The following is a 107,190-nucleotide window of genomic DNA, read 5'->3' as shown; positions in this document are numbered from 1 at the left end:
TGAGGAACAAGTTCGTGTAAAGGTGTAACTTTTGCTACTGTGAAGTTGGCGGCACACCTCTCATGCAAAGCTCGATAAAATGACTAAAAAAAAATCGTACACCAATTTTTGAGGCGTCGTTGTAAAGAGGAAGCTTCGACCTTTAAATCTATGGTCGTTTCGGTCGCGGAAAAAATTTTTCCAAATTTTCACGGACTTTTGAGTGTAAAGCGTTTTCGAGAAAAAATTCGTGTCAGTTTCATGCTTGCTAGGTCACGATGAACATCTTAGAATAAAATGACTGACGGATTGAATCACGATACGTCAGTATAGCGGTGTACAGCGCGTATCAGCATCCGAACGTATAAAAATCGGAAAGGTGGGACGTATTTTTGAGCCTAAGAGCACACGGGGCCGATCTCCGATAAAACGGTCGCAACGACCTGAGCCTAACGGGATAACCTCGATAAACTTTGGTTATACGTTGTTACGAAGCCACTCCCAGTAATGCTGATGCTACAGCTACGTCTTCGTACTACGTGTATCTCGGTATGTGTACGCTAGACGTTTGATAGCGACGTGCATAATCGACCCAATTCGATTTATCCCAGTTTAAGACAGGTTTCGACGGTGCTACGAAAACAACGTTCGGTATAACCCAGTTCTACACTGTCTACAAATAAACGTCGTCTACTTCGCATTTGCATATGACAAATCAACGAAATAACTGTTACAGAAAAAATTGTACTTTCATATTTCACAGGTTCTATCCAAAACAGAGAACTTCTGGAGAACTTTTCTTTGTCTGTTCTTCTTAGAACGGATACTGTTGAGAAGGTCTTTCAAAATTAATTTAACTGTCTATCTCTGCTACGTATGCAATCGCTTTAACCTAATAATTTGAAATGACTCGTTACACTAATGAAATTCTATCCCCCATACGATTCATATCAAATATTTTAAAATGGCCTCGACCTTTCTCTAGTAGCCTGTAAATTAGATAAATATCAACCTTCGCGCACGGTCCGAGTTAATTTGATCCAAAAGCGAACGTTAACACGATTACAATATGAAAATAAATGAAATTTGACCTTTTCCGCAAACGTTGCAAAACATCGATCACCTATCAATCGGTTAGGAGCGCGCGGACAATTTTCATTGCACATGTCCAAAGAAGTGACAACTGTAGATCTACCGAGCCTCCGTTGGCGATAATCTGCCGAATTAATTGTGATGATCTCTTCTAAATCAGCGCGAGCCATGAACACGTTGACGACAGAGATCCGAGCAGGATCTACGGGACCAACGTTGTAAACCTGAACGGGTCCCACCGTTTCTCCGCGTTCTGGCTCGGCTTTCTAAGAGGCTAGATTGTCATTAAAAGTAGAACGCTAGCTACCCAGCTCAATTAACTCGTCTGGCATGCTCCTCTTGGCAGATATGCAAAAAGTGATCGGCTAACGAACGTTTCCTGTTATCGTTGGCTTTCGTAGCCGAGCGACTCGGTGTCCCGGAGCTAATTACTATTAACCGAGGCCCGATGTTCTCGGTGTTCGGGGAGTCCTGCGCCACATAGCATCGCACACTCGCGTGCCCGCAACAGTTATAACTGTATCTCGTGTTTCCTCGAGTTTTTCGCATTTGAATCCTCGCACCCGACGCCACGTCGCCGATTTCACGTGTAAACTTGAACCTTCTTTCGAAAGCAACCAACGCGGAACTGCGATTAGAAAAGGTTCGCACAGATCGGTGAATCGACATTCCTCGACATTCCTCCGCACAAAAGAGCATAATGTGGGCACACGCTTTCGCGCATACATACGTCGCGGGAGGTGTGTCCCGCGCATAGATAGCACATGGATCTCACTTGCGACACCTTTTCCCACCGGATGATTTCTACAACAATTTCAATTTCCCTGGCGTCGCAGCGGCTTCAGCGTCACGCTAACGGTATCTCCGATCTTCGGCCGATATATGCACGGCCGTACACTGTGGCGCGCAAGAAAATTCAAGAGGTAGTGCATACAGGGTGTTTCCAACGTCACGGTAAAAAAGGCCTGGTGATCTACACGGAAAAACAAGTCGAAGGGGAGGAAGAATATTTTTTTGTTTGACGCCTCGTTTTCGAGAAACTCGAGTTCAAAAATCCGCCGAGTGCGCCTGCGCTAGTACCTGCTTGCCGGAAGTAGAAACGATACTCGAAGCGCCAAACGGGAAATTCTTAGGGTGAACGCGAGCAATTATGATCGTAATTGTATCGTGTTTGGTGTCATTCTAATCAGAAAAACTAGACGAATACGATGGTAAACGTTTCATTGACGGGAAACCAAATTTAATGTTTTTAATATTATATTTCGTGATCTCATTTTGCCGAGAAGATTAATCGTGTAGCTTAACAAAACCTGCGGACAGACTGAGATTTGTATACTAAAATTTTCAGAAAATTAATCTAACTCTTCTAACTCCTCGAGGAGATACAAATTATTTTATCCACTTTTTAAAAAGTGGACGAACAGCCACGGACCTTACACAGTATTTTGACATCCGAATCTCAAGACGATATTCATAGTTTGTAGAATAAGATGAAACTTGTGTAACTATGTGGTCGCGAACGTGCTCGGCTCTACTTTCTTTCACGAAGTCTCGTGATTCCGTGGAGGTCTTGTGACGGATCTTTCCAGCTGTCAAGGTTATGCAACCCCGTATCATATAACATTATCCGCGCATGTTTACAAACAGTTTATTTTAAAACGCGAGCAATCGAGAGTATTTGCATTTATCACGGCACGCACCACAAGTAGGATTGAACGTAACAAGCTTATGCCTGTTAAGCTATGACAATTATTAGCCGTTGGAAGTTGAAATAGAATAAACTGGCGCTCCAAGGCTACTTCGAATTTCAATCATGCCGAACGTGACGGCCATAGGTTGATTGAAGGAGCTATACGTTTTATTAGACTCGTTGCGTACCTGAAATTGATAACCGTTTAACATTGTACGATTGAAATGTTTCGTCATACAAAATTCATTTCCAGTTTCCCCGTCTACTTTGGCAGAAGTAATTAAAAGAAGTAACGCGTTACATTATGAATAATGCATACTGTGCTAAAAAAGATAACGTGCGTTCGCAGTTCAAATTTTTTTATTTTATTCAGATTGTAAAAGTCCGAATAAATATACTCTTGCAAACTTTATAAAGTAACGCAAAAAAGTCGCTTTCAGTACTCCGTTCGCGTTAATTATAGAGAACTTAGCATTGGATAACTGTCCAGAAATGTCCCCAACGTTCTATAATTGTTCCTTCGAACGGTTAATTTTCGGGGACGTTGCGCAGATAAAAATGCTACTCCAGGTGCAATTAAAATGGTCTAAAAAAAAAGAAAGTTTTCACCTGGTAGTCCGGCGATAGGCTTAGCGCGGCATGTTAAGCAATCGCCGATATTTCTTTAATTAACATCGACACACTTCTTTGGCCGCGGTTCACTGACTTCGCTTTGACCGTTCGCCGATGTCCCGAATCGAGATATCGAATCGCGGAGACACTGGAGGACCAGCAATTCAACGAGCAAGACGTAAGATGAAATTCATAACGGTATACTCGTTGCGATTGACCTTAACTATTGTCGCGGCTGTATACCACGCGCAATCGATAACCTAATCAATGAATGAGGCTGAAAAGAAGGACGCATTATTGCAGTTGCCCCCGATTGATGCCTGTTATCAATCGACGTTGTTTTGTGTTACGAATAGCGGTGCAATCGAGCAATAACGTAACCGGCCGTGCACGGATCCTGATAAACAATTTCAATCGCGGCACGTATTAAATTATACGGTGCACGTTCTAACGTACTCCTATCGTTCGCTTACAGAACAATTCGCTAAAAAAAAAAAAACGTCGGAGAATTTTCTTAAGGAATTTTCATGCTTTTCTATTAATAAACACTTTAATCACACGAATTAACGTTAACATCCACAATCTATTCCGAGCGCAAACACTTGGACGCCTGTTTTTGTAGTGTTTCGCGTGTTCCACGCAATTCGTGTTAATATGGGCATCGTAGATTTCTTTCGAGCATGATTTCGTGGTTTTGCCGTGAGTAATAGTAATCGGTTGGTTGCATCGTCTGTTCCGCGCCACGGAGAACAGTTTTCTACGAATCTGGCGAAGAAGGTGAAGGTCGGATAGATATTGCCGCTGTTGTACGTGTAACCGTGGGAATGAAATCTCTTCGCCTTGACGATGATTTATCTTCCATGCTTGATAAAGATATTTCGCGTAACTGCACAACGTTCATTCCATGGCGTGTATCTTATAGGAGCGCGGACACCCGTGCATTTATTGGCAATGTCGCGCAATCATTTCTCCCACGACTCCATTTTCCTTCGCCGTGTAATCGCCAGCCGCTTGATTACGAGCTCCTTCGTCTCTTATCTCCGATGAAATGATTCACCGCCGAACAGACGTGTTGTCTAATTGCTGTAGAGCACAATGCGCAGCGTACGTTACACAAATTTCCATGACAACGATAGGCACGAACAATGGTAAGTGACGTTTACGTACGTTTAATCTTCGTACATTGTTCTGCTGGTTGTTACGTAAACATTTTGCCAATGATACTGTATCGAAAATGATCTTCTACAGAAAAAGAAAATTGATCTGCGATCGTTTGGAATATATTATGCGTGGAGCACAGGAAAAAACTATAATAACTCTTTCCCCACTCACTATTAGTATATATCAGTAGTTTTAATTATATCAGTATTTTAGTATCAGTATATTATTGGCAATGATTAGACTGCGGATCTTCATGGAAGAAATCTTGATTTCTTTATTAATTTCTATAAGAGTCATGTATCGATACTCTGAAATTATTTTAATCCTTTTACTATTGTAAATTTTACTTATTTTTTCTACGGTCTAGTCGGTACAGTCAAATTTTTTTTAAATATTTGCATTCGTTACCTCCAGTTTCTGGTTAAAGTTAGATTATTCCAACATTTATTTGTTCACAATATATTGGTTTGAGATAACATTGCTAATAGTCAACAGTTTCATAACGAAAGAGTTAAAGATCAATTTCTTCATTTCCCTTATCTAAAATATGGATTTGTGAATTGAATTTATGTTTGCACGATGCAGTGTAGAGGTTGTTAAAATTATCAGGACAAAACTGTGATAAATTTGATTTCACAGCATTTATTAGCATACCGTTTGTATGTACGTAAAAATAATAATAAAGAAACAATTGTGACAGAGGTAACGGCGCAGCCCGACATTGATAAGCCAATTCCCGTTAGCATTTTCGATATCGATCGATCATTCTTTTCCTATGCATGCGCTAGGATCGCCGAGCTTATTGAATTTCGTAGCTCCGGCAATTAGTATTAGTTAAGTTTAACTTCATAAATGCCGGATCGAATTTGAAGCCTATGATTCGGCTGGTTAGTTAAGGAGGGCAACTCGATTACCTTTGAATCATTCCATGACGCTCTGTGTTTTATACTCAGGATCGTTATCCTGCACGAACAACTAGCTTGCTGGTATACCATCGTATGCATGTGGTAACGTTACTCCTTTCATCATTTCTGTTGGCCGAATTTAGCCTTGAAGATTAATGCGTTCCCATGTCACATTGACATCACTGGACGGACTTTACGCTTTTATAACGCTAGTATTGGTAATACAGCGTCACTTTAACCCTCCTACGGCGGAGCCTGGATCCATCTGGACCCAGATTATAAAAATCGTCATTACTCGGATTCTAGCGATTAAATGAAATCGATAGCTGTTATATACGGAAAAATAAATATGTCTGCAAGAAGAACAGTGAATTCTCGATGTATGTCAACAATACGGGTCTTGCCAGCCTCGTGTATCGTTCAGGAGACATAACCGAGTCGTGTTATGTTTACACTCCTCACGGGGTATACTCCGCGGTAGTGGGGATAATTCCGCGACGTTTATCATCCCGACCTTGGCAACATTTGGAAAGAAATCACTGTACCACCAAAAATATGTTGAAAAAAGTCGTAAATACAGCAGAAAAAGCACCATCAATTATAAAATTGTAAAAATGGCCTATCTGAGTGCTAAAACACTGTAATAAATTCTTACTACTTCCAATCACTGGAAAATAGGTACTAAAAATTGTAATTTGCACAATGATCTGTGATCACTCAAGGTCATGTCCATGGTCTCACAAAGTCCATCGTGAATTTACGACCAAGTCTGTTATTTCAACAAAATAAATCAAACTTCAATTTTCGTCGGACCAAAAGAATATTTAACGTTGCTCTATAGTCTGATTAATGCGATTTTTGACCAGTTCTAAACGCAAAGTGATTCGTATACTGAAGGTTTGCAATAAAGTTAGCATTGTTTGTTCTGTCGCACCGAAAATATTTGCGACTTTCACAGTAGTTAAAAACACAGATTTATTTCGGGCGAAATTGACCGAAGCGGTGCGCAAGGGTTAAAAATAAAGTGAACACGTGCGATAACGTCTTTATCATCGCCATTTAATGTATGAGAGTTAATTAGTCGTAAAATTTGGATGCAAACGTTGTGGCAACGACCTGAATATTTTTACATTTATTTATCTCACTAACAAAAAAAAAATTGGAGAAAAAATACTTCATTATTTTTCCAAAATTTATTCCTCAAATCATTTTAACGGCAAGAAACAAATGAATCTGCTTCGCTACATTGTCAAATGGTTTCGAGTTTTTGTTGAATTTCCTGTACTAGAAATGCTAATCGTGTTGTCCGAAGAAAGTCGTAAAAATTATGTACACGAATGATAACGTGTTCGGCAAATATGCGAAAGAACATAATGTAAGTACGCGTGCGGTAAAGTCGGCTTCATTAGGATGTGACGTTGTATTAATGAGAGACGCACCGAGAGTCGGTTCTAAGAAACGATTAGGTATTTCTTGAACAAGAGACCGCCTGTCGAGGGAAAAAAAAAGAAATCAGGATTGTCTGGAATCCATTTGACTTGCATGACCGTATGATAATCGGTCGACTAACTTCAGCTAACAATGTACCAGTCTGACTGTTCGCAATTTTGCATTTCTCGAGATTGCTGCAATGCTAACGTGCTCGCCGAAATCGATTTCTGATCCCACGTATCGATAAAACCAGGCAGATTTGTCGTTCGCCATTGAGAAAGCGCATACACTAAACCTCAAAAGTTACTGCGCACAGTTTTACAGTCATCAATAATCGTTAAAACTATTTTTCTAAATATAAAGCAGCAATATTTGCATAGCCACTGGAAGTCTTACAATTAGCTTACCATGAATAAAAATTTAATCAATCACACATAGTCGCCGTGTTTGGTAATACTAGCTTATCATGCATAGAAATTTAATTAATCAAACATACCACAAACAGGTGGATAACCAGTACTGTGAATGCATTATACTTGGAGGCCATTTTGAAATCAGAAAACTGATATGACCCGCAGACTTTTAAAGAAAACCATTTGAAAACAAAAATGGATCTGTTAACAACAACATTTTGTTCAAAAAGTTGTGTTACTTGAAGATTAGGTGTACGGACATATATGACAGCAAATATTATCAACAACAGAACCAAGAAACAATTAACTGAAACTAATATGAAAAATTGTTCTGTACGACGGAAGAATAGCTAGTTCAATTATTCAGAAAAAATTATAGACGTACCATCGGTTGGAAAAAAGTTCATGAAAATTGATCGATTCCTCCGGTTTTTACATGGGACGGCCCCCTTAAAAGTTGCTACTACATACTTGTTACACGGATTGTATTTTCATTAGATTCAATTAAGAAAGAACACGAAGTTGCTGGCAAATCCCCTCGGCTCAATGAAAGAAGTACATCAAACTGTCAATTAAGCTTTCCAATAGAACGGTCGCCGACTAAAATGCAGATTGATGTCTATAACGAATCGACCCGCAACACTCTGGCCACCCTATGTAGGTTGAAGCCCTACTAGAGTTCCGAAGTTGTTTCTGGGACAGCGGTTTTAAAGTTCCCGTACGCGATAGTTTTGAAGCACGGAGTTCGAAGATCTAGCGTCGGTTTCTATAACTTTCGGAAACTCGGCCAAACTTACGCATCACGCTTGCCATATATCTGGACAGTAGACATTAACAAATGAATCTCGCCGCGGGGAGCCCGGTGTAAATATACGCTGCCAAAGTACAACTTTTATTCGTCCGTCGACCAACGTTCTTTCCTAGTCTGCGTATCTCGATCTCAACGCTGAAGCCACGGTTACCAGCCAATCCTTGGCCGTTCTTGTTTACAGGATATTATTGCTGGACTGCGGATTTTTATGCAAAACTAAAATTGTCTGCGGTAATTCCAAAATACGGGGGCTGCGTAGACATTTTACCCTTTTTTTTTTTAAATAATTTTAATCAATTAAAAATAATACAACAGTATTGTTGAATTTTTTAAATGTGGCCACCGTACTACATTTGTTCTACCGATTTTTGCTATAAATTATATACAAGTAATATTATTAAAATTACAATTACTACAATTACTTCGAGTTACAAAGTAACGAATCCTAAAGCTCAGGTAGAAACCAGTATAAAAACCAGAAAATCATGTGCAATTGTAATAATTGTATTAGGTTGTGTAAAATGACTTTATTCTAATATTGATAGAGTAAAAGAAAAATTAAAAGTGGAGTTTAAGCGTATCCTTTATTATAGCTTGCCATTAAATAACAGTTTGCGTTAAATGATTGTGAAAAAAGGAAAGTTTCTCAAAAAATTAGTTCGTGGCCTGTATAACATGGAATACAGTATTCCCTACTGTCTCTAACATTTATAGTATTGGAATTCATCCAAATTTTTAAGTTCCCAACCAGAGCAACCTTCATAAGTCCGCAGAGCAAGTTATATTTTGTTGGAGTCTAAAAATGTGATAAAATTGAAATATTATAATGGTTTATGAATGAAAAAAAGAACACACAATGAAACATCATCCTAAACATTGATGTAATATTTTCTTAATTTCGTAGCATTTTGTCCAGAACCAGGTGTTCGATTGTAATTATTAGACTACTAACATACTACGACTAATTGAGAAGAAAGAATTTATATTATCATGCTTCAACGCTTAACGAATACTACAAAATTTAAAAATATAACCTAATCAACGTTGGTAATTATTAAATTTATAATCGATTAAAAATTATATCACAGAACTGAGAAAACGAGTGTCATACCTAGAATTTAAGAATATTGTTGCACTATTTTAAACTCATTGCAATTGTTAAAAGAAAAAGTTCATGTTCATGCAATTTCTACTTTGTACAATTAGAAAAAGTTTATCTTGCAATAAAGATTTGCGGACTAATCATAACTTTAGGAAGCACACGTGTATCGCGATGATCTTCGGCACCAGCTCAAATGACGACAATGGGCTGCATTGACGCCAGAAAATTTTGAACAGTTTTAAAAATAATAGTAGATCCTCGGTTAGATCCAGCATTGGCCGGATTTCCCTTACATTTTAAAAATCACCGAGCAGAACATTTATTTTCGTCATTCAATGCTTTTTTATTTCCGGAAGGAAAAAAGTATTGTAGAATATCAAGAATAGAAGTTTGTGACGCGAGTAGCGATGACGATATTAACAAACGTATCCTCAATGATCGCTTTAAAAAAGTCAATGGAATCGTTCGAAGATATCAATTGAAGATAGTAACCCGAAAGGCAAAAAAGCCGAGGTAATAGATCAAGAAAAATTAACGTTGATAAGATCGCAAGCTTAATTGAATTAAATAGAGATATGTTACAAGACAGGTTATCAACATGAAGATGTTATCAATTTGAAATGAATCAGTTTCATTATATTTAATCTTTAATTGGATAATATTACAATTGTGGACGCTTTCGAAGGCAAGTAAACACAATATGTTGCATAAATCGGATAACGAATTAACTTGCAATCTCCAATTAAAAGGTTAAAGAAACTTAAATGACAAATCAGCATGACGTTTAGATTCTGCACTAGTTCGAACGTTTCTACTATAATGCACAACCATACATATCTTTAACGGCGTGATAAGAATCGTGTCCATTTGATCAAATATTTTACCGTACTGAAATTACACAAAGAACTTCCTTTAAGGAAAAATCGTTTAAAAACATATGAAAAACATGTTTAATTTGTTTAATAAGAAAAACGAACCTTTCATGCCGAGAAAGAATATTTAATACTAGAACAACCGTGTACTAAAAGTGACTAATTTGTTAATTGCCTTTAAAAAATTGTGAAAATACATCGAGACACTGCACGATTATTTTTATAAAATTGCGCAGGTAATTGTGTCTAGCGAGTATCCACAAAATCTTAACAGTTGTAAAATAAAAAATCTGAAATCCGCCATTTTTACGGGTGCAATGCAAGTCCTTACTGTATGAAAATCCTAATAGAATCACTACGTTGAAGCGATCCTACTCATTGTGGTTTTCGTATTGTTTTTCAAGCTTTAGCGTGCAGACTGGCGCGCATTACGCATCGGTGTTCATCGGAACAAAATAAATGCTTCCGCGATGCATAGTAATCTCGGTGTCGGCCATGGAAAGGAAGAAACCAATTTGTTCGATGCTTCGGAAATCACTAACGCACACTGTGCTTCAAATGAACCGACTTCAAATAAAAGAACACGAACGATCTTCACGATCGGCTTGTCGCTCGTTATCGCACTCAACCATTTCAATAAAATTTTCTATATCTATAGTTACCGACATAAATCTATAAAACATACTTTTTCGACTTTCATCGCGAGAATAAAAAAGTTCTAAAAAGCTATTCTTATTATCTTCGTTCCGGTTCCAATCAAATACTTTTTTAACAATTTTTGTATACATCCGCTAGCAAACCAATTTTGTTAATTTATTCTACAAAAATTACGAAACATCTATCGCGGTCCTCGCCAAAATGGCGAGTTCGAAATTTTTTAAAGATGCATTTACTCGGAAATATTCAATAATATTTCTTCGGACACGTGTTGTGATAAAAATCTTTAAAAATCTTAATAAATGAGAATAGTTATTTTTATAAATAGGCAAAATGATTGCTTGTCAAGTGAATTGTGGGGAACAGAAACTGAACAAAATATATTCCTTCTTTTCATAATTGAAATAGGTAGAAGATAATATGATAATATTCGGAGTATAACATAGTCATTTTTAAGTTACCATTTTTAGAAACCTGAATAAATGAGAATAGTTATTTTTATAAGTAGGCAAAATGATTGCTTGTCAAGTGAATTGTGGGGAACAGAAACTGAACAAAATATATTCCTTCTTTTCATAATTGAAATAAGTAGAAAATAATATAATATTCGGAATATAACATAGTCATTTTGAAGTTACCATTTTTAGAAACCCGAATAAATGAGAATAGTTATTTTTATAAGTGGGCAAAATGATTGCTCTCCAAGTGAATTGTGGGGAACAGAAACTGAACAAAATATATTCCTTCTTCTCATAATTAAAATAAGTAGAAAATAATATAATATTCGGAATATAACAGAGTCGTTTTGAAGTTACCATTTTTCTGCAGTGCTTGTGCTTCATTTTGAACTCGGGCAGAAACTTCCGCAGTCGTCGAATCTGAGATTAATTTTCCCGATGATTTCGGGCGAAGTTGTGCGCGGTGCGCGCGCGGTCGCGTAGGTTTTCGCGGTCGAATCGCGGATTTTCAGCAAATCGAGCAGAACGTCTCCGCGGGTACGGAAAAAGGAAGAGGAGATAACCGAAACCGCGGGGCGACGGAATGGAAACGTGAAAGAGAGGGCGAAAGAGGTAGGGAGAGGGCGTTTAAATACGACGAGAGATGCGCGTGCTCCTTCAGTCCGGCGCTAACAGTCCAAACCGATCCACATCCGGACTCCCGGCGAAAAAGGAGAACCTAGTCCTGCCCCGCTCCCGAAAACCAATATCGATCGAAAATCATCCCGAAAAGTAAAAATCGAATAAAAGAGAACAACTCGACGAGAAACGAGGAGGCCGAGCGACGTCGAAACGGAGCGAGAACTACTTCCGGGAAAACGCGGGAACAGTGCCGGCTTGAGAAGGGAATTAGAAGTGGCGGAAGGTTGTTAATCCGAAGCACCAGGACAAGAGTGATATGTGGTCAATGTGTCAGTGAAACAAAAGTTCATCGGTACAGGATCGGGAAGGAGTGGCGGAGAACTTAAACAGACGCTCGAGGAGGGTCCAGCATGACAAACAGCATGAAGCAAACAGTTATTAAGTGAGTTTACATTTGTGTAGACGATAGTCGCTCGAAAATGAAGAGACTCGTCGGGACAAAACTCCTCGGTACACGCAAGGACATTGTGCACGAACGGTCGTCGATCATAATTCATTCTCCAGTCACACGGAGTTAATAGGTTTCTGTAAAAATTTGACGTTGACGCAGTCGAGCATTCCGCGAACGTAACACTGCAGATTTTATGCATTTATGAAAAGACAAAATTGACGAGACACGAAGCTGCGAAGACGTTAACAATATTCGTAAATCTTGTTACCAGACAGCAGTGTATTATTCGAAATAAAAATTGTCTACTTCGATTGCAAACATACAGGAGTGAAACCGAAATTTATTTCGTTCCTTTGTTTAATTGGTTGAGAATAGTATAACTGCATTTTAACACTAACCGTACCGAGCACAAAATGTGACCGGTATACGTTGTTTTATAAAAATTACAAGAGAAAGTTAAATCATTTCTAATGGAAGCATCTTTGTAATTTCAATAAGTATGAAATAAAAAATGTGAGACCGGTCGTGGTAGGTTAGTGTTAGAATTCTTTTCGTGTTCTTGAATGCTATGCAGCTTTGTCGCAAGTGCATAAAACCCATGGTCTGATGACTACATTATTAAAGTCATGAGAAGAGGGAATGCATGCTCGTTTAACTTCTGTCCCCCGTAATTGACTTGGAAAGTTTCTCTCCTGCATAAAGGTCGACTAATAATAATAAGTTTATCGAGAATGTTTAGGCTAATTCTTAGTTAAACATGTTTGAAATTTCATTGACGAAACAAAAGCATTGTCAACTCTGACTAATGCTCGGCGACCGCTGGGTTTTACGCGCGTGAATGTTTCATAAACGTGTTTCCTTTTTTTTTTTCAATTATTTCTCATTTTTTACGACGTGTCTCATTAACCGATAAAGAGGAAGGTTAGAAAAGATTAAACCGATGATAAACCAGCCGGCACGAGGAAGTATAAAATATTGTTTCTTATTAAAGATTCATATTTCCTGTATTTGCAGTTTCTAATATTTCACTTCGAAAACTTGTCGCACTATCGATTTACGAGTCCATTGACATGTAAAACAGTTCTCTACTGATTATCGAGCAAATTTCTAAGACGACATTGCTGCCTCAAAATACAATGGATTATGGGGGATGATGCTTGCGGACAGCGTAAACTTGCGCTACGATCGCTGCGGTCGTATCACTTTCTACTAAACATTCGTTTATCTTGTTGTTGGAGTTTCCTGATCGAGTATCCAGCAAACAAAATGAGCTGTCGACGCGGCTGGAAAAAACGCAGATAATGATCGATAGTAGAATACCGCGTCGATATTATCTCACCGAGGTGTCCATATTTCCTTTCAATTTCCTCCATTTTGCGATTGAAAGATCGCCGATGTTTTCAATGAACAACCGTGCTTGTTTCAATGCATCCTACATGGTAATACAAAAAAAAAGGATTAATACATAAAACGTAAAATCTAGTAATTATGAACTCTGGTGTTCATACGTGAAATGCACCTTATTCAATGAAAATAGTTTCATAGGACATTTTTAATACACTTTCCCCATAATCGTGCAATAGCGTTCTCGAAAATATTTTCTGAACCTTGAATGCATCGCATTCTGTAAGGATTTATTTTTAAGGAGTACAGAAGCACGTATGAAGAAGTGGTGTTGCTTAACTGTAAAGTGATTGTTGTACAATGTTTCCACTTGCTTGTATAATTTATCAAAATTTTTATTTCGAAAAACACGGTCAATTTATTTCTCAAATTATGTTTAAAATATTTTCTTCATCTTTTAGTGATACACCAATTCAAGAAGTTTCACTGTAACCATGCAGTTTTATATTAGTATACATACTCTATATCTTATATTTTAATGTTGCTTATACAATACCTCGTATCCGTGGTACGACTTGATGTTTCTTACGTCATACTTTTCAACGTTAAATGTAATTATAGAGTGAAAGTATCCTAAGAATAAACCTGACAGCTAAACTGACTCGAATGTCTTTTCTTTTGTTGCTTTCAACGGAGTAAAAAAGGTAACAGTGAGGTCACGTGCAAAACAACTTATCGATACTTTCAAGACTATATTAACCACACCAAACTTCTACATTTAATGCCTGTAATAACAAAGAAATAACTTAGTCATTTAAAATAATAACACAAAAAAATTTTATAAAATTGCTTATAGAATCGTTAATATAAATCCTTAAAATGCTTGTAAAATCCTTGTCAGCAACAGGCAAAAGTAGTTACTTATAATGTTTGTTTACTATTATGTGTTACCACGAATACCAAAGAAGTAGCATAACACAAACAACTTTTGAAAAAAGTGGACCCCTCCGTTCGTTAAATATAAAATAACACGTCTGAAAATTTTGCGACATTAGTAGTGCGAAATGTTTCTGTAAATAAACATTCTGTCAACGTTCCGGAGGGAAATCGTGTGATTTCAATGCAGGTCGACATTCACGGAGATAAGCATGTCGCCCAGGCGTTGATGTTACGCTATACTCCTGCCATTATTCTGCCAGCAAAATCCCCCAATGCCGCCAAAATTCATTTGTAAACTTGATAATAATTCTCTTCGAATGTGCAAATGTACAGTATCTATTTTTTCGCTCGGAGGATAAGATAAGACCCTGGAAGAAATTTCTATATTCACTTTTATGAACAGTATTTGAAATATTACGACCATCGAGTATTTTGTCTTGTTGTTCAAAGTTTTATGTCACTAAAGTTAATGGCAGTAGCTCTTCGATATTCTAATTTATTCAATTGTTTCCTTAGGTATTCGTAATTCCCACACTCCTTCCCTGTATCTAGCATTTTATTCATGGTAGACTACAATTACTTTTTTCGTGGACTCCTTTCTCGGTCACTGGAATTTCTATTTTCTCTCCCACAGTATGTAACAGAGTTAAAACAGCGATAAATCGAATCCACTCTGGTTCTAATGCACTTCCTAGTTTGCAAGACCAATTAACACAAAACTGCTAAAGATCCCGTTTCGCAGCTCGGAAAAAGTGCTGGCAGGATTGAAGGTCTTGAACTGCGACAACCTGTGCGATTTCTTTTTTCCATGCGGGCGATGTTTGTTCCTCGCTCCGATATTTTAAACTGCATCTTTCATTTTGATCAACGCTTTTCCAATAATAAATAGAACATTTAGGAATATTTTTTAGAAAAACATTCCAAGTAAATTCGTGAAAATAAATTTAGTCAAAGTGAATTTAATTTGAATAGAAAAAAGTCAAAGTAAATCTAGTTCGAATAGAGCTCAATATAAAAACATTAATTCTCCTGTAGCAAGAGCAAATGATTCTTACAGTTAAATTAATATTCTAAATGTGATTTATTCGTGACATTTACGTGGATAATAATTCATATTTCAGAGCTTGTTTGTGTTGCTCTCGTGGAAAACTTTTTTAATAAACGATTCTACAGAACTTATTCCCATGGAGCTTTTATTACACGGATTCTAAAATGAATTAAACGAGTTCCGTTAAAAATTAAAAATTCCACAGGATCATATATTTTATTAAGTGAAAGGCACAGGTTCGAACAGAATTTCTTCATAAGCGAAGCGTAACTGTCTATTTCGATCCTGGCTAAAATTGTTCCAGGTTTTTCAAAAAACATTCCGCGAATTTCATGAGTATTGAAATGAACTTTACTTTTATATAGCCGTTGAGTCTCCAATTTCTTTGTTACGAAAGAACTGGAAAGTCTTCAATTAATTAATCTTGCGACTGAGTTTCGCGAAAGTAATCGGAGATATTTGAAAGAAAAGAGAAAAAAACCCGAAGCCGTCGAAGTGTTAAATTATATGTAATTGCTTCTGCTCCCTGCAAACATTTTGTTTAGAACCTCGACACGATTTCGTCGAAAGTTTCGTTGCCGCGACTGTACGACAAAACTCGACTGTTTCGTGTTGCACGTAATTGCGAATCGCGTGGGTGTGGGTGCGTATGCGTGTGTGTGTGTGTGTGTGTGTGTGTCTGTGCGGCTTTTGTCCACGGTCGGAAACGTTTTGCGGGAGACCGTTGCGTCAAAAATGTTTTGCGATTGAGTTTGTATACGGGACACGTATCTGGGGGAAGAGGAAACGCGTGGTGAACGTACGCATAAGCTTGTAAGTCGCAATGAGCGTGTATGCCCAATCAGTTCGCGAACTCGACGCGGTGAAAGTCCTTCAAAGCTAGTTTCACGTTCCACAATATTATACTGTATCTCCGGATTCGCGAATGCCTCTACGTACGCGGGTCTAATCGGTTGTCGACGAACGTCTAATGACTGCGGATCTACGTGCGAAATAAACCTTTTCTGCGTGTGTTACAAGAAATGAGAGCCACTTATCTCATTCTCTCGCTACGTAATTTTAGTAGATCGAATATGAATCATCGATACCCGAATTTACCAGAAACTAAGCAACAAAATGACGATTTTTATCCTCCGGGTCAAAGTGGACCCCAGCTCCGCCGTCCGAGGGTTAATAATTTTGGTAGACCAACAATAAGTATAAATACATTTTGTCATAAATCCACAGTCTAGTCATTACAATTACAATTACCGTATTAATGGTAATCAAGTTATAATTCGCGTATGAAGCTATTTAAAGAAGGAAGAAATTATAAAGTAATTAAGGAAGCATCTCATTGCTTTATTTCATTGTATTATAATACGCAGCTCTCAAGGCCCGTATAATTAAACGTGTGAAATGAAAATCATAAACACAAACGTGAGAAAGTGAGAAGAAAGTAAATATGAATTTTATATTCGAGGGCAATCGTCTCCTTGAATAATGTTTGCAAATTTTGCAGAACCTTGTTACACGAATATACACTGTTAGAAAGTATAAAACTTTTTATTTGACATTCAGAATTTCAAATATACGATGCAGTTTTTTAGAAAATTAAATAATTTATATTCGATTACGGGTAATAAATATTAATTAATTTAAGAGTCGACGGCGCTTTTACACCAAAGCTCCGTATGACGATATTATTGTGTTACGATACCTGTGGGACGCATTACTGCGCGACCATAAGCAACGTCGGCGGCATCATTGCTCGTCGAAAATTTCATAGCCGACGGTTTAATTAAATTCGTTTCTATCTAATAAAGAGAGTATGGGACGGACTTGTACTTCCTCCATCGTGAATTCTGCTAACGATCAATAAATCTACTCTTCCAGCCATGCAATATTGTCAAGAAACTTCGTTTTCAACATTTCATTATACAACGCTGTTTTCATTATTAAAATATGTCGAATCGCAATTCCGTTACTTTAGCCGTTCAATGATGAGGCACTTCCAAATGTAATAACTAGACTGCAGATTTTTATGCTAAATAAAAATTGTCTCTATCAAGACAAAGGAACTACGTGGACAGTTATTTTTTTCTGAATAATTTTATTGTCATTGATTTGAAAGTAATGCGATAATAGTTTTACCTTTTTTCCATTCAATTTCATTCATTGTTATCAAAATTGCAACGAATCTAAATAACTTCAGTCTTGCAATTTTTATAGAACAACGTGTAGGCACCAATCACATTTTGTGCTCGGTACGATTGGTGTTAAAGATATTTGAATAGTTTTTGCAAAAATACGCATATAATTTCGGATTGCTTTTCATGAAGATGGGACTAGCTTATATCGGTTCAATAGTGATACGTTTGAAACGTTTTTTCGCCAAAAAATTTTTGCAGCAATTTCATAAGAGGAGAAGTGAAAGTGAACTGTGCTCGAGTTTGTTGGAACAACGAAACGGGAGAAATCTCGTGGTCTTAAAATAAAGGGAGGCAAAGACAAGCTTTTCGTGCCCGCATGAATTATGAAAGCGGCGAGAGACGATGTTGCAAACCCGACGAGAGAGTCGCCTTTCCGCGACTTTTTGCAAATCGAAGGATTATAAAACAAAGATACAGCTGTCGCTGACCGTGCAAATATTTGAAAACAATCACTGGAGGATGTCGCGTACACGTTTCATTTTGAAATCGATTTCGTTCATTCGTATACATACACGCACGCACACACAAACAACGCCAAGTCAAATATTTTGTTTAAACTTTACACGGTCACGTGCTGTCACTGCTTCGCTTGTCAGTTTTCTAGTAAATTTTACGATTCCGTGAAAACATGTGCTGTTGCAACGTATCAACCTGGAAAAGCAAATGTTTTAGTCTGGCTCATGTTAAACACTAACAATTTGCCAGAGAATTGCCACACGTTCCTAAAAATTATTGTCGATAACTAATCTAGTGTCGATTCGCTGTATTTGCAATTTCTTAAATTATTAAACTATTGTTTCAGACAGGTAAACGCAAAAAACTGGTGCAATATTAATAATACGTGTTAAAAAATTTAAAAAAAAAACGCTTGCAGAGAGTAAATATTTTTCATAATTCGACCGAATGCTACTTCGTTTTTGAAATTCCCAGAATTTGTAATTCGGAAATCTACATTTTTTTTTTCTGGAGAATTTGCGAAAAAGTTTCGAGCCACTGGCAAATAGTTATGTCCGCGTTAAATGATCACCGTGTAACGAATATTGCTAACAAGAAGTGTACACACTGAAAGTCCTTATTTACATCTTTCCTTGGGTATAACCGGTTGTGTCCGTCGACAGATAATTGTCATATCAGGCACACTTCTTCGGCTTCTCTGCAAAAGGTCCGTTACTTTCTACAGGAAGTGAACGTCCAAAGCGGTACACGCTGGCTAAGGCCGATACCTTCAATGGGGTTTGAAAATTGCACATGTAAAGTATTCACGTCAACTGAATTAAGAGTAGAAATAGAGCATTCACATCAAGCAAGATCCATAGTATGAATACCAATAGCTTTGAAACAAGATCTGAACGTTTCTCAGCATTCAAAATATTTCCTAAACTAACCGTGTTTTCACATAAATTTCATTTAAAAAATTCATATCACCTTCATGTGACCTCTACGCGTCCGTCTATGCAGAAACTGTTTACACCAGTTTGTGGCCCCCTTAAAACCATTCTCTTATTGTCTAAACTATTTTTTTATATAGCATATATTATTCAAGTAATTTTCATGTGAAACCGGCCACCCTGTATATGTGGTACCACGAACGGTGTTTTGCAAAAATGGCTGCCACGTCCTACCATCTGAAGATAATTGGCTCAATTTTTCAGCAAACAATACTCGAATACACTAAGAGGTGCATATTGATTTTTCACAGAGACAAAAAAAAATTTTAAATAAATTTAAAAAATTGTTTAATTCCTCTCACGTTTCAACCGTTCAAAGGCACATAACTCATACACGAGTAGAAACGTGAAGACGAACGGTCGCGTCTTATTGTCAGTTCTTTCGCATCTGCTTTTGTCCGACGTTCGACCTTCTTGTGTCATCGTTATGGCGCTTCAATCACCTCGGCACCGCAAAAAATGATACCAGTCGGAACTGGACGCTTCTCACAGGTGGCCAACGCGCAGCAATCTGTATTCCGCTCGGTCGGACTGTTAACATTTCCTTATCACGTTTACCCCGATAGTCGTTGTCTAACGTGAACGAGGTTTCACGTGTTCGTGACCCCTTAAGGAAATCGGCCAGAAAAAAGAGCATGGGTCAATGCCAATTATTTAAATATTCGGCATGAAGATCCTGTTTCAGCTGCTCGGAACGGGCATTGCATACTACGGATCACCTTCGAACAGAATACTAATTTATTTTTAGAAACTAATCAACGCGATGGTTGCCCGCGGCTTATTTGATAAGGAAACGAAGCGGAGTAATCGTGACGAGGAGATTTTCGAAATTAACAAACTGAAGCAAGTTCGTGCCAACGGTTTTGCGCAGAACCGCAGAATTGAGGAAACGTCTAAGGCGATCAGGGTCTTCAGGATCGGCAATTTGGCGTTTAAACGAAAACGAGACGAATCGCGTAATTCGCGGAAATGAGGCGATCGCGTAATTCGCTATAATTGGCAGTTTAATTCAGTTCAAAGAAGTTCAGGACAGGAAGATCGCGATCAAGCGGTACCGTATAAGCAGCGAGTGCGATGAAGTAGCAAAGAAATCATCTGTAGAAGTGTCTGAATACTTGGAAAAGAAAAGAAAAAAACGTTAATCCAGCCGAGCTATGAACGGCGGCCGTAATCATCGAATTAGGCACACAATAGGCACTGCATTATTTCATTTCCAAGCACGTGAAACTATAAAACTTGAGTACCTCGAAACTTCGATTGAAATCGTTTTCACGCTAATTACCCAATTGTCCGGACGAAGAGAAGATGGACGAAACATTGTTCCGAGAATCATTACTGTTCGGAGGTTCGTGGGTAATTGTTGCATACGAAGTGCGCACGGATTTTGACGGATCTTCGTGCAACATTGTTGCGTGTTCGTTGCTGATGCTGTTTACGTCGACTCGCCAGTTTGATCTTTAGCGGCGCTGCGTGATTGCCGGAGCATTGATACGACAAATTTGAAATCGATCGGGGCCCTAATTCCGTCCTCCCGAGGGCAAATGGCGGCGAATTACCGGGAAGGTTATCCTCTCTCTGCCTGAATGCGAACTAATACTGTCATGGCGCGCGCTATTCCCGCGTATGCGTTCACTCGGCCAATATGTTCGTCTATTCGGTTTTCTTTTCTGTTATTGTTAATACACTGTATACGGGCTATTTTTGTCGATTTGCGTTGAGGAATAATTTCAAAAAATCGTGCATGTATGGCAAAAGTAGATCGAATGCAAAACAGGGAATATTTAAAGAATTCAAATACACGGTGTACTGTGCAACGAAAATAAATATTACTAATAACTAGACTGCGGATCTTTATGAGAAATAAAAATTTTCTACCTGAATTGCAACAAGCTGGAGTGAAATAGAAATGTATTTTCTTTCTTTATATGTTTAATAGGTTGAAAATAATGTAGCGGTTACTGTTTTAAAATACGTTTACCCATTTTTGTCATAAATGCATAAAATCCGCAATCTACTAATAACAATTATTAAGTATTCAGTGGTCTAGGTCGTATTTTGCATTATTCTCTATTTAAATACGATACTGAAGTTCATTATGTGACAACTATCGTAGTTCTGTTTTATCTTTGTGCACCGCCTAGAATTAAATTAATGCATTAGAAAACTTCTATATTTCATAGCTTTTTAATTAATGGTACTACTTATTCGGAAATTGTCCTTTGTTTTTAAAGTTCTATAATTGTATTCGGTCAGCTAAATGATACTTAGTTTGTGTTCTTCGCTCTTGCAGTGTAAACGCAACAGAAGCTTCCTCATACGTGGTAAAACCAGTTTAAAAATTCGCAAGGTATCTACACGTGCTATCGTATAGGTATCGGCTAATGAATATTCAGAGTCGATTTGTTGTTACACTGATACCGTCCGGGTCAGTCTGACCTGGTTAAATGTCTCCCGTATCTTTTGTGAAAGAACTTCAGCCTTATTTTTATTATCGTTAAACCATTGATTAACGTTATGCTCGAAAAAACTGTCAGTTTTATTATTAGCCCGTATATTTAAAGAGCATTGTATCACTAACCGTAATACATATACACATAATCTTAGTGGGTAGGTACTGTATATTTACGCAGCAATATTCATCAAAAATATTAAAAATACTGGTATTAGTATTGATACAAAATTTTAAAAAGCTAGCACATACAGTGAATTCTCGTTAGGAGTCAGTTGCGCCGTTCTGGTGACTGACTCTTAGACGAAATCTGAGGTCGTCGCCGAGCGTCGCATTTGAAGCACACAGGACACGCTGGAAACCTAAGAGTCGTGTCCGTCTACAAGTCATAAAAGCCAACAGTGACAAGAAGACTGAGAAAATGTCTTTCTCTCGAGCTTCGGCCCCTCACCGCGGTGGTGTGGGTAGTTCCACTGACTCCAAATTGTAAGGTTGGCGCTGACTCGTAATGAGAATTCACCGTACAGAGTTTTTGAATCGTCTGTAAAAGTCCGCTCGGTAAATGTTCAAATCCGCGTCCGAGGAGAGCATCTCGCGCGTGCATTATCGATCAGAGGATCGGCGCCGGTGGATCCGCGCGATCTTTCACGGTTCTGTTGTTCGCTGATTGTTTCGCTTCTCGCTCCTTGAACGGCTCCACTTCGTAGGTCGGCGCGTTGCGGCGCGGCGCGGCGCGGCGCGGCAAAGTGTGTCAGGGTGATCGGTGTCGCGTTCTCACGTCGCGAGACGGTCATGCTCGACATGCTGGCATGGCTAATGGGCACGGAAATTCGATTGCTCTTTCCGCGGGATTAGAAGTTTTCGTAAGCACCGGCGCTGCGTCGACGAGGACGCGTGTAAACAAATTGTCCCCCGAGGTCGATCGCGAGACGCGCCCCGCCGCGCCGGCTAACAATTTCCCTCGGCCGCGGTCGATTCGAAACAGCTCGCAATTAGGTTTCTCGCGCGCGTGCAGGCCGTTGACTTGGCCGCCGCGGAACGGTGCATGGCATCCCGATGCAAACTGTCCCTGGAGGAGGTCAATACACTCGACTTTACAGAGCGCCGCGCGAACTTCATTGTATGCTCCGCGTCGTCCCGCTTTTTACCGCTGGGAAGCCGCATCAACGAACCTAATTTGTTTACGCCGTCCTTATTGCATAGGTTTCAAAGCAGGGACGCCACCGCGAGGGGCTAGTCCGATGCCCGATAATTGCTATATCGAACGACCCTTGATGCGACGTCTGCGGAATGCTCAGCTTATCAAAGTGTTCGGCTAAGTGTCCGCTCGTTCAACGGCCATTTAAATCGTATTATACCTTACACAATGTTTTCTTAACGATCGCGGTTTCCTCTTCCTTGGGATAGCAAACCTGTGATTAACGTTGATTGAAATCTAAGAGCAGGGGATAGTCGATTCATTTCCTCCGATTAGAATGTTGTAGAGTAGATTTTAGTCGCGATTTTGAAATATGTTATGTGTCATCATTAGACTACGGGCTTTATGCGTTTGTGAGAAAAATGGGTAAGTGCAATTTGAAGCAGTGAGTGCTCCTAGAAATTACCTCGAATAACCTCTGCATTGTTTGGCGGTAACTTCAACTTGATTACGTGGGAACATTATGTAGTGTTCATACGTGACAATTAACGAGTTGAACCCAGTTGACATTTAATACGATCTTCAACGATAAAACTATGCAATCGCTCGTGTCTATTTGTTCAACGATCATTTAAATCGTATTAAATCTTACACAATCCACGTTCAGTATATCATTTTGTTTAACGACCGTGGTTTCTTGCGGATTGAGATCCATAATCATTGTTTCAAAACCGAAAACAGTATTTCAAAGAAAATGCAATAGTTTACGCATTTGATAAAATGGTAATTGATTTTTAGAAGTTTGCTTAGAAACGATTTCGAACAATTTCAACAGTCTTGACCGATAATTTTGATTTAATAATGTAATTAACAAGTGAAAATTTTGATCCGTTTTTCGCATGAAAATTCGCTCATTTTCTGTTTTAGATATTGCAAAATCTCTATGAGTGTGTAGCAGTTTGATATATTTCTTTAAAATATGATATTGTTTGCAGAATTATTTTTGGGTAAGGGTATTAACCCTCAAATCAATTTTCTTAATCGTTATTGTTATGATACAGAATGAATAAATAACATTTATTTACGTACCACGTTAACTAGAATATTTTCGCTGTCTCGAGGAAGTTTCTGTAGACATTATCGAACGACTGCAACATTGTTAGCTGACAAACCTGTCGACAGATAACTTCACCTACCTTACTCGAGAATACTATCTATGTGACATGTAATAAGTTGAATCTAGTTAGCCTTGGACTCTACCATATTGATGAGCATCGCTATACTGGCATAACCAATACTGCACAATTTGTTCAAGCAAAGTATCCTACACGAACGTACGCACTATTTGCCTCGTTCCGTAAGTCTTCCTCATCATTATACTATAATAGACTGCGTATTTTATGCATTTATGATAAAAAGAAGTTACTGCAATTTAAACCAATAGAAAAATTAAATAAACTTCAGAATGTGCTTGAACTCTTCCTTGGAATTGATGGAGACAATTTTTATTTTGCATAAAAATCTGCAGCCCAATAATAAACCGCTCGTAAAATAAGAACTGGAATTCTCTCTTACGTAATTTCCGTTCAGTTATTTCAATTTTTGTACACTATACAGGTCAACGGAGATTACCAATGGACGCCGGGTTTCACAGAAAAATGTCTTCTACTTATAGAGAATGATTTTTCTAATCATCGGCTGGGCTCGATGGAAGCAAAAAGGGAAAAGCCCCTCATTAGCTGGACATAAGCAGGCACTAAACCGAGAAAACAATTAGGCACATCGAGGCAAGTGTGTCAAGGAGGGCACAGAAATTCAATGTTTCAAACGCGACGAATGTTCGACTGCGGACAATTGGAAATGCCGTATTCAGGGGAGACCACAGAACAATCTACTGCACAGCCGTATTAGTTCATGCTTGGCTGCCGCGCCGGTCTAATCTACTTCTCACTATCGAAAGCCATGCTAGTTCTACAGAACGCCATCGTAATACCGTATCGCTGCAGGTTGCGAAATTCTCATTCCCCGGTTGATTATTTGCCGAGAGTAAAAGAATGAACCGCGGTTTCTTTCATGTCCCACGAAAAAGAAATACCCTTGTCATCTTTTCTCCAGATGAACCGCTTCCTTCAAATCAAGACTTGTCCTAACTTGATCAAGACTTGTTCCCCCACTCTAATTTTATTTAGATTTTATTTAGAATATTGGAGGGTAACTCTTTCCCCTCGATTCGTGCTCCCTCCCCTCATCTGGCAACACCGGGCCGTCAGTTGTGCGGCTCTGACCAGTGTCGCCAGATCAAGACTTGTTCCCCCACTCTAATTTCCCCTTCTACCGCGCTATTCCCCCACCCTTGCCCCCGGCCCGGTCACGTGACGTGTTCCGTGTCTGTCGTGCACACTCCGGTACTGGGAGAGAGAGGGTAACTTTTTCCCCTCGATTCGTGCTCCCTCCCCTAATCTGGCGACACTGCCGTTACCTTCGATATTATTATTATTATTATTTCGCTTAATTCCTCATTATCAAATGATTAACTATTTCGACTTGCACCATTTTTGCAATGAACAGCTCGTACGTTTAGAAACGGAAGAGAAGTCCGTCCGCGGTGTATCGAATCGATTCGATCGAAGGTTACTAGAGGACACCCATAATTAATTGTTACATCGCCACTGTCGAGCCGCAATTGCATAATACGATACTCATTGTCGCACGATGGACAATGATCGATGTTTATTTTGCGAGGGTAATAAATAGCAATCGACTTGGAATACACAAGCGCCACGTTTTCGGAGATAATTCTGCTTTGGGAACGTTTTTGGGAAATGAGGTGGACCCGAAAAGTATTTGAGCGCATTCTCATTCGCGAGAAATCGTCGATGTTTGAACCGTGATCATACTTTCGGGGTTATTCTAGGTAGCAATAGTTAACGCCTCGCCCTGTCTATCGACAATTTTTCCAGACTCGAAAATTTAGTATTAAAATATTTGTTCGATTCGCTATATATTTCTCTGAAAAGATGATAGTCCACGACTATTTTGTACGCAATAGTCCACCTTCTCGGTGCAAGATTGTATGGTAATCTTGTAATGGACATGTACTTATTCATGCAACCACTCGTGGGGAATAATTGCTTGAATATTTCATCTTGAGACTTACGTAAAGCCACGGCGTAACCATAAAATAATTCTTTTCTTTAATAAAGCTTCGTGTTATGCGGGAACATAATTTCCCAAGCCACGTGGCTACGTTCGCCCTGAATTATGTTATGGACGTTGTATTTTAAATGCAATTTGACAGCGTCTGTTCTGTTGAAAATTGCCGCCCCTAATTCAAGAGGAACACTCGCGTAATTAGTAGACAAAAGCAAGTAATAAGTTAAATGCAAAACAAAGTTAGTAATAAGATAAATTCAAAATTTAGAAAGATAAAATAAATTTGAGAATATCGTTACGTTATCATCAACCGATTCAAATTATTAATGGAAGAAAAACAAATTTTTATTTGCTTCCTGGTGAACATTTGACGATGTTTATTTCCCACAAAGATCTGCAGCCTAGTAATCGGGTGTCGTTAATTCCTATCTGTCCCTCCCAACGATTTCCCGTTTCATTCATAATAGAATTCAAGGTCTACGGTGTCGTCAACTCGAAGCATCATAGACGCTCTGCACATTAAACACTAAATTTTATTGCTCGCAACGACAGACGACTTCGATCTTTCCGAGTTTTACTGTTTTGCCGGCTCCGTTCAAGGATGAGCGCAAGTAGAACGAACTAAAGTTTGTCTCTCGTCGCGCGAACAAAATGGAGCGAGCGTAACAGCACCGTTCAATTGTTATTCGCGGCCAAACTTTCATTATTCGCAACTTTCGAGATTTTGATGTTATCGTGTCACAGATAAAGATGTCATTCACGACACGAATAAACTCTGTACCGAACGCACCATTATGCCGAAGCATAAGGCTAAGCAAGTACTCGAATTAATAAAAAAAAAAAAAAAATGAAAACGAAAAGATTATATTCGAATTTTCCCTGTGAAAAACGATTAGAAAATTAGCAAAGACCTTGAAGAAGCAATTCTCTTTTTGCAGGAATCCGACGTGGTGGAAGAGGCGTTCAGGACTGGAACGGGGGTTAACTGTAATAGCAGTTTCCGGAGCGCTCTTGTGCATCGCGTTGGTTGTTGTAATCGCAGTTCTTGCAACAAATTCCGCGTCCTGTAACACGCAGTCGGGCAACGGTAAGAATCTCCTCTATTATCCATTGCAGCGACGAAACAATTAACGCGCGCATATTTTCACCTAAAAACGCTTGCCACATGCGAATCAAATCGCGTTCATTAAAACTGTTGCTTGCATCCAATATCAGCCAACTATAACGCATTTTGTTTTTCACGAGTCTCCGGAGCAAAGTTTACAAAAAGTGTTCGACATATTTTTCCAGCGACCCATATTCGTGTTAACAGGGTGAAAGTACTGTTCGAACGTCGAGGAGCGAAAGATATTTATCCGCAAAAATTGAAAAGTATTTATATAAAATGTAGTACAAGTCTCGAAAACGTGTTTGAACGCCACTGTTCATGCGAGACCGAGAGACCTTAATTATGATTAATTTGTTTTTCGCGCTTTTCTCCGTAGAAAGTCGTTAAAACATAGGTTTCTCCACAAAAAGAAACGAAATGGAAACAGGAAACCGGTATCGCCGCGGCAACCTGTATATTCATTTCATAAAAATGTTCCGAGTTATCGCGCACAGTATTTCTATTCTCTCATTTTACCGTGTTTTCCTCTCCCGCGAAGTTCGCGCCGGCAAAGTGCTTTTCGCAATTTTGTCGCGAACAAATCTGGTTACCTTCGCGTTCGATAACGGTGCCGTGGTCACGGTGAAAAACAGTAGAAAAAAAAAAGGGGAGCGGAATGAGTTTTGAAGTTTGCGAAAGCTGCCCCGACTGGCTTGCAACCGTGTTGTAAATTTCATTGACAACAAACGTCACGTATGACCCGTTTCCTCGGTCCTTTGATCCCGTAAATCATTGTTGTCTTGGTAGTTAATTCTTATTGGCGGTACGGACGCACTAACTACGTGCATCAGTAAGTAGAATGGTGTAGCCGTCTTGAACAGTGCTATATAGAGCATGCTCTAATATTTGCATAAATTAATTTATTCACGCGAACGGATAGGAGTTGAAGGATCAACTTAATCTACGATTTTTTTTTTCAATTTTTTTAATGTACGTTTCGATATGTGACGTTTTGGACGGAAAAAGATCAGTGGCAAAAGCAGAAGTAGCTTTAAAACGAGTCCAAAGTTACTATTGTACCATTCTTTTTTTAACGAATTTATTTTAAATATCGACAATTTCTCGAGAATGAGTGTTCAAATATTTTTCGTATCCGCTGTGTTTCTCGTGGTTTTATACGTCATGCTACGTACGCCACGGATTTAGAGTATCTCGACTAACCGAAGCTTCCAACGGTTACACCCCCGCCGATCGCTATTATTTTCTCAATGACCTAACATAGCAAGAGCTGCATCTTCGACAGCGTTTCTTTTCTCTCTGGTTACCGATCCTACAGCCATCGGAGAAAGAAGTTGGTAATGGGTTAATTCGGAACGCGTAATTTGACGTCAAGAACACAGTGACGTCAATAAGCGTACTCGTTCTGACGCATCGGGGTAAATTAGTATTGTTTTTAAAATTACTCATTCGGGCCAGGTCATACTTTCCGATCACACCTTCCCGGAGAACAGTCATGGACACCGTGGGGTGGCTCGACTGTATATTTTGATCGGGTGTCGATCGCGGACCGCCCGGGGTGGTTCATAAAAGAGTCTGAATCACCGGAACACTTTTAGAGATCATCGGAAAATATTGATGTCTTCGAGGATAATCGTCGATCGGCGGGCGCCACGTACAGAAAATTATTCAGCTTCTCATGCTTCTCGCGCGGACATGTGTAATCGTCATGAAACGTGTGAAATCTCATAATTCAGCTTAAACGCGAGCGTATGAATTGTCGCTAGATAACCAGTTCACGCTACTGTTAAGAAATTCGACGTGAAATTCGTACGTTCATCGCGTTCTGCACAAAATAATTCGCGAAGGGGGCAAGCGAACATTTTATTGCTACAGCTTAAGCGGCGCCATTACTAACATTTATTAACAGCATCATCTTGCATTTTGTTTTGCAACCGCATCTGCACCTGCACGAGAATAGATGCATCTGTTAAATCAGAGGAATTACCGTACACAGCCAACGCCTTGAACGGGTACCAGCACACGAAAGACATTCAAATCGTGAATGGACCAACCTGCGGCGATGACGTGTGCTACACTTCAGAATGCGTGCATACAGGTTAGCGTAAAACAAATTCTATTTAATATTAGGGTAACAGACCCGATTACTGTGATACTTATTTTTAAAGCATAATGAATACTGAAAGAAAAAGGTATGTAACATATGAACTGATTTTAGTGAAAAAGTTTAATGTCCGTTTTTTAATGTTCATTGTGCTCTAAAAGTAAGTATAATTAATATAGGGACAATAATTGGGTCCTTCACCCTATGTACCCTGGTACATTGAAGTTCGCATTAATCACGATCATTTGCGGTGGGGATTCTTCAGCATCCAGGATATTGAAGAACATGAACTCGGAGATAGAGCCGTGCGACGACTTCTACGACTTCGCTTGTGGTGGTTTCCTGGAGAGTACCAATATCCCGGATGATAAAACTAGCGTAAACACGTTCACCGAAATCAGCGACGAGCTGCAAAATCAATTAAGAACCAGCATCGAGGAGAAGAGCGCGCCGAACGAGCCGAAACCGTTTAAGCTAGCGAAGAATTTGTACAAAGCTTGTATGAACAAGAGTAAGTGTCATTGTTTAGCGTCCAGGATGCGTCCATGAGAAATCACTCAAAAAATTTATTTATTATCTTGTTATCATTATAAAGCAGTGCTCGATAGTTCTAGAATTAAATATTGTTCGAGTACATTTATTTTTCTAATGAACGTTAATTCGTTTCGTAGTCTCCGACAAAATATTATTTTTATGCCCTACTTGAACAATGGTACCTATCATGTTTCAGCGCTTATCGAACAGCAAGGTCTTCAGCCGCTTTTGAACATTTTACGAAAGCTGGGTAGCTGGCCGGTGTTGGAAGGAGACAATTGGAACGAAACCGAGTTTAATTGGAAAGAATCGGTGTACAAGTTTCGCAAGATGGGATACTCCGTCGATTATTTCATCGATTTCAGCATCGGCGTCGACTTGAAAAACAGCACCAGACGAATAATCGATGTACGTGAGAACACACATGGACACCTTGTTCGAAACCAATTTGACAATATTCGTGCGCGACGCTATCGCCTTAAATGCCTGCGGTGGCATAATTCACGAGTAAAGTTACGCCAGCAATGGCGAAGTCTCTCGGTGCAAATTATTATCGTACATACACAGTTCCTTGCACGTTAAAAGCCATGATAGTTAGCGGTATTATAATACTGCAATAATAGCTAACGACTTATGTACAGGGAGGGAAAGTGGATAAATCAATGTTTATAGAAACTCTTAAACGTGTCCTGGTAATGTTACAGTCTACGTTTTCAAAGAGTGCTCGCGCGTCCCACGCTAATTTCAACGTCAAGATTAAATAACGTTGTGGAGGTTTGTTATACAAACGTATATGGTTTTACAGCTCGATCAAGCATCTCTGGGACTGTCGCGGGAATACTTGTCGAAGGGTTTCGATGAAAAAATCGTGCAAGCATACTACAGCTACATGGTGGACATCGCTGCAATTTTAGGCGGCGACAAGGCTACGGCGAAGACGGAATTGAAGCAGTCGCTGGAGTTCGAGATGAAACTTGCCAACGTAAGTTTCAAAAGCAAACCATTTTCCTCTGAAACCGTTATTTAGAGGCGTTTGTATTGATCTTACAGATTTCTTTGCCGAACGAGAAACGCCGTAACGCCACACTCCTCTACAACCCCATGACCGTGCGGGAATTGTCGAAGACTTACCGCAGCATTCCGTGGAAGGAATACTTCAACACCCTCTTGGCGCCGAACCTCCAAGTCGACGATGACGAGGTCGTAATCGTCAGTGTTCCCAGCTTCATCTCGAGCCTGGAGAAGCTATTGGCCAGCACGCCGAAGAGGGTCCAGGCAAATTATGTGATGTGGAGGGCTGCTGCTTCGTCCGTCAGCTATCTTACCGAGGCGATCCGGAAAAGGCAGTTGCAATATTCGACGGCGTTGAGCGGCAGAACGGAAAGGGAACCCAGATGGAAGGAGTGTATCGACACCGTTTCCGGTAGCTTAGGCATCAGCGTCGGCGCCATGTACGTTAGGAAGTACTTCAAGGAGGACGCGAAGAAAAACGCTGTGGAGATGGTGACTGATATTAGAGAAGAATTCACAGAGATACTGAAACAAGTACGTTCACCTTTCGTCGAATTTGATTCTTTGTGCCGATACTTATCTTGCCATTCGATACTGTTAATATTGCAAAAGTGAAGTCATATCTGACAAGATAAAATCAAAATATGGCCGCAGAGCTGACAGAAGCCAGATAGACGTTTCAGTCGTACTTTAATCGGTTTATTCATTTCAATAAGTCGAATACATCGGTGTTCTTAAATCATTTTAATCCGCAGTCTACTGATATATTTGGATAACGATGTTGAAACGTTCTCGATCTTCCAGGTCGACTGGATGGACGAAGAAACGAGGAAGAGCGCACTGGACAAGGCAGCGTCCATGTCCAGCCATATTGCCTACCCGGATGAACTATTGGACGACAAGAAACTCGAAGATTTCTACGAGAAACTTGAATTGACGACCGACAATTATTTAGAGGGAATCTTGAACTTGACTCTCTTCGGGGTGGAGTACTCGTTCGGAAAGCTGAGGAAGCCCGTGAACAAAACCGACTGGATAACGCACGGAAGGCCGGCAATCGTGAACGCGTTCTATTCGTCGATCGAGAACAGTATTCGTGAGTATTTCGAAATATTAGACGATTGCAAAAGTTTGTGCCCTACTACCTGAAGTTTAGTAGGTGCTCGAACACGTCTCTCGATTTGAGTATGGTGAGTGACAATAAAGTTCTGTATGTAAAATAAATAAATCTGTAAATAAAGTGTCGCGGTCTCTGCTAATTGGACACGAACTTTCGCAATCATCCAACAGGATGTTCCTGACAGAAATACGTATTAGAGATAAAATCACTGTAACGCATTGTCCGTAGAATTTCCCGCTGGCATTCTACAAGGTGCTTTCTTCAACAACGACAGACCGAGGTACATGAATTACGGTGCCATCGGGTTCGTCATAGGCCACGAGATAACACACGGCTTCGACGATCAAGGCAGACAGTTTGATAAAGCAGGAAATCTCGTCGATTGGTGGGCGCCAGAGACAAAGGAAAAGTACCTCGAGAGAGCGGAGTGTATCATTCACCAATACGGAAACTACACCGTCGAAGACGTTGGCCTGAACGTAAGCAACTTCCTCCGATACCATTCATTTGTCGCAGTAATCTATTGTAAACTTTCAAAAATTCTGAAATAATTTCCGATAGATGTTTTAAAGAATTTTCGTTTCCTTTTTACCGTTTACAGTTGAACGGTATAAACACCCAAGGAGAGAACATAGCCGACAACGGTGGCATCAAAGAGGCGTATCTGGCGTACAGAAAATGGGTCGAGCGAAACAACAAAGAATCAAAACTACCAGGTCTTCCTTATACACCGGAACAATTGTTCTGGATCAGTGCTGCGAACACCTGGTGCAGCAAGTACAGACCGGAAGCGATGAAACTCCGCATTACCACTGGATTCCATAGTCCAGGGAAGTTCCGCGTCCTAGGGCCACTTTCAAACATGGAGGAATTCTCGAAGGACTTCAACTGTCCTCTCGGCTCTAAAATGAACCCCGAAAAGAAGTGTGCGGTCTGGTAAAGGCAGACCTTGAGGAATAGTTAAATGATCACAGAATTTCATTAAGCCAGCGGAGATTTTTCGAAGTTCTGCCAGGAACATCGCGATCTTGTCGGATCGGAAACTGTTATTGATAAGGTTCGCGTGAATTTGAACAGACCCGCTGTGAATCTTCATGGTATCCGTTTGAGAAAAATGCAACAGTGACGGTGGAACTAATTGGTGGAACTGATGATGGAATTCAATTTTTAAGGCGTAGTTGTGCTATTCCAGGAGAGTAATCCTCATCTTCGCGAACAACTATTGAATTAACATGGTTGGCTACCGGTAACGGTGAATCCGCTATAACATTTGTTTATTAATACATAAGTCTTTTTTATAAGAGAAAAGTTCGATGTGCGACGAGTATTGTAAATAGGATTAACAGAAGAAAGGTAACTGGGATGGCGCGCCATGACAACTTTAAATTTTATAGAATTACGTTGGACAAACACAATCGAAAAAACCTAACGTTGGGTTCGAGTCGTTAAAGAGAAAGCGTACACACGTTAAACTGTGATGATTTTATAGGAGTCGACAATAAATATTGACACGATCTTTTGGTTAAACCATTAAGGTGACGCGCACGAAAAAGAAATATATAAAAAATGGAAAAACCAACAGGACTACATATAATTGTTAATTATATTTTCAAATGATATTGTTCTATCGACATTAAAAGTCAATGTGCTTTTTGCTATCTGTATAATGTTCGTTAGGCTCCGTTGAGCAGTATAAGGTTGTTGATTAGAGTTACCATTTTTAAGTACTTAGACGACGTAGTATTATTCGTAGTTTCTAAATAACATAATTACTTCACAGGCAACGAAACAAACAAGCCTGTGATTACTTTTGTACCGTTTTTGCTTTTCCCATCTACGTATAGCAATCTTCCACCTTGCAATGGTATCTCTGGAAATTGTAATTTCTTCGTTACCATTTTCCAATGACAAGCGTATCCGATTTAACGTAGAACCGCGATACTCCTATTTATTGCAATACTGTATTATTTTAAGTTCAAAATAGATGAATGTGTATTTAGTGTACTCGTTGAGCATAAAGTTTTAATATAAAAAGATCGAAGAAATGTTTTACCTGAAATTTTTGTTGTTGTAGATCTAATCCGTTGAATAATAATAAATAAAAATTTTCTAAGAACAGTGGTCCTTAAAAAAAAAACTTCACTTCGAAGAGGAAACAATGCTTTCATTTTTTATTGTGTTACTTTTTGTTGTCCATTTTTGTTTAAGGATAAACTAAAATGTTTTATTATTATAAAACATGATAAGTATTATGTATATAATTCACATTCAAAATTAAAATTACAACACCTTTTTGGTTTCATGTAATTACTGAGAATAATTTATATTAGATGCGGTTTATGAAACATAACTGCAACATTTAATATTTTAACTGATGGATGTCCATACACTGCTTCTAAAATTAATAATTATGCATTCGATTCAAAGCTCAATTTGTGAAAACATGATCTTAATAAAATATTCGAATATTATATTATTGTTTTATTACAAATCAAATAGAATACAATTTTTGCTAATGTATTGTGTATTACAAAGCCATATCATTCATAATTTTCTTTGACATTTTATTGTATAACATGATTTTAATGACGAATGAAAAAGCTTATTGCATACGATTTATTTTCGGACAAAAAAGGCTAAAAATACAAATTGATACATTGTCACTTTATACAACAACGAATGGTATCACTTTGAATTAAAACTGACAGGAAATTCTAACACCAGAAGCAGAAACGGCTTTTAAAAAATTGTTCTCACCTAATGTACACATCTATATTAATACTATCAACAGTCAACTGAATATACCATATTTTTTTTCCTTTATAAAATATTGAAAATTAATGTTGAATACTTCATTGTTTTCTGCTTCTGGTGTTAGAATTAAGAAACCGTTACTCTTCTACGGATGCCAAGGATCAAAGTTTAAAGTTTTATTACTTAATTATTTTGCGTTTGTGGCTTCGACCAATCTACATTTAGAATAAGATGATCGTAACCATAACCATTGAGCGTGGCAATAGCTTTTGCAGCATCTATTCTAAATTTAAAGTGGACATATGCGAAACCTTTACAAAGATTGGTTTGTTTATCTTTAGGAAGATAAAATTTAAGAACTGATCCAAATGGTTTGACAAGCTCATCCAAATCTGTATCCGTAGTACTTTCTGATAAATTGGAGATACGAATGGTAGTAATGTCATCGCGTCTTTGCATTTGCATTGCATCCCCTCGTTTGTTGCCACCGTCACGCATACTAGGCGGAACATATTTGCTACCCTGTTGAGGCTTCAGTTCAGCTACAGCACCAGGAGCACCAGCATTAATAAGCGGTTTCTTGTCATCTGGTACTTTTCCTAAAAATTAAATCTCAAAGTAAAGAAGCTTTACAAAATTTTTAAATATTTACATTGATAGTAACAAGCATACCTCCAGCAAGAACTGTATCTTTGTAAGGACATTTTGAAGTCCAGTGATCTCCATTACAGTTACGGCATTTGACCACACCTTTGTCACCCATATTTTTCAATTTATCAAGATTATCTTCCTCGACCTTATTTTCTTCTTCCTTGCTAGAAATGAACTGCATAAATACATCTTCACCGCCAACTGTAGTAGCAGGATTGGGTCCAGGCCTGTCATCCACAGAATCTCCAAACTTAGCCCAATTCTTGCGTACAGCAATTGTCTTCGAAACTATACGTCTTTCTATTTTGTATGTTCGGACAACTTTAACTTTTTTATTGTCTTGATTGTACTTGTATTCAGTGAGAATCTTAAATCCATTTTCATAGGTTTCGGACGGCGGAGGTAATGCTGCTACCTCTTCTTCCACTTCATCAGCCCAACTAGATTTCACATCTGCTACTGGCATCTTCGAAGATTACGTGGACTAATGTAAAAGAGAATTATCATTTATAATATTTTTGCAAATTATCAAGAAATGCATGACAATTGACCGAACAAAATTTATTTTCGCATTTAAAAATAAACTAACTGTACGAAATACATATGTGACAGACGTGATACGATAATTTATAGGTTAAGTATTTAATCGATTATTAAATACAATTAGAGCAAGCTTTTCACATGGCTTAGAATATGTAGACTATGAAAACCCACTAAAAGGGAATAAAGTGCTGAAAATAAGCAACAATAACAAACAAAGATTGAAATACAGTCGCGTTGTATACAATGAATGTTACGATTAAACACGTTTATGATACGAAAAGAGAAACGTGATTTAAATGTAGAAAAAGTGGTAATTCATTGAAACTATGTTACCGTAAATTGTTGGAATGTCAAGAAATCAGGGAAAAATCGACACTAACACAAACACTGCAGAAAGTTGACAGAAAAGCAGGATCTCTCTTGCAAGAACGAAAATTAATCGAAATGGAGGAATTTCCGCATGTGATACTCGGCGTGTCAGCAACTCTGGCGGCAGTTCTGTAAAACATGAATGCTCTGAAATTAATGGCGACGTCTAGCGTTGTCGTGTTCACTGTAAAAAAATAATGTTTCCCGGAGCCGAATTTCGATTGTGTGTAAAAAGGTGTTAACGAAACTAAAAACGAACGTAATCAAATTCAGCACGAAAGCGAAAGAGTAATCGTGATAATGGACCAGGCACCTGCAGGTAAGAAACGAATGTTATGATCTGGCGATTCGGTGAAACACGGTCTTGCACATTCCCTCTCGAAACGAGCATATTAACAATCTTCTTTTCTTATTAATCGTAATGTCTGTGAATTATCATTTTAGCATTTTAGTTAGTCAGAATTCAAGATTTATGGGTTTTGACACGACGCAAGTAACAGAACAGATTCGGAAAAGAAAAAGGCTAGATTGTAGATAGTAGGTTATGTAAACCTGTGCAACACATTAGATTACCACTATAAAATTATTCGATCGATGAATTAAATTATCCACAGACATCTTCGTAGAAACATTCACGAAATGACAATCTTCAAAACAGATTCAATATTTCAGGTTACGATGGGCTGATTTAGGACTGCGTACTTTAAAAATAAGAGATCCTATTTCAGTACTGTATTTAAATATGTATTGCCATTCATATTATAATACTTGTTTAAGTGATCGCACATGCACAGACGACTGACATACTAATTCTGTTGATTTTGGTATAATACCTAGATACAGAGTTACGGAACATCATAGACAAACTGGCACAGTTTGTGGCTCGCAATGGACCCGAGTTCGAGCAGATGACAAAAAACAAGCAGAAGGACAACCCGAAGTTTGGTTTCCTGTTCGGTGGAGAGCACTTCAACTACTATCAGTACAAAGTGACTACAGAGCAAGCCAGTAAGTGGGATACAGCCCCTTAACAGCTACAACAATTGAGAAGCATAATGGCCATGCTTTATTCAACGAAACGAGGAATGACTTTGAAAAAGAGATACGGGTGAAAGGGTCTGAATTCGTCATTGCGAATGTGCAAAACTATTATTCATCGAATATCAGCACTTCATTTCAAGATTTTGGGATTGCTATTTATTAAGCAGAATGCTTTAGCTAAAGACATATTCTATTTCTTGGCAATGGTGATTTTAAGAAGATGTAGTTTTAAGATTCTTACTGGAGCTTATCTAATACGGACTACATTGTCAATATATTGCTTCAATCTATGTGGGAACTGTAATCCATCTACAATAACTATGTGCCCTGTAATACCCTAGTACTATAAAAAAAAAGCTAAAAATATATGTATATGTATGTATATATGTATATATAAAAAAAAAACAGGGAAAGAATATAGTGTTCCCAAAAGACTTATTGAATTTTCACAATATACTTCTCTCATAACTGCCAAGAATTTTATTATGCACTGGTAGAAGATAAGACTCAACAGAAATTGGACTATTTGTATACTTTTTCAATATCCATTGAAGGAATCAAACATCTTACAATAATCCACCGTCATTCGTTTACAGTTTTAAAGCAAAAAGGAATAAATCCAATGCAAAATGCAGACCCACGTTTAAACGTTTCGCAGCAGCAGCAAACAGCCGCTACCGTCGCGCAGCCACTGAATAACGTCAATCTTGCACCTGGCCTAAATACTCAGAACAATGGATTGAACCCAGTAGTGGGAATTGGACCAGTTGGGAATCAAGCTGGTCCCGTTATACCTGGAGTACCTGGACAAATTGGAGGATCAGGAAATGCAGGACCACCGATTGGACCAGTCCCTGGTGCTATGGGAGGTGTGAATCCACCGATTGCTGGAGTTACGCAACCGGTTAACATAGGCGGGCCCCCCGGATGGCTTCAGAATGAACTAGCAAACCTGCAATCGCAGCAAACCACGCTACAGGAACAAGTTAGACAATCAGAACAAAATCTGGCTGCACAGCATGCTGCATTGATGGCACAACAACAAGGAAGGGTTGAAGATGCTGTTAGACAAGCTCAAGACACAGCTTTGCAAAACAGTGCACAAAGCACAAGCACAGATCTTGCTGCGTTCGATGCAGTATTACAACCTATTATCGATAGCTGCACAAAGGATAGCATAAGTGCGGGAAAAGCCTGGATACTGCAGAATTCCGTTACTCCACAAAGTAATCAAGTTGTTGCAGATCATTTGCTGAAAAAGTATGTCTCTCCTAAAACTTCTGTCGCATGATTTCGAGAGTACACGAACGTAGTCCTTGTGTAACAAATATTATTTGTTTCAGAGTAATTCAAGCAACAAATTTTAGTCATAAACTTCATATTATCTATTTGGTGAATGATGTCCTGCATCATTGGTAAGTATGATGATACTTAGTAACAAATCATTTGCGGATTACATGCTTTGGATGATTGCAAAAATTAAGTGCTCCATGAATCTTCACATTTATTATGTCATAAGTGTGTTTCGTAATACATTGAATGTCAACCATCAATTCCATTACAATAGAATGCATAGTTTCTAGAGGTGTGCGAGAACCCGAAAATTTCGGGTACCCGATGGTCGAGACGAGTCGGGTTCTCGAATATATCGGGAATAATCCCGAAATTTTGGAGAACTCGTCCCAATCCCGACTAAAACTCTGGACCCGTCCCGACCCGACATTTTCGGGTTCCCACACACCTCTGATAGGTTGTTAAAGTTTGACAACTTCCACAAAATGTTTGTGCACGTTATTTAAACTTGAACTTCTTTAGTGCAAGAAAAAAATCTATGGATCTTCGCAAGGCAATGGAAAGTGTTGTCGTTCCCATGTTCTGTAACACTTCACTAGCTGCATCAGAAGAACAACTTAATAAATTAAATAAACTGCTAAGTTTGTGGGAGTCAAAAAATAATTACTTTGATGAAGGAATTATAGATAAGTTAAAGCAACCAAGTGCATCTTGGTCTGAATATCAGGCTAATCTGGTGGCACAACATGCCAGTGCTATTACGCCAATCACAACGTCCACGAAGCAGACTTTCGATAATTATCAAGCTCAACATCAAGCGTTCGTTACTCATGCATTGCGACAAATTCAAAATATTGAGCAACAAAAGATAGCGATTGACCAACAACTGAAAGCCCCGCCACCACCACCTCCGCCTCAATTGGTATGTCCAGAATTTGAATTCAATATTAATTTGTGAACCAAGAATGTGATAAAACAGGAAGATAAATATTTTACAGAATCAGCAGAATATGTCTCTGCCACCTAGTCATTCCGCTCCCCCGGCTCCGATAGGCACAGATGTAAATTTCAGTCAACCACCGCCTGGATGGGGTGTACCAACTGGAAACGACCCCCCGCCATTCACAAACGTTCCGTTACCGGACTTTTCGAAACCTCCGCCTGGATTTGGTCCGCCGCCTGTTATACATGAACCATCCGTTGAAGATTTAATGCCCAGTATGCCTTACTATGAACTTCCTGCTGGTTTGATGGTACCTCTGATTAAATTAGAAGACGCTGAATACAAACCATTAGATCCAGATGCTATTAGACTGCCACCGCCTGCCCCACCGAGCGAACGGCTAGTAGCGGCTGTGGAAGCATTCTACGCACCGCCAAACCATGACTCGCCACGCGACAGGTAACATTCAAATAAATATCATTTTAAATTTCAAACGAAACCATAATGGACACCTTGAAAATCGAATTATATTGTATATCTGTTCCAGTGACGGATGGGAGAAGTTAGGTTTATACGAGTATTATAAAGCAAAGAATGCTGCACGTAAACGTAAGGAAGAGGATATCGTGGCCGGTATAAGACAAAAATCGAAATCACCATCGCCGATTTTGAGGCCGAGATCGAAAAGTCCTAGCCCACCAAAGAAACGGTACCGAAGTAAATCGAGAAGTAGATCACGGTCAAGATCGAGAGGTAGAAGCAGATCCAGATCACCAGCAACCAATCACAGGCGCAATAGTCGGAATAGCAACCACAATAACAGAAGCAGGAGGAGAAGGAATAGCAACAAAGATCGAAGTCCCGATAGACGGTTGGATAGGCAAGATCGAAGTCCAACACCGCCCAGCTTCCTGTGAGTAATAATACATTATTAATAGGCTGTGATTTTTTATGTGAAACAAAAATTGTCTGCGTCAATCGCAAGAAACAGAAGTTTGTTTCTTTTAATAATTTGAACGTATTACATCGTATGTCCCGTTTCAGTGGATCCACTTACAGTAAAGCTCCTCAAGAAATTGGTATAGACGAAAGTAACAAAGGCCATCAGTTGCTCAAGAAAATGGGCTGGGGTGGTGCAGGACTTGGTGCCAATGAACAGGGTATCGAAGCTCCTATTTCAGGAGGTGAAATTAGAGATAAAAATGATCAATATAAGGGTGTCGGTATTAATCTAAATGATCCGTACGAGAACTTTAGAAAAAGTAAAGGTCAAGCATTTATAACTAGAATGAAAGCGAGGGCGGAAGAACGTGCCGAAGAAAGAGGCGAACGGGACTGAATATAACCAACTAAAATAATGAAATTGTCTATAATCATTTTGACGATAGATATAATTATCGCGTACAGTGTATATCCACGTGGTTACATGATCGACACAATTCTTGGGTGGTTTATCGTGTGATTCTATCGTGCAAAGTCCCCGCACAGCAGACGGCCAGGATTGATTTTCGAGAATCCATTATATTATTATTTGACTATCATTGAATTGCATTTTTATCAAAATTGCTCGCTTGATTACAGAAGTGTTACATAGTAATTGTTTATCATTGCAATTGCCAAAGTATGCATACGCATGTTGTGTAGTTTTATGTTCTTGATCGGAGTAACGATCGATTATTTTATAATATTTGAGAAATAGGAGCGTACGTAATATCTCGATGAGGTGTCGATCATGTGCGCGGATACAAATCTTTTATCTGTATATTCCGATACGAGGAAGATACAATGAATGAATGGTGGAAAAAAAGGACAATTATTTATAAACGATGGTTGCTTGTTAGTTTATAAATATGAGACAAGGATCACCGTCACTTTTGCGATACCGAGAGTGCACCAAGGAGTGACTGTTATTTACTAAATTGACTTTATGTGGTGCATGGTGCAACAAAAGAACAATTTTATACATCCCCCTGTACATTATGTACAAAAACCTACGGCGAGATTACCGCTAAATAATAATAATAATGATAATAATAATAATAATAATAATAATAATAGATGAATTGTCTATTAATAATTTGTTTAAATCGACGATAAATATTAACTTTAATCATACCAAGAGGACCGATTAATCGTATCTAAAAAAAATACTGTCATCTAAGGAATCAAAGTCGACCAATTGCGCAGTTTATCGTCCATTACGAACTTAAGCATACGCTTACATTTTAATTGTATCCATCAATAAGTCGCGTACTAAAAGTTCGTTATCCTCTCATTTCAAATGATAAACTAATTCACTAAACGTTAATCAAGCGATTCTATCCTGTTGACACAACGGGAATAAGAGAACACGTGTCGTGTGCAAGCGTTGCCTGCACGTGAGAGACGCGAACCTATGAAGAAGAAGAAGAAGGAGAAGAAGAAGAAAAAGTACTTGTATCTAGCAAATTAATAAATGATTATATTGGATACATAAGAATAGACGGTGAACAAGAGCGCTGCGCGTTCGGTGCGATAAGCGGCGAAGAGCAAGAAAAACTGAAACTGTCGAGGAGCGCGCGAGTAATTAGATTAGCCACGACTTGATTGCGTGCACAAAGTACACTGGAGCTCCGTGGAACTTCCAGTGCGAAGCAGAAAACTCGGAGGAAAATGAATTTAATTGGCTTCCGGATATCTCGGAATAATACGGTTTCTTTTCGATTATTTTTGTAACGCGGTTTATCGCCGATTATATGACGCGGATCGGGGCAAAATGAAAAAAAATCTCGGTAAACTGGCTGAGAACGGCTCGACGCCCGACGACATTGTTAATCGTCGGTTGCCTTCTTGAACTCCCCCAGCAGCAGTCGATATCGGAACCGAATAAATCCAACAACGAACCGGTTTCGCAGCGATAACAGCCAGAATGCTCGCTTGGTGGCGTCAACAAAGCTGCGGGCTGGTGTGTGCGTTTGTACAGGCAGTCCCGCAAGGTCGACGAAGCTCCGATATTCTTTTTGCATCACGTGATATTTTTCATTCGTGCGTTCGTGCACGAGAATCTTGCACGAACGTAGAAAACTTTCACGAACTTTTACGGTTCGATATAGGAGCCTCTGTTGTGTATATTTTCATAGGCAACCAGACAGACGGATGCTCCGGGTCGAGTTCTACGCAGATTTCGATTTCGATTCGCGTTATTACACGCCCTCTACGGACGTAATATCCGTTGATAACGATTCTTGAAATTTCCAAAGATAACACTAATTTTAAGTACAGCATCAGGATCCGTAAACATGTTCGTTACGATCGTGACTGCGCAGTATCTGCCACGCTTCGTAGGAGACAACTATATCCGAAGCAAAGGTCACTGATAGGGCGGTAACGTAACGCTGGTACTTCGATGCGCCAAGTACTTCTTTCCGTATCGTGCACGCAGGACGAGTCTCGAGACGCGATCGTGTCGTCGCACTGCGCCCGATGCAGTAGGCAGACTTTGAATTTCCTATGCGACCGATAAGTGGACGATTCAATAAGAAAACTCAGCAGCGACGAGACTACGCTGCGATCGGGCAGCAACGGCCCGGCGAACCTGTCCGGGAACAAGCGATACCACGTTGCCAAAATCAATTGTAAACGCGACGATGAAATTGTTGCGTTTCCTTCGGGTCGATCCGTCACTTATCTCGGATCAGAAGACGACTATATTTTCAAGAACCGTCTACCGTTCGCGGGGAACGATATTACGTACATATACGTGCGTGCGTGTGTGGGCTCGGTTGACTGATGCATCACGTTTAAGCAAAACGTGACGGAGCGGAGAAGTATGCGAAAGATAAAGTGTAGATTACGTTAACGATTTGGCAGGGCACGTATCCATCGGGTGCACACGCTCGCTGAAACGGTTATTTCTAGAATGTAGTTTTTAAGTTTGCAAAAATATTCTTAGAGCCGAGTGCCGACTATCGAGAGAAAGTAGGAGATAAGAGAATGAGTCCCTTTGTTGCCGCCTTCCTCAACCGAGGCATCAAATTTTTTAAACGTTTCGAATATATCTCGTACATTTTAACAAAGTGTCCATTTCATTTTCACACGGCTCCTAATTCTAGAACGCCGCCGACATCGGCTGTAGAAAAACAGACATCAAATTTCGGTCTGTTTTGCGAATAAGTCGAACATGTGGAAATTTTTTCTCGCATGAAGCGTCCGGTTTCGAGAAGATCGAATTTGAATATTCATGTGAGATAGAATAGCACTGTGATCATTAGTCACCGCTTCGACTTTCAGATATGACAGGCAAATATTCAAAATCCGTTTTCTCGAAAACACTGATGAAACAGTATCAGTTTTATAATAACACCGACGCTGATACACCTATGTGGACTTGTACGCATACAAAAATTTAAGTTTTCGAAAGATCTGTTGAAGATCCATTAGCGTTGCAGACGAGAATGAAGAGAGCAAAGTGAAACTGCAAGTTTGTTAAACACGAGGTGGCATAGTAGACGTCACGAAGAACTTTTTGTTGCCATCGAAGTCTACGATCCTTCGGTGCCAGCCACAAGCAGCATGCGTCGCGTATAATATTTTATCCTTGTTTGTCAGGATTTTTCACGGACGACGTCAAATTAGAACGACTCGCAGTCGGCTCTCCTTGTTGCGTCCATAGATCCTTATAAAGACGCATGGCGATCTTGTCGATCAATTACGACACGCCTGCGACATTCTACATAATGTTGTGCGCGCGGACTCAATAGAAAAAAAAACAGTTGTTGAAAGTCCAGGCATTGAGGGAAAAAAGTGGGAGCCGGCAGATTAGCACTCTAGAGGGGAGAATGCATAATCGGTTACAAGGAGAACAATTCGATTTTCCCATTGAACCGTTTATCGATTTCAGGTGAACACACGCCACCTTTCGAAAGCCTGCCATAAATCACGCCGTGTCGCAGGTGACCTCATAATCGTCACGCAGCAACCGGATCTTGCACTCGGGACGCGTATTCGGACCGGAAGCGGACCCTGTAGGGGGTAGCTTTAAATAGTCACACGCCATGGTGATTTCCATGTACGTAGGCGGTCGATAACGAAAATCCATCGTCTATATCAGAAGAAGTTTCTGGACGGTCTATTTTTAGGCTGCTGATAACGAACCCTCCCACGGTTAGCTGTGATTTATAATGCTAATGTAGATACAGGGTTTTATCTGAATCGCCTTCGCCAAGAATACACCTATGCTTCGCAACAACTTCTTGGTCCAACTTCAACTCTGCAAGTACCAGTTAACACGTTATCGATCATTTTTCCAAGTTGATCCATGTCTGTGGAACATTGAATTTCAGCTCTGCAAGGACTTGTTTCAGCAACATGGTGACTGGATCCAGAGACACCGTGAACGTATTCAGGATGAGCATAGGAGATGCTGGATTTCTCTGCGGGGAAAGAGCGAAATTCTGGCAAGAGATGAAATTAGCAACGTCTCGAACGTTCCCGATTGTCCTCGCTGGAGGCTCTCTCGAGATCGGTGCACGGTGACTTCGGACTTTAGGTCACCTAAAAGCAATACGAATCGGGGACTGGGTTTAAAAGATGCTCGATTTCTCTGCAGGAGAAGAGTGAAATTAGCAACGTCTCGAACGTTCCCGATTATTCTCGGCAAGGATTGCCCTCTGGAGATCGGTCGACGGTGTCGTTGGGAGTTGTTGCAGCTGGTTGCGCTGGTGGAAGGTCTCCGAGCAGGTTTTCGTCATTTTTCCCCGCGGTGTTCTCTTTCTCCGGGAACGAAACGGTGCACGCAAAGGGATGCCACAGTGGTCGGCATACCTGCGTGGCGGCCAACGCGAAGAGAGAAAACGGGTAAGCTCGACTGGTGAACTAGAGAGAAACGCGGTGCGCCGCCGCCGGTGGGAACAAGAGGGTGAACGAGACAACAACGATGAGACGCCGAGCGTCTAAGAAAGAGGGAGAGATTGTACCGCGTTACATTCAACGTGATTGAGAGAAGGGCACGCCTCGGCCGCCGCCGAGTCACGCGCTCGACCACGCGTTTACTCTTACCGACACGTGCACGCAATGTGTCCGACCGCGCGCGCTGGACAGAACAGAAACTGGTTATTTTGCGCCACGGTGTGCAATGACATCTCTCCTGAGCGTTGCTCCGTTATGGACGTCGAATCAGGAACGACACGCCGCCCAGCTGTATCAGCGCGACGCGCAATCGCGCTTTGAAAATCCTCGCGGTTTCGCGCGATTCTGTTTAGATAATGCAACCGCCCGATTGTGTAACGGAGCCTTCCCGCTGTATCGTTGTCCGAGGATCGTCGATATAAGACCTCAACAGGTGACCGGGCGATAGGCGAACGTATTCTATGCCCGTGTGCGACCGGGATGTTTTTAGGGACATTTCAGTGTTTAGTGTAGCAATTTACTATTTCATTCAATCGATTATGTGACGACTCGTCACTATTATTTAAAATGAGTCTAAATTTTTTGTCGTGATGATCTGAAAATGTCACAATTCACAGAGTACATACGACGAATCGTTTCTATTTCGAAATTGATTTAGTAAAATTATTCTATAACTGAAATGCTGAAAAGCAACAATACCATCTATTTCGCCAAAGTGTACGGGGCTTTATAAATGCAAATGTTAGCACTTCGAAATTCTAAAATAACGGGGATATATTTAAATTTAAAATGGTCTCGTGGTCGATCCGATGAATTAATGTCCACAAACAATATTATGTATCCCGAAGTAGATACGGAGCATTAACAAGCGTTCCCGATAAATTATCGATTTCTTCTTATCCTACGTTTACTGAAATAAACACCGTATCGCGTGAACATATTTCATCAATTCTACGGCAAACAACATTTTTTTACTTTTTTCTTGTCGAAAAAATCGAACGCTTGAACTTTCGTGCAGTCGAATATAGTAAACTACCAGTCGTAAAATCGTGCGTTTGTTTCGCTTTCTTTCGGGATCTGATATTCTCCATTATTGTGGTGTGACGGCGCGGTTGAATGCTACGGTCGGGATCGTATTTCCTTTGGTGGTTAAGATTGATCGTCGTCGATTCGCAACGAGGGAACTTAAAATAGAGCGTGCGATAGAGCAACGCCGCCAGTCGGATCTACTCGCGTCGAATGAAAAGGAAAGAAATCCCGTTCGTGGGATTTTCAGGTTCAAGTACGTATACGAGGCTTCTTGGGAACGCGCGGACCTATCGGGATTTCTTCTCCGCAGGAGCGGAGAACTATCCAGGGCTAGAAGGGAACACCGTTACGGCTATAATTATGCTCGGAGCGAGCGAATGTTCTAATTTGCCAAGGACAAACGAGCGGACATTTCTGCGAGACGTGATTTTCGAGACGATAATCGAGGGGAAGCACCTCGATGCACCGCGATGCAATCACCATGACGTAATTGCTTTCACGTGCCCTCTCCCGACCCTTGTGTAACTTTTTCTTTTTTCTCTCCACTCTGTTCTAAAACCGCGGGCACATCAATTTCACTTTGTCACGTCTCCGCTAATTCACCGCAACGCTCCACGGTTTTACATAACGCAAATTGCGCGATCGCCGGGCGAAAAGTTCCGATAAGACAGCAACAAAGAGACGGAGAAACGAAAAAATGGAATTTCGGACGGTAGCAGTTCAGATGCAATCTCACTTGGTCACCGGCTTCGCACTGTATGGCCAGACTGTGGATCTAAAAATGTTCTGCGTCAATTGCCATGAACAAAAATTTATTTCTCTCTTCAACCCCATGACATACACCCCAAATACATGCCTACGTTAAGCGAGCTTTTCATATAGCACAAATGCTACCTTAAATAGTAAATCAAGAAGTTAACAATTTGAGTAAGTTGAATTTAAAGGTAGTAATTTAATTTATTTTTGTCAGAAGTACATATAATCCGCAGACAAGTGCGAAATGGATGTTGCAAAACGAGTCGAGAAGCGAGAATAAAATATCGTTTCAGATCTCGTTTTTGGAAAATTCGAACGTGAGAATTTATCGGTTACACGTGCGTTCTAATTTCGAAGTAGAACCATTAAGTCATGAGCAGACACGTTAGCAGATTCCTGTTTAATGGCCACGCGTTTCCGAATGAAACGTTCCTTCGAGATTATTCCAGACATTCATCGACCGTTCATTGTTTTGTATCGCGTCGGCTAAAAATACGCGAGTGAAATCGAAAACATGCAAGCACCGGTGACTATTCATTGATGTGTATCCACCCACGACAGCCGTCCGACCCGACAGTCCCGTGGGCCGAATAGACTATGGTTACCGTTTCGAACGGCGCATAATCGAATTCAGATTCGAAGAGGAGTCCGTGGATTGCTCCAGAAAGAATTTAAATCGCCGCGTCTCGCGGGGGATTTCAAATCGAAGGTTAAAGCCTGTTCGTCCGCGATAACAAGCCGGTGGTGACACCTTATCGGATCCAGCTGCGTTTAACGTTCAGAGCCACCGAAATATATCGGCGTCTTAATGTAACTTAATCGACGAATATTAGTCCCAATAATAATTTCTTTCGAGGCGGGGCTCGAACGAGGCGATTAAACGCGACACGATGCACGTAATGGTGTACCAGATCAAGAATAACTCGAAGTTGCCACAGATCGCGTTTATTTTCTCCCGAGCCGTGCAGAAAATAAGACGCCTATTTTCGAATCGGTCGCGTTACACGCGTACTCGCGCATACGTCAAGTTCGCAGCCGCTTTAAAATGGTCGCCAACCGAAAAGTTCGCTTTCTCGGTGAAACGCGAAACGCTCGAAACATTGTGACCGTTCGCTGTCAAACCAACCTTTGTTCTTCCGAATTTCCTCCGAATTGTTTACAAAATCTCCCTCCTAACCGACTTATTCGTACGCGAAAAATTTATTAGATATTCTGTTGCAGCAATAATTTAGCATGAACATTTATTTCCACTTGCACGTGAAAGTCAGAGATATAGGGTCCAAGAAATATTTGTTCGATTCTCGAAAAATTGCCCACATTTAAACTGTAATAACTTCGGAAAAAATGACCGCACGACAATAAATTTGGACTCATTTTAAAGCTAGAAGTCTCTAGTTTCATAACCCAATTATTATCTTCGAATCTATGGCAGGTACATTAAAAAAATTTTTGAAAATTTCTGGAGGCTTGTTGACAAATTGAGGGAATTGTTGACAAAATTTGGAAAGTAATGTGCTTGTTTGGAAACATTATTCAATTCGTAGGAGCGTACTCTATTTACGGACGCAACAGTAATTTCTTACAATTAGAATTCAGCTGTCCACTGTCAGACCACCTTTTACATAATCGCCGGCACTCACACTTTCTAGTCCGTCTGTGGGATTTCAGCAGTACAAAAATGTTTCGCAATGGACAAATCCCGTCAACAAAAAAAAAAAACCGCATCGTTAGCTGCATTCTTTCCATACGACAGCCATAATTTCTTTTCAGCTTCAAGTCGGTCGCATAATCAGCGTTTGGTCGTAATCGGTTGCGCAGTGTCCAATCGTGTGCGACTGAAACGAAATCTAGATTCCGCAGGTGAACTGTAAAACTAGAAAACCGTGTGCATCGTCCAGGCTGGTGTTCGGCAGAGTATACTGAATTCGATTAACGCTGCTGTTAGATCGGCGGAGTGACGCGCTTCTTCTACTTTTATTCTTCCACCACAATTAATCTACGTCTGCAATGCAGTCGTGCAACGACCTACTAAACCTTATAGAGGTTTTACTCTTCTTTAATCGTCGCTGCTGCGTCTATTATTTAAAGTGGCTAGCTATTGTCAAGTGGCGCGCATTCCAAATCGCTATAGCAATAACAAGTCTACGCTTTCCTCAACTACTACATCCGACGCAACGGTTACAAATACAGCAAATGGTTCCTCGTCATTTACAATTAAACCCGTGTACACCGGAAACTTTTGTTTTCACTGTATACGCAAAATGAAAGAAAATCTGATCGGGGGTTCACCATCTAACGTCAATCTTTCTGAACTGTGACAATGCCCAGTCCAAGGAAAAAATCATGATCACAGATTACCTCTAACAAAAGGTGAAACAAATGTTCTGGTTAGTATTGCTCGACCCACGGCGACGCAAGGGATACAACGTTTCAACGAGCCTGCTCCAATCACCCAATTCCCATAGCGCAACCAAACACCGGAATTCATTGGAAGCGACACCGCTCTTTTCGATGCTGACCAACGAAAATTCAATATGCTTCCCTGAAAATCCACCCTGATCGCATTCGCGCGCGAATGATAGCTCGCAGGGCGCATTGCCACCGTGCAGTCGCAGACACATCGTTCGGAGTGTCCTGATGGGAGGAGAGGCTATCGTTCTCTGGTGTGTCACGGTGAAGCCTGAATACGCGTCGTGTCTGCGACCCGTACCTTTGGACACAACCGCGAGGAAGATAAAGAGAAGTCGAGGCGCGTTACATGGGACCCGTGATCCAGCGATGGGGACGATCCAATTCCTTCCCGTGATTCTCAAGCAATTCGGCAATCGAATGGGCAGCTGGTATTGATATTGACATTGGTAGAAACGGAATCAAATGTTTAAGTACTTGACGAGTAACGAATATTAAATATTATCAAATGTTATCTGAAATATTTTGTTCGGCGAAACTTGATTTGCTGGACCGAGTAATTTTTGCCAGAGGTACCCAGTAGTATTTCTATAACATTCGAAGCATTGAAATTATAATGCCTTCGGTACAGTCGTACTTTGCTATTAGGAATCGATACTAATTGAGAGGGATCATGCCCATCGCTACCGCGCTCGAGAACGGGCGAGACAAAGCGGAGGAAAATAAAAGGCAGACAGAGACGGCCGGTGGTCTCGGTCGGTGGTAGGGACGCGGATCGGTGCGGAATGGTGCGGAGCGGTGCGAGATAGTCCCGGGCGGTGCGGAGCGGTGCGGGAAGGGGAGGGAGCCGAGCGCGTGACAGGACACGTGACCGGGAGCACACGGTGCTCGCGTGACCGGCCCCGTGACGTCACACGCACGTGTCACATAGCGTGGTAACTGCCTGTTCCACTCCTCCCGGAGCTCTCGTACCCAGCGAACGAACGTTCCTCACCTTCCGTGCCCCTCCACGCGTCCACCACTCCGCGTCCTGGTCAGTAACGTCTCAAGCCCCCGCTTCACCCCCCTCGTCGCCAACTTTCACCAGGAAAGTCACCATTTTTGTTCGTCCCCTCGCCCCGCGGGCGCCGTTTCGCCGTGACCACCGGATTTGCATCATCACGCGGAATAGTTACGCGACTCCGACTGTGATCCTCCTAGTCGAGGAAGGAAGAAAAATCACCGGTTTCACCTGAACCGTTCAGTCGAATCGTATCGCATCGGCGCGACGGCGACGGCGACGGCGACGGCGACGAGCTACCCGGAGAAATGGAAGGGTGAAAGCGTAGGTAGTTGGCTTGTACCCGCCGGCACCGTGTAACGTAACCACCGCCGCGTTCGATAACCACGAAAACACGGGATCTCGTATCTGGCGCCCGTTGTCTTCGGAACGATCGACCATCGTCGCCGCGCGACGAAACCGTTCGGCTTCGAATTCCTGGCATTCTCGAACGATACACATGTACACACTGTACGCGTCGCGGTTTGTTTACATGAATGAACAAGTGACAGTGTGTATTCGTACAATATACACGGTGTCGTCGACTCGACTCGACGGCCCCGCATTATCGTCAATTCATAATTTTCATTTCTACGTGGAACAAGACCTTATCTGCCAGTACATTATTTTTTCATGTAACGTCCCCATCCCGCCGATAAACGGCACTTACGTTCCATTACGAATCAAACCGATTACTCGGCAATTAGTTTTCGGATGAAGCAATCGACGGGGCGCGTACACCGTACATCCTGGACTAATTACCGGGCAAAGACAACGGTAATATTCCGATAAAAATTCTGTACTCTTTTTGTTTTTGTTTTTGTTTTTATACGCGCGGGACGTATCGTCGAAACGATTTCGAGATCGCTATCGCACCGTAACATTATCAAAACACGGTGCATCGAGAGGCGTCTTATCTGGCCCACCTTGCCGTTATCGTTGTGTTACCGTAGTTCAAAAATTCCACTGATTAGAAAAACAAAGTCGTAGCGCGTAACGGGTGATTATTTTCTGTCAAAACAATATGGCAATTTGGACACGCTCGTCGAGATGAAAGTCTAACTTTGACAATTGTACAGGGCCGACAGTATCGGACCCGACGAGCTTACAATGTACGTCGATCAAGATTTCGAACAGGATCTACTAAATATGTTATTGATATTGCATTACTAGCAATATTTTAAAAATAATATATACCCAAAGAAATAAATTTGCCAAATAATTTCTCACGTATGCATCCTTGGAATCTTAATAATTCTAAATTAAAAATGTTAGAACCCGTCATTTCGACGGGTCCCGTGAATCTAATGTTGATATAAGATCCTATCGTGCCGATATATGAGCATTGAAGAATACAAAAGGCTTTGATCGAGCCGTTTAATGCAAAAGTGGTGTAAGTCAATATTCGTCTGTTTAATACCGTGTCTAAAGGGTTTAAGATGCCATCGTGAACGTTATCTTTTCATTTAATACATGTTCGCTCGCTTGGAGGTACTCATTCAGTGTACCCCAACGTTGTGTACGATTCTCAGTGCGAGCGACTGTAAGTAACGTGGCCCCGGTGTCGCTGGTTCCGCTCCTGAGACGGCTGCGGATTGCTCCCACCAGTGGTCTGCATGCCACACCGCGGCCCATCGCGAGAATTGAACAGGGCCGCGTATTATACGCTTAGTGTAACCTGCCAAGGGAACGACGCGCGCTCAAACACGACGCAAACGTTTTCGAACGATCCACTTTACCTTTATCGACTAGAATCCTAATTCATAGAGTACCATCGATAACCAAAAAATAAAAAACAAAGAGGGAAAGAGAGAGAGAGAGAGAGAGAGAGAGAGATCAAGTTTTCCCGCAGACAATGCGATCGTTGGTCCAGCCCGAGCGCCGCTGAATTTTACCGCGTGCAATTTTCAAAGTACGTGAACGCGCTCTACCGTGGGTAACGCACACGTTAACGGATGATGCGCGAGTGAATGCGCGGCGGCACGTTCAATTTTTACGCCCCTGCCGGTTAGTATATCGTGGAATTTCACGGCCGGACGAGTCAACGGCCTTATCGCGGAGCGTTTTAGGTCTGAATATCGAACTGTATTCTCTTTTCTTTCGATATCGCGCTCGCTCGAGAGGTCTCGCGCGCGCGCGCACGGTCTACGTATCTTCGTGGGTGTACAACAGCGTGTAATCGGATTTGAAATATTCGATCGTTTGCAGAGATAACGAACGATAAGCGATTCGAGGAGGGAAAAAGAAATTGATCGGTACACGGGAAACAGGAAGGAAGAAGAAGAAGAGAAAAAGAAGAGGGCGCCAGTACAGATATATCGGCGAGTGTGACTGGACGGAAAGACGTGGGCGATTCCCAAGTACCCGGCCTCTTGGGCCGTCGTGTCGTTAGGAGTGTGTCAGTGAGTATGCGGAGGCGAACCTAACCTATTCGTCGAGTGCGTACTATCGATCAAGGAGTCATCGGTTTCAAAGAGGACCCGGACTAGCTCGTTTTCGGTACACCCTGGTTTATGCATGCGTGATCCCGGAATCTGTGGGAATACCGGCTGTGCGTTCGTCATTATTTTCCCGCTCACGTACACCACGAAACAACCGAGTCCCGACGTGCGTGAGTTCCAAAAGGAAAGTGCTGAAATCTTGGTCGTGTCGAAGGATCTAACAGGACTCGAGATAAGATATTTTTTGGCTACCGAAAAACGGAAGTGATCGTGCCCGCGTGTTGGTAGTGATTCTATGCGTCAAGATGATGGAGACGCAGAATTATTGGGAGGACAACTCCGCTCATTCGATGCAAGTCAAGTACGAGAGGTGGGTATTGATGTTCTCGGCTAATCATTAATTAATAGTCGTTTTTATCTACGAACGATAATGTTCATTCGTATCCCTCGGGCACGGAAATAAATGGTTTACAGTAATATCCGATGCACGTGTCCATAATCATTGTTCGGGATAATTGCGCGTGTTTCACGCAACGCGAATCGACGGTCTCGTGCGGTCTTCTCCTCGTTTCTGACCAATTAAACAGCTTTTTTTTTCTTTTCGTTGTTTAATTGGCTCTCGATAGGCATTTCACTTCAAACATTACGGCAACAGCTTATTTCCGCTTCTGAAATAATTACCGTTTCTGAAACGTTTCAATCCGTGATCTGCTGCCCGAGAAACAGTGGAAGGTGCGCACCGACACCGGGTCACTTTTGACCCATGTCGAAATTTTCGTGGCACAGGTTTCGAGTGTGTTAACTAAATATAAATAGGCTGCCACTATTCACAAGGCATACGATATTTCGCTGGTGCATTAGACACTTTATACGCTTTGTGTTACATTTATAAAACATGTGCCAATAGTGGATTATAATATTGCACGGGTTGCATGCTGGGCGTCCCAGATCGAATGGAACGATCAGAGAAGATTATATTTCTATAACAAAAATAAAGAAGAATAACGATAATATTGTTTAAAGTCTTATTACTAAAAATTAAAAAAAAATTTTAATATTTGTTTAGTCTGACACCGCGTCTCAAGGATTTAATCGTCGTGAACGAAAATAATTGTAATACAATTTTAGCATGTATTGCACAACACTTTTTCTGAATTCCTCATTATCCAATGATCAACTGTTTTGACCTATGACCGGCTTCGACCATTTCTGTATTAAATGGCTCGGTTGTTCGAGTCACTTCGTGTTTGCGTTATGAAAATCGGAAACGAATACGAAGCAAAATAACAAAGGTTAGTCGCACACAATTATGGTCGGTCTGCATAGTACGCAAATGCTAACGTGACTAGCGTGTCGGACCACGTGCAAGTGATCGATCAGTGGATTGGACGCGCGTCTAAGGATATTCGTGTCGAAAAGTGGAATCGTGCAACGAGATCGGGTAATTGTCGCGCGAGCGTAATTTCATTACCCGTATTACGCTAATTTATCGCGCGCAAAGAACTCGCGCAATAAAATTACGATTAACGTAACAAAGCGAACCGGCATTTTATTGGCATAATTGTGTTACTATTGCCGAGCGGCGATTGGCCCGGATATCACGGGTTTTCCAAAGAATCGCGCTGGCATGAGCGTATCGCAACTCATATTCGTGGCTTCTATTGTCAAAGGGAGGTGACGCTTTTACACGCGTTCAAGTTGCTCGTTCAGAAGCTCGCAACGAGTGACATTCGCGGGGCCTGTCGGCGACACGATCGGTCACAAACACTTGCGAGAGATCGAGAATAGACTGGAAACACGGTTGCGTTACAGGGCGATTCCAGAAACTGGGTCGGACCGTTTCAGCAAAAGCTATGGCTCACTTCAAGCGGAATAAATTAATGATATCGTATCTTTTATTAGCATCGAATCCATCGGCGATTAATGTATACCCCCGGTTTTCTGGAACGGTGGAAATAACAGGTGTGCTTAATATTGTTACATCGTTACATCGTCTCCACTTCGTCCATAAGAATAACCACCATAATAATCTAAAATTACACAAACACAAGATGGTGCACTTGCACAATTCGGTTAACAAGAGACAAACAATTGTCGCAAAAAACGTGACTTGAGTTTTTTTAAGATATGAGAAGGATTAGTTTAACAAATTAAAAATTACATTGGCCGAAATTGCGAAGGAAAACGTAAAGTTCACGATTTCGAACTTTTTTATCTTTTTCCTTCAAAACTCCGAGCAATAGCAATTTCAAAAAAATTGCTTTCAAACATTACCCAGTAGACTAATCCTTCTAATGTCTAGAAGAGCTGAGCAATCTTTTAAAATAAGTTATTAGTTTTTAAAGGCTGTCCAGTTAATTTTGCCCGCGACTGTACTTAAGGACGTCATAGCAGAATGCGACTGATATTGAAAAATGCAGATAATGTAGAACAATAGACGACGCGACATCGGGATATCAAAATGCTTACAGGAACATCTGAGCAGACAATGTACTAGCTGGAATTATGCATCACGAAGTAGCTCGACATTACGAAGAGTACACGTATCGTAGGTACGTTCTCACAGACATAATCGAAACAAGGAATCCACGCTGCTCTTGAGATCTGATTATACACGCGAAGAAACCCGAAGCATATAATAGACACAGGCACAACATTGTTGCATAGAGTAGCAGAAATAACACATTGAATGGACATACATAGTAACCGCGAACGTCATCATCATACAACAGAGTACAGGGAGGAGATCAGGAACATCATCGCGGAACGTGGAATTAGTGGAAGTCTGGAATTAGACGGCCTGCGTGGTACCAATCATAATGTCAATCACTGTAACAACGCTATGTTTACGTATCACGAACCTTATGAAACTCTAATTGAACCGACACACACACACACACGCGTCAGGCCATTAGAGAAAGTAATAAAACTGAAAAGCATGGTTTCGAGCTTCCCAGGTGATTGATAAATATGATAAGAACCGTCTGTGACTTATTGTTACTTAGCTCGAGTCCATTATAGACAAAGATTAGCGGTGTACAGGCCAAGAAACAAAATAATCAAGGCAACGTGGTGTTTTTATTCAAAATTACATCAGATAAGACAGACAGTGCGCCAGACCAGTACTGCGCAATATAGAAAAATAATTTTAAAAAGTACTTATCAAAAGATATAATAACACAACCGACACATCTTCAGATAAAAAAAAATTAATAGATAGTTTATAATTTTGTATGATGCACTACTTAAAGAAGTTATCGTTATTTTAACAGTGTTTAAAAGAACATTTCGTTGAACTCCTCCATTTTTTTTTTTTGCATATACGCTCAATTTTCCTGGTCACTATCACCGGAACGTATATATACGCTCAATTTATTTTTTCTTATAATGCTGAAATATGAAGTTCTTTTACTTCTAGTCATTTTTGTACTTAAGGGCCTGGGATGGTCACGTGACTTCTTAATTAATAATTTCCATTCACAGCCTTCAGACACAGACTTAAGAACCGTCTGGGTCTTGATCCGGCGGGTCTTAAGCCTGTGACTAAACTTGTCACATTTTTTGCTCTGTATTATCGATATTCTGAATTCTGACGCCAGAATAGTGCTTCAAGTTTTTCGCTTTACTTCGCAGAGAATTAAAACAAAATACAGCTCAATTTGTAGCTGGAGATATTTTCTAGAGCGCGCTGCTCCCGATTTCATCCAGAAAACTCATCCGATGGCATAAAAATGCTTGGATTCCACGGCATGCACATCGTCAATTTTTGGCCTAATTCTAACGCTTATGTTACCAAATATCTGCATAATCTCGGCAGCTCCTGACCAGCGCGCACTAGATTGAACCTTCCTCTCTCGAATGAGCCCTTTACCAGCGACAAAATATTCTTTTTTAAGGACGAAAACTTGAGGCACGTAAGACCATTTTTTGACGGTAAAGTAGTCACTCTACCTTATCGCGAATCTACGAAGACCGGGCCCTTAAATATAATTTAAAAAAAAAGTTCGGTGATAAAGGCCTTCTTTTCATATTTCCTTGTGATCATGTTTTACCGCGAACACCCTGTACACACAAGTAATACGTTACGGAAAATTCCCGGTGTAGTGGTCAGACCGGATTCGTTGAGCCAGCCTGTAGACGAAGCACCGAGCGCTCACAGCAACCGGGCAATTTCTTCGGGGCACGCTATAGGACGCGACTTCGCGTCTTGGCCGCTTGAACCGTCGTGGTATCGGCCATTGACACTGTAGATCGATTCGTACCGGATTTATTTGAGCACCTTCTGCATACTTCGTGAACGAGCGGATACCCGTCCCCGCACGTATGCGCGGCGTCTCGACGGCGATTTAACTTGGAAATCGAACGGCACATTTTTTCTTTTCGGCTCGCCTCTACGGAGACGATGCAGAACCGATTCTTTCGGCCTGGATCGGAGCTACCGAGGCACGAACACCAGTCACTGACACGAATAGGGGAGAGGTGCTAGGAAAGGGACAGGTCTTCATTGGGCCAAATCGTATTGGCAAAATTCGGCTTGACTTTGACATTTAGAGAACCGCGGTGGCCACTACAGTGGCCAAGGATGAACTTTGAAATTTTGCGCAACGTGTCGGTTCGTATAGTTGCTAGTATATTTACTAGCCAGCGTTTTTCTTGGAAAAAAATATTTAAAAAATTGGAAGAGAAAAGTATATTCCATATTGGATTAAAAAGAAGATATGAAACAGGCAAGTCTGACTGTTTTTCCTTGTTTTGAGGTATATTTTGTAATATGCGCCAAACAGGGTGTCCCAAAAATATTTCCTTGGAAGGGATGATTCCTGAGATAATTTCAAGTAACTTTTTCCTTCGCGAAAATGTTCTCCGCGGTATTGTTAAGGAGTTATTAGCGAAAAACACGGCCCAATCAGAGCGCGGATACAGCAGGCTGAGTCAGAACTGAGCCAATGCCAACACCGCGCCAGGATCCCTCTGCTATAGCCGCACTCTGATTGGTCCGTGTTTTTCCTTGATAACTCCGTAATCAAGTCGCGGAGAAGATTTTCGCAAAGGAGAAAGGTGCTTCGAATGATCTGAGGAATGATCCCTTTCGAGGAGATACAACATATGCAATGCAGTATCTATAATAATAATTAGAACTGAACGCTCGAAAAACACATATGCGCTTTCACAGCACCTCTCCCCTAAGCGAATCGATGAATCGAAAGCCATGTCCGTGAAATACGATGAAATCATCGGTTTAAATCTGGTGAAATAATGGCGAGGTGATATTGAAGGCTCGTTGCTTCGCAGCCTTCCGATTTTAGATAATGACGCGTTTCTATAAATACGAGAAACCACGCGACATTGCCCGAGGACTCGATTTGATTAATCGGCCATTCGACACGCCGCGCCGCGGGTAATTCCCCCCTCGTTGTTATCGCGCCCGATGCAGATAAGACAATGGACACGATACGCTTCGGACACCACGCGCGAGCATTACGTTGGTCCACGCAATTCGGCAGAACCGAGTGGCTTCAACCGAATCGAACAGGAATTTTTTCGGAAAGTTTACCAGTGGGCCGGGGAACGCTGGGTTTTATTATTAACGTAGGCACGGTGGTCAGTTCCACGAGACCGGGACCGGATTTACAGTCTCCCAGATGCTCGAGTATTTAATAATTTTCAATTATTATTACAGTGTCTGATAGTGCCGTACAGTCGCGAAACGTATGTCATATATTTTGCCTGTGGCCATATTATGCCTTTCACAACATTTTACACACGTAATCATGATCGTAATTATATTGCGTTTGGTATCATTTTAATCGCTAAAAATCGAGACGAATACGATGGTAAAAGTTTCATCGACGGGAAAGCGAAAAGAAAGAATTTCGATTTTTGCATTTAAAAGGCTGAGCTTTCAAGGGTCCTTTGAAAATCTCGGTCCCTCTACGGCACACTACAAAGAGTATAGTACCTCTTCTAGGACTATTGCTCGGCGGTAGACTCGACGATAAGACAGTTACGGAGAGAATACTGTACTAACGCGATGGAGTAGTCGCGAGATCATCCCAAAAAGCGATTCACTAAGGTTTTGGCAGGCTCTTGGAAATACACCTGCAGCCTGGTACAATAGCGTCGCTCGAATGGAGGTCGACGCGTCGGAGAAGGGAATTTGATCGATCGGCAATAACTTATGAGACCATGAGGCGTAGGGAGGCATCAATCCGGCCGACAATGACCGCCGTTCCATTCAGCGCAATTATTAACGTCTCTCACGTTCGCTGGGTATCGATGCGTAAACACAGACCCGATCCCGCGTTTCTGTTTCTCCATCTTGACACAGATATTTCCCCGGTTTGCGTTGCCTGCCGCTTATCGCGAATCAAACCGAAGGTCCTTCGACACACTTTGCCGAGCATTTCAGTCGTTCCGTCAGCCATCGACGATCTCCTGTTCCCCATCAATCCTCCTTTCCTCCGCGGGCGCCGTGGAATGCGATCGTAAATTAAACGCGAGGCACGTCAGTCGAATTCGAATCCACCTGGTTTCCAACATTCTGATCCAGTTCTTATCGGCTCGATCAATCGCCACGATAAAAAACATTGTTCCCCCGTTTCTTTCGGAAATAGAAAAACAAAATTGCAGAGCAGAAATTCTGAATTTCTTAACGAGCACTAGCGAGGTTTTGCACCCGTTTTTTAAAATGGAATCCTACGAATATTTTTACATTGATCGATTCCTCTTTGAACGTTTCGCGAGATATTTGAAATTTTATTCAAGATCTGCTAACATTGAAATATCATGTCGCGTGGTAAATATTTTTCAAAACGTGTCTCGGGAATGAGAAATAAATCCCGTGGAGAGTGAAGCGATCAGTGTGAAACAATGTTGTAGTTGTAAAGAAGTCTCCTCTCGAAAAAACGAAGTACAGTCGTCGCCGGCCTCGTGATCGCAAAACACATTCACCTTCCCAAAGTGAAGAGGAGAAGGAGGCGATAAGATATAACGTCGGCTGAGCGGTATTGTTCTTATAGACACTCGACTGCGAGGATTATCAGACGAAAGTTGTGGACAACAATTAGGTGGTCTTCCTCCCGCGAAATCGCGGCCGAACGATAAACCACTTCCTCGTCGATACGAATTTATTTTGTTGCGCCTCGTCGGCTCGCTGAAAAATTTTCCGCTTGCGGTTCCCAGACGCGTTCACAAAATCCTCGTCCTTTGCCAGTTCGGCGAATAACATGAAGCTACGTCCACGCTGACGCAACGACGAGCAACTTTCATGTTGCACAGGAAATGTCCGATTTTGAAATGCAAATATTGTCGAGAGTTTCTATTATGACCTGAAGGTTTATTGTATACCTTTTTAGCATACGTAGCTGATTAAGAAGGCAGCAAGAGGCGACAGAAAGTCGTTCGATGCTGTTTCAGTGTGGACACCGCTTTAGACACACGGCAAACAGATCTCTATCTCCGAGGTTGCGAGAATCGGTGCTGGCTGACCATGACGCCACGGAAACCTCTGTCATAGGCGAATCAACCTTTTCAGATCGTTCAATTTTTTCCTTTTTTCTTGTTCAACATTTTTCTTTTTTTTTTTTCATTAATCGATATATTCTTTGTGCCCCCTTTAGAAAAGTGTTAGGGCTCCTAGATCGAATTAGTTTAGCAGTTATTAATTTTCTGCCGGCTTCCATTCGAGTTCGAAAACTGTGCGTCTGTTCATGGCCTACTGATTCTACTTACAAATGCTGAGCATTGGAACTTGATCTTCAACGTCGATTTTCTCGAAAACAAAGCCTCGTATGAAAAGATTTGATTCTTCATTTTCGACGTATTTTTTTCTGTAGAATCAAATTGCTTTTCGGTTGCAAACAGTAGTCGAACGCCCTGTGTTTGCCGAGACGTCAAAGTGCTCCAGATCTGTTTACTTCACTTTGCTTCACTTTCTACGATAAACGGTTATCCATGCTCAGATAAATCCAGCAATTCGGGATACATATGTTTCTCCGTCGCATTCTAAAATGCAAGTTCACGTCACACTAATTTACTCATGCGTTTGTTTGATATATTGTCGCTGGATTTGTTGCGAATTATCGTCAACCGGCGTTCGCTTACGTCTTAAAACTTTCCAATCGACTGCGTCCGGACGCTTTAATACGCATCCTCGCGTCTTTCATTGGCAATCCCAGGTTCAACAACTCTGCGACGATTGTTTGTTTACCGGACCGAAGACGATAGACTTGTTAAATTTAGGATTTATAACGCGTTCCTGTTTTTTCTTTTCAAATCCGAAGTTCTGGGGAACGGATAGTGCCTGTTAACATTAGATTTATGGGACCTGTCAAAATGGTGGGTTCTAGATTTTTTCATATCGTGATTAGATTAAAAAAAATTGAAAAATTTCTGAAAGTTTTCACAGACGTTTCAATATACAGTATTTTCGAGAAAAATGGGTCTTCAGTTTCTCGCCCGCTGTATCTTAGAATAAAATTTTTCGAGAATTGAAAATACACCACGTATTTCCAATATTTACCAGAAAATTAGATATTAGTTCCAACGAGTACTTCGAATGAATACTTGAATAAGTATTTGTTTTGAAAGTGAATGTCGAAAGCTTGCTTTCGTACCGTTGTTTCACGCGTGATTCTAAGATCGACGCCAAGCAACGATTTCGTGAGAGCATGCGTGAGAGACAATGTTTTCGGACGGCGATGAAACCGGTGGAAAATTTCAACAACAAGTGCCGCGCGATAAGGCTCGAGCCCCGGTCGTTCGAACGCGACTCCATTATTCCCGACGAAAATTCCGTTCCGCCAGCGACGCGCGTCGTTAATTGCTTTTTATTGGCAATGGCCGGCCCATATTTCTCGTAATTACGGCGGCGTGGTTCTGGGGACGATCAGTGTCGTTCAGAGAAAAAGTGAGAGTTACCTTGGCTGATACACGCCGCTCGAATGTGTGTCCGTGCGGAATCGCTCGTGCCCGCGAGCACGCACGCACGCCAACAATTCCCAGCGAGAGCTCCTGGAGAGGGGCTTCTCCATCGCCGATGAATGCGCGTGCACACGCGTGCGTGGGCGTGGAAAATAGTACAGCGATTTTATTTGCGCCGGGAAGGATGATTCACTCGGGAAAAATCTCGATTATTGGAACGTGCATGAAACTAATTTCGAGATACGGGCCGTCCCACGCTGAAAAGTTATTCCACTTTTCAGAAAAACAGAAAACCTACGCGACCGGAGCCGACCACTGCAATCTCGAATTGCATTCGAAGAAAAAGTGCACTACAAAATTTTTTAGAATTTCCCAGAAATCCCTGAAATTTCCTAGTTGATAAATTGAACTCGTTCCCCGTATGGTTTGTATAAATTAAACCACGAAATTTAGAATGAGTTTAAAGATTCGCAGTCTAATTATAACTGGATAACCGTTTTAAAATCGCCGGTTCCAGATTTTTTATTTTACAATTACTGAAATTATAAAGATGTTTTCGTGGGAAATCTCGTCATTTTTATAAGACAACATGTACCGGTTACTTTTAAGGCTCGATAGGTTTAGTATTAATATTCGAACAGTTTTCCTGTTTAGATGCGTGAGAGATTGATGAAAATTGATTGTCTCTGTTTGTAACGAAGCAACAGTATTTCACACTCGTCGGAACGATGACGTAACTCGGAGCCACGGTTTCCTCGTGAACGAGTCCGAACGTTCTGTGCCGTTATTATACAGTGGCTAATTGAATTTGAATAATGGAGAGACTGTCAGCTGTACACCTGATTTTTCTTTCGAGGTTAGGGCGTTTTCGCCTTCTTAACCGCGAACGGAGAGAGTCAAGGTTTCGGCTCGCGGCTACGCGAAATCGGGGTCGCCGTGGACAGATTTAACTGCGCCAGTGAAACTATTTGTAGAATTATGAAATATACGCCGTGGTCGTTGCTCACGGGATAACGAGCTCTGCGGCCTGGACGAATAAGTTTCTTGCAGTTATGCCCCTCGTTATTTTCCGATCCTACGATCTTTTCTTCCGATCGAAGGCCCGCGCGAATTCGTCAGGAAATATTTCGGAAGACCGACCCCGATGTTTTCCCTTGGTCTTCTAGGTCGCAAATTGATTGCCGAAGAAAAAGTAAAAGGAAAGCGAAGTGCGGCGTGACATTGCCTGCGTTCTGGAAATAGTTTACGCGTTCTTGATTTATCCACGCTCCCGAAGAATTTCGAGCAGACTTTGTCTAACACTTCTTGAACCTAAACGAATCGCTTTATTCCGCGCTTTAAGTTGGTATATTTCTAAATCGTGGCTTTATTGTCTTTGAGGCTTGCCCAAAATAACGATTTTTAAAATGTTTTGGACAAAAGTCATTGAACATTTATCTAAATGAATTCCCAGTTATCAATAAATCGCAAAGAAATTTTCCAAAAAATGGAACGATTCAAAAATATTAATTTCTAGTATTCTGTCCACGAATAACCATTTTAACACGTTGACTGCCATGTCACTTTTACGTTAATATATTCATTGTACCAAATGTGATTAGGATCTGTAAAATACAAGAAAGTTTGAGGACTACTCAATATCACGCATTTAATTTTTTTCACTTTTTATTTCATTGAATAACTTACTTTGATTCTATGGAATTTCTGAGGTTTCTAGTTTGGCAGTCTTTGGTTCCTAACACTCTCATGCTTTTAAATTTTGTCTTACGACAATGCCTGTATTCAATGAATCAAATTGAATGAATATCGTGCGAAAGGCGGAGGGTTAAGGGCCCGGGATAGTCGCGTGACCTTTTAATTAATAATTTCCAATCACAGCCTTCAGACACAGACTTAAGATCCGTCTTAGTTTTGATCCGACGGGTCTTAAGTCTGCGACTAAACTTGTCACATTTTTCGCTCTGTATTATCGATATTACGGATTCTGACGCCAGAAACGCGCTTCAAGTTTCTCGCTTTATTTCGCAGGGGATCGAAACAAAATATAGCTGAATTTGTAGCTGGAGATATTTTCTAGTGCGCGCTGCTCTCGATTTCATCTGACCAAATATCTGCATAATCTCGGCAGCTTCTGACCAGCACGCACTAGATTGAACCTTGAACGAGCCCTTTACCAGCGACAAAATATTCTTATATAAGGACGAAAACTTGAGGCACGTGAAACCATTTTTTGACGGTAATGGAGTCACTCTACGTAATCGCGAATCTACGAAGACCGGGCCCTTAAACGGAATGTAGAAGTCCGGCCAGAATTAGTTGAGAATCGAAAGATAACTGTACGTTTCGACCTCTGATGAAGAGGTCCCAGGTGTTCGCCTTGATAGCCTGTACAGGTAGCGTCGTCCTCCACTTTTTCGGCGAGCTATCCACGTTGCATGTAAACGTGGTCGCGTATAGACGGTGTCCCGGCGACGCGACTCGACTCGACAAGGCAGAACGAGCGCACCGGTCGGCGGGGAGCAGCAAGATTGCTGGCACATATCGGCGAGTCAGAAGTCACGTTGCTCGACACGCGCTTCGAGGCTCGGCTGGATGTAGGTTAGTATTTTTAAGTAACCGAGCAACCCGGTATATACAAATACGGCGGCCGAGCAGCACGACTTGCAGCGCGGCGCGGCGCGGCGCGGCGTGGCGTGGCGTGGCGTGGCGTCTAGCAAAACAATACCGGTGTGTGTGACCGACCATGCCACGTCCTAGCCCCCTGCCTAGTCGCTTTAATATTCCCTCTACGATTGCGGCGCGATTATGGAAACTAGGACCGTGGCTGTCTTGCCGGCTGGCTGGCTGCCTGCGCAGCTCTACCATGCCACGCGAGGTCCTCGCCGCAACCTTAGATGGAATTTCCTTACCCGCGTTTATGTAAGTTCCGCTGTCCGCGTTAAGCTCCTTTGCACTTTCGTGGGAGTATGCCGATGGCTAACCAGACCACTCCTTCGGTTCGCCTCTTCATTATTTATTAATCCTCCTCGGGGCGGAAATTTACCATTTTTTATCAGGTTCAGAAATCTCAAGAATATATACACCAATTTCTATACAGTAATATTAATTAAATTTTAGCTGCATTCCCTCTTAAAATTGTTCTTCAAGACACGAGACACAGTGACTCCCACTAATATTCGGACGCTTTTAACAATCGTATAACTTTGTTATTATTGGATCATACGACTTGGATTATTTAAAAGAAGTTAGCACAAGTGGTTTGCTACGTAAAGTGAGAAAAAATTTTTTACAAAAATTGCAATTGGTCGAAATTGCAGAGAAAATACTAGAAGTTGTACGGATATTGAAAATTTAGAAAGTACGATTTGTAGGTTTGTATGACTTAGCTACAGTTGTTTCAAAATGAACACATGAGGGCGAAATTCCCCGACAAGAAAATTTTGCGATTTTCACCCTTAAGCTATCATCGTTAAGCGTTTGTAGCTCATTGCAACGTTGACTGATTTAGATGAAACATTCAGAATATGTATAATTGATACAGATGTACAAGACGTACTTTTTAAATTTTTTATATAAGCCCGCATTAAAAAGTTGCAAAATTGTACCCAATTGTGCGAACCAATTGTTCTAACTTCTCGAAAAAAATTCAGGTAGTATAGTCCAATATTAACAAGGTTATGCGATTTTTAAGAGGGTCCGAATATTAGTGGGAGTCAGTGTATATAGATTTCTGAAGGGTACGAATTATTTGATCGAATGGACGATGAGACGAAGAATTATTTGTTTCAATACTCTGGGTCAAAGTAGACCCGGCGAAGGGTTCAGGGAAAACTTACTCTGAAAAATAGCAAGGGGGGTCACGTCCATATCTGAAGCCTTGGCTAAATTAGGTTCGCGTAATCTTAACAGTCCGGTTTACCTCAGGCTGCGAGGTTTACCTCAGAATTTGAAACGGCATGACAAAAAGGCAGTTCCGAACGGGATAAGCGCCTGATTGGTCGAGGTGAATGGAGCACCAATGCCTTCCGGCATTAGAGTGTCCGGTGTCAAAGGTAAGCATTCTACCAGGGATCGATTAGTTTCGATTCTTCGATAAACGGTTAGAGGGGACGGATATCTTTAATCTTTAACACGTTCCGTGACACGTGGATCATCGGAGGCCCACGGTGCATACAGTGCGGCGTCATTCATAGGACGGGTACAGTCCGCCGCAAAAGCCCGCGTGCACGTGTTCACACTCGCATCGAGCGATTCGAATCCGGAGTAATTGCGACTTTCTTTTTCGCGTTCGGAAAAATAGAATGACGCCGGAGACGAGTTCAGTGAATCTCGAATTCGAGATATTTGTGCAGGAATATTTTGTGAATTAAATTAATTAGAAATTGCCAATCATGGAAGGCAGGTTGTATTTTAGTTAGACACGAAATTGTATGATGTGAAATAGTAATATTTGGAGGTTGGGAATCATAAAATCCATTTGTTGCTCCTATAACTTTCCGTTCGCGAATTACCAAGAATCGCTGGTCACACAATGCCAGATTATGGAAGCAACGATTACCGTAGCCGATTTCAAAAGTTTCCTGGAACTAACTGTCGCGTTCGATACTGCCTGTAATAAATCCAGGATGTACAGTGTTTCCCAATGTTTACCAGGCTTCTTACATCCCTATCGACAGATTCGATTAGTGAGTTCTACAGAGATGATTCATCGTTGGGAAACTACAACTCATTCCTGTAGGACGATAATCTTCGATTGTGAAACCAACGTACGTTTGTCTCCCCGAGGCAACCTTAAAAACGTCTGAAGTTGTTCAAATTTAAAATCAGAATGATCGTTCGCAAATTATCGTAGGTTTCGAATAATTGAACGGTACGGTTCTAAGAAGTGCGAGTCTACGCACGAAATTGATTGGAAAACGTGCCAAGAAACGTGGGAGCTCACGTTCGTTCGAAGTGTTACTCAATATGCAGGTGTCTGTTCATTGCTGGTTAAATCTACTGACGCTACGTTCCGATATACATACACGTGCTTCAAGACGTACTTCAAAGGTGTTTAACTTCCAAATTAGAATGATAATTGGCAAGCGATCTCGTGTTTTTAACCGTTCACGGTACGTCTGGAAAAATTATAATTCTATGAAAAAAATTGAACGAAAAACGTGCGAAGGAACGTGCGAGTTCGCGTTCGTTTCACTTACTACTCAACGCGTGTGTCTGTTGCACGCTGACTAAATCTACTTACGCTAACGTTCGGAAATGACAGCAGCTTCCAGAATGTTGTTTCAAATTGTTCGAATATTCGTAAATTATGGCTGTTTAACTCGACTTAGGTCCGTTCAGAAATCCACGTAGGGGCGACAGGAGCGGTTGTGTCACGTCGGATTTTTCTTCAGTTTTTCGACCCACCCGTTACGTACACGTGCGCGAGCATGCGACGCCGTGCATATTTATACATCGTGACTTTCTACTTACGTCTAAGCGCGTCCAAGTACCGGCCACGTAACACGCGATCGATCGGATTATATGGTCCACACGTGGCCGATAAGAAAGTGCACGGGCAAAAAATGATCGTTGCACGATCAGCCGTCCGACGGATCCGTGCTCGAAATTCTTGGAAGCCTCGAGGCTTCGTTGGCCGACTGTTTGTTGAACAGTGTCACGGCCGCATATTGTCACGGAGCGTGTGCGTGCGTGCGTGCACGAAACCCTCGCTGGTATTCACGTGTCTCCGCGTTCACACTATCAGCAATTCCTGCTGATCGTCGGCACACGGACGCTTCTGTCTTCTGCACCAGACAATGATGCCTCAGTTCGGGTTTCTTTCCAGTTACGATATTCTTCGGCCCTTCGTTCGACGAAGTCTCGCGTGCAACGAACCAATGTTTTTCGGACATCTAGTATAATCGGTATTGTGAAAATTCCAGGTAAGATAAACTCCGACGATGATTCGCAGCCTGTTGAGAAGTATGATATTTGTACCTTGTAATAATGGTATCTGCGGCTCCATCGATTTCCAGAGTCCGCCACTTGTTTTGCATTTCGAAAACCAATGAACGGTTCCTGTAGATTTTCAGACGAATCTTTGAAATCCCATTTTATTTTTCTCCATTGTCCTCGGTCTTTGAAGAATACGATTTTGAAATTAAAGAACTGTGTATTCAATTGAAGGATTGTCGAAAACAACGTGCTTGAAGGAAAATTATCAAGAAATTATCAAGAATGAAATAGCTCCAATCACTGCAGCTGTGGAAACAATGATAAGGGCAATGGGTTAATCGAAAGGCTTCGTCGAACGATACGGAATAATTGTGTTTGTGGGATGTTTAAAATCGGTTCCCATGGGAAATAAGAATGTGTGGCATCGCGGTCAGTTGTTAAGGCGTTTCTCAATCGTCGCGCGATCCTTTCACGGGAGCACAGCCGGTGGAAGCGATAAATTATCTTGGGAAATTCTTATTGTGGCGGTGATCGGTTGGTCTGTTCGACATCGCAGATTTATTTGTTATTTGCGCGTAGGAATTGCGTGGCCGGCCGAGTCTACGCACGTGCGTGAACTTGTGCGTGCCGCGTGTAGTATTAACGAGAAGGTGAACGGTAGCAGCGGACGTGTACGCGTGTGCAGGTCGGCCAGAAACTTCTGGGAAGGACGTTCGCGGCATTGACTAACTTTCTGACGTTGACTCAAATCCGAATTTAAATTAGCCAGGGTTATATAACGCGGAGAAGTGATCCTACAAACTTCTGGCCTCTCCTTGTGATCGCATGATCATCCTGCGCGATACTTAATCTATAGAAGCACTTGTTTCCTCGGTCGCCGACTCCTCTCTCTCTCTCTCTCTCTCTTTCCCTCTCTTTCTCTCTCTTTAGAGTGCGGTCAGGTTTACAGAAATCGATGGATCTCTGATAAAGGTGGGTAGCGATTTCGTATCCGAGGCGAATCGCGTCTTATCAGGAACATGTGAGAAGACATGTCAGGTACAGATAAGCCCTGGGTTATTAATCTTTCAGCCGTTTGGTCAACGATACGTCTCCGTCGAGACGCCATAGCTTGTTTTTATTACGTGAACGATTTTCTTTGTCCGCGGATCTGTAATTGTATTCAACACGCTGGCTATTGCCGTCACAGAGATATGTGACGTCTGCGACCTCGCAGGTTACTTATAGATAGTCAAATTGATTTCATATGCTTTGCTACTTCAAGTCGCAGCACGTACCATAATATTTGGAGGCTCCATGAGATTTCTGCCAAATAGTTTGAACCCTTAACCTTTCTACAACTCAGTGTACGATACAGTAGCGAAAGTTAGTGTACAGAAATTTTGTTCGGGTCATTGGAGTACCAGTTAAGGGCTACATTTTAAAGCCCCCGTTAGCAAAGTGTCGAAATCATTCTTTTGAACAAATGGAATGTGTTCGGTGGCCCAAGGCGGCCAAAGAATGATCCCAGCGAGCCAAGTCAGTAAGCAGGTCGTCTTCCAACTGGTTAACCGAGGCACGTGCACGAGGCGAACCACTGGTAGGTGCAACCATATGTGAAAGTGACAGCCACGGCATGGACAACCGAGCAAGGTGGTGGGCAGTAAGGTCGACGAAGGACGTTGCGGATCACATAAGCGCTGCTGGCGATCTGTCGTACCCTGATTCCGTGCCAATTAAAATCCGAATTCGAATTAAGGCCGGTTGGAATTTTTGAGCGTTCATCGCGGACCGTGCTAATCGCGCAGGATATCGCTACGGTCAGATTATTATTAGCCCTCGGAATTCTTGTAACTATACAGGGTTACTATACCGTGATCGGTAACCGGTAGTGCAACCGAACAGGGGTTGTGTGATCTACGTGAAAACATAATTTCTAAAAGTACAATTTTTGCCATCTCCATTTTACTTGTCTTTCATTCGGTCTTCGTAACACTTCATCAAAAGTGACTCAATTGGAAGATGATTAGTGTTAAGAAGCGTAACAATCTTGACACTACTCAGTGTTAAGGAGTTCCTTATAGTTGTAAAAGCCTTGGTGATATTGAAAGTACCGGCGTTGGAAATGTACGGACGATGACGTCGATGGTGATTCATAACGTCATCTTCCTGGTATTCTCTTACTCATCCAGATGTTCGTACAGCTCTGTGATTGCGGAAAACTGCCAAACCTGTTTCGAATGTTAATTGCGTGTTTTTCTCAAATTTTTGAGGTCACACGAGCAAACTACTTTGACGTCATTCTTAGGAATGTTCTGCTTCCTTGTAGACAGTCGCGCAGCTTCTAGATGAAATAAATAATAGCAGTAATTCGAATTATCGTGTCTGATCATGAATTACAAAAATAGAGAATCACACTAATAAAGTGTATGCACTTATGAACCTAAAAAAACTTTTAGAGGAAGCACCTTCTAGACGGGCAGGTATTTTTAAAGAGTCTCAAGATCTGTATGTAAATTATCTTAACTTATATGTTATCGGTAGACTGCGAATTTTATGCATTTATGACAAAAATAAGTCGGTATAATTCGAAACAGTAAAAAGATTAGAATTTGGAACATATAAAAGTGATCAATGAGCAAAATGAATTTTTACCTGGCTCCTGTAGATTGCAATGGATGCATGAAAATTTTATTTGGCATAAAGATCCGTAATCTAGTTATCAGATATGGTGGACATTGCTAACTGTATCTGCTTTTATATTTTTGACAACTTTGTTAGTTCAGGAAATGTTTCGATCGTCTCCAAGACACGAGAACCGTATACACACAGTGTCGCCAGAACAAGACTTTTCTCCCACTCTACCTTACCCCTTCTACGACGCCCTTCCCCTACTCCCCGGCGGTGAGCATCCCCACGCTTCCGCCACGGACCGGTCACGTGACGTGATGCGCGCATCTAATTGGCATTGCGTCTGCGCCTGCGTCGGTAATGGCAGAGAGAGAGGGTAACTGTATTCCCCTGAATTTCCCCTATCTGACGACACTGTACACACGTCTTTTGCGTCGACTTACGATCGCAAACGGCGCTTCTGTTGCTCGCGGACAAGCAGAATGGGCGAACGTGCTGCGATCGACCCATGATTTCGTAACAAGACTCCACCGAGTTACTCCATTAATAGCATCTGCAATTACACGGATCCACCCATCGGCGCAAGAATATCTGCGAACTCTGCTCAGAGCGGACCGTGATTATGACGTAACCGGCGTTCACGCAAAAGACGCGGCGTTTCCGATATCGACCGGACCAAGTTCATTGTATACTTCCGGGACACATCAATTACTCCGATATCTAAATTACCTTGCATTCTGTTCGATTAAAGGTCGATTTATACTGTACGCACAGATACGGAACGGTATTCAGCATGATAATACCTTTTTGGTTCAGCTTTCGATATGTGTCTGCGCTAACGGATCCCGATATTATAAACATTTATATTCAAATGGATCGAAGAATGTTTGTCTTTATGTAACGCTTCCTTACAGAGATACTTTCGTATCGCGCGTTTATTTACGAGCGATCAGGTTACGAGGATGCGTGAGTTCAGCTAGGGATGCACAATTGCACAGGTGTGCATCGTCGAGTGCAGATCGGCGCGGCGCGGCGCGGCGGCGAGATCGTGCAAGCGGTGCGTTAAACAATGAAGAAGGAGAGAATGCTCGCGAGTCACATGCCGGCAAATGTCAACCACGTGCAGGTACACGAGGTTCTCGCCTATAACCTGTTCAACGTGATTACGCTACTGCAAGTAACGATGCAGAAAATTGTTGCAGATAATTCACTTGGCTGCGTTATATAATTTACCGTGTGCCGCGGGAAGAAAAATATCGTTTAAAGAACCGCTTGCTCATGGGCGATACCGAGGACACCATTTCCCCAATTTGCTTTTATTTTCGTCAATGATTAAAAAAAGAAATTTTCTTACTTTGAACTTTAAGCAACAATGAACTACCAAATTCTACTTAATGTATACTTTTTATTGTGTGAACACAAGATAACAAATTATTCTTATAGGACCACTGGGAAGTGTAATTAAACAATGATTTCTATGTACAGTACAAAAATATTTTAAAGATTTTTTAAATTATCCTTGATTATATGTATAATAGTCAGACACCTTCATTTATGCTTTATTAAAAAAAAACTAATTGAAATTATAATGTAAAGAGGATCAATTTCGCATTGAAAATCGCACAGTATAAGAACGGTATAATTCGACTCATTCAGCTCTGTCTAGAGAATAAATTTTAATATATTGTACTATAGCTGCCTATTTGCAGGGTAATTTCGTAAGCATAAAGAGTTCTCGGGACATTTTATGCACACGGATAATTGTCGCGACCACAGAATTCGAAAAACTTCATTGCAATGCCACGTGTTTGTTTCACCGAATTTGCTTTCATTGCGTTAATAGGCCGACACTAAACGTCGAATCATAGCAGTACACCGTCGTTAACGTTGGAATTGCATTAAAGTATAAATACTGTGTCAACCCATTACGCTGAAAGTCATTGACACACTGGAAGCAGCAAAGGCTATTCCCAGTAATAACTAATGCAAAGGAAACGTGTTTGAATTTTCTCTCGGTATCATGGAAAGCAAATCGGAATATTTCCAGACAGAAGATTGTTAATGGAATCAACGCGTTTTTACACATTACGATGTGTCACGGAAGTGACAATTTTTAAACTACTTTCATTCGTACTTAACGCTTTCGCGATTGCACATTCGATAACGAAAGTAGAGGTTTCAAAATCAGTCTAATTATATTGTTGTACTACTTTCTTTTTAACGAAATTAGCACAGTTCAAATATCGATAATTTCTCGAAAATGGGAAATTTAAGTGCTTTTTTGTATCCCCTGTTTATACAATTTCTATTATAATTAGATCTTTATGCAAAATAAAAATTTCATAATTGCAATAAACTGGAGTGAAATAGAAATTTATTCATTTCTGAAATAATTTATTAATTCTTTAAATTTCTATTCCTAGTATTTTAAATTCTTCTAATGTTTTTGCTGTTTTAAATTACAGCTACGCATTTTTATCATAGATACATAGCTGTGTAATTATACAGGGTGACCCGAAAATGTTGTATTTCCTTATAAGGGGTGATTCCTGAGATAATTTTAAGTAACTTTTTCCTTTGCGAAAATGTTCTCCGCGGCTTCGTTAAGCAGTTATTAACGAAAAACGCGGACCAATCGGAGCGCGGCAAGAGTGGAGCCATTCCGGCTCGGCCAATGCCAACGCCACGTCCGCTGTATCCGCGCTCTGATTGGTCAGCGTATTTCATTAATAACTCCTGAACGAAGCCACGGAGAACATTTTCGCAAAGGAAAAAGTTACTTGAAATCACCTCAGTAATCAGCCCTTTCAAGTGCAACATATTTGGAACAGCCTGTATACTTGAATAACGATATTCGTTCAATCATTTGGTATTCGCAGCTTCAATAATTGCAAAATAAAAAGTCGGTCACTCGCCTACGGGTAGGTTCAGCGTTAAATTTTCTTTTGTTTATCGCTGTATGGACAGTAAGCTCGTTAACGTCGAGAAGCAAGCAAAAATACAGAGTCGGATTCGATCGCTGGATCCTACGGGGGAGTAGCAATTTATTATTGGCCGGTTATTATACAATCGCTGGTAATTGCGCGCGCGATAGCTCTGGTATCTGCGTTGGTTGCACCGCTATTGCAATTCCGGTAAGCCGCCGGAGAAACAACACTGCCGCGATTGGTTGTCGCAGCGCGGACGAATTGTGTAACATCTCGGCGTGCAATTATATAACGTAAAATGTAATTATGTCACGGAGCGGGAACGATAACGTATAAATAGAACCTTCGCGTCACAATGTTCGAGCATCGCGGTGGAATGTTCTCCCGATGCTGATCGATCTCGATCGCCGTTTCCGCGGATCGTCCCGGAGCGTCCTCTTCGTTCCTCTCCGACACTTTCGTTCGCAAAAACTTGACACAAACATTTACTATCGGTTTCGGTCACAGACCGCACGGAATTAGTAAACATTGTCGATTGTTTATCATCTCGCTTGATTAGTTGTTGTCGTTAAATCCTTGATTGGATGCTTCCCGCCGGAATGCTATGAAATAAAGCATAAAGTAACATTCAAATCCCCGTCACTAACGAACTATATTTATCGTGCGAGCCGTTAGCGAGAAATGCAAGTCTGAGACATCGTTGGATCGTTAGGATTCCACGTTCCTAGATCGTCGCACGTGTTACGTGATCAATGCAATGTTTAATTTGCCGGAGAAGTACCCGGCACGTGTCGCGACGGGGAAATTTTTCGCACACTCGTGCTCCGGCGTTTCGAATAATGAATTATGTCATTCCGGCGCGCACGTAGATTCCTTCACGTTAATCGAATCGCTATCCATCGAACCATCTATTGTCACCATAAGTTTTTAACGACGCGTTCGTGGAATTATTTCATCTTTTCACTCGTCAAGCTGAAATGTTTGACGATGGTTTCGTCGTTGCTATCACAATTCACCTGAACGATTAAGCCTCCGGTAATCGAACTCTGTTTCGTTCACGACTCTGAAGCGTGGCAGACAGTCACCGAAAGCATTAATGAGAATACGTATAGGCGAGCAAGTGATTGCCAAAGCTACGCATGCAATTCGCATTCTGCATCTTAAAATAGTCCGTCGTGTCTACATTGTAACGAGCGAATTCAGTTCACTTGTACTTTGCTTACGCTGCGCGACAACAATTCGTAAAGTAAGCGGCAGAATGTCTCCAATACTATGAGGGGTCACGAAGCCGAGGAGTGTAAACATAACGCGTCTCGAGTATGTCTCCTGGACGATACACGACGCTTGCAAGACCCGTGTTGTTGACATACATCGAGAATTCACTGTAGCGAAAACGCGAATAATATTAACCCTTGGCACTCGAATGGCGACTGTGAGGCACCACTAAAAATTGCTGTATCATTATTCAAAATATTTGTTACATTATTAAATTCGTTTGCATTTACTAAATTACTAAACATTTCAATCTTGTACGAGTAAATGGCACCATTTTCGTATGTATAACATGAAAAATGTATATAGAAGGGAAATATTCTAGCTCTGAAACTTCGAGTGCAAAGGGTTAATAATAACTTTTTAAACCTTTTTCATTTTGCCCATATGGGATCGAGTGTATTCCCCTGAACCACGCTTCTAAAAATATGAAAACAGTAATGTAGGAATTGTTTGGAATTCTACTGAGACAATTTTCAGCGTTGCCGCGGAGAGAACAGTCATGTCGCAAATGGCTAACACGTTCTGGAAACAAACAAATAACCGTTAATTCCGATCTCCGGTTGGAAGTCGGAAAAGCACGTGTCGTACAATTGATCTCGCTTGTCCGCGTCTGGGAATCGGTATAACGAAACACGTGACGTTCGTGACGAGCTACGTATTGGCGGTAGAATTCGTTTGATTCACCAGCTTCAGGATTTTTGTCGACGCTCTAAGATCGCGACGCTAAGCTGCCCGCTCAATATTTAAACCGTTCCTCGAGATGGCCACCTAAGTGTGGCTCGTTACCGCCGACATAGCGTGCGGGCGGACGGAGAGATGCCCGCGTTACCGGCTGCAATTTTTATGAGGAACGACATTGCCGGAGGTTTATCAATAATGCGCGATGGCTCGTGCCTTTTTCCGTCGACTCTATTTACGGAGTAAAATCTATAACGGGGCAGAAGTGGACGCGGTGTGCTCCGCCGGGTTATTGACTGAAACGCTCGCAGGCGATTCGTTACGTAAAGTCGGAGAAGACGACCGTGGGCGAGAGCTAGATGTTTCCGCCTCGAGATATTCCACGAGTCAATCGCTAATCGATCGACACGTGGTCGTCATTGGTAACCCCTCGCGCGACTCGACAGGGATTTGCCATTCGCCTGGCCCGGAAATTATACATTTAACACTAAGGCCGGTCAAATTGACCTTTTCAAACTTGTGCGTACAATTTCGTACATACATTGTCACATCGTTATTACGACTTTTCTTAAAGTATGTATACAATGTATTTTTCAGTCTTTATTTCTCGTTTTATTTCTTTTTCCCCCAAGAAATATATGTATCTTGTCCTGATACGAGATAATATGGCATTTACTCTTCTAAACCTAAACCATCGGTAGAAAAGAAAGGCTATTCTCAATGTGGCATGGCCCACTCAAAATAAATGAACCGCTTTATTGAATGAGACGCTATCAAGTTACTGTTTCATGGCAAATGCACCCAAACCGGAAAGGTGGACGACACAGTACAATTTTGTAAATCGAGGGGAGAGCATCGCAGTATTTTTTGTATAATTGAAATTGTACGAAAAGAAATTTGTATCGTCATCTTATGGAGGTTGTTCAACTACTAATTCATTCAGCAACAAATTGACTATTGTCTACGTTTAATGTATTAACAATCACTTTTTTTAAGGACAGGTATACAAGAACTGTCGGTAGGTTTAGTGTTAGGACATGAAAAATAACAGGAATTCGACCATTTTTTTTATACACAAAATTACGTTCCATTGGGAAATCGGTATGCTCGTCTGATTATGTGGTTTTCAAGGAATATTTGCTGAAAAATTCAGTTGAAAATCTTCAAGTACAAGAACGCGGCGGCCATTTTCCCAATGGCCATTTCTGCAGAACTTCAGGTACCAGGTTTCTGTGGGGTTTCATTCGATACAAATTTTATTAATTTTATATTAAACTAGATAAAACAGCTAAAGTGTCCAATTGTCCGAGATTTCATTTGCTCGCAGAAATCGGTTAATGCGAACAATGTTCCAAGACAATTTCCCTGATAATAAAGGGAAACGAAAATGTTTTCCGAAGCGACGCGGTTGCGCAACGTTCCTCGACGAACATTTCCACACGGTTTGTAATTATTGTTGGCGGGTAGAATCTCGAGTTAAACGACACCGTAAGGTTTCAAAATAATCCTGAGAATTTGATGGCGTCAGTCACGTAAGGATCGTGAATTCTTGCCGCGATTGTACCGTGACGCACACTGTTCCGACGAAAAGAAATTTCTCGCGACAGTTCTGTGAACAATGGCAGCAACGGCATAAAGGATGTCGCGTTCAAGTCACTTTCGTCGCTTTCACATTCTCACGTGTTTCAACAAAGTACTTCAGTTTTGTGGCTTGCGAAAAAGAAATAAACAAAATTATCGTTTCTTTAACACGGGAACTATCGCGACCCCATCAAATTGTTCTTGAAAAATTTGGAATACGAACAAATTCAAAGCTAGTGTTATTGTAATAGAATAAACATCAGTCATGTTTAGTGCTCGTTGTCTACGATAATATTTACAAATAGTTTCACTTTTACCAAATAAAATTTGACTCTTGTTAAATTGAACCACGAGTTTAACGAAGTTCATTAGTATGGTATGTTAAATTTCAAAGACTTGTGCAGATATAAAAAGAAATAAGAAAGTCTAAGTTTCAACATTTCCGTTCTATTCCGATATTGTCGTTCAGTTGTTTCATCGATAAAATTAGCTGTTGTAATTTTTCAAAAGTTCACACTGCCTCTATCTTTGTTATCAAGAAACGTGACCGGTTATTTTATACTTTATGATCCGACACTTGTAGATAGCTTGCAATACACGATATTTACATTTCTTTTTGTTATAGCCGTGCGAATATTGATGAACAATTACTAGAATAATTAATTCATCGCGTTCACTGCTTTCGACATAAAATAGCTTAACCGCTGCAGTAAGTTCCAGAAATAGTATCCAGAAAATAATATTTTATTTTGAGGATACCAAAGATAGCATGGATTTATTTTCGAATATTTTCGAGCAGTGCCCGAGCATAAATCTACTCTGCCAAACATTATGGTTTCTTGCGTTATAGTACCATTTCTTTTTCGAATTCACTTTCACTGCCAACATATATTTTAAGCACATTCTCGAGATATTAAATTTCAGACATTGAAATAAAAATATTTCAATGGTCAAATGTACTTCCCTATTTACGAATGACATTTCAGCCGGAATTGAGAGTGATTATCTTTTATATTTACAAGTGAAGATTTTATACATTTATTAGAATAATAAGTGAACGAAATAGAAAATAACGAAGCATCTGAGGATACTGTTCCCTTAAAGTCAACCTATTACAATTGTTAAGGGAAATAGTAAATTTCTACTTCACTCCTGGTCCTTGCAATCTATGCTATTTTGCATAAAGATCCACAGTCTAATAATTAACTTGAGAAAACGTATCAAGGTTTAACGGAAGTTGGTCTAAGTGCACATTTCGTTTGTTTACAGCTTGGACAGTAGATCGTGCAAAGACGAGATATGCAGGATGGGAATAGGCGCCGGATACTGCGAAGGAAACCTGAATTTCGCTACAGCCTCGGAGGATGACGAGGTTTACACCAAGAAGAAGGTTTCTAGGGTGAGTCATCTACTAATTAGGCCATTATATCTCACCTCATCATTATTTCCATTTTGTCGAAAATAATCGAAGAACGACAATTTTATTTTGCTCTTACAACTGACGCGGACCATTTTTATTTTCTACAATCCGCGGCCTACTGATAATAACGATTAATTACTCTGATCATTAACGCGAACGAAATAGGCAAGACCTGCGTGTTAATGTTCGGTAATTCCATCGTGAAAAAGAATGTTTCCTCTTCGAACGGTGTTGAAACATGAATGTGACTCACTGTATATCGAGTTTCTCGGTAAGAGATCTCGAGGGGGGGGGGGGACCGGAAGGAAGATCGGCGCGCCAAACAACGGTGCGTACACGAGGGACACGCGTGCAGAGCCGATCGGCGATTTAGGCCGACATGACACAGAGAGAGGCCGAGAGAAAGGTTTTCCGTGTTGTCGTTCGTATCAGCTCGTGTCGCAATCGATGCCCGCGAACGATGACGGTCACGTTTCTCGAAATCGAGGATTGCGACAAACGCGCGCGCGTCCGGGCGAAATCGGATCCACGCTCGTCGCACGGATCATTTATTAATTCGGATCTATTTGGGAGGGGCCGGTTTTTGGCCAACCGTTCGCCAAAAGCTGATCTCACGATGTCTCTTGACATTTCATTCAAGCGGCTCGTGTTACGCCCGGCGTATTTATGGGACGTTGCGCTGGCCTCGTCTCGTCTCATCTCGGCATCGCCTCCTCGCAGAGATGCATCCGCTTTCAGGAACGCACCTGTTAAAGTCGCTTGCAAATCGTTCGAATCGTTACGAACGTGACGCGCAAACTGGCGCGTCTCTGCGATCATCCGCTCATAGTGGCCCGGTTCGAGGAAGCTGGTGACGTTCCGTCATAAAGTCACCTTCTCCGAATCGCTGTCCAGCCAATTTGTTCCGCCGTCCTCGAAAACGAAGAAATCGATCGAATAGAATAAAGATTTAACCCAGATCCGTTCCTCGTGTCGATTTCAAACTTTTCGAAGGACAATGTTATTCTGCCGTTCGTTGAACAATTGATCTGACACTTTGTGACTTTTATATTTTTTATCTTTGAAATGTATTTAACCCATTTGCATCACAAGGAAACATGAAAAGGAGGCCTTTTTTGTAATTATATTTAAGTACAAAAATGACTAGAAGTAAAAGAACTTCACATATTTCAGCATTATAAGAAAAAGTAAATTGAGCGTGTATATACGCTCCGGTGTTAGTGACCAGGAAAATTAAGCGTATATATACGCTAATGATGCAAATGGGTTAATATAATACCCTGTTTCGTAAATGGTGGGCAGAACTTTAGGAATAGATTCCTAATGCTTAGAGAAGAAAAAAAAATTATATCAACACGGGCCCGGAAGAGATTAGTTTCTGAGTAATTAAAGTTTTTGTGCCACGATTCTCGTCATATCGTCACGAAGGCCCGTTTAAAGTAAAAAATAACTGAGAAACTAATCATTTCCGGACCTATGTTAATGTCACTTGTTTGTCTTCCCTAAGCGCAGGGATCTATTCTTAAAGTTTTGCCCACCATTTACGAAACACCCTGTATATGGTCCAGTAGATATTAGCGCATCACTATCTCCTCTGTTCCCGATAATATGAAAAAAAAAAACTATATGAACCAAAGCTTTCCAGCATAAAGAGGACTACAATATAACAGTTTTTTGTGGATGAAAGAGTTTCGAATGTTCCAAGGTCATCTTCATTTTTTCAAATATATTTACGGATTAGAAATTTTGTGAAAATCCTGTTGCTAAACTTAGCTGAAATATCCGTCGACGCACTATGTAGAATTTCGATTGCGAGCGTCTGTGTAGCGGGAGCACGTGCACCGTAGTGCATCGCGCCGTGGCGCGACGAGTCGCGACGCTTCGCGTTGCATCGGCCGCAACGACGCAAGTGCACGCGAGCAATTGTGCAAGCCGGCTTGAATGATCGTTCGACGGGACACGATATCCGTGCCGCGTTCGCCCGGATATATCGAGTCTGTTCCCTGCCAAAAGTGGCGTTTCACGCTCCCGTTCGATGGCCGACGATGCCAGGATTCGAACGTGCCCGTTTGCACGTGATATCCGCGGCGCAATTGCGGACCCGAGCGGCGCGCATCGATTCCACGACCTGCCTGCATGCTCGACGTGTGTAAATATTAATTACGCGCCGCTCAGTTTTCTTCTTTTCTGGCGCTCGCGACGCGGTTTCGCGACATAAAACGCGAGGTTTATTCCTCGACTTGTCGTCGCCAGTGCACACCGCTTAGCCAACGTTTATGCGAGTCTCGTTCCGATGCGCGAACAACAGCATTCCGTTATCGAGCCGCGAATATTTTTCCGTTGTCGCTGAACGCATCACATGGTTTTTCCGTGTCGTTCTATCTGAATTCCGCGGCGTATTATGCTTGAATTACTGTATGCAAAATCAAAATTGTCTGTGACAATAGCGAGAGGCGGAAGTGAAACATGAAGGACCTTTCTTTCCCCGTTTTAATAATGTAAATGGGAATAATTAATATTCTAAAATTATGTTAATCTTCCGTCTGATTTGAATTACGTCCACCCAATGTTATTAAGAATGCATAAAATCCGCAGTACATTAATTCCTGTTTGAAATACGGTTTCTTTGAATTTTGCATAGCTCCCGCATTCCTTTTAGTCGTACCTTCGCATTCTCGTTGTATTAGACGTAAACATTTCGTTTTCCATTTTGCGTTCGTGTTGTTTGTGTGGAATATTAATCCTACGACTGTGGTGCTCTTTAGCGCTGACGACATAAGCGTTTTCCCACGTGATGGACAATCGTTTCGGTTAGCTAAAATAATTCACGATTGAATTATTGCTGCGGCGAAAGTGAAAAGCGCATTGTTAAAACTCGCTCTCGTCAGTCGTTTTAGTTTAATTAAAGAGCTAATGCGTAATTAAATAAAAATTGCATTATGTGTACAGGAGCTACGCAGACGTTTCTTTCTTTTCTTAATAATTTTGATAAGCTAAGATTAATAGAACGGCGCTTTTAATTTCTTTAAATGATTTTACTGTTTTGTTCTTGAGCCATTCATTTTTCTCGCAAATGCATTTGCAGTCTATTAACCTTCGAATGATCTCGATTGATTTCAGCATCGTGCTCCCAATTTCTTACATTAGGGTGACCTACAATCATCGCACCTAGCGATTATTCCTAGAATGACCTTTACGTTTAGTCATCAGAATAAATAAAACGCCGAACACTTATACGGGCATTACCAATACAACGTGCGACGTTGTTCGTGGCGTAATCTAAAGGATGCGAATCCACGTGCAGAAATAAATCGATTACATAAAACGAAACGTTCCCCTTAATGTACTCTTTTTTTGCGAAATCTAAATTTCGAAAATCTTTAAATACTTGTGCTTCTATAAATATGTACTGACTGACTAATATGTCTCGATTTATTGCTCGCTATTTTTGCTTGTAAAATGAACACGCGATGGTGTTTGAATACCCACCAATTCACCTAATCTTTCATCTACCAGTTGATACGAAAGTAACGTGGAAAATTTATTTGCTCGAACGCTAACATTTTCTCCGTAACAAAGCTAATTACTAGGCCAAGATAATTTGGTAACTAATATACTTTGATTGCAGCGAATGTCACCATTATTGGCATATCGTGGGCTGCATGCTATTAATACAAGGTTACAAGTAAAATTGTTCGCACGGAATCTTATCGTTTAGATTATATAGATAAGCGCAGTATGTCGAACGCATATGCGATAAAAAAGAAGTTCTTCGACAACATCAGAACAAGATCTATGCAATTGTTTAACTCTTGATCCCGATCACCACGACCTGATAGTCGACAGCATGACTATAGTTGGCTGTCAGCATATTATCATACGAAACTGCGCTTTAATGTGTATCGTTCGTGCCTTCGTTCTGTTACGTTAATTACCTTTATTTGCAGATCCATTTTAACGAACTCTGATTATAATTGTTGGCAACAGTGTACCGTTGCTATCGGGTGGTAATGAGGTTTAATTAAAATATGGATCATTAGCATCGACGGGTTTTCCCAACGAGGTGTAACACGATACGCTCTATTTTCATAATAATTTATTCTTTCCTGATCCCAACGAAACATTTCAATATTTAGAAACAATCTTAACTGTCACCGAAGGTGGTAATTGATAGAGGAAAGTCTGGCGAATATGCTAATTGTGGCAGAGTTTTGTGTTTTAATTTAATTGGTTTTGCTATGGCGATAACATTTCCGACGGACATAAATCTTCTAGTAATACTGTGCTATCACTATACTCTTCAGGATTTTTCTAAAAATATCCGTCAAGGAGTAAGTAATGTTGTCATATAAATATACAATGTACAATATATCTATGTATTTCGAAATTTTATTAATACAGAACAATTCTTTGGATGTTTTTCAACTATCGAATCCATTCCGCATGACAGGTCGAAGGCAATTGTAAAAAATGAACTCCCTCTGTCCAGACATGCTATTATTAATACACCTTCGATCGTTTTAGCTCTCCGTTATTTATCACTTCCGTAATCATGGTATTAGAAAAATTTGTCGAGCTAAAAACGCTAATTTCTATAAAAATGAAATGCGTCAGCTGATATATCCTATATATAGTCGTTGCTAATCGCGTTGCGTACACGTGACAATAGCTTTGCTTTGCAAAAGCAACGTTAAATTATTTTTATAGATAAACACGTAAATTTTTATGCGAAACCCCTACCAAAAGAAATTATTTGGACAAATATTGTTACATATCTCTATATGAAATGTCCGATTTTCAACAGTACTTTTTCAGTAAATAAGTGTGATTGATAGAAACGTTTTTGTAAACGATTCATGAACTATAATATTTCGAAAATGTAATGAGTAATCAAAAATTATTCGATATCAGTTACATGAAAGTTGCAAAAAAAAAACAGTACCCTGCAGTTCTAAGTGTGTCCTATTTGAGCTTATTTTAGATCAAAAAGTTTATTCGAAAGAGTTGGATTTACTATGATAGTAGGCAGCACAGGTATAGTTACGGTGTCACATTCAAAGGAGTGCACCATCCCCCGACGGTCGTGCTACTTTTACATAAGTGAACTGCTGCTAAACATACGCAATAATTTTGATCGGACATGCACGAATAACAACGTTCGAGCATTGTAGAGTCATCGGGGAAAGTGACTGGATCGAAGACCGACGAAGTTATGGCACTTCTTAGCAGGTTCCGTTTAAAACGTGAACCGTGGAACTGCTCACAAAATAATATCCTTACATTATAAATACCGATGGATGTGACAATACTGTTGAATGACACTGACAGTATCCTTATACGACAGATATTTATTTAGAATTTATTTAGAATGTTTACTAGAAAAGCTTCTGTAAGAGAGACACAAACAGTCTCAATATCAATTGATCACTATTTAATATTGTTACTATCCGTTAAATTGTATTCAGTAATTGCAGCAATGATTGAGAACTCTTTTAACGTTGATAGGCAAAATAGGTTAAACTTCACCTCAGGAGACCAGAAATTTTAAACCTTTTTTATGCAACCTTGTAGATTTCGACGAGAAAACGCCGAAAATCCGAGTTTCAATCCCAGGAGATCAGTGGTTCAAAAGTTATGCGTGTTTAAACTTGAGCGATTTTCATTGTATTTGACAGGTACAAAGATTATTTCGTGGGTTCTGTTTAAACTGAAACTTTTCCTTGTAATAAATTATTTTTAAAGAAAGGTCCACGGTTTTAAATAGAACTAATTCGAAAGTTCTAGGCCGCTTGCGGTCCTTGCTTTACGCAACGCCCGATCAATTACTGAAACTGGATGTTCCGACGTTATTTAGGTAAATGGATATTATACAATTGGCCGGTGTGAACTGTTGCGAAAGAGTCGAACCGATTAGTAGCGTAAGCTCACGCTTATTTTCGTGAAGCGAACTTACCGCCGGCTTAAAAATAATTTACTTTGCGTCCGCGGCTTCGAGTGTTGACGCTCCTGAGCATCCTTGACTCGTTTCTGCGGAGTCACCCCGAAAACAATCCTATATCTTCGGAATCATCGGGATTGCCAAATCAAGTTGTCACCAAGTTGTTCGACCGAGAACCAGGCGAAAATCTCGGAGACTTTATCTCCGGTTACACAACCGGGGGTCCGTTGTAAACTCTTGCGTAATCGCGATTAATCTTTCGACGATCGATTACACCGACGACCCCGGCCACGTACGAATCGACCGCCTTTTTTTTTTCTCATGCGAAAACGGTTCTCCGAACACATTATGGATGCTTGCGAGTCGCTAGACATCGATGAATGATGGATCGAGACAGACGTAAACAGATTGCTATGAATCGCGATTATACGGCTTGCGATGGGCTTATTAATAGACAAATTGTTCGTTTTGAGGATGTGATTTACGCAACATCATGACGAGTAAACACCTCGTCATCCGTATCGGAAGAATACCAAAAATCTTTTTCTATAAGTGCCCAATTGTACGGCATCGTATTCTAGGAAGACTGTTGGTTCTTGAACCATAATCATCGTTTCTTCCCTTTTCCTACAAGTGAATAGAATTTCGGCGTCGAGCACAGGCCAATTCCAGAAAATTAGATTGGAACAGAACCATTTTGCTAGCTAGGCAGAAGTTAAAATAAGACCGTCGCGTGACTCAATCAATTTTGAAGATATGCTTTATCTCGTCCCTTGGTTCGTCACTCGCGTTCACACGTGTTAAAACGTCGCGACTCATTCATTCGCTGAGCACGTGATGCCATCTAGTCAACGATTGGTTAAGCTCGGTATCGGTTCCGTTCAACGAAATCGCTAATTCCACGAACACCCGTTATTATCTTCGTCGGGCGAAGTATAACAAGAAGACGGGAATGACTAGACAGTTACGGATCGTGCGATAATTTTATTTGTCGTAGAAATCGAAGAACCGTAATCGTTGATAACAGCATCGCGAATCACGTTTCCTAGATACCGGATAGTCACCTGAGCTTTATTCGTTTCTTGAATGAAACTGGAATTTTACGCCGCATCAATGCATTCGCTGAAGAACCAGCACCGGGTTGCAGTGGCAGATTTGCGACGTTAATGCTACGACAGATAAGAGTGTACAGTGTACGTGTAAACTGTGAGATAGACAGTCTTTTTGAATCTTGTGGAAATTCTTTCCAGAATTAATGACTTGTAAAATTTCGTTTAAGAATTAACGATTTTTCTAACAAAACTTTTACCAACATATTCGCGACAGTTTTCCGATTGAAACGACTCCAAACACGACACACTTCTGATCACTTTTACTCATTCAATTCGCGATATAGTATCACCTCGATTATCCGAACTGATGTCTGAATTCTTCATTATCCAAACACGTGTTTCCCAAACAGTTTAACGTAAAGCTTAGATATACGTCACAGTGTACAAATCAGTAAACATTCAATCCAGCTAGGTAATAATAATTCATAACAATAACTGTCCTATTATCTGAACGCTTAGGACCCACCGATGATCGAATTGCGTCGTGTTTGACGCAATTACTACCAGAAAAATGTCGCCGATATGTTGGTAAACATTATTCCTCTGTTAGGAATAAATTTTTGACAAATATCGCGCGTATCTGTTCCCCGTATATTAGGACACTACTCTGCTGTAAGTGTTAGTCGATTGCGCAGCATCCTGATGCAATGTTTGCTGTCCTTTCTCCGCGATCCCCTACTCCCCCCCCCCGTCATTATCGATTACTTATCAAGAAAATGAGAGTTTCCTCGGAGTTTTGTTTTACGGGGAAGCGTCACGAAGGCTTGACGTAGACGTAACGATTGTTATGAGCTTTCCGGCGAATAAGAGGCAAGTGCGTTGTAACGGAGTGTATCGTGTTGGACTTCGCGCGATGTCGTTAACGAAGTCGATAACGGAGCTTTCTCGATAACCGATCGGAGGTTAATCATATTATGGACCGGCGCGAGAGATACACCAGTGTAATACTGATTCTGGAAAATAATGCCGGCTAGTTTGGACTTTAATACAAGTTATCGTGACCGATTGTTGTATCTCGTGTATGTAAGTACGTAATACGTATCGATGTCCTATCGCTTTTTTCAACGGTCACGCTTGGGACGTCTACATTGTCGCAGATGTTATTGACCGTGTCAGAGTTGCCACTTTTGTTCAAACGCTAACCTACGGTCTCGACCATGCAGAAAATAGGTGACGGACTACGGTGTAACAATGTAACAAAAGAGCACACGTTTCCCGAGGTGTCCTAACCTTTCAACCCTCCACGCACTCAGTGGTTTAGATTCATAAAAACACAGATGCGAATTAAATGATCGACCTCGTTGAAAGCCCATTGTAATCGTTAGACTGCGGATTTTTATGCAAAATTCAAATAGTTTGCATCGACTTCTTGCTGTATCGGTTTCTTCGCAGCTGCGGAACTTCGTTCTTAACGATTTTCTAGCGGAGAAACTAAATCTGTATTTAATGTATGTCTGCATCGATATTGATAACAGAGAAATAAAATTGTATCTTGATTTATAAATTCTATTTGACATATCACGAGCCTGACTCGTTATAAGGCAAGGGGCTATAAGACAAGACACATTTTTATCAGGATTATCAGAAATTGAGTAATTAAGTAACGATTTTAATACGCTAATTGTTATTGTCACAAATGCAAAAAGAGCCTCAGTCAAACAACAAGAAATGTTGAATCCGGAGTGCACCAAATTCATGCGAGCATTTAGCAAAGGAACGCGATTTATTATTTATAGATTCCACTAGGTTTGTAGATAGTGGGCAGTTTTAAACAACGCAGCTGATTCAGCAAGTTTATAAATAAACTTGCATACAATTTGTTTTTCTGCATAGAGACATACGTCTACCACTGGGAAAAGAATGTTGCAAATTTGCGCGTTCACGTGCACTTCACGAGTGGTTACGAGTAGATGCAGGAAGCAATAAACAAACACGTGAGCCAGTTGTACGTAGTCAGTACCACACGTACACGGCGTACATAGGGTGTGTTAAAAATCACGTCGTAAGATCATTCTTCATAGAACTGTGAATCTAAAATACAAAATGGAATTATACAAAACTGTCCATTGATTTCCTATAAACTTAAAGACGTCAGATAAATTTTTAAAATGAATTTTCTCGGATACAGAACTGCCATTAGGGATTACATCCTTTTCATACTATTAGATTATTTTATAGAAAATCTTGTTGACTTTCATTCCTCTGTAAGAAAAAAGAACAAATAATAATTGTTAGGCCAGACGAAGACTGAGTTTATGCATTCATGGGAAAAATGAGTAGACGTAATTGAAAACAGTAAGAAGAAGAATTGAAGAAGACTTACTTTCAACCTATTCAACAAATTAAGAAAATAAATTTCTATTTCACTCCAGTTTGTTGCAACTCACGCGGAAAGTTTTTATTTACTTATTACTAGACTGCGGATCTTCACGCAAAATACAATTTTTACACGTCAATTGCAATCTACAGGAGCTAGGTAAAAATTGATTTTGCTCATTAATAATTTTTATACGCTAAAAATGGTATATCGACATTGTTAAAGATTTTTAATCTTTCTACTGTTGCGAAATACACCTACTCATTCTTGTCGTAAATGCATAAAATCCGCAGTCTACTTATCACTTAATAGTCCGTGCTGTTTAATATCAATATTAACAATTTATTTCTGTGTAAAAAATCGTCTAGCGTTCGTGCTACCAATACTGGATCACGTTGCGCCTGTAAAAGCAAGGCGCAGCGTTCCGATAGCGACATTCAACCGTGCAGATCGAATCGTCGACCAACAATTACGCGGATATAATTTTCGCTATTCCGCGCGAATTCGGGCCATAAATAATTTCTCATGGATTGTTCGCGTTCACGGGGGACCGGTCATAGTATTCGCACGTGGCAGAAATAATATTGCTGATTGCGTCAGGGTTGCTGAAAACAGCACGTGTTTATTCACAGAACGCCGTCCGTAATCAACGTAGTCACATGTTTGTCCTCGTAAACGTATCTTCCACGTTCAACGTGATCGTTCGCCGGCAAGGGACAGTGGACAGACGGACGGCATTCCAGAATTAGCCGACTCTCGCGAAAAACGACGCTGGCCGATGACGCCGATGACAAACAGAAAATTTGTTGCTCGTCGAGAACCGTCTCTGTGCATCGAGCTGCGGCGACCATAGCCTTCAATATCGGGACGAATGGTCGGTTATGACAAGCGCCGGGAAACCAGACTTCTTCGAGTTGTTTAGACGCGGCGCGCGCTCGTTCCCGCCGCCCATTGATTAGATTTTAATTTAGAAGACTCGCATTATCTCCGCACAGCCGCCGTTGCGCAGTTTCACACTTCCCCCGGAGGCCTTCTTCTGTTTTCTTCAACCTACGTCGTGAACTCTTCCACTGACAAGAAAACGTTTCCGGGTACGCGCGTCGAATGGAAAACACGTTACTCGCCACACACACACACACGCACACACCGTCTTCGAAAAATCAAATGCGCGCTTTCATTTTCCTCCCTATTTATTCCGACCTTGCGTCGCGTTCGGTTGCTGGGAAATAAATGTTTCTTCTTACAATTTGAATTCTCAAGGAAGAAAGTTTCGATAGCAGCGGCCATGCTGATGCCAATTTTATTACCAGCTGTACAAACGCTCGCAGTCAACTGTAGCTTTATTTCAAATTCTAATCGTTCGTGGAATTCGAAATTCCATTCGTTTCAGTCTCTTTACGATACAGAAGTCCTACGACTATAATACAATTTATTAAGTACAGCGAATTCTCGATATGTGTCATCAATATACGGGTCTTTCCAGCGGCATGTATCGTACAGGAGACATACCCGAGCCGCGTTATGTTTGCGCTCCTCGACGTCCTTCGAGGCCCCTCACGGGGTATAGCCCGCGACGGTGGGGACAATTCCGCGACGTTTATCGTCCAAGCGTTGGCGACATATATAGAGAAATCACTGTATATGACTTTTTAGTAGGACGAGGCAAGTCTATGCATGCGAGACCAAGCACTCACCGAACGGTTCTCCGTTTTGGATTTCGTCGCGTTGACGTTGCACAGTTGCGAGGGGAAGCAGCTCGCGACGCGGACAGCTCCGCTGTTAACCAGTCATGGCGGCAGGAGCCGTTGGATCCGGTGATGCCCGGTTATCGTTTGAAAAACACTCGCAGGGGCCACCGTGGTCAACCGTTTGCCGATAAACCCCGGTCAGAACGCGAGCTGCGATGTCAGCCGCCGAAGATCTCCCCGGTCCGGTTCTAACCGGACCGTCGATAACTCGACCCCATTAAAGCGGTTCTCCCGCAAATTTTTTTTCTTTTTTCTTTTTTCCCCGCGTTTCATCTCCTTTTCCCGGATCGCCAGGCTCGCTGCCTAGCGCTCGTGTCGCGTCGAACGAGTGGAAGGTTCGATGTCGGGGGTCAGCGAGCTGTTTTGATGTCAGAACGCTGCTGCTCTGCCGTCCCGACAGCCACCAGCGACCGTGTTTGCTGCCAGAACGATATCTGCACGCGAGCCATCCTTTCACTTCATTATTCAAAGCAACGATCACTGTTTCGGGAACTGCTGTTGTCGTCTCGACGATGTCTCGGCGCGACCAGATCTACGAGAGATTGCGATAGGGGATCGCGTTTACGCGGCTATTAGGTCGTTGCGTACGAAACGATCGATTTCAGAATCCAGTTTTACGAGGTGCTCCGATCGCGAAATGCTATTCTAATCTACAGGTTTATGCACCCAACCCGAATAACTTCTAAATTGTGCGTTGTACAATTATTTGTACAGATGTTCCACGGTATAGAAGTGGACATAGACATTTGTGTAGATGTTGCACGTGAAGTGGAATCTTGTACTTTTTATGCAACAATCAACCCAGTGTTCTCTGTAAAAAAGTATTAACCCATGCACGTCGAAGACTAATTAGTTTAGCAGATATTTTAATCTAAATATTGCTATGAAAACGTGTCGATTGCGGTAGTATACAAAGTTGTGCGAGGGTTTCTCGGTTTAATTTGCAATGTGATATATGTATGTTAAGCAATATATACGTACATACGAGCAACAGATAGTAATTAGATAGAACTAATGCTACGTCGATCGGTACCGCTGCGCTGGTTCTCAGAAGTGGTGGAGATAGCGACGGTGCAATATCAGTTTGGACGATCCAGGTTCGCATAATCGACGTTTATCATCGCGTCAACTGGTAGTTTTTACAGAAAATTTTGAGTCATTGTTCTCGTAGTTACAGCTGATTTTTAGTGTCCATCATGCCTAGATCGCGGATTGCGTACGCTTCTGATTAAGTTGCGGGTTTTATGTAAGTATGACATTTTTCACGGCTGACAATTATGACAAAAATGAATGGATAAAACCGTTAAACCGTGGGGACAGCGGAGAAATTCAGGAACGTTGTCGCATAAAATGTGGATATACACTTTTATGCAACTTCTGTTCCAAACAACAATTTTCTGTTTTGCATACAGATCCACGGTATAATCGGCACCTCTCTATAATTAACGCTTTTTGCATCGATGGAAGAATTTTCAGTCATATTGATGGATACGATTATGTAGCTGTACGACCGGTTTCGAATATTTGTTGGCCGCCAGTTCTACGTCAGATTCTTAACAGTCTGTGAGACGCAATTTTTCACGAAACTCTAGCGAGCGTCACGTGTCTAACGATCGCACTCTCGTACACGCGAGTATCTGGTTCAAGGCAGTGCAGTGTGCTCTTTGCATAGAAAAATACGTGATCCCGATGACAGTCTGAATTTTTTCTAGATATGTAACTATTCGTGTCGAAACCACGTCCGGAATGAAAATCAGAGTTCGAACGAAACGGTTAATCTATCTTTTTTTCCTTTTTTTTTGTGAGAGAACAGTTATCCATTCGGGTTTCACTTTCAAATCGGTGAAAACAAAAAACGTCGAAGAACTATACACTTCTTCACGGTTGGTTCTTGCTCGACACGAGCGATCCTCTAATGCGGAGCATTGTTTACGGAGCGCTAACTATTTTGCATTAATTTATAAAAACAACGAGAACGTGCTACCCAAATTTCTAGCAATATTTTAAAAATAATCTATACCCGAAGAAATAAATTTGCTAAATAATTTCTCACGTATGCATCCTTACAATCTTAACACGTTAATCGCCACATATCGTTCCCAGAGATTCTTACAAAATCCGAGTAATTCAATTAACGAAAGCGAAACTAGAAATTTTAAATGTATTACAGATGCTGTTTTAACCCTTTCGAATTCTAAAGATCTTAATAAAATTCGGTTTATCTGGATACGTCACAATCAAAATGAATGTCTAAACCTAGTCAAAAATCACTGTCCCGTGAACCTAGTGTTAAATACATAGTCCCATCATTTTGTTCTATGAATTTGTCAGGAAAATGAACATTTTTCCAGATAAATCCATGCGGAGCAACAGCAGTTTAGTTTGACCAACTGAGCCAAAGTGTGAAACGTTGTTCACGTTGTTCGCCAAATAAAAATGAACAAATTGCCCTATTTTTTTTTCGTCTCCGACGTTCCCCTAGTCTTGTGGGCAGGAAAGGTAATTCCGAGGCTCGCACAGCGGCTAATAGGTAGAGATCGGTCGACCAGAGTGATCAGTTTCATTGAGCGACCGGGGAAAAGTGCTGCGAAAGATAATTCCCGAGCGAGCTTCCTTGGCGGAACGTGTTTCCTCACGTGTTGGGCGTTATGCATCGCGTTTACAACACGTGATAGCACCGCGGCGTCATCGTCGAGCGACATCTCCCTCCTCGTTAAAGGAACGTAAGCGCCGCCGCCCGTGGATCGCAGTCGTGTTCGTGCCGTATCAGAGCACGCACAGTTCTACAACCGAGGACCGGTGTCATCTCACGCGTCAATTCGCATCATTGTGCGCCAAGCCGTGCCGCAGCACGCATCCATCCAGTTCCTTCCGTCGCGCCGTAGAGAATCTCCGACGTCGCGTGTGCCCCGTATCAGCGATCACTTCGCGAGCATAAACGATCGAGCACAGGTGTTTCGTTCAGTGAATCTTTTTTTTTGTTGTTGTTGTTGTTGTTTTGTCAACACACTGTTCACCGGCTAGTCGTCGAGTTCGAACAGCCAGCCAGGAAGCAGCTGCGAGAAGACGCTCGGCTCGTGACTCGCGGACGAGGGTTGACCAGTGACTTTCCGAGCGCTGCGCGGGTAGCGCGGAGAACGATTTAGTGTGTTTGCGACGTTCGATTCTTCTGGTGAGGCTCCGGTGACCGTTCTTAACATAATGGTGACGCATAGTATGGACAATATTCTGAATATGCAATATTACCCGGCGAACAGTCACGTCGAGGCGGCGATGCACTCGTCACCGCTGCGGAAAAGGCGTTGTTTGAATAAAGAGGTGAATTTTTAATCCGTGTGACCCAACCTCCGTACACCGCGACCGAAACCTGTCAGCAAATTTGGAGAAAGTTCGCCCGAGCTACGGACAATGTTTTCCTTTTCACCGTCCGAAAAAAAACACGGTTCTTTCACGTTGCACGGTTCAGGACGAGCGACGATTGCGGATTTTATGCATTTGTAGTGGTCACCGGTGACACGGAAGGCCCTGGCGGGGCATGATTTTTATTTCATTTTGAACTTTTGATACTATGAATCTATTATTCGTATCGAGTAGCGTACTATATTTGCACAAACATCCGAATTTGTTGTACCTTTGGCTCGACAATGGGCGATTAGTGCGCGATTTTGGGCAATGTGAAACACTCTAATCTCGGCATGAGTAATTCAAAAGGCTCGGTGTTTGCTGCGTCGAATGACACACAATCACGAGAACCGATGGGGGATTCCCCCTAAAGTTTGTATCACTTTCGATAACGTTAGAACGATAATGGACGAGCGTGCTCGTAATTCAGGTTTCAGATAACTATCGCACTAGGTCTCTGGCTACTATGTAAAAACGTTGCTTTCGTTTACATCGCGAAAGCAAGAAATTATACGATAACGATCGTCTCCAGCGAGACGTTTCTTACACTGACTTTTTCCTCAAGCTTAATCCGATCGAAATTTTCGTCGTATGCGTCTTTTAACGATTTTCTTTTCGTTGTTCTGTTGCAGCAAGATCCAATGTCTCATAGAATCATCGAAAAACGGAGAAGGGACCGAATGAACAACTGCTTGGCTGACCTAAGCAGACTCATACCTGCCGAGTATCTGAAGAAGGGCAGAGGTCGCGTAGAGAAGACGGAGATCATCGAAATGGCCATTCGTCATATGAAGCATCTTCAAAATATTCGGCAAGGTACTAATCAGTATGGACTACCAGCTGTTCTCAGTGTTACGCCATATTGTCCGTAGCTCTTGTATTCCGTCACTTTTAACACTGATTATTAAATGAATTTCTTCGTTCAAATATTGTTACAAAAATGACTAGAAATCTAAATAAATTCATTTTTCGCTTGGTGGTATTGGTGTTGGAATGCCTAAGTTGCCTATCGGACAACGCGTCGTCCCCAATCGCGACGGTACTCCATTTCTAATTCGCTGTTGGCCACGTTTTCAGAAACGAAGCACCCTGCGGTGACGTCAGCGCCCACGCACCCCGAGGACAGCGTGGACAGCGTCTCCCACTCAACGGTGACGTCCACAGCAGCCGAACACTATAGACTAGGTTTCCAAGAGTGTCTCAGCGAGACCATGCACTTCCTGGTGGAGGTGGAAGGTTTCTTCGCTAGGGACTCTCTGTGTGTGCAGTTGATCAACCATCTGCAACAACACTGCGAGAGGATTTTGGCTACCAGTGAGTATCAAGATTAATACACCAAGCCCGCACACCGATTGGAATAGGAAAGTTCGAAGGGGCAGAATGGCTCTAGCAAATGGAATATTACAATAATCGGATCGAATGAATATGTATATGTCGTACACACTCGAGTATCGAGTGTCATAGATAACCCTCTCTTTCTCGGCGAGTTGAGTAATCGAGCGTCTTGCGAAGATTAGGCCGACGTTCTCACCGATAGAATTCAATTGACACGATACGGTATCGATTCGATACCCTTTTTCAATGTCGGTACACTTACCCCGTGGACCGATGTTTGATATTCTCGAACGATTCGATCTCTGAACTGGTAAATCGAATTTCAGGCGACCGGCTAGGCTTCCCTCATCCCGAGATGCCGACGTCGAACGGCACCGTGAACGGCGGCTACGCTCACACCAGCATTCCGACGATATGTCAGCCGAACGCACACTCGGACCAGGGCTCGAGCTCCGGCGTGAGCTCGTTCGGAGATCCGGAGCGTCCCCTGCAGTCGACGATCATCCCGCCGCCGATGATCGTCAGCGACGACAGCAATCACAGCACCCATTCGCACAGCACGCCGCCGACCGCCAGCTGCAAGCCTTCCAATTACAAGTTCAAGAGCTCCATCAAGCAAAGGTTCTCCGCGGAGAGGATAAAGTCGAGCCCTCCGCCGACCACCCCCGCGGAGAAGCCGTCCTCGTCGCACGGGGTGCCGATTTTCGCTCTACACGACGGCGGCGCTTTCTACGTTCCCCTGACAGTCGAAGCGTCGTTGTTGAGGCCACACCTGAACTTCATCCCGGACACCGGGCCGGACACGGTCCTCCATCCGGTGACGATCTCGGTGAACTTCAATCAGCCTCCAGCGTGGTCGAATCATCACAGCCCGACGCATCAGCAGACATAAAACAGCGAGCGGCGTTTTGCGCGGCTATTTTCTTTTTTTTTCGAACGTGACACGACGCCCCAATCTCGACTCACCGATACAATTGTACCATTCGCGTACGTCAGGCATACTTCATGAACAGTATGAACACTCTTGGTAGAGCTACTTGACTTGGCGAGCGAGCACGAGAATCGATCTACGAGCTGATCGTTACACGATGATCCAGCGAATTATTCCCGGGGGGTCGGCGGTTAGCATAGAGGGAAACTGCTGCTGGATATAATGGGGAGGAGATCGTGGTTTAAGTTTCTTTCTGGTTCTTTAGTTCGTAAGATCCGACGAACACTGCTTATTACCATACCCGTTACACGAAGAATGGAGGTGTCGAGGATATTTTTGTATATTTACCGAGGCTGTGGGTTGTCTTAGCATTTACAAGATTCGAGAGACGGAGCGATAGAGATCGGAGGTAGAGATAGAGTATTAGGGCGTCGAGCCCCTACCGGTTACTTTAGCTTCGGCGTGCCTTTCTTTTTCTCTTTCGTAGGTGAGAAGCATCGTTGTGCCCGTCGAGTCCCGATCCTCCTTGGTCTTCTTGTTCTTTTATTTCTCGCGAAATCAGTTCATCCCCGTTTCGTTTTCATCCTCTGTCTCTGTTCCGTTCGTTTCCTCCGTGCTTTGATTCTAATTTTTCTTTTTTTGTTTCCGTTCTGTTTCTTCATTTCGTTTTTTTTTTTATTTCTTCGACCCGACGAACGACGAACTGTGTCGCTGTGTCACAATTTCTGCGTGGAATTCTACGTATCATCGACGTTTGCCGTTTAGTATTAAGAATCAGTTCTCTTTTCTTTTTTCTCTCTCTGTCTCTCAATCTCTCTCCCTCTCCCTCTCTCTCTCACTTACATTCAATTTCCGACATTACGAACGATCTTGCGATGTGTCTTTTCGGCAGAAACGTCAAAGAATCGTTAATGTGTTCGGTCGACCGGCGAAATTTCTATTTTTTCGGGACGCAAGGCGACCGAGAGAAGTGCCTACACGCTATTTGTTTTTTTTTTTCGTTTTTTTAAATCGATTCCAATTCATGTGATTAGTCCCGTATGTACGAAGAAGAAAGTGTTTAGTTTCTGCGATTTATTGTGTGTCACGTGTTCGATCGCGGACGCGGATCGAAACTGCTTGACGCTCCGGCGAAACGGGCCTCAGCAATTAAAGACTGACCAAGACCTGCATTACACTAAATTCTTGTAAGATCATTGCATTAAATATATATTTGTACATACCATGTCTAGTTGTAACGTTAATGAAGAATTTATCCGGAATAAATTATATTTACCATAGGAGTGTGCTTCTGTTCCTACATGCCCATAATGTATTGTGATGTTCTTTATATCTGTAAAATCCATACTTCCGAATGCTTTTTCATATTCGAGAGTAAATAGAATTTAGTCACTTCACTTGTCTTCAATCCACGAGGCAGACAATTAAATAAATAAAATTTCATAAATGTTTAATCATCTCTGAGTCAATATTAAAGGTCAATATTATATAATCATAATTCTGTTCAAAATTCGTATTCAAATCGTTTCGTTTCGAATAGATAACAATTTTATTAATAGTGTTTCCTTGTAGAAGTTGGAAAAATTATAGTGTTGTGTAAAACAAAAAATTGAAAGTGACTTTGAAAGCTTGAAAAGAAGGCACAGAAACAATCAAATCTTATCGACTTGGCAAAACAAAATGTTGATCGGTCCACTAATAACGAAAATTATTAAGGAGGTTACGTTAAGTGGCCCATCCTGTACGTATACTTTTTTAAAGAAACTAAAAATATCCCTGAAAACTCAAAATTTCCTAAACAGTACCATATTGACAAGTTAGATGGAACGCTTATAACCAATGGTCGAGTGAAACTGTCAAACCTTTCAATTAGTTGTGAAATAACTAATAATTGTAACTTTACGACTACTATCGAAACAACTAAAATGCATTTTACTCTCCAAAATGATCTTCAACGCGGTATGATTGAATGATTTGAATTCAAGTTATTATTAAGTATACCAAACGCAAAATAGCATAAGCAAGCCAACTTGCAAACACATTATTTGAAGTATCCCGGAAACCAGAGGGTATAGAATGTGTTTCATAGATTATAACATAATCTTTTACAATACTTTGAACTAGAATATCGTGTTCAATATCGTTAATTGCTGCAGAAGATAACCCAGCTAGTATGGAGTACAAACCAGCATAAAGGACGTGGACAGTTCACGACTAAAAGATGTTGATAATATTAATGGAATTGATTTGCACAATTTCTGAAAATGAATGTGTAAACAAACCAAATCAGAAATGAAGTGGTGTGCTCAAGTCAATGTTTTCGATCCCCAACTTTGAGGGCTGTTTTCCTGGGCCTGAGGGTTGAAGGAAATAAGACTAGGAGTTGCAATTAAAATTTTTTTTATTACATCAACATAATACTGGCTAAGGGTCAAAACAATTGTAGAACGCGTCTATTAGGGGTACGGAGATTAACACGAGCAACCCGTAACGCGAGGCCCGCTTGTGAGCGAAAGGAGGGTGCTTTCGTTTTCCCCTTTCGCCGTGAGAGAGCTTCGCTCGGGTCGCGACAGGGACAAGGAGGGGGGTACAGTAGTCTAATGATCCCTAACTAGAGATAAATACAATCTTATAGAAGTAATAAAATTAATTGCAGCGAGGCAACAACCAAGTCTTCAAAGAAATCAGCCTTAACGAATTCTTCGAAATAAATCGATTAAAAAAGTCGGGGATGCGAGGCAGCGGCGCGTTCTGTCCGTGTGATCGCGGGTTAACGCAACGCGCGAGAGTGTTGGAACGGCCTGTTGTCGTCGTCGGTTAGGGGTGATCGATTTGCGAGTCAAACTAGTTTTCTTTTCGAAAAACAGTCCCGAGAGAAGTATACGTTCAGGCATTGACGCCGCTTACGTTTACGATGGAGAACAGAAAATCTGAATCGCGAGTAAAATCGAGGAACCGCCGAACCGCTGCCTCGAATGTCGACATCGTCATCCCGGTCTTGTCGTCTTTCGGTGTGTACTGTAATGTGTGTATGTATTTAATTGAAAAACCTAACTACACAGAGTCCAAGGGAACTGAGTATTACCTGTAATTGGACACATATCTTCGTCAATGTAAGAATGAGTAAAAACGTAAGAACTCCACCTAGCATATGTGGGGTGTGCGCGGGGCATGGGTGAACTGAATGTGCAGATTCGGATAGATGCGCGGATTCAACACTACCGGATAATGTAACGGGGGTAAGCACAACATTTTTTCATTTTTGGTATAATTAGTTGAGTATGAGTTGAATGGAGCAGCCGCGGCGAACTGCATCCGTGAGGGGAATCCCCTCGACGAGGAGACGCCCGCCGGGAGCCAACCAACGGACTGCGAGCTTCCGAGGAAGCTTGATGGTTACTTTTTCTTCTGGGCCTTCTCCGCGGCCTTTGTGACCTTGCCCTGGGTATCTTTGAAGGTGACGCTCTGCGAACAAACCGACCAGTCAATTATTACCTCTGACATTCACATCGGAGATGCAGTTTCACGATTACGCCACTGTAGTGGCTTCCGTGAAAAGGAAGGCCAGGCGCGCCGTGATTAAGAGGCTAAGCAATAGGACGAATAAAATGTCATTTGATTTGCGAAAAAAGAATGAAAGTGACCTTCGTGTCTCCTTTAGGCACCCACTTGTCAAAAAAGCTGATATTACTAATTGCTCTAAATCCTGTAACTTCCATTTGAAACATTTTTACGTCAATGAAACTGGGTTGCGATTGCCCAGAGCCGCAGTAGCGTATTCGCGAGCCTCCCGGGTCATGGAAAGGGTTAACGCTAAACGACCACGTACTTTGATGACGCCTACGGCGACGGTCTGACGCATGTCGCGTACAGCGAAACGACCCAACGGCGGGAACTCCTGGAACGCTTCCACGCACATCGGTTTTGTAGGCTGCAGCATCACGATCGCCGCGTCGCCGGTCTTGATGCTCTTCGGATTCTCCTCGGTGGTTTTACCGGTACGACGGTCGCACTTCTCCTTGATCTCCGCGAATTTGCAGGCGATATGAGCGGTGTGACAGTCGAGCACAGGCGTGTACCCGTTGCTGATCTGTCCCGGATGGTTCAGGACGATCACTTGCGCGGTGAAGTCGGACGCCCCTCGGGGAGGCTGGTTCTTCGAGTCCCCTGCCACGTAGCCGCGTCTCAGCTCCTTCACCGAGATGTTCTTCACGTTGAAGCCGACGTTGTCGCCGGGTAACGCCTCCGTCAAAGCCTCGTGGTGCATCTCCACGGACTTCACCTCGGTGGTGAGAGCGGTCGGAGCGAATGTCACCAACATACCTGCGCCGGAAACGTTCACATGATAGACAGCCGTTGCCGGAGATACCGGAACGAAATGTACGTTTTAGAAAGTTAAATCAGTTTTCGATGATATTTTCATCGCGTGTGTACATTTGCAAAACACATATTTGAAATATTTGTGACGGGCCCAAGTGCCTTTATTGATTTTTCACGGAATTCGTACCAGTTGCAATTTTATCAAAATCTGTTGATGTATTGAACCAATATTTCTAGTTGCGGAGAAAAATCGGCCGATTTTAATTCTGTTTTAACACTAGGTTTACGGAGCACTAAAAGTGGCCAGTACGGATTATTTTATAAAAATATTCAGAATATATTCAGCCGGATTTTTAGCAGCTTTTACCATAGTACATATTCCAAGGAATAACTCCAAATTCCATATTAAAAGAATTAAACCCACCACCAAATTCAATGTTCCAAGGAACAAATGTGTTAAATAAATTTCCTATAAATGCATTTTTGCAATCGCAATAATTGCAACCGCAAACCTAGTGTTAACACGTTAACTGCCGCGTCAGTCACATATGACTGACAGTGATTTTTAACTAGAGTTTTTAACAGAGCTTTTACCATAATACATATTCCAAGGAATAACTCCAAATTCCATATTAAAAGAATTAAACCCACCACCAAATTCAATGGTTCAAGGAATAAATGTGTTAAATAAAGTTCCTATCAATGCATTTTTGCAATCGCAATAATTGCAACCGCAAACCTAGCGTTAACACGTTAACTGCCATATGACTGACAGTGATTTTTGACTAGCTTAAGAAATTCATTTTTATTGCGACGTGCCCAGAGAAACCGAAATTTATTAGGATCTTTAGAATTCAAAGGGGTTAAGACAGCATCCCCTATAATACATTTTAAATTTCTAGTTTCGGTTTCATTAATTAAGTTACACTGATTTTGTAACAATCTCTGGGATTGATTTCTGGCATTTAACGTGTTAAAGGGCGTTCGAATACTTGTGTGAGTAACAGTAGGACCGCGAGGGGTCCCAAGAAAATCTGTGCGGATATACGGGACGAACCGATCTCGCCATCTTTGACAATTCTTATCGTTCAAAAAGCATAACATACCTGGCTTGAGAATGCCAGTCTCGACGCGACCAACGGGCACAGTTCCGATGCCACCAATCTTGTAGACATCCTGGAGCGGTAAACGAAGGGCCTTGTCGGTGGGTCTGGACGGCGGCAGTATGGCGTCGAGGGCCTCTATCAGCGTCTTTCCGTCAGCATTGCCATCCTTACGTTCGACTTTCCATCCCTTGTACCAGGGTGTCTTTGGGGACGGTTCAAGCATGTTGTCGCCGTGCCAGCCGGAAATCGGTACGAACGCGACGGACGCGGTGTTGTAACCGATCTTCTTAATGTAAGAGGACACCTCCTTCTTGATCTCCTCGAAACGGCTTTCGGAATAGGGTGGCTCGGTCATGTCCATTTTGTTCACGCCGACGATCAGCTGCTTCACGCCCAAGGTGAACGCGAGCAGCGCGTGCTCTCGAGTCTGCCCGTTCTTCGAGATTCCAGCTTCGAATTCGCCGATACCGGCTGCGACGATCAACACGGCGCAGTCCGCCTGACTCGTGCCGGTGATCATGTTCTTGATGAAATCGCGATGGCCGGGCGCGTCGATGATCGTCACGTAGTACTTGGCCGTCTCGAACTTCCACAGCGCGATGTCGATCGTGATACCGCGTTCACGCTCCGCCTTCAGCTTGTCCAACACCCAGGCGTATTTGAACGAGCCCTTGCCCATCTCCTGGGCCTCCTTCTCGAACTTCTCGATCGTACGCTTGTCGATGCCGCCGCATTTGTAGATCAGATGACCGGTCGTGGTCGACTTGCCCGAGTCTACGTGGCCGATCACCACGATGTTTATATGAATTTTCTCTTTACCCATGCTGAGGGTACTCTAGTCACCTGGAAGAACAAGCGGAACCGTGGGTACTTTATTTCCATTTTCAGCCCTACGCGGGGGTGGTTGGAAACTGAAACGACTAAAGGGTCGCTGAAGGTCGCCGACTATTTTCAGAATGGTGTTATCGGTTGGTGCGAATAGCCGAATTCCTTCGTTTTGTCATTCACGAATAATTTTTCCAATAAATCGAGGTGTTTTAAGACGTATCTGGTTTAACTTTGGTTTCATTTTCAGCCCTACACGGGGTTAGTCAAGGGCTGAAGGTCGCTGACTATTTTCAGAATGGTGTTATTGGTTGGTGCGAAAATAATGGCCGAATTCTTTCGTTTTGTCGGCCACGAATAATTTTTTCAATAAATCGTAATGTTTCCAAATATATTTGTCTATAGGTCAGCGTATGTCTGTAATCACGTATGTTTGGTTTCATAATGAACGGCACGCAATAAAAACCGAGTAGCGTTGCCTAATCGAAGCGACAACGATCTCAAAAGAGCAGTGGCCGATAGATTACGACACACATCTAATTTTCTCAACCTGATTTATATTAAGTAATCTCATCTGAGCCGTTATTAACCACCTGTCCACTTTTCCATAACAATTAGATTCGACACCACCGTATGTTAAACATTGAAAGAACTTTTAATAATATTTTTGGTGTATATGGAAATTGTGATTTTTATGAAAAACAATGAAGAAATGTCTCCGATTCTTCGGTTCCTTCGATTGTTAATTTTTAGTTCGGCGTTTATGGTCATTAAATAGGATTAGGAAGTACCGAAGAGAGACGAGCTGAACGCAGCAAGCAAATATCGACCGAATTAATTCGTAACGTGCAATGTCTGTGCAGAGCCCTCTCGATTCTCGCATAATTGACCGTACACGTCACAGCATTGATTGAGTAGAATTCGATATCACGGAATTTTGGCTATTTGTTGTTCGGATCTGTATGACGGGAACAAATTGAAAGATTGATACTCGCGGCGAGATATTGCGATCGATCGATCGTCACGGCTGACCGTTCGTTGGCTTATACTACTAGCTCGCTGAAAATTCAACTCTTTCCGACCTCTGCTGTTTTTGCGTCAATTCTTTGCGCAGGTATCGCTTGTTCTAATAAAAAATATCGATGCTCCGCGAGAAGTAAACTGTGATATATTAATCGACTATTTCCAATTAAAGAACAGAAAATTGCCTCGTGTTCCAATATACATTGCAATTACTTTATATCAGTTTGATTGTATATTTTGACCCAGATTTTCAAAGATCCCATTTTACAATCTGTAAACTCACGGTGGTAAATGTTGGTATGTGCAAAAAATTTCGAAGGCGAGCTCGAGTTAGTTTGAGTATGTATGGTACTCGAAATGTAAATATTTTACTGAAGTGTATCATCACTCGTGCATTTACGTACCACGTACTTTTATAGCAACATTATTAATGAATTTATTTGTATCTAATTTACTGCAAGTCCTTTTATCAAAAAATGTAACACATATGAATATAATGATTTTAGTAGAGTAATATTCAAAGAATTATGAGCATAATTGCGCACATAATGTTTTCTTTAATTTTAATGTAAAGATTGAAAATACATACAATGTAAATCAAGCGAACAATTACATTTACGATATTTAGTAGACGAAATGTGTATATTAATCTGAATATCCGTATTGTAAAACAACACGGTAGCAACGGAGAAGTCTGAAGTTCATGTCAGTAAAATTAGAAAATGATGTAACTGAATACATAGTAGTTATATTGTGTTTAGTCGAAACACATATTATGAGACACACAAATACTCCAACACTTAGACTTAAATATCTCAATGACGTTATTACCGCCAAAGATGACTCGATTAAATTTGAATAAAAGATAACACACAAAAGTACTAAGTAACAATTCCTAAAAATGTTGTGAACTCTGTATACATTGTTGAGTTATTTTCTAGTGTTACCGATCTTTCGAATTTTTAAGCAAACTCCCATTGTTGACTGATCTTTTGATTTTTAAGTAAAGTACCTTGTAAATTGTTCCTGATTTTCTCTATTACAATTACCAAAATTATAAAAACGTTTTTAAGACAAGTTCTTAAATAAATCTCCGTATGATTTTTTCTTATTTTGCCTGTTACAATTACTAATATTACAAAAATGTTTTAATCCGTATGACTTATTTCCGATTTTGTCTATTACAATTATTAAAATTATCAAAATTCTTTTCACGAGAAATTTTTTTAGTAAACCTGCTTTCAACTCAGCTTTGTCCATGTCTTTCGCAAATACTAAAATTACAAAAATGTTTTAATAAACCTCCGTATGACATTCCCGATTTTGTCTATTACGATTATTAAAATTATCAAAATTCTTTTCACGAGAAATCTTTTAGTAAACCTGCTTTCAACTCAGCTTTGTCCATGTCTTTCGCGAGTACTAAAATTACAAAATTGACGTGATGAGAATCGTTCGTGTAAACCCCTTTCTTCAAGTACACATACCAATGAAAATCATATACAATTTGAATAAGCACAGCACAACAGTCGCGTATAGTGTTCGTTACTTCCAACCGTTAATTGGAACTGTTACCGAGCATAAAACATTCACGGCTGCCTGTGTCCTCTAGTGGTCACCATCGCGCGATTCTATCCACCTGTAGCAAGAAGAAAAACCACGAACCGTTGTTCTACGAGCTTGTGCCGATTCGGGATCCTCAGTTCCGGTTCCTGATTCGCGGGGCACACGTAACCGAGCAATCTATCGTCGTAACGAGCCGCTTAGGAGCGTACGGGAGTCCGGTTATCGATCCCCGGCTGCATTTTTCCGGCAGGGTAAATATTGGATTACCGTGGCCGGTCACGATTATTACCATGAATCCGATTACAAGACGATTTCTCGGGGATTAGGCTGAACGAACTCTCGCGTCGTCGCCGATGCGACGCATCGAAAAGGTCCGGTGTGCCCGGACGTGCGCGGCCGGTTTCGTTACACGCGACACCGACGCCTCTGCATCGTATCGGCGTGGACAATTAATATTAACGTGTCAACGAAGAGACTGGCTAGCGAACCCCGAAAGGTATTGATTCGTCGGAACGGACGACACGCGGGCCACGTCGAAAAATCCGAGGCGCGGGTGTGCGCGCGGTAGCTCGCTCGATCGCCTAAAAAGAAAGACGGACCTGGCGCAGGCGGCAAGAGAGAAACAGAGAAAAGAGAGAGAGAGAGAGAGAGAGAAGGAGAGAGAGAGAGAGAGAGAGAGAGAGAGAGTCGGGGGTCTCGGCTTCAGCCTCCCATGGAGTATGCCCTCGCGACCCAATACCGTCAGCGATCGATATTATTCCTCTGTAACGAAAATCGTGCAACCCGGGCACCGTCGCCGTTAACGTTCACGGCTCTGTCAGAGCGGCAAACTGCATTTCACGTTAGATAGAGCGCACCGATTCGCATCCACCGGCCTTTTCTAATAATAGGCACAGCGACCGGAGCAGCCATTTCGCGGACCAGCAATTCCAAGCTCGCGATTCCGGCATCGAGCTCGAACCCGCCGACCCGTCCCCGGAACGATCGGTTCTCGGCATCGATCCGGACCGGATCGTATCGACTTACTTCTCCCGATTTCGATCGGCTGGATGGTTTCGAAACCGCCACGTAATTCTTTGGTACCGTCACGCAATCACCGAACGGGCAGGAGGTTATACGGCGAGAGAGGAGACCCGGCGAAGACTGACCCCGACGACACCGGTCCCGGGGCGGTTCGATGGCCACTTACCTGGTGATCGATCGCGAGAGAACGCTCGCACCGTGAATTTTCTGTGGATCGTGGGGGAGAACCCGAGGAGAAACGGAGCCCGGAATGGAGATCCAACTGCGTCGCAACGATCGCACGCCCTCCGGATCGCGTAATGGCCGCGGCAATGAACTGGCGGCGCACTCTCGGCTTGGTTTGGTCCCGTTTCGCCTAACCGGCGCGCTACCACCCCGTCCCGGGTCTACGGTTGTTCCTCAGGTGGAACTTGGTCCGGGCGGCAAAACTCGGGCCCGGGGAACCGGCGGAATCGATACGCGCGAATTCCGTTGGCCGTTCTAATCGAATATTTCGTACGTTCACACTAGGGGGCGAATTCGCACACACCGCACCGGGTCGAATCAATATGTCCGTCAGGCCGCCGCCGGCTCTGCTCGGTTTCCCGTTTATGCGCGTCGCGGGACAAGGATGATGCTATTCGCCGACGATTCTTTGTTTCGCGCGATTGAATTTCCGACCGTTCCGGATTCCGGCGTTGTTTCGACAGGAGGGGAGGGTGGAGGGGGACAGAGCAGAGCAGGTTTACTCACCGGAGTCAACGGGATGGCGACGCTGGAAAATCCGCGTGTAATCGCACGTATTTTCGCGGCCGTTTGATGGCCACTAGGACGAGACACAGCCGATGGGAGCGCAGAGGGATGCGAGAGGGTGCGAGAGGAGGCCGCGAGAAGAGCGAGAGGAGCGAGCAGGGGTGAAGTCGCAGTGTCATCTGCTGGCCGTTGCATTCGGGACGAGGGGGCTAAGGGCGCATGTGCCATCGTCATGGAGGACGACGGTGCGCTGCCATGATTGGACCACTCGATACGTCGTCGACGGTCTGCCTCCTATTTCGCGACGCGCGACGCCGACCGCGACGCCGGGCTGCATCGCCGATCGACAAGATGCGCCGCGAACGGCGTTATCGCGGACTCTCTCGCATCGCTCGCGCTTGTTGCACGCGCTTCTCCTCCCCGCGCGCGCGGGCTCGACATCCGCCGCCAGAGTTCGCGGTTTCGAACGCGAAAGTTGAACAGACGAACAATCTTTTTTTCATTTAGCCTGGCGAGCATCGATTTTTCGACGTTCGAGCTAATTTTGTTGTTTCGAACCGCGCTCCGCCACGCACCGCAAACATGCAGCTCGCGACCCGACGGGCAACATGGACGCGCCCGGCTTTTCCGGTGGAAAATTCGAAATGATACTGGGTTATCAGTAGACTGCGGATTTTATGCATTTATGACAAAAATGGGTAAGCAGAATTTAAAGCAGTGGACAAACTTAAAAGATTTAAGGGCACCAGCGTATTGGGTTTAGCTTAATAAAATGATCAAAGGAAGAAAGAAATTTTTATTTCACTCCTGTGTCTTGCAATCAATGCAAATGTATTTTATTTTGCATGAAGGTCCGCAGTCTAGTTGTCAGAGAAAGAAAGATTAGGATAGGTGAAAGGGACGGCGAGAAGCTCGGATATTTTATAGAGGATTCCGCTAGTGCAAGAATAAATATGTGCCGTTATTTATTTACAATAATAATTATAATTGTAAAGCGTCTTCTGATATCACAGTGGGAGGTAACATCACAGTTGCCGTAATTACATATCGTCGTAACAATATTCTATATTCGTATAATTTGCACTGAAACTACGGATCAAAATGACTCGATCTCTTCTTTCACGATTATTGAAATTATAAAAATAGTCAATAATCAGCTAAAAAGCTGATGACGGATTCATACAAATATGAATGAAGCTTATGTTACAATAAAAATTGTGCAAAATCTGAATAAGTGCAATCTTGTCATTACTATGAAGCAATATAATATCAGTCGTACATAGTGCTCGGTAGTTCTAGTATTAATTTGAATAATGCTAAACAGAATAATAGTAATTCAAGTATTACATTTTGGGTAAGGCTGAAGAAATGCTGGGCCCTGGGATTTTTTATTTTCTTTCTGTACGACATTGTATAATGTTGTAAATTTTCCACAGGTTATTGTCACCTTCAAATCCCACAACGTAAC

General features: G+C 41.7%; 5 protein-coding genes across 11 annotated transcripts; 3 read left to right on the top strand and 2 right to left on the bottom strand.

The window, feature by feature from the left end:
• The first annotated feature begins 11,853 nt into the window (after positions 1-11,853).
• On the top strand, positions 11,854-33,844 carry Nep2 (M13 family metallopeptidase neprilysin 2). 2 transcript variants are annotated; one of them, XM_076789898.1, is made up of 10 exons: positions 11,854-12,246; positions 26,905-27,053; positions 29,032-29,169; positions 29,441-29,686; positions 29,906-30,117; positions 30,515-30,691; positions 30,760-31,254; positions 31,525-31,816; positions 32,069-32,319; positions 32,442-33,844. In XM_076789898.1, exons 1-10 carry the CDS (start codon positions 12,215-12,217, stop codon positions 32,778-32,780), a joined length of 2,331 nt encoding a protein of 776 aa, XP_076646013.1. In that variant the 5' UTR covers positions 11,854-12,214; the 3' UTR covers positions 32,781-33,844. The 2 variants fall into 2 exon arrangements, with proteins under 2 accessions (XP_076646013.1, XP_076646014.1); XM_076789899.1 differs by having other exon boundaries at positions 11,855-12,246; positions 29,068-29,169.
• A 462-nt stretch (positions 33,845-34,306) lies between these two features.
• Positions 34,307-36,273, bottom strand: Eif3g1 (eukaryotic translation initiation factor 3 subunit g1). 2 transcript variants are annotated; one of them, XM_076789901.1, is made up of 3 exons: positions 36,169-36,273; positions 35,267-35,729; positions 34,307-35,193 (listed from the first exon to the last, which is right to left on the bottom strand). In XM_076789901.1, exons 2-3 carry the CDS (start codon positions 35,709-35,711, stop codon positions 34,778-34,780), a joined length of 861 nt encoding a protein of 286 aa, XP_076646016.1. In that variant the 5' UTR covers positions 35,712-35,729; positions 36,169-36,273; the 3' UTR covers positions 34,307-34,777. The 2 variants fall into 2 exon arrangements, with proteins under 2 accessions (XP_076646016.1, XP_076646015.1); XM_076789900.1 differs by having other exon boundaries at positions 36,122-36,259.
• Positions 36,274-36,289: 16 nt separating this feature from the next.
• On the top strand, positions 36,290-42,311 carry Scaf6 (SR-related CTD associated factor 6). The gene is made up of 8 exons (XM_076789897.1): positions 36,290-36,476; positions 36,995-37,165; positions 37,795-38,458; positions 38,542-38,613; positions 39,014-39,413; positions 39,490-39,893; positions 39,982-40,347; positions 40,479-42,311. Exons 1-8 carry the CDS (start codon positions 36,458-36,460, stop codon positions 40,771-40,773), a joined length of 2,391 nt encoding a protein of 796 aa, XP_076646012.1. The 5' UTR covers positions 36,290-36,457; the 3' UTR covers positions 40,774-42,311.
• A 9,660-nt stretch (positions 42,312-51,971) lies between these two features.
• Cwo (transcription factor cwo) lies at positions 51,972-96,407 on the top strand. 3 transcript variants are annotated; one of them, XM_076789925.1, is made up of 6 exons: positions 51,972-52,560; positions 52,762-53,364; positions 78,194-78,323; positions 93,494-93,677; positions 93,939-94,175; positions 94,523-96,407. In XM_076789925.1, the coding sequence occupies exons 2-6, from the start codon at positions 53,300-53,302 to the stop codon at positions 95,086-95,088; spliced, it is 1,182 nt and encodes a 393-aa protein (XP_076646040.1). In that variant the 5' UTR covers positions 51,972-52,560; positions 52,762-53,299; the 3' UTR covers positions 95,089-96,407. The 3 variants fall into 3 exon arrangements, with proteins under 3 accessions (XP_076646040.1, XP_076646042.1, XP_076646041.1); XM_076789927.1 differs by lacking the exons at positions 51,972-52,560; positions 52,762-53,364; positions 78,194-78,323 and adding an exon at positions 92,010-92,631; XM_076789926.1 differs by lacking the exons at positions 51,972-52,560; positions 52,762-53,364; positions 78,194-78,323 and adding an exon at positions 92,011-92,777.
• A 1,103-nt stretch (positions 96,408-97,510) lies between these two features.
• On the bottom strand, positions 97,511-105,878 carry Ef-1a-f1 (translation elongation factor eEF-1 alpha chain). Of its 3 annotated transcripts, none has more exons than XM_076789923.1 (4): positions 105,723-105,878; positions 100,554-101,396; positions 98,957-99,450; positions 97,511-98,592 (listed from the first exon to the last, which is right to left on the bottom strand). In XM_076789923.1, the coding sequence occupies exons 2-4, from the start codon at positions 101,374-101,376 to the stop codon at positions 98,524-98,526; spliced, it is 1,386 nt and encodes a 461-aa protein (XP_076646038.1). In that variant the 5' UTR covers positions 101,377-101,396; positions 105,723-105,878; the 3' UTR covers positions 97,511-98,523. The 3 variants fall into 3 exon arrangements, with proteins under 3 accessions (XP_076646038.1, XP_076646037.1, XP_076646039.1); XM_076789922.1 differs by lacking the exon at positions 105,723-105,878 and adding an exon at positions 105,157-105,569; XM_076789924.1 differs by lacking the exon at positions 105,723-105,878 and adding an exon at positions 104,994-105,015.
• Positions 105,879-107,190: the final 1,312 nt, after the last annotated feature.

Source organism: Halictus rubicundus, chromosome 6, assembly GCF_050948215.1.
Source record: "Halictus rubicundus isolate RS-2024b chromosome 6, iyHalRubi1_principal, whole genome shotgun sequence".
Lineage (NCBI taxonomy): Eukaryota > Metazoa > Arthropoda > Insecta > Hymenoptera > Halictidae > Halictus > Halictus rubicundus.
Note: the sequence above shows the minus strand (reverse complement) of the source record. Positions and strands in the feature narration are given on the sequence as shown.

Bases quoted from the DNA above. Each gene is read 5' to 3' on its own strand.
- Nep2 (XM_076789898.1), top strand. From the start codon at position 12,215: ATGACAAACAGCATGAAGCAAACAGTTATTAA. The intron at 27,054-29,031 runs GTAAGAATCTCC...GCACGAGAATAG, and splicing joins TAACACGCAGTCGGGCAACG to ATGCATCTGTTAAATCAGAG. The intron at 31,255-31,524 runs GTACGTTCACCT...TCGATCTTCCAG, and splicing joins TCACAGAGATACTGAAACAA to GTCGACTGGATGGACGAAGA.
- Eif3g1 (XM_076789901.1), bottom strand. From the start codon at position 35,711: ATGCCAGTAGCAGATGTGAAATCTAGTTGGGCTGATGAAGTGGAAGAA. The intron at 35,194-35,266 runs GTATGCTTGTTA...TTTAATTTTTAG, and splicing joins AGATACAGTTCTTGCTGGAG to GAAAAGTACCAGATGACAAG.
- Scaf6 (XM_076789897.1), top strand. The intron at 38,614-39,013 runs GTAAGTATGATG...GAACTTCTTTAG, and splicing joins AATGATGTCCTGCATCATTG to TGCAAGAAAAAAATCTATGG. The intron at 39,414-39,489 runs GTATGTCCAGAA...AATATTTTACAG, and splicing joins CACCACCTCCGCCTCAATTG to AATCAGCAGAATATGTCTCT.
- Cwo (XM_076789925.1), top strand. From the start codon at position 53,300: ATGATGGAGACGCAGAATTATTGGGAGGACAACTCCGCTCATTCGATG. The intron at 78,324-93,493 runs GTGAGTCATCTA...GTTCTGTTGCAG, and splicing joins CCAAGAAGAAGGTTTCTAGG to CAAGATCCAATGTCTCATAG. The intron at 93,678-93,938 runs GTACTAATCAGT...CCACGTTTTCAG, and splicing joins TCTTCAAAATATTCGGCAAG to AAACGAAGCACCCTGCGGTG.
- Ef-1a-f1 (XM_076789923.1), bottom strand. From the start codon at position 101,376: ATGGGTAAAGAGAAAATTCATATAAACATCGTGGTGATCGGCCACGTA. The intron at 99,451-100,553 runs GTATGTTATGCT...TTTCCGGCGCAG, and splicing joins GACTGGCATTCTCAAGCCAG to GTATGTTGGTGACATTCGCT. The intron at 98,593-98,956 runs GTACGTGGTCGT...GTTTGTTCGCAG, and splicing joins TCGCCGTAGGCGTCATCAAA to AGCGTCACCTTCAAAGATAC.